Genomic DNA, 144,179 nt, shown 5'->3' on the forward strand with positions numbered 1-144,179 from the left:
AGAAACAGGCGATACCAAAAGGTATCTTAAATCTTGCATAGATGAACATTCTCGGCTGTTTCACTGAAAGAATTTCAATTGATTTTGTATACAATGTATTATATTTCAAACTAAAATGTATAAAAGGAAATTCATTTTGGTTGTAAGCTCTTTGGGAGTGCCGTGGAATGTAAGTGTTAGTGGGTATGTCTCTGATCGATACAGACGTATTTTTATGATCGACACTAATAATGTAAGCTGGAATATTAAGTGGAAATTGTAAAGACGGCGTGACATTGAAAAATAGGACAAAAATTAAATTCAATAGTGAAACAGGCAAATGTTGCTGTTGTGGTCTTCGGTCCTGAGACTGGTTGGATGCAGCTCTCCATGCTACTCTATCCTGTGCAAGCTTCTTCATCTCCCAGTACATACTGCAACCTACATCCTTCTGAATCTGCTTGGTGTATTCATCTCTTGGTCTCCCTCTACGATTTTCACCCTCCACGCTGCCCTCCGATACTAAATTGGTGATCCCTTGATGCCTCAGAACATGTCCTACCAACCGATCCCATCTTCTAGTCAAGTTGTGCCATAAACTTCTCTTCTCCACAATCCTATTCAACACCTCCTCATTAGTTATGTGATCTACCCATCTAATCTTCAGCATTCTTCTGTAGCACCACATTTCGAAAGCTTCTATTCTCTTCTTGTCTAAACTACATTTCGTCCATGTTTCACTTCCATACATGGCTACACTCCACACAAATACTTTCAGAAACGACTTCCTAACACTTAAATCAATACTCGATGTTAACAAATTTCTCTTCTTCAGAAACGCTTTCCTTGCCATTGCCAGTCTACATTTTATACCCTCTCTACTTCGACCATCATCAGTAAATTTGCTCCCCAAATAGCAAAACTCCTTTACTACTTTAAGTGCCTCATTTCCTAATCTAATACTCTCAACATCACCCGACTTAATTCGACTACATTCCATTATCCTCGTTTTGCTTTTGTTGATGTTCATCTTATATCCTCCCTTCCAGACACCATCCATTCCGTTCAACTGCTCTTCCAAGTCCTTTGCTGTCTCTGACAGAATTATGATGTCATCGGCGAACCTCAAAGTTTTTATTTCTTCTGCAAGGATTTTAATACCTATACCGAATTTTTCTTTTGTTTCCTTCACTGCTTGCTCAATATACAGATTGAATAACATCGGGGACAGGCTACAACACTGTCTCACTCCCTTCCCAACCAGTGCTACCCTTTTCGTGCCCCTCAACTCTTATAACTGCCATTTGGTTTCTATACAAATTGTAAATAGCCTTTCGCTCCCTATATTTTACCCCTGCCACCTTCAGAATTTGGAAGAGATTAATCCAGCCAACATTGACAAAAGCTTTCTCTAAGTCTACAAATGCTAGAAACGTAGGTTTGCCTTTCCTTAATCTAGCTTCTAAGATACGTCGTTGGGTCAGTATTGCCTCACGTGTACCAACATTGCATAGGAATCCAAACTTATTTTCCCCAAGGTCGGCTTCGACCTGTTTTTCCCTTCGTTTGTAAAGAATTCGCTTTAGTATTTTGCAGTCGTGACTTATTAAACTGATAGTTCGGAAATTTTCACATCTGTCAACACCTGCTTTCTTTGGGATTGGAATTATTATATTCCTCTTGAAGTCTGAGAGTATTTCGCCTGTCTCATACATCTCGCTCAACAGATGGTAGAGTTTTGTCAGGACTGGCTCTCCCAAGGCCGTCAGTAGTTCTAATGGAATGTTGTCTAATCCCGGGGCCTTGTTTCGACTCAGGTCTATCAGTGCTCTGTCGAACTCTTCACGCAGTATCATATCTCCCATTTCATCTTCATCTACATCCTCTTCCATTTCCATAATATTGTCCTAAAGTACATCGCCCTTCTATAGACCCTCAATATACTCCTTCCACCTTTCTGCTTTCCCTTCTTTGCTTAGAACTGGGTTTCCATCTGAGCTCTTGATATTCATACAAGTGGTTCTCTTTTCTCCAAAGGTCTCTTTAATTTTCCTGTAGGAAGTATCTATCTTACCCCTAGTGAGATAAGCCTCTACATCCTTACATTTATCCTCTAGGCTTCCCTGCTTAGCCATTGTGCACTTCCTGTCGATCCCATTTTTGAGACGTTTGTATTCCTTTTTGCCTGCTTCATTTACTGCATTTTTATATTTTCTCCTTTCATCAATTAAATTCAATATTTCTTCTGTTACCCATGGATTTCTACTAGCCCTCGTCTTTTTACCTACTTGATCCTCTGCTGCCTTCACTACTTCATCCCTCAAAGCTACCCATCCTTCTTCTACTGTATTTCTTTCCCCCATTCCTGCCATTTGTTCCCTTACGCTCTCCATGAAACTCTGTACAACCACTGGTTTAGTCAGTTTACCCAGGTCCCATCTCCTTAAATTCCCACCTTTTTTACAGTTTCTTCAGTTTTAATCTACAGTTCATAACCAATAGATTGTGGTCAGAGTCCACATCTGCCCCTGGAAATGTCTTGCAATTTAAAACCTGGTTCCTAAATCTCTCTCTTACCATTATATAGTCTATCTGATACCTTTTAATATCTCCAGGGTTCTTCCAGGTGTACAACCTTCTTTCATGATTCTTGAACCAAGTGTGAGCTATGATTAAGTTATGCTCTGCACAAAATTCTTCCAGACGGCTTCCTCTTTCATTTCTTACCCCCAATCCATATTCACCTACTACGTTTCCTTCTCTCTCTGTTCCTACTGCCGAATACAGTCACCCATGACTATTAAATTTTCGTCTCCCTTCACTATCTGAATAATTTATTTTATTTCATCATACATTTCTTCAATTTCTTCGTCATCTGCAGAGCCAGTTGGCATATAAACTTGTACTACTGTAGTAGGCGTGGGCTTCGTGTCTATCTTGGCCACAATAATGCGTTCACTACGCTGTTTGTAGTAGCTTACCCGCATTCCTATTATTTTATTCATTATTGAACCTACTCCTGCATTACCCCTATTCGATTTTGTATTTATAACCCTGTATTCACCTGACCAAAATTCTTGTTCCTCCTGCCACCGAACTTCACTAATTCCCACTACATCTAACTTTAACCTATCCATTTCCCTTTTTAAATTTTCTAACCTACCTGCCCGATTAAGGGATCTGACATTCCACACTCCGATCCGTAGAACGCCAGTTTTTTTTCTCCTGATAACGACGTCCTCTTGAGTAGTCCCCGCCCGGAGATCCGAATGGGGGACTATTTTACCTCCGGAATATTTTACCCAAGAGGACGCCATCATCATTAACCATACAATAAAGCTGCATGCCCTCGGGAAAAATTACGGCTGTAGCTTCCCCTTGCTTCCAAACGTTCGCAGTACCATCACAGCAAGGCCGTTTTGGTTAGTGTTACAAGGCCAGATCAGTCAATCATCCAGACTGCTGCCCCTGCAACTACTGAAAAGGCTGCTGCCCCTGTTCAGGAACCACGCGTTTGTCTGGCCTCTCAACAGATACCCCTCCGATGTGGTTGCACCTACGTTACGGCTGTCTGTATCGCTAAGGCACGCAAGCCTCCCCACCAACGGCAAGGTCCATGGTTCATGGGGGGGAACAGGCAACAGTGATAAAAATGAAGACAAGTAAATAGTTTTTTTTTTTTTTTGTATATCATACGCCTCTTGAAGCTTTCGAAACTTTTAGAGACAGAGAAATCTCTGTGGGAGGGTAAGATTACAGCCTCCAGCTCCTTCTCCCATTGTGACCCACCTGCGCGCCCAGGTTCTGAGTCCAAAACCACGTATTTTATCCAAGACTGAATCTGCTACTCTCCTCGGCGGTTCACGATTGACTCTGCAGCTTACACACATTACATTAAAGTCCGCCAAAACCTTCACGAGGAGTTTGCGCCAAAAAGCAAAACCACCAATTGAAAGTCGGTGCAAATCGCATATCACTTCATGTACCATAGATACTCCCTGCGTAAGATGGGAAAAAAACCAGTTCCTTCAAGCCTAAGACGTCTCGAGGTAACGAAAACTGTTACGTTTTGTAAATTACAGATTGCAGCAATCTATAATTTACAAGTCAATGTAACAGGCTCTGAGTGCAACCGGTTTCGAAATGGAAGGTAACGTGCTGGTACTTTTTGTTATATCTTGGTCTCTGTCCCAATTAATACACTGTTGTTTGGTGTGCTTGGGAAATAACTTGGCTTGTGTGTTTACATCACCTCAATTAAAAAAAAAAAAATAGGAAAAAGACCGCCACACCTCTCTTTGCCACCCAGTGTGCGGTTTTATGCAGTGTCGCCCCATTTCACCTGTTCTAGCGAAATGGTTTTGCTGACCTAGCTAGTACCGGTATACAGCAAGCTTCCCAGACAACAACAAGAGGATTCCTGCCGAAACGGTGGAATGGCCTTTGTCTCGGCTGGGAGCAGCTGCCATTCCCTCAGTCTCACACATCTCGGCGAAAGCAGTTACAAAGCGTTTGGCATCATGGACAATATACTGTGGCCCCTCTCTGGGACCCCTGGTGCCTATGACAAGTGGCCCCAGCAACTTACGCCGTCTTCTGCTTTGCTAAGGAGCCGGCCTGCGTCTCACTTCGCTGTCTCTATATCTGTGTCTTGCCCTGTGCTCAGGACTGGCACCATTAAGCCTCACCTGCTATAGCCGTGGCCATCCGACAAAACAAGCGCTCGACGGCTCCTCCACCTATAATCACTTCGTACATCTAGCTTCCATTAAATTCAGCATCACCACTACCGTCAACACTCTCTAATTGTCTCACTGATCACAGAGTCTGTAATTGTCTGTTCGATCAGATAAAGAGAGAGGGAGAAAGGCGGGTAGATAGCACCAGATATCTTTCTAACTCTTTAATAGAATGTAAAGCTTTGAATAGGTAAACGCAAGGATATTTCAGTTTTTTTATCTTGTAGAAGAAGAAAAGAGAGTTTTTGGGTATTGTACTAAACTTTATTGTATTCACAAGTCCCTATGGCAATAGATTAGGCCGTAGTGCCATTGCAATATGGCTTTCTGGTACGCGAAAGTGAAAGTGATGAATTTTATTTCATCTGTGAGATCTAGTAGTATTTATAGAGTCAGTACCACGTTATCAATTAACCGCCATTGTCTCACATCCTGTAAACTGGATTTAACCAGTTTTGACAGATAATTTAACCATCACTAACTTAATGTCAGTAGTATGTGTTTGCATGTTACGCAAAAAGTGCAGTCTTCAGGCGGCTATGTTTTTAAATTGTCGTCCATCTCACCAGACACTGCAAGCTGGCGCCAGACTCTCATCAGGTATATCTGGAGACAGGCTGGATGATAACACAAGCACAGCAATGCACAGACAGTACAGTCGCAGTAGCGAAGTCTCATATAATTTCTCTTTTATCGTAACTGTTTTGCGATGCTTTAGAATTTTTTTCGATCAAAGAGGAAACGTCTGAATACTAACGGCATGTTGCATAGAATTGTCTATCGACGATGCTAATAAAACTCAATGCAGACGAGAGAAAATAGTTGCCACTGAGCTGCTGAGCTGATAATTCTGAAGTGAGAGTTACTAACAATATGTGGTATTATTTGTGAAGTATGTGGGTAGATATGTGTCTAAATATTGCTCAATCAGAGTTTTAAAAAAAGTTTGCAGGTATACTAAATTCAATTAACAAATCTTCTCATTGATGAATGAAAGCTATAGATGTAGTTGAAGTATAGGCAAGCGTATATTTTAAATAATGGAGCAGATACAAATTATCAACAACATGGAACATGCTAGGTTACAACATAAACCAAGAAACTAGATTATGGAAAGTAGTGAAATTATTCTATACTGTCGATCGGGTACAAGAAGGCGTAGACCAAATTTCTAGTTCGCTTGATGAATCGAAGAACGATCTAAAAGTAGAGAAGTGTACGTTAATGCAGATGTATTGGAAAACAATCCCATCACGTTCGAATACAGCATTATTATCGTGCTGCTTGGCACATTCACATCGACTAAATACCTAGGAGTGTTTTTTTAAGCGATATGAAATGGAACAAGCATGTAAGGATTGTAGTACGGAGGTGAGTAGCCGACTTTGGTTTATTGGGAGAATTTTAGGAAAATGTGCGAGCCATCCTAAGTACTGCTCGAGCACATGGGATTCCCACCAGGTCGCATGTAAGGAAGATATGGAAGCAACCGACAGGTGGGCTGCTAGATTTGTTTCCGATATGTTCGAACTTAACTTGGAAGCCCTGGTAGGAATGCGACGTTCTTTTCGAGAGACTATTGACAAAATTTGTAGAACCGTCATTTGAAGCTGCCTGCAGAACGATTATACTGCCGCCAACACATATTTTGCCTAAGAACCACGAAGATGACGAGAATTTGGGGCTTATACGGTCATGTAGTCAGTCGTTTAGCCCTCGGTCTGTTTGCTACTGACACAAGAAAGGAAATGCTTAGTAGTGGTTCAGGGTGGACTTCGCCATTCACAGTACGTTTGCTTGATAGGTTCCCGGGATTTACGCCGGATAATATTGTAGAAACCGCACAATATTTCAGCGAGACAACTGCCCGCCATCTTCAGGTGTTACTGTCGCGTCGCTGAGAAGCGCGCCAATTTATATGCTGGCTTTCTAGAACAGCGCAGGCGCCAGCGGGGCATAACGTCATCGAAGACCAATCGTAGACAGCGTCGAATACCAGAGCCCTCTGCTGGAGACGCGGGTCGCGGTCAGCGGAAGCGCGCCGCGGCGCGGGAAGATGCGGCAGGGAGCGACGGACCCCGTTCGCGCGCGCGAGGTGTTGGCGCGCGATTTAAGCATCTGCGCTAAGGCTTCCCATCTGCGTTGACTCGGTGCGGTTGCTAATCTGTGGCTGACGATTCCTTAGTGCCGCCAAGGCTGGCTCCCAGGCTTTGCTCAGGTGAAACCCCTTGTCTCTGTTTATTAGGTCACTGCTTATACGTATTTCGAGCGCCTCTTTGATGATGGAGTCCCAGTATGTGGAAGCATGCGAGAGGATCTTGGTTTCTTCATAATTCATGCCGTGTCCCGTGTCGAGGCAATGTTCAGCAACCGCAGATTTCTCTGGCTGACCCAACCTCGTGTGACGTTTATGTTCCTCGCATCTGCCTTTGACCGTACGACACGTCTGGCCAATATAAGATTTCCCACATTGGCACGGGATTTTGTATATTCCTGGTCTCCTCAGGCCGAGGTTGTCTTTAACAGAGCCCAGCATTGATTTCACTTTTGCTGGAGGCCGGAAAACGCATTTAATCCGGTATTTCTTGAAAATTCTGCCCACCTTAAATGACACGCCACCGACATACGGTAGAAAAACCAACCCCGTGGTGTTATCTGCTTCTTCAGGTTGTTCTTGAGGTTTGGAGCGTGCTGGTCGAAACGCGTTCCGGATCTGCTTCTCGGAGTACCCTTTCTGGGCAAATACAGAGCGGAGATGGCTGAGCTCTGCCGATAAGGTGTCCTGATCTGAGATGGCTCCAGCCCTATGCACTAGCGTCCGTAATACACCGCTGCGCTGTGAGGGATGATGACAGCTCATAGCTTGTAAATACAAGTCTGTGTGCGTAGGCTTCCGGAACACACTGTGACCCAAAGAGCCGTCTCCTTTTCTACGGACCAAAACATCCAGAAACGGGAGCTCACCATCTTTTTCTACCTCCATGGTAAAACAGATACTTGGATGGAGGGAGTTCAGATGTTCCAGGAAAGAAGGAAGCGTTGCTGTCCCATGCGGCCATACCACAAACGTATCATCTACATATCTCCAAAAACATTTGGGTTTCAGAACTGCCGTCTGAAGTGCTTTGTCCTCGAAATCTTCCATAAAAAGATTTGCTACTATGGGAGACAAAGGGCTACCCATAGCAACACCGTCAGTCTGCTCGAAATACTGGTTGTTAAATAAAAAGTAAGTCGAGGTAAGCACATGTTTGAAAAGGTGTAAGACGTCCTCTTCCAGCTTGGCTCCTATAAGTTGTAATGAGTCCATCAGAGGCACCCGTGTGAACAAGGAAACCTCATCGAAACTCACTAGTAAGTCTGTATATTCAAGACGCAGGTTATTCATTCGCTGTATAAAATCTTCTGAGTTTCGAATATGGTGTTCACATTTCCCCATCATGGGACTCAGAAGAGAAGCCAGATGTTTAGCTAGATGGTATGTTGGGGCACCTATATTACTAACGATAGGGCGAAGCGGAACATTCTCCTTATGTATCTTAGGCAGGCCATAAAGTCGTGGCGGAACTGGCGCCCGTTCTCTTAAACTCTTCTTCAGATGGTCAGGAAGTTGGCTGGATTTGAGGAGAGCGGATGTCCTCCGTTGTACGGCATCCGTCGGATCTTTCTGGAGTGGACGATACGCTGTATCCTGTAGTAGGTCCATCATCTTGCCAAAATAAGAAATACCGGATTAAATGTGTTTTCCGGCCTCCATGCTGGGCTCTGTTAAAGACAACCTCGGCCAGAGGAGACCAGGAATATACAAAATCCCGTGCCAATGTGGGAAATCTTATATTGGCCAGACGTGTCGTACGGTCAAAGACAGATGCAACGAACATAAACGTCACACGAGGTTGGGTCAGCCAGAGAAATCTGCGGTTGCTGAACATTGCCTCGACACGGGACACGGCATGAATTATGAAGAAACCAACATCCTCTCGCATGCTTCCACATACTGGGACTCCATCATCAAAGAGGCGCTCGAAATACGTACAAGCAGTGACCTAATAAACAGAGACACGGGGTTTCACCTGAGCAAAGCCTGGGAGCCAGCCTTGGCGGCACTAAGGAATCGCCAGCCACAGATTAGCAACCGCACCGAGTCAACGCAGATGGGAAGCCTTAGCGCAGATGCTTAAATCGCGCGCCAACACCTCGCGCGCGCGAACGGGGTCCGTCGCTCCCTGCCGCATCTTCCCGCGCCGCGGCGCGCTTCCGCAGACCGCGACCCGTTTCTCCAGCAGAGGGCTCTGGTATTCGACGCTGTCTACGATTGGTCTTCGATGACGTTATGCCCCGCTGGCGCCTGCGCTGTTCTAGAAAGCCAGCATATAAATTGGCGCGCTTCTCAGCGACGCGACAGTAACACCTGAAGATGGCGGGCAGTTGTCTCGCTGAAATATTGTGCGGTTTCTACAATATTATCCGGCGTAAATCCCGGGAACCTATCAAGCAGATGCAGCGCCGGGAAAGCCTCAGCACACAGTACGTTTGATTACGGATTCTGTATGTTGATGTAGATGTAGACGGGCACATGACGAAGACTGTTCCAGACGTGAGGACCTTCAGAAGAAGAAGAGGACATCAGAAGAATACCTTCAGACTCCCAGTTTCTGCTGACTGCCTTCTGTGTGCTGCTGCAGAGCCGGAATCATGTCTCACATCCTGAAATTGGTTGGAGAAATATTACTGCCAGCCATTAGAAGACTGTTCTTTGCCCTTTCTCTTCCTCTCGATTCCGACTTCTAGGAAGCTGTATTTCCATTGATGTCCGAGCTTCCGGGGATTGCTGCCACGATCCGGTGTGATGCCAGCTCGTGCCGGGGACAACATCAAATTGATCTCACATTTAAAGTGTTCTCAGCATCCATTATGTTTGATTTCCGCAGGCATGGATGTAGTCAAGCGGTGGGTTTTTCTCGCTCCTTGAAGGTGACGGTCAGCCAATCCCTTCCACCAACTCTGAGCCATTACCAACAAGGCTGAGCGCGATACATTGTCCTCTCCAGGCATAAGTGTCATCGTATCGGAATAACAGTCGTCATAGCAGTCATAGAGGAAGAAGGACCACCCAACTAAACACTCCAGAGGATCCTTTTGTGCGTCGAGCTTATTGACGGTATGGTAGGATTCCTCATTTACTACAGTACGTTAATGCAAGTGGTCTGGCTGAGAGAAAAGTTTATGTTTTATAGTAACTCGTAAATACGCTTCACAATATGTGACTGATAACTGTTTCTTAAACATTGTCTCTTGAAAGATTTTCAAATCAATGAATTGAAAGTAGTCTTTGTACTACCTTAGCTCGTATGATTGTATATCACGTGTTATTTTAGTTTCGGTGATAACCAACGAAATTTCATACTTCACCCCTCCGATGCTCGGCTTCCTTTCCTCAGTAGGAAGTGGGCCTCTGGTCTCCAGCTCAGCCAATGGAAAGCAGTGGTTCCGAAAATGGCGTGGATAGGTTCCTTTATGATCAGATTCAGCTAAAAAAGGTTAATTATTCAATTTACGACTTCTTCATCCTGCCCAACGTGTGGAATTTTGGAACAGATTTGAGGTCCTGCAGTTCTTCTCCACTTTCACAGAATGACGTCAATATCTTCTCCAAACCAAGTTGTTACTCGGAATTTTTCAAATATATAAATCTTTCACAGAGCTTAAATAATCCATATATGAGAGTGAAAATATTAGTACTCACTGAGGTACCCCTAATCCTGAAAGCTGACCTTTATCCACTTAGCCATGGAGCCATTGTGCTCAATAAGATACAGTATTAAATTTGTACACTGATATGCCAGAATATTGTGACCACCTACTATCGATATCAACCAGTCCAGGAGGTAGCAGCGTCACCTGACGAGAAATGACTGCTAGTCGGACACACGCACGGTGCATTTAATACTAATGAGTGTGCTGTATGTGTGTAGAGTAGAGAAGGCGCGCAATCTATCCGAGTGTGACAAGCGGCAGAAGCTGATGAAAGGGAGGCACGAGCACTTCGGAAACTGCACGACTTGCCTGGTGTTCAAAGAGTGCTGTCTTCCACACGTGCCGAAAGCAAGGTGAAACGACATCCAGACATCGTGGGGCTGGGCTGCCACCGCTCATTTCAGATGTCGGACGTCGTAATCTGAGTAGACTGGTAAAACAAGGCGGAACTAACATCAGAGTTTAATGCTGGCCTGAGTAGAAGTGTGTCTCAACACACATTGCACCGAACACTCTTAACGATGGGCCTCCGCAGCTGGAGATCCATACATGGGCCAATGTTAACACTACGACATCGGCAGCTACCGCTGAAATGGGCATCTGACCATCGGAACTGGACGTTGGCGTAGTGAAAGAGCGTTGCATGGCCTGATGAATCCCGAAACCTTCTACCATCAAGCCGATGAAGACAAGCTCGCGGCTGCTCCATTATGCACCGAAGAACGTTCACGTTGGCATCCATTGGTCCGGTGAGCTCGTGCAAGGCACCATGGCGGCCATGGTGTACCGTACACTGGTTGTAGACCACGTACACCCCTTTCATGACGATCGTGTTTCCCGACGATAATGGCATTTTTCAACATGACAATGCGCCATGTCACATGGCCAGGAGTGTGATGGATTGTTTCGAGGAACACAACAGCGAGTTCCAATTGATATGATGGTCCCCTAACTCGCCAGATCTGAACTCGATGGAACACATGTGGAATGTTATTGGACGTGGCATCAGAGCTTATCGCCACTCCCCGGAATTTTTGGCAATTAGGGTGTGTGCAGATGTGGCACCAGTTCCCTCAAGCGCTCTACCAAGATCTTATTGCTTCCATGCCATATAGGGTCGCCGTCGTTGTACGTGCCGGAGGTGGACATACCGAATGTTAAGTAGGTGGTCATAATGTTCTGACTGATGAGTGTATATGCAATGTACGTCATAGGTCTAGAAGGACGTTTTGATCCTCCTGCACAATAAGTCTACGGTTGATGTAACCACCTTCATGTAGAACTGAGGGCTTTAGTATCAATCGTTATTCTGTCTGGACAGTAATCAGACTGTGGGGTTCGACACAAACTATTCCTGTGTCTCTACGGTATCAAGTAGTATTGATATCCGACCTCGGATCGTGTGCTCTGCATTTGAGCGATTGAATCCCAGCACCGACACCGATGTCCGCAGCCGAAACGCCCGTCTGTAGTTTTTCAGAATCTGTCAGCTCCCACCACTATACGAAGCAACAGTTTTCGGTTTAAAGAAAAGGGCCGTAAAAACTGTAGACACAAATAATTAGATTCACCGTAGCTGAGGATTCTAACAGCATAAGTCGGTGTGCAACTGTCTGTTATGCACAACAAGAAGAACATCAATAATTCTTAAAAATCAACTAGATTTATGGGGGAAAAGCGAACACAAAATAGCATTCTACATCAGTTAGTGAAATTATACTAGAAATTGTCCAAAGAGAATAGAGAGTGAATTAAAGTCGAGGTATTTAAAAAAGTTCGTTAAAACATATCTGAAATATAGTAAAGACCACATGGTTTAGAATTATTTAGAGAACACAGAACACGGACTGGTAAAAAGAAATCATTCATTAAGGGGCTCAGGAGCAATTGAAATCTTGAAATTCCTTTTATTTATCTTAATCTACGAAATCTTCCCTTTCGAATGGTATCTAATACATGTATATTATTGCCTTATTTCTTCTTTGTTCATTTATGTAAACAAAACACAGTGTGAGTGTGACTACGTACGTTCGACAGGTCTCAGGCTAAAATTAAATTTTTTGGATCACCCACATCCTTGGGTATATTTCTTAGACACCAGCGACATTATTGCGTTACGTTCGATGCACAGATGTCTCTGTAAGGACAAGATCGCCTTTTGATCTTTTTTTAAATTTTCTTTGGTTTCGTTCATGGTTTTGTTCCAGTAAGCCTGTAAGTAACAGTTATTTTGTTTATCGTTGCAATTTTCTTCACTATACAGTGAATTTATAAGTGTGGTTAATTTATGATTTACTTCATTAGAGACATAAATATAATGTTAATAGCCTAAATGGTATGAGAGAACTCGTATGGGCAGTTTTTCTATTTTTGCTTACTTCGACATAAGATAAGTCTCTTCATTCCCTATCCCTTCAAATAAATGATTCCTGGTGCAAATACAACGGAATACAGCAGAATAGTGAGAAATTTATTCACAGAGCAGCAACACCATAGTGGAGGTCGTGAAACAAACTTTCAGAAGTCTGGCAGGTGAAAGATCATTGAAGAAATATCTCCGTGGCCCTACCAAGAGCGCTAACGAGTCCTTCAACAATGTAATCTGGTCTAGAATTTCGAAGATAGTGTTGTGTTGTTGTCAGTAATACTCTGCATTCGGTGTCTTTAATGCAGTGTCAACGTTAATGAAGGAAATGTTACAAGGTGCGAAGGCCTGAAACGACTGCTATAAACTGATGGTCGATTCACAGTGAAATAATTGTTAAATTTAGGTAAAAAGAGTTAGGGCTCCACATAGTGCCATTAAAGACCCTCAAACAAGGGCAAGATAACGCAGACGACCAGGGAAAAAGAAAATGCAATATGAGACGGAAGAGGATGCCGACACTCATGGAGCCGGAATACATTTATAACTTTAGTGGCTGCTTCTCATACCTGGGTTTTAAGGGGAGCCGGAGGTGCCTATGCTGCCCATGTTAAAATCACTAAGTTTGAGGAACACTTATGAATAAACTACCAAATAGAAAAATTTGAATTTTTTTTACATATAGAGTGGTTTAGTATTGCAGTTATGACAGAGGGATTTTGGAGTATCTTTTCTAGTTTCCTTCCAATTATTTTTTTTATTAATGACCCAATTTTTTTTACAAATAATTACTTTATAATTAAACAGGAATGAAACTACTGAACATATTGCCAAATGGATGTGTTACAATGTAAGTTTGACCACTAGGAGTGCTGTATAAAAATTTCATCTCTCTAACGTGAGTGGATTTTGAGAAAATGTTCCTTATATTCGAAAAATTCTAATTTATGGTAAATGGCAATCAAAGTTTCTCAATACATTCCTGCGCTATAGGATGGATTATCAGGGTCTTCTTCTTCGTCCTCCAAAAGCTTCCTTCTCTGTCTTCTTTTCTGGCCTGTTGTTCCATCGTACTTTATATTCCTTTCTCTTCTTTCTGCTCCTCTTATCCTTCCTCTGTCAATACAGTGTTCACCCCAGCTGTAAATCCTAATGCCTTCAGAACTTCACACTTCACACTGTTCCCTTGGTTGTAGGTTGTTATTGCATCATAAATGCCAAAGTGCAGTGTTTTTATGCTTACAAACACCCTTTTAGGAATCACTTTCCAAATCAAATTGTTTACGCTCTCATTAGGACTCTGCGTCTTTCCGTGTAGACATTTGTGTAACAATTCTGGCTGTGCTAAGTCATGAATAATTGGTTTTATTGTTCCCTCCTGATTCTTGTACATACTGCATATTACTCGCTTTACACAAGAAGTATAATACTACCAACAACATGCGCAACACTGAACTAATTCGAAACGGTAAACAGCAAAGAGACGATGTTCCGCGCTCTTATTCATTTTAGTATCGCAACTTGGTATTAGTGTTAATTTTCTTTTCCTACGTTCTTCCTCTTCTTATATACACGGTTACTAAAACGTGGCATCGTAACCAGAACAAAAGTGTACGACAATATTAAATGTAGCAAGATGTTCGAAATTCTGAGGAAAATAGGAGTAAGCTGTAAGGAAATACGGGTAATATTTGTCACAGAAAACTATGTAGCCAACCATTGCACACTCGCTGTATGCGTAACATAAGGCGCTGTATGCGTAACAGGCCGAGAAAATCCCAAGCAGTTCGGCAGGAAGTCACGAGAGGGTGTTAGATGCATTCAGCGGCCGCCCATTTCCTCTGCAGGCGTGGGGGAAAATGGTAATAACTCCACTTCTAGGGCGAGTAGAACAATAATTCGAAGCTTACATTAAAGGGGAATGTTCCAATTAATTTTCAGTAGCAAAAAAAAAATCGTAATTTTTTGGATTTGACCACCTCCGGCTCCCCTTAAGAATAAAGTGTAATTTTTCTCAGCTTCAACTTGAAGACTTTGTTCAGAATTAGATGATACACTAATCTGAGTGTTGTGTATATTTTAACAAAGGGGATATCCTATTTTTAAAGCCAAGGTTATAATCTTACGAATATAAAAAAATTGCAGACAGTTCCTTATTTGATGTAAACTTTTTTGCAAAAATCGTTATTACCCTAAAACTAATTCATATTTTAAGAAATTCGTCTGTTGAAGTGGTTAGAAATATGCGGCCCACGAGAAATATTTTTTACAAAATTTTATTCCCATTAGTTCCTGATAATAGGAACGTTTCATGCGAATAAACTTTACATAATTTAAGATGGGATTACCAATCTGCTCGATCCCACTTACTTTATAACAACCCCCGAACTTTTGGAACGTACGGTCAAAATGTACAGTACGCGTGTGTAAATCTTATACCGATGAACTATCATTCATATTATGCTAACCTCTTTCCATCTTCCCGAGCTCAAGATCACGTTTATTCGTAGAGGAAGAGTATTCATCTGTGTCCTGGACAGACAAATAGGAGAACGCGGTCATACAGAGCTATAAAAGCTGAAGAATCGATGGTTCTGCTGTAAGCCGAAGACAGTGTTTGTGTGTTTGTTTGTGTGTGTGTGTATGTGTGTGTGTGTGTGTGTGTGTGTGTGTGTGTGTGTTTGTGCGCGTGTGTGTGTATGTGTGTATGTGTGTTTGTGTGTGACACACACACAGTGGTTACGGTTACTAGAAGCCACACCACAAGGAATTTAAAAAAGTTTTTAAACAAAAGTGTCCTGGAATATCATTAGAACATAACAGATATGACGGACCCGTGTAAGGCGGCCACAAATCACCCACTCAGGGATGCTCAGGCTAGGCAGAATACTAACCAATTTAAATACGCCCGTAAACACAATTGCCACTCTCAGGCTGGTCATTGCACCGACTTTTAGCCAGCGAAAACTTGTAATAAGATGGCTTAACTTGCTGACAACAATAGAGCTAACCTCGTGCAAGGCTACATTACACCACACAGTCCTGAATGAGCGACCATATGATCAACCAACAAGAAACATGAATTTACTCATAACACACGACAGAATAGCGAAACAAACTGCCAAAACTACACCTCCCACCGGGCAGTAACGAGAGGAGGACGAAAGATCACTGTCTTCAATTACACCGGTGCCGGGGACAGGAAACCAGATCGCCGGAGGCCACAAGGCAGAAGAGAAACTGGTTACGCAAACTTATTACTTAATGATTAAACCTCCCACTAACTTAACTTGCAATTATGCTCGAACAGGCAGTACACGACCTTCGATGGCAAGGATGCACACATCCGACCGTGCACGCGTCGCCAGTGTACCCAACACGCCACGGGCACGCGACTGCACGCTCTGTCACCGGAGTTCACGTCTTCTCTCAAACGTTGACGGGTAGTGACCGCTCCTTCATGTTAGGTATCTCCTTTTTAAATTCCAGTGTTGAAACAGAGGACTTAAAGAAGCTTGTTAACGTCCCACCAAGGTGAAATGAACAGCAACTACTCGTCGGGCGATTCTGTATACAACCAACCCGCGGGGAGCTCTTCTGTCAACTCGACCAGCTCGTTACACACAACCGACATACATCACATGGCGACTCGGTACAACCGACCACGCCAGGTCGGAACTGGCGAGCCACACTGCCTTCCCGTGTCCACCAGACTCTCTGAGCGCACCCCTACTTCCGCGTCACCACACGAAGTTACCAGCGGTCAGAGATCTCACTCCCTCCATAGCAGTTTCCCGGACGCAAAAACGCAGATATCGATATCAGAGAGAAAAGACAACCAACCAGCCACTTAATGACAGACAACATATCAAACAAACATGTCAGGGGAAGAAAAGGAAAACCAATGCAATCTAAATACATGGTGTAGCACTAGTCGATACACGGCTCAGTGTGTGTATGTCTCCGTGTAAAGGTGTGTAGTGCACTGCAAGAAGTGAACAGTGAAGATGCATGAGTTAGAGGTTACCATAAACATTTTGGGAGACTATAGGTTAGCTCATTTATAAAATACCAGCTCTGCGCTCAGGACTGGACGGATTAATCTATGTCGAGCGTCCGCCACGTCACCCTCCGCGACCTTCCTGATTATGATTCGGTATGGAAGGGCATAGTGTCAGTGCACCACTCTCCCGGCCGTCGATAGCTTCTCAATCCTTGATCCTGTTACTTCTCCATCAAGTACTTTGTCGAAATCAACCACGAGTCTGAATGCAACTACCCTAGCCATGCCACCAGGAAAAAAAAAAAAAAAGCGCATACCGAGAAATCACATTTGGGCTCCCACATGGCAGGCACTGTGAGCACTCAGCTAAGGAGGAGGATTCGTCTGTAAGTTTATATCTTTTGTCGCCGAAGACTGTCTGTAGACTACTAAGAGGGTTACATGTGTGAAAAAATTACCTTTCCAGCAATTGACCTCTCTGTATTAAGATGACACGTGGACGAGTAAAATAGTCAGCTGTGATGGCCGGTAAGATCCTTACAAACTGGATGCCGGATCGATAATATTTCTTCCTTTTTCCCTCTTTGAGTGTACTGATAATGAGAATAATATTTCACATATCACATTCGCACGGAATACAGTACATACCGTTTCCTGGAGCCTAAATCGTCTTCAAGATAACACTTACCTTCCTTGTTGGATATGACATACAGTATGCATCTTGAATATATTGCTTATGACAATTCTGAGCATTTCCTCACAAGACGAAAGAGACGTTAGTAAAATTAACGACCCTTCTGTCATCAGTTTTGTAATATGGGTCACATACTTGTAAGAAAGGGACCAACCAAACAGAATATACAATGTGCGACTAAATTTCGACCGTTGTTGTACACAGCTCAGTGACAATAACAAAAAAATTATGGGACTAAAGGGCATTTGTTTCAAAGGTATTTCCAGCAGCATCATTTCATTGCAGCTCAGTTTAATCGACGAACTTTTTACTTTCTTGCGTCACTGTTAACTTCTCAGCTCCCGGGATTTGCTGTAAGTGAGAAATTTGTGAAACTTTTCATGCAGGAACCCTAATTTACGTGTAGTATACAAATCTCATAAGACAGCTCGCTATTCTTATGAACTACATTATGAGAACTACGTCGTCTGCTGGATACGAGAGAAGAGAGTGTTATTACTTTTAATCACCACCATCGATCAGTTTAGGTGAGTCGAGCTGTTCCAACGAAACACTTTCATATTTTATTTCTTTACCTTGTTCGTTTGTTTATGTTATGTAACCCAGAAATGTGTAACTATGGAAGATTATAAATGTTACACAGTAGCTCATTTATTTAAATCCCATTACCAAGCCTTTTCATTCCTCCATTTGCGTCCGTGTATATAACGTAGGCCTCCTTCAGAAGCAGTTACAGTGAAATTGTGAACGGCTCAGAGTAACTTTCACTTGCTGTCCTGACACCTCGTAAGGAGTACAAAGTAGAATATCCACCGTGTACTAGTTCGCAAGTCTGTACAGGAAGGGAAGGAGTGGTCATCGGGACTGATACCGGTACTAGATGGGGGGAGAGGTAGCAAATGATATGGAACTGCCTCTGTCCTGGGCAGCCAGCGGGCAGTCGATCCTCAAGCTGAACATCCGCCATCTGTGGTTATGCGGTGTGTGGCAACTACCTGGTTCCTGGATGTTTGAAGCGTACGTGGCTTTGGGCCTGGCGCTGGGCGTCTGGAACGCGATAGAGGGTTCGCTGGCCATCTACTACAGCTGGGGGGACATGGAGGAGACGACACTGGTTCTTACCAGTACCGTATACATCGGCTGCAACACGATCAAGATGGCCTTCTCCAGGCGGAACCGGCGGCAGTACTACGCACTGGCTCGACACGTGGAGTCGCTCATGTCCCTGCAGAGTGAGTCCTGCTTCGCGGATCCTGCTTTGGCCAGCATTCAGAAGGACTCCCAGACGCGCGCGTTCCGCCTCACCCTGGGAATATTGCTCTTCATGTTCGCGCAGTGCTTCGTGTGGTTCCCCACGCCGCTAGTGGCGCATCCAGGAGAGCGCCGCCTGCCGCTGGTTCAACACGCCTGGGACAACAACACCAACTACTATGCACTGTCGTACGCCTCGCAGTGCATCGTAGGGGCGTGGACGAGTCAGCTGGGCTACAGCGTCGACCTGCTGTTCATGGCCGTCATGATTCTCGTGGCCGCGCAGCTGCGGATACTTTCGCTGCGCATAGCCAGTCTGAAAACGGAGGACGGCGAAGAAAACCTAGACGATGGGGCGACACGCATGAACGGCATGCCAGCAGACACCTGCGATAAAATGTACGAAAATTTGTGTCTTTGTATCGAAACTCATCAAAAAATTCTCAGGTACGTTACGTAAAAATGATAATTTCGGTAGTACATACCCGAATAAGCGCTATTAAGTTTCTTTGTAACATGCACGATACCGGATTCACTGTGAAACACAATAACAAATTTCAATAATCCAACTTTTGTGTTGAATGTTACGGATTGTTGTAATGTCTAGTCACATCGCGATAAGATATTGTCTTGGTACAGAGACCTACTCTGAATGAAAAGAAATGCGTCGTTGTCCACTTCGATAAACTTTAAACTATAAAATTGTTCTTATGGCTCTGAGCACTATGGGACTTAACATCTATGCTCATCAGTCCCCTATAACTTAGAACTACTTAAACCTAACTAACCTAAGGACATAACACAACACCCAGTCATCACGAGGCAGAGAAAATTCCTGACCCAGCCGGGAATCGAACCCGGGCGTGGGAAGCGAGAACGCTACTGCACGACCACGAGCTGCGGACAAACTACAAAATGCTGAATTAAAAATTATACAGCCGTCTAAATTTCCAGTAGTTATTTTATTTGAGCAACCACTTTCAGTACTACGTTACGCCATCTTCAGGCCCTGTAACCGACGTGTAGGAAGAAACCCACCTCCGGTCTAGTCAAAGAAAGGACCCGCACTCAGTGACCGGCTTCCGTAGATATTTGACACAGTGATCCCTTCGATCATCACTTGCCACTCCGTCGAAGACTTATGCATGTCAGGGCAGCCGCTATGGCCGAGCGGTTCGAGGCACTTCAGTCTGGAATCGCACGACTGCTACGGTCACAGGTTCGAATCCTGCCTCGAGCATGGACGTGTGCGATGTCCTTAGCTTAGTTAGATATAAGTAGTTCTACGTTCTAGGGGACCGATGACCTCAGATGTTAAGTCCCATAGTGCTCATAGCCATTTGAACAATTTTCATGGATACCAGACATTGCATGTTTGTCCCTGTTTTGATTAGATCTGAGTTGGGTTTCTTCCTTCATGTCGGTCAGGGGGGCCTGATGATGGCGTTATGCAGCGCTAGATCTGGTTGCTCAAATCAAATAACAAGTAGAAATTTAGACGGTGGAAGGTGTTCTGATTCGACTTTTATGTTGAACAGCCGAGAACCCGAAACCAGCAGTATGAAAGTGGAACTAAAGAGGTTTAGAGTTTAAAAGTAGTACTTACTCTTTGTATGTTTCCACAAGCTTTCAGTTTGATTCTGTTACGTTGAATAATATGCCTAATAGCCTGTTTCTGGTTGAAAAGGGTGGACTGAATTGCAGAGTTAACCGTAATATAAAATGTCATTATACGCGGTGGTCACTAGAATACACTCTGCGGATTTCTGAAGATATCAGGGAAAACCTAAAGGAAGTGATGTGGTATCTACAATTTGTTGAGAATTCAGAGCCCAGTAGTTAGAATGTAAGAACCTGACACTGGCGCATCGGCTGACAAAAGGGTTACTTAACTTCAGTTCACAAAATGAAAGGACAAATTTCGAAACCAAATATAAATTCAGGGTGAACCAATAAGAGCATAATATTTGCCGATGGCGTTATAGCCCTACCAGAGATAGGAAGATCACGTTTACGGGAAGGAATACATAGTGTCTCGAGAACATCATTAAAATTCAGACAAGGACAATAGAGCCTGATAGACTTAAGTGATGCTGGGGCAATTGAATTAGGGAATTAGAGGCAACAAGTAGTGAGCAGAAACAGCTAACGATGTCACAAGAAAAAGTGGATGTAAAATGGAGACTGGCAATAAGGGAAAAAGCTTTTCCAGAAAAAAGTAATATGTTAATAACGGATATTAATTTGTTTTAGCAAGTCATTCCTGAAAGCACTGCTCTGAAATGTAACCTTCGATACAGCCAATAAGAGAAGAGAAGTTTTGGGAATATGGTGCAACAAGAGAGTGCTGAAGATAGGTGAGTAGATAGAATAAACTATGGCAAGATAGTTAGTCTGACTGGAAAGAAATGATGGTAAAATTTGACTAAAGGAAGGAATTGTCTAATAGGAGTGTTGAAGATAGGAAGATAGTTAGTCGGACTGGAGAGAAATGATGGTAAAATTTCACTAAAGGAAGGGATTGTCTAATAGGAGGCGTCTTAAGGCATCAAGGAATAGTCAAGTGCGACAGAAGGCTTTGTGTGTGTGTGTGTGTGTGTGTGTGTGTGTGTGTGTGTGTGTGTGTGTGTTTGGGAAGGGGTGGAGAAATGAGGAGCAGGAACGGGGTCCAGGTGCGGGAGGCGTAAACAGGGTTTATGGACGTAGATTGCCGTAATTTATACAATGATGAACAGCTTTGGAAGGGATAAACTGGCGTGGAGCGCTGCGTCTAGCCAGTCTTTGGACTGGAAATGAAAATAACAACATATATGGCATTAGAACATGATGCTTGAAACTGACATTAATGAAAACATTGGCAAACTCACTATAAAAGGAAGATCATATACAAAATTTAGTTTTGGCCATACAGTATAACTACGAAGGTCTGTTATACCGCACCAACATCAGGGATAAATAGAGTATCGGATAGAATACTGAAGGATTTCTTAGTTTTGTTGCGGTGCAACGATCTAGCGCAAGTCTCTTGATTGGACGCCATGTCAATGACTTGTCTGGCCTTAAGTTATTCCATTTACCCAACCGTGAAAATGGGACCTACAGCTTAGCATGGTATCCAAACCACCTATCATTCCAGGGGACTCTTCACATCGTTGGCAAGTAAAGGTTAATGGCAGACTGAAAATTTCCATCAGCTGATCTGGATTCGTCTCCAGGCATGCGCTTTACCATTAGACCACCAGGAACGACAAATTCGAGGTTTAGGTATAGGGTGCGTGTTTAACTAAAGAAATGCTGAAAAGAAAGATTATGTTATATACCCCTGACATTGTCAGTACCGGGGCGATTTGCAGTGCATGGTAACTGAAGGAAACTTCAAAAACCAAAATAGCTAAAAAAGAATTTTATTGTTTGAGCGGTTTCAACAAACATCCGCTGATGACAGAATAGCTATGTCGAAAGCGTTTATCCAATAAAATGTCTTTTCGACATAATGGCTTGAGAAGTTTCCTTCACTTACCGGAAAAACGGTGTTGGACTAACAAGGATATTACACGAGTTTGTAAGAAAGTTTTTAAAACTCCTTTGACGACAAGATCATTAGACACTGAAAATGAGAAGAATATAGAAAACGAGGCAGGAAGTCGGCCGTGAACACTTCAAAGGAATTCCCTGCCATTATTTTCATGTGTTGAACGCACGTCAGATTGCTGTCAACATATAACGTAGGCAACGCAAACGCTCACAGACATGTTTAACTGCTACAAGAGAGAAATAGAGAAACAACAATGCTCCAGTATGTAAACTCGTTCACACGCACTAGATGACACCTAATATATCTTAAAATTCAGAGTACCAGATTTCAGTGAAGTACATCAGACATTATTAAGTTTCATCATTTATCGCTCCTGGATGGTCCACAAAGCCTTCCCCTAAAACAGCAATGCGGTAAACATGAGAAAATCACTATGTATTGCTGTAACAAGTATTATGTCTCACACACCCTACAGACTAGAGGTTAGATGTAGATAAACAGAAGTGAGATTCAGCCACAAACTGTGTGTTATGAGGCACTGCTTAAGATACTCATCTTGAATTCTAGTAAAACTGGACTCAGATTCCATCCAACTATTACGTAGGATCCAACGAGCACAATTAGAAAGCTGAAATACCTGCAAAAAGCGTAGTATTAGTTCCTGCACCATTGGTTCAAGTTTTGAATCCCTATGAACGTATATTCATATCAGCCTTATAAGGGCAGAGGTACAACGATTTGCCATTATCACGAAACTATTGCTCTTGTAACTATAATTGAAATATTTCACAACTACGACCGGTTTCCACAGTTACATCTTCTTCAGACAGGCTGCCCATCTATTCATCTCTTGAGGCTCATGATCTGTCTATCGATGTATTCTTCTGTAATTTTTCGCAGGCTAAGATGCAGCTAGAAGACGCAAGAATATGAGCAAAAAATGATTCAAATGGCTATGAGCACTATGGGACTTAACATCTATGGTCATCAGTCCCCTAGAACTTCTTAAACATAACTAACCTAAGGACATCAAACAACACCAAGTCATCACGAGGCAGAGAAAACCCCTGACCCCGCCGGGAATCGAACCCGGGAACCCGGGCGCGGCAAGCGAGAACGCTACCGCACGACCACGAGCTGCGGACGAATATGAGCATTCTATCCGCACATAACAGAACTACCGAAACTTTTCATAGCTGCTGAAATTATTTGATTGCCGTAAAGTTCATTCGTTTTAACTTACAGCCCAAATAGCCTCTCGGTCTGCCACCATCAATATGTGCAAGGATCCTACAGCAAACATTAAGCTCGACTATTATAAAGTTCATGGAGAAAACGAAACTTCCGCCAAAGAATAACGACAGGCTCAGAATACACCATCCGAGTGAAACACAACTCATTTTTTACGTTCGATATATCGGAAGCGGTACATGGGACGACAGAGTTTCCACCAGTAAATGATTATTACGTGTGGCGACCATGGTCTAGTGGGCAGAGCACTAGCCTCCGGCCATGGGGTGTTACGAATGATGATGTTTCCTCACCCAGTCCCTACAGAACGTCCCACATCAACCGATCATCCTGTTAAAACGAGTGTCCGAGGTCTTTCCTCTGGGTAAAGAGCTGACGTGGTAACGTCGCCACTTCTGCACTCCTGGTGCCACAGCACATAGAAAGGCCGACAGTAGCGACACTTGGCCCTTGCCCCACAGGCTGTACGTTTACATTATTTGTTTGAGTACGCTGTCTAGTTTCGACCAGAAACATTCACAAGAGGACTGCACCTACTCGTCATGACTGATTTCGCCTAAATTTATGCTATATGCAGGGGTTGAACAGAAATGAAAGTAACCGGAGCTCCGGTATTTATGAAAGAAAAGTGAAATGAAAAATTGTAGCGGGTGAGGCGAAGGATCAAACTTATATTTTTAGTTACCAAGCAGTGGTTGGCGCAGCAGAAATAGTACAGAACGATAAACCCACAGTAGTGGGGTGTAGGGCTCCTATAAAGAAACTTCTATTTTCAATTTTTTCTTTAATTACACTGAAAATAAAGCCAAATTATTCTGTAAAATTCATGTTATTAGCGTGTAAAAGATCTTTCTTTAGCTCAGTGGTCGGAATGCGCTTATTCAGTAATTCTATCACCAAGGGTCCCAAGTAATTCTGCAGTTACTAGATAGGTATCTACGTTAGCCAGGCGGTCCCTAAGAATGACCAAGATCGGCTGTTGCCTGAATGTGGGACACTAGCAACGCTTTGGCACAGCTTTTGTTTTGCACGTTGGTATTCCGGTTGCTTTGTGTTTTCCTATCGACTGTCAGTTTTTATTTGTAGTTCGCTGTACTGGTAGTCTTCACTAAGTCTTTCTCCACTCTCTTCTGGTTGCTGTGCTAATCATCCTGTACTTTTTTAGTAGTGCCTTGTGTATCTTACCTAGGTTGTCCGTGTTGACTGTTCCAGACACTACTTTCTTGAGCCGGCTGCCAAGCGAACCTGTTTTCTTGTCGTACTCCAGGGACTAACTCCACAGTGTTAGGTACCTGTCTCTGAGTCATGCAACAGTTAACCGCAGAAACTTTTCCTTGCACCCTCCCTGCTTATCACTGAACTTGTTTACTTTCATGAATTGTAAGTTGTCAGATGTGCTTTATAGCCGCAGGATTTTGTTCTCCAGTGCTCTAACATTGCAATCTAACTCTAGGGTCCGCTGCTGGTTTGGCATATCACGTCCGATGGCATGAAAATAAGGTATCATCTATTAGAGCACGTCCTGGATGGTTTTTACAATTTTACAACAACTTATCAGCCGTATTATAATGGAGCTTCCTGTATTTCTTTGCATTTCCGTCCAGAGCTCGAAGCCTGGTGTTACAACTACGTCACCTTGACCTGTTGTAGAACATTTTGCCCTAAAGGAAGAGGAAATCCTTTTGTTATTTTACTATTCTTTCTCCAGGCCTCAGTACATGGCAGTGTATCAGGATAACTGCAGAACTCTCTTCCTTTTCTTAGCTAGTCTTTTCCATCTCACATTTTTTCCCACAAATTTCCCTCGCACCTTCCGAAGATGCTGCTGCCTGGACGCGGCACCTATATAATTCCTTTAAAAGGACGAATGCGGCTGACATGAACTATCAGGCTGGTGCATAAGCTCGTAGCGCTTTTGTTTTGCATGTTGGTATTCCGGTTGCTTTGTGTTTTTCTATCGACTACCAGTTTTTATTTGTAGTTCTCTGTACTGGTGCTGGTAACTTGTAAGGACTGTAGATTTGGGTGTTAAGCACTAAGCTCTAAAAACGGCGTACAGTCCAAAGTGCACGAATTATTACTGGTGATATCCAACAACTCCATTGCCATCAAACAGACAATCCCATAGCCTGCTATCCTCGCAGGCATTACAATACTATCAGGCTGGGACAACCAACATCTGCCTTCCTGAATAGCTACATACCATTATTAGGTCATTTTCACCCACACAAATGTGTGACAGAACATCGGAATACTTACATGCAAAACAGAATTTTTCCAAATAGCACCTCTACACCGATTATCTTCTATAGCAAACCAGTCATTATTTGTATTTGTTATTAGCAAGGTTAATAAAGTGGCACACAAAGAAAATAACTACAAGGTCGAGGTCTGTCAATGAGTGTTACAAAAAATGGTTCAAATGGCTCTGAGCACTATGGGACTCAACATCTTAGGTCATAAGTCCCCTAGAACTTAGAACTACTTAAACCTAACTAACCTAAGGACATCACACACATCCATGCCCGAGGCAGGATTCGAACCTGCGACCGTAGCAGTCGCACGGTTCCGGACTGCGCGCCTAGAACCGCTAGACCACCGCGGCCGGCGGTTTTTTCTCAGCGCCATGATAATACGACTGTTGAAACCGGTCAGAAAATGGCTGAAATGGCTCTGAGCACTATGAGTCTTAACATCTGAGATCATCAGTCCCTTAGAACTTAGAAGTACTTAAACCTAACTGCAGTAAGGACATCACGCACATCCATGCCCGATAGAGGATTCGAACCAGCGACCGTAGCAGTCGCGCGGTACCGGACTGAAGCACCTAGAACCGCTCGGCCACCGCGTCCGGCAAAACCGGTCATAATAACCGGTTTGTGAACTAACCGATTTCGGTTTTTGTCATTTTTGCCTGTGCCAGTCTGCTTTTTATGTCCTCGTCGCTCCATCCGTCATGGATCATTTTGCTGGCTAGGTAGCAGAATTCCTGAACTTCATCTACTTCGTGATGAACCATCCTGATGTTAAGTTTCTCGCGGTCCATATATCTGCTATTTCTCATTACTTTCGCCTTTATTCTGTTTACTCTCAGTCCATATTCTGTACACATTACACTGGTCACTCTATTCGAAACAAATTTTGACTTCCTTACATTCAAGATACATAGACACAAGATATTAAATTAAATACGCAAAATAATAAATCTAATAGTGATACGAGGGTGACTACTTAAAAAGAAAACAAAAGGAAAAAACAACACCGGTATTCTCATTTTGATTCTAAACTCTGCTCAAAAATTATGTTGTATTCAGGGATCATACCACTAGCTGGACATTACGAATAGTCAGTTGCGAAGGGTGAAAAATGACATGGATGAACTCAGTTTTTCGTGTTAATTTGTCACTTTTTATGGGCTACAACCAGATAAAATCCTGTTACGTAGACAAAGGCAGCACATCATACAGACCAGATGGGGCATGTCTTGCTCATTGCATGTACATGCGTATCATCTAATAAGCCACGTCAAGTTATAAAAGGTGCATTATTGTCTCAGCAATGCTGTACAAATTCTTATGCCATGTGTTTGTTGCTCGTTTCTGTTGGCACTGTTATTAAAATAGCACTGAGCGCTTTTATCACTTTTTATAGTAACGCAATGTTTCAAAGCAATGAAGATTTTGCGAATATAAATTACTCGTTCTTAAAAAAATTATTTAAAAACGAGAAATTTTAGCACTGCTGCTAACTATATTTCAGCTTTGTACCCAGTTACTCGTAAAAAAGAAAAGCACCTGTTATAACAGAGACAAAACAAATACCGAAAAATACCAGTATTTCAGAACTAAAATACCAGTCTCGACTTTCACTGGTCGGTTTTCGCCATATCAGCACAAAGGCAGCAGGGAGCAGCGCCATTTACGTCCACCACAACTAGTCGGTTAGCACTCTGACAGGTTGTCATTTTCGTGACGACGATCGTGCGATGATCAGCGCAGTGCCAACGACGTAGACGCGACTACCACTGTTGGGATACGAACCACAGCCTGCCGCCTAAGCATCTGGGTGCCAGGATAGTACCCCACTTTGCGGCGGACGTGGAAGTCCGACATGGAGGTCTAGACACACATGCCCTTTCTGGGGTACCAACAGAAGTCCTCTAAGATCTGGGCATCGATACATGATATTTTTAGAAGTTCTTGCAGACATTACCTCTGGCCACACCTGCCCCGACCGTGCAATACTAGTATCAGGCGAGGCAGCATCAGCAGCACCAGGGCGAACAGTCCGCTGCCAGAGGCCAAGACCGTGTCATTCTCCTCTCCCGCCATCTTTACCTACAGTTACAATTCAATGAGTGAAAACAAACTGCAATAAATAAGTTCAAATAACGCTGAGTGAGCCTTTTCCGTTTTCAATCCTCATCCTTCTTCAGCAGAGAATGTCAGTCCCTAGCAGCCACCATGGAAGCGCCATCGTAACGAACGGTGCAGGAACGAATTACCCTAGGCACCGTTCTATTAACTTGGCTACCAAATTCGTCTGTCCCAACCCAGTTCAACACCTATGAGAAGCCATTGGGCAGCAGCACCGTACCAGTAAACTACCAGCCCATAATTTATATGAAATTATAACGGACCTACACTTCTGGTTAATTAGGATTTTTAAACCACACATGCACCGAATATTTCAAGTTGTTTGGGAAGAATAATAATGAATACCCAGGTAATTGCAGATACAGTTCTAACTGAATTGTTACTGCGCGACTATTTTTGCACGATTACGATCGAAAGAAATGTTTACAACAAAGGTAAAAGTGTGAAATAGTTAGCGAGATTTGGAATAAATAAACTGAATGTATTATGTATAATTTTAGGTTACATATTATTAATGAACGGTCGGCAGCTCACTATGTGAGCAAAAACTACTGTGTGATTATTAATTGCTGACAGACTGCAATTCCGAACTATTCACTGAACCGATATCAGTCGAGAACGAAACCAAAAGCACTGTCTCTATCTCAGATACAGAAACCCAGTTAATACCATGACCTAAGCAGAAAACCCCCCCATAAATCAAGGACCTTGGCGTTGGTGGGGAGGCTTGAGTGCCTCAGCGATACAGATGGCCGTACCGTAGGTGCAACCACAACGGAGGGGTATCTGTTGAGAGGCCAGACAAACGTGTGGTTCCTGAAGAGGGGCAGCAGCCTTTTCAGTAGTTGCAGGGGCAACAGTCTGGATGATTGACTGATATAGCCTTGTAACAATAACCAAAACGGCGTTGCTGTGCTGGTACCGTGAACGGCTGAAAGCAAGGGGAAACTACAGCCGTAATTTTTCCCGAGGCCATGCAGCTTTACTGTATGATTAAATGATGATGGCGTCCTCTTGGGTAAAATATTCCGGAGGTAAAATAGTCCCCCATTCGGATCTGCGGGCGGGGACTACTCAGGAGGACGTTGTTATCAGGAGAAAGAAAACTGGCGTTCTACGGATCGGAGCGTGGAATGTCAGATCCCTTAATCGGGCAGGTAGGTTAGAAAATTTAAAAAGGGAAATGGATAGGTTAACGTTAGATATAGTGGGAAGTGAAGTTCGGTGGCAGGAGGAACAAGACTTTTGGTCAGGTGAATACAGGGTTATAAATACAAAATCAAATAGGGGTAATGCGGGAGTAGGTTTAATAACGAATAAAAAAATAGGAGTACGGGTAAGCTACTACAAACAGCATAGTGAACGCAATATTGTGGCCAAGATAGACACGAAGCCCACGCCTACTACAGTGGTACAAGTTTATATGTCAACTAGCTCTGCAGATGACGAAGAAATTGATGAAATCTATGAGGAGATAAAAGAAATTATTCAGATAGTGAAGGGAGACGAAAATTTAATAGTCATGGGTGACTGGAATTCAAGCGTAGGAAAAGGGAGAGAAGGAAACATAGTAGGTGAATATGGATTGGGGATAAGAAATGAAAGAGGAAGCAGCCTGGTAGAATTTTGCGCAGAGCTTAACTTAATCATAGCTAACACTTGGTTCAAGAATCATGAAAGAAGGTTGTATACATGGAAGAACCCTGGAGATACCAAAAGGTATCAAATAGATTATATAATGGTAAGACAGAGATTTAGGAGTCAGGTTTTAAATTGTAAGATATTTCCAGGGGCAGATGTGGACTCTGACCACCATCTATTGGTTATGAACTGTAGATTAAAACTGAAGAAAGTGCGAAAAGGTGGGAATTTAGGGAGATGGGACCTGGATAAACTGACTAAACCAGAGGTTGTACAGAGTTTCAGGGACAGCATAAGGGAACAGTTGACAGGGATGGGGGAAAGAAATACAGTAGAAGAAGAATGGGTAGCTTTGAGGGATGAAGTAGTGAAGGCAGCAGAGTATCAAGTAGGTAAAAAGACGAGGGCTAGTAGAAATCCCTGGGTAACAGAAGATATGTTGAATTTAATTCATGAAAGGAGAAAATATAAAAATGCAGTAAATGAAGCAGGCAAAAAGGAATACAAACGTCTCAAAAATGAGATCAACAGGAAGTGCAAAATGGCTAAGCAGGGATGGCTAGAGGATAAAAGTACGAATGTAGAGGCTTATCTCACTAGGGGTAAGATAGATACTGCGTATAGGAAAATTAAAGATACCTTTGGAGAAAAGAGAACGACTTGTATGAATATCAAGAGCTCAGATGGAAACCCAGTTCTAAGCAAAGAAGGGAAAGCAGAAAGGTGCAAGGAGTATATAGAGGGTCTATACAAGGACGAGGTACTTGAGGACAACATTATGGAAATGGAAGAGGATGTGGATGAAGATGAAATGGGAGATACGATACTGCGTGATGAGTTTGACAGACCACTGAGAGACCTGAGTCGAAACAAGGCCCCCGGAGTAGACAACATTCCATTAGAACTACTGACAGCCTTGGGAGATCCAGTCCTGACGAAACTCTACCATCTGTTGAGATGTATGAGACAGGCGAAATACCCTCAGACTTCAAGAAGAATATAATAATTCCAATCCCAAAGAAAGCAGGTGTTGACAGATGTGAAAATTACCGAACTATCAGTTTAATAAGTCGCAGCTGCAAATTAGTAACGCGATTTCCTTACAGACGAATGGAAAAACTGCTAGAAGCCGACCTCGGGGAAGATCAGTTTGGATTCCGTAGAAATGTTGGAACACGTGAGGCAATACTGAGCCTATGGCTTATCTTAAAAGAAAGATTAAGGAAAGGCAAACCTACGTTTCTAGCATTTGTAGACTTAGAGAAAGCTTTTGACAATGTTGATTGGAATACTCTCTTTCAAATTCTGAAGGTGGAAGGGGTAAAATATAGGGAGCGAAAGGCTATTTACAATTTGTACAGAAAGCAGATGTCAGTTATGAGAGTCGAGGGGTATGAAAGGGAAGCAGTGGTTGGGAAGGGAGTGAGACAGGGTTGTAGCCTATCCCCGATGTTATTCAATCTGTATATTGAGAAAGCAATAAAGGAAACAAAAGAAAAGTATGGTGTAGGAATTAAAATCCATGGAGAAGAAATAAAAACTTTGAGGTTCGCCGATGACATTGTAATTCTCTCAGAGACAGCAAAGAACTTGGAAGAGCAGTTGAACGGAATGGACAGTGTCTTGAAAGGAGGGTATGAGATGAACATCAACAAAAGCAAAACGAGGATAATGGAATGTAGTCTAATTAAGTCGGGTGATGTTGAGGGAATTAGATTAGGAAATGAGACACTTAAAGTAGTAAAGGAGTTTTGCTATTTAGGGAGTAACATAACCGATGATGGTCGAAGTAGAGAGGATATAAAATGTTGACTGGCAATGGCAAGGAAAGCGTTTCTCAAGAAGAGAAATTTGTTAACATCGAGTATAGATTTAAGTGTCAGGAAGTCGTTTCTGAAAGTATTTGTATGGAGTGTAGCCATGTATGGAAGTGAAAAATGGACGATAAAATAGCTTGGACAGGAAGAGAATAGAAGCTTTCGAAATGTGGTGTTACAGAAGAATGCTGAAGATTAGATGGGTAGATCACATAACTAATGAGGAGGTATTGAATAGAATTGGGGAGAAGAGGAGTTTGTGGCACAATAGAAGAAGGGATCGGTTGGTAGGACATGTTCTGAGTCATCGAGGGATCACCAATTTAGTATTGGAGGGCAGCGTGGAGGGTAAAAATCGTAGAGGGAGACCAAGAGATGAATACACTAAGCAGATTCAGAAGGATGTAGGCTTCAGTAGATACTGGCAGATGAAGAAGCTTGCACAGGATAGAGTAGCATGGAGAGCTGCATTAAACCAGTCTCAGGACTGAAAACCACAACAACAACAACAAGCAGAAAACCAACAGAATAATTTTTATTGATCATATGCACGCAAAAGTTAATTGTTCGCAAAACATTTCGCTTAATGAATAGCTTTGCGTTACGCACTGGAATGCAATGCTAACTACTACTGATTTTAGAAATATGAATGTTCATAAATACTTGTTTGCTATTACAGTAAGTTAGTTCTGGAACTTCGTAATTTTTCGCTTAGCGAAGAATAAATGTCACTACAGTATTAGTAATTTGCAACTGTGTGCAGAGTTTGCAATGCGCTCGAAACATGAAATGTATTATTCCGAAATAATATGTTTTCAACATTCATTGAAATCACGGTTTTACTCTTTTACATTTAGTCATTATTCTGTAACTATTGTTGGTCTACCAAGCAACAAAGTTCACTGCCGTTAAAGGGCAGTTTTAGATAGTTCTCAGTTTTCTAATTGTACTTCATTATCTCAGTTACCAACATTAACCAAGCTCATCACTTTCAATATTTTACTATTTTTTCTTTGATACTATTCTCGCTGCCGGTAATGGTGATAGGTTAGGACCCTGTTAGGTACACGAGGTGAAGTTAATTTACGCTACAATAGTTGCTGCACTACACTCTTGTTATTCAGTTAAGAGAAACTACTGCGCTGGCTATCCTTGTACAGTCTAAAGATGAAACTGGTCGGATCTTCCTTTGATGAGTTGCTGCTGATGCGATGTAAGGCATTACTTGTCGACTATGTATGACAACAGACTCTTCATTATCGTCGCTCCAAATAACACGTTTGGGCTCACAGGACTCTTCCTGAAATTAATTCCTCTTGTTGATAATGTACTGTGTCTATTTACAAACACATAATATGGCTGACCATAAAAAAATTGCAGTTTGTTCCTTACATTCCCGCGCACTTGAACACTTTTCGCTAGCAACTCTCTCAGCTGATGCCTTCTGCCCGACAATGCACTTATTTTAAACGTGTTCTTTGGCTCTATACAATAGCAAACTTTCCTGTGTAGGTGAATGTTTTTGTTACATTGTAATTCCAATTCTCCTTTTTGGTTAGTTCATGGAAATAATTCATTAACTATTAATTATATGATAACATTAATAAAATTGTAAAAGATACATATCACAGATATTACACCTTATATTATTGTTGCAGAATTAATCATGTGAAAAATTATTAGACACTGTGTTGTCGTACTTCACACTATATTGCAGGAACTGTATCACTTGTGCAGAGACATCTGGTCACACGTGTCTTCAAAAACGTACCAATGACTTTTCGAGTACATGTGAAGCAGGATCACTGTTGTTCTGTGTTCCGAAGTTGGTTCAACGCCCTAATAAGCGGGTGGTGATTGTGATCTTGTTCGTCATTGTAAATGACCTGCTGGATAACATAAGAATCTCCGTACGACTGTTCATGGGTGGAATGTGGTACTATGGTACACTGAAAGCACGATAATGGAAACACAAAAGAATGTGTAAAACCCCGCATGAAGGAGAGAAAGAGCTGTCCCCCTCCCCTTCCCCCCGACGCTTCAGTATGTAAGGGAGCGAAGAAGACGTTACAGTCCGACAGACTTTCAACTGTAAGTTATTTGTAGTTAAACAGAATGTCGTAAATACGTTTTCTAACACGTTATATGCCACAAACATTTAATTTGGAATAATAATGAATTAAATGATATTGTGACAACAACTTAAATTATGGCGTGTGGTGTATTGCAAACTAATGAAAGTATTTTTCCGCAATGTACACTTTTATTAATTTTAACAAAAAAACATCAACAGTAGTTGTATTTTCATATAGTCTTAGTTTCTTAAAATAACGTGACATTGTAGACAGTTGTCTTTCAAAATCCTCCAACGCAGAATCAGTTTTTGTTTTACAATTAAATACACTTGCCTCAGCTTGTGTCTAGTGCAAGTAAAGGTACTTTCTTTTGTTCCAGGTTCATTAAGCACTTGCAGTACACTATGAGTTCCGTCGTAATGACACAGTTCTGCTGCTGCGTTCTCGTCGCGTGTGTGGCATTATTTCAAGCGACATACGTAAGATATTTTAAAATTTTTGAAATGTAACAAATGCCTTGTCAAATTGTTATCTGAGGTAAGAATTTCGTGTAAAAAACGGAACGTACTTAGACATAGATAACACTCTGAGCTCAAAAGCCCACGGCAGTCCGTATAGACTTATAAAACGTGAAACCATCCATTCACCACCTTTTTGTGACGTGAACATGAATACATTGAAGATATTTTATGCGTAAGACTGAGTAAAAACTGAATTCTTCGGCAAATATAAATTATATGTTATGGGTGACGTCGCAACGGACAGTGAAGTGTGATTTCCATCATTGGCTTGGCGACCGTGAAAAAATTCCATTACTGAGCTTACACTATATCATCGCCATTCCCAATAACAGTCAATTCACGGACATCAAGAGTTATTGCTAAATTACGTAGGGAAGTTGCTTGAAAGCAAGGTATAACGCTCAATTATTCAGTCAGGATATAGAATATGACTTATAATGGGAGAAACAGCAAGGGAGTCAATACTCGAAGAAATCAAAGTAACTTGTCACTTAATTTTGTATTGCTCTCACTAGCCATCCTTCACATATAGATCGAAATATGCATCTACAAGACTGTTCTGCCATTCACACTTGTCGGTCGGTTCACAGATCCTCTTCCGGACCATTTCTCGCCTTCGGGGGAAATAGTCGATGATGGAAATTTCGTCAAACGACCTTCCCTCAACTAGAAACGTCTTTGTTTTATGATGGACACCCGAACTACCATATCCGTGACACACCCTGCCGAATTTAGCGGTAATGCAAAACGAGCTGTTCTTCTTTGAACTATTCGATGTGTTTCGTCAATCCCATCTGGTACTGATCTCATGCCATGTGGCAGTATACAGGAATAGGACGGACAAGCGTAGTGCAGGTAGTCTCTTTAGCGCATTCGTTGCATCTTCCGAGTGTCCTTTCTCACAACATTTTCTGTGTGATGATTCCAATATAATTTGTTTGACGTTTGAATCCATAGTTATTTAGCTGAATAGACAACTATTAAATACTCACCGAAGCGCCAAAAAAACTAATATACACAAGCGTATTCAAAAACAGAGACATGTAAAAAGGCAGAATACGGCACTGCGGTCGGCAACGACTATATAAGACAACAAGTATCTGGTGCAGCTGTTAGGTCAGTTACTGCTGCTACAGTGGAAGGTTATCACAATTTAAGTGAGCTTGAACGTGGGCTCATAGTCGGCACATGAGCGATGCAACACAGCATCTCAGAGGTAGCCATGGAGTGGGGATTGTAGTGGACTGACAAGGCAGCCAGTCCACAGAGACGGGCAGCCGAAAGAGCACACGTACACACACGCCGACTGGCGCGAAGTCTGGAACAGGATTCGTAATGAATGTGATAAAGGAAAGAACGTAGCTACTAGAACACTTAACTTTTATATCGTCCTTTGGTATACAGCATTCTTGATGATACAAGTGAGACTCTTTAGATTCAAGAAGTAACTAATGGCGCCTTGCTAGGTCGTAGCCATTAACTTAGCTGAAGGCTATTCTAACTGTCTCTCGGCAAATGAGAGAAAGGCTTCGTCAGTGTAGTCGCTAGCAACGTCGTCGTACAACTGGGGCGTGCTAGTACGTCTCTCTAGACCTGCCGTGTGGTGGCGCTCGGTCTGCGATCACAGAGTGGCGACACGCGGGTCCGACATGTACTAATGGACGGCGGCCGATTTAAAGCTACCACCTAGCAAGTGTGGTGTCTGGCGGTGACACCACAGGGATCATCCCGTACGACCATTTCACGAGTGTACCGTGAATATCAGGAATCCGGTAAAACATAAAATCTCCGACATCGCTGTGGCCGGAAAAAGATCGTACAATAGCGGGACCAACGACGACTGGAGAGAATCGTTTAGCTTGACAGAAGTGCAACCCTTCCTCAAAATGCTGCAGATTTCAATGCTGGGCCATCAACAAGTGTCAGCGCGCGATCCATTCAACGAAAATTCATCGATAGGAACTTTCGGAGTCGAATTCACTCACATTCACCCTTGATGACTGCACGACACAAATCTTTAAGCCTCGCCTGGGGCCGTCAACACCGACATTTGACTGTTGATGACTGGAAACGACCTGCTTCGTTTCAAATTGTATAGAACGGGAGGACGTGTACGGGTATGGAGACAAGCACTTGACTTCATGGGTCCTTCACGTCAGCAGGCGGAGGCTCTGTAAGGGTGTGAGGCGTGTGCAGTTACAGTGATATGGGACCCCTGATACGTCTAGATACCACTCTGACAGGTGATACATAGATGAGCATACCGTCTGATCACCTGAATCCATTCATGTCCATTGTGCATTCCGACGAGCTTGGTTGTTGTTGTTGTGGCCGTCAGTTCTGAGACTGGTTTGATGCAGCTCTCCATGCTACCCTATACTGTGCAAGTTTCTTCATTTCCCAGTACCTACTGCAACCTACATCCTTCTGAATCTGCTTAGTGTATTCATCTATTGGTCTCCCTATACGATTTTTACCCTCCACGCTGCCCTCCAATGCTAATTTGTGATCCCTTGATGCCTCAGAACATGTCCTACCAACCGGTCCCTTCTTCTCGTCGTGCCACAAACTCCTCTTCTCCCCAATTCTATTCAATAACTCCTCATTAGTTATGTGATCTATCCATCTAATCTTCAGCATTCTTCTGTAACACCACATTTCGAAAGCTTCTATTCTCTTCCTGTCCAAGCTATTTATCGTCCATATTTCACTTCCATACATGGCAACACTCCATACAAATACTTTCAGAAGCGACTGCCTGACACTTAAATCTATACTCGATGTTAACAAATTTATCTTCTTCAGAAACGCTTTCCTTGCCATTGCCAGTCTACATTTTATATCTTCCCTACTTCGACCATCATCAGTTATTTTGCTCCCCAAATAGCAAAATTCCTTTACTACTTTAAGTGTCTCATTTCCTACCCTAATTCCCTCAGCATCACCCGACTTAATTCGACTACATTCCATTATCCTTGTATTGCTTTTGTTGATGTTCATCTTATACCCTCGTTTCGACACACTGTCCATTCCGTTCAACTGCTCTTCCAAGACCTTTGCTGTCTCTGACAGAATTATAATGTCATCGGCGAACCTCAAAGTTTTTAATTCTTCTCCATGGATTTTAATTCCTACTCCATACTTTTCTTTTGTTTCCTTTACTGCTTGCTCAGTATACAGATTGAATAACATCGGGGACGGGCTACAACACTGTCTCAGTCCATTCCCAACCCCTGCTTCCATTTCATGCCGCTGGAGCCTTATAACTGCCATCTGCTTTCTGTACAAATTGTAAATAGCCTTTCGCTCCCTGTATTTTACCCCTTCGACCTTCAGAATTTGAAAGAGAGTATTCCAATCAACATTGTCAAAAGCTTTCTCTAAGTCTACAAGTGATAGAAACGTAGGTTTGCTTTTCCTTAATCTTTCTTCTAAGATACGTCCTTGGGTCAGTATTGCCTCACGTGTTCCAACATTGCAACGGAATCCAAACTGATCTTCCCCGAGGTCGGCTTCTACCAGTTTTTCCATTCTTCTGTAAAGAATTCGCGTCACTATTTTGTAGCTGTGACTTATTAAACTGATAGTTCGGTAATTTTCACATCTGTCAACACCTGCTTTCTTTGGGATTGGAATTATTATATTGTTCTTGAAGTCTGAGGGTATTTCGCCTGTCTCATACATCTTGCTCACCAGATGGTGTGGTTTTGCCAGGACTGGCTCTCCGAAGGCCGTCAGTAGATCTAATGGAATGTTGTCTACTCCGGGGGCCTTGTTTCGCCTCAGGTCTTTCAGTGCTCTGTCAAACTCTTCTCGCAGTATCGTATCTCCGGTTCCATCCTCATCTACAATCTCTTCCATTTCCATAATATTGTTCTCAAGTACATCGCCCTTCTATAGAGCCGCAATATACTCCTTCCACCTTTCTGCTTTCCCTTCTTTGGTTTGGACTGGGTTTCCATCTGAGCTCTTGATATTCATACAAGTGGTTCTCTTTTCTCCAAAGGTCTCTTTAATTTTCCTGTAGGTAGTATCTATCTTACCCCTAGTGAAATAAGCCTCTACATCCTTACATTTGTCCTCTAGCCATCCCTGCTTAGCCATTTTGCACTTCCTGTCTATCTCATTTTTGAGACGCATGTATTCCTTTTTGCCTGTTTCATTTACTGTGTTTTTATGTTTCCTCGTTTCATCAATTAAATTCAATACTTCCTCTGTTACCCAAGGATTTCTACCAGCCCTCATCTTTTTACCTACCTGATTCTCTGTTGCCTTCACTACTTCATCCCTCAGAGCTACCCATTCTTCTTCTACTGTACTTCTTTCCCCCACTGCTGTCAATTGTTCCCTTACGCTGTCCCTGAAACTCTGTACTACCTCTGGTTTAGTCAGTTTATCCATGTCTCATCTCCTTAAATTCCCAACTTTTTGCGGTTTCTTCAATTTTAATCCGCAGTTCATAACCAATAGATTGTGGTCAGAGTCCACATCTGCCCCTGGAAATGTCTTACAATTTAATACCTGGTTCCTAAATCTCTCTCTTACCATTATATAATCTATGTGATACCTTTTAGTATCTCCGGGATTCATCCATGTATACAACCTTCGTTTATGATTCTTGCACCAAGTGTTAGCTATGATTAAGTTATTGCTATATGCAAAATCCTAACAGACGGCTTCCTCTTTCATTTCTTACCCCCAATCCATATTCACCTACTATGTTTCCTTCTCTCCCTTTTCCTACGCTCGAATTCCAGTCACCCATGACTATTAAATATTCGTCTCCCTTCACTATTTGAATAATTTCTTTTATCTCATCATACATTTCAACAATTTCTTCATCATCTGCAGAGCTAGTTGGCATATAAACTTGTACTACTGTAGTAGGCGTCTGCTTCGTGTCTATCTTGGCCACAATAATGCGTTCACTATGCTGTTTGTAGTAGCTTACCCGCACTCTTATTTTTTTATTCATTATTAAACCTACTCCTGCATTACCCCTATTTGATTTTGTATTTATAACCCTGTATTCACCTGACCAAAAGTCTTGTTCCTCCTGCCACCGAACTTCACTAATTCCCACTATATCTAACTTTAACCTATCCATTTCCCTTTTTAAATTATCTAACCTACCTGCTCGATTAAGGGATCTTACATTCCACGCTCGGATCCGTAGAACGCCAGTTTTCTTTCTCCTGATAACAACGTCCTCTTGAGTAGTCCCCGCCCGGTGATCCGTATGGGGGACTATTTTACCTCCGGAATATTTTACCCAAGAGGACGCCATCATCATTTAACCATACAGTAAAGCTGCATGGCCTCGGGAAAAATTACGGCTGTAGTTTCCTCTTGCTTTCAGCCGTTCGCAGTACCAGCACAGCAAGGCCGTTTTGGTTGTTGTAACAAAGCTATATCAGTCAATTATCCAGACTGTTGCCCCTGCAACTACTGAAAAGGCTGCTGCCCCTCTTCAGGAACCACACGTTTGTCTGGCCTCTCAACAGATACCCCTCCGTTGTGGTTGCACCTACGGTACGGCCATCTGTATCGCTGAGGCACGCAAGCCTCCCCACGAGCGGCAAGGTCCATGGTTCATGGGGGGGCTTGGGCAACTCCAGAAAAACAATGCGACACCCCACAATCCAGGATTGCTACAGAGTGGCTCCAGGAACACTCTTATGAGCTTAAACACTTCCATTGCCCACCAAATTCCCCAGACACAAACATTATTGCACATATCTGGGATCCCTTGCAAAGTGTTTTTCAGAAGAGATCTCCAGCCCCTCGTACTCTTATGGATTTATGAACAGCCCTGCAGAATTCATGGTGTCATGACGTCAAATTAAACACATTCCAGCAGTGTAGTTTCCAAACTCGTCTTATTTGGCTACCAGTTTCGGCGATCTACCACGCCATCTCCATGTCCTTGACAGACGTGTAGGAAGATTCCATCTCGGTAGTGATCAAAACAGAGGTCAGCAGTACTTACTGGTATTACTAGTTACAGCGGTACCTTCAACTATCATGTTTCGACTATTAGAATAGTCGGCGTAGTAAATCGCCGAAATTAGTAGCCAAATAAAATAATTCTAGAAACTAGACGGCTAGATGGCGTTTAATTATACGTTCTGTATCGCAGCAGTTCCCAGCCATCTCTGAAAACAGGGACCTACAGAGTCATGGTGTCAGTTACCTCCACGACTAGTTCAGGCACTAGTCGAGCCCACGCCAAGTCGCGTTGCGGCACTATTAGTGCTCGCGGGGTCCTACACGCTATTATGCAGGTGTACCAGTTTCTTTGCCTGTTCAGTGTACTTCAGTTCTTATGTGACCGAGGTTAAAGGAATTTTTTAGGTTCACTACTGACATCATTTTCGAAACTTTTTGAGGAGATTATGTATTCCAGATTTATGTCTCACCTGAGCAACAATAATGCCTCAACAAACCACAGTTTGTATATCAGAAGAGTTGCTCTAATGAGACTCCATTTACGTGTTCCTCACCAAAATTTTCGATACACTTTATAATAAAATAAAGATGGTTGGTATTTTTATGTAACATGTGTAAGGCAGTTGAGTGTGAGAATCAAAGTTGCCTCCTAGATACGTTGAAGTCTTAAGGGGTTGATGGTAAAGCCAACCAATGTGTAATGTCATACTTAACTAAGGGAGTTCCGAAAGTCATGCTTAGTAATTCGTATATGAGGTTCCCCAAGGTTCAGTCACAAGTCCATTACTGTTCCTCGTATACAGGGGCTCGGAAATTCCCGTTACAAACTTCTAGGACTTATGGAGTGGGGCGAGTAAAGAGCACCTTGAATAGGAACACGTGTTTCCGTTTCCGTTTGTGACAGTTTCAGTTCAGATGTGTAACGCATCCATGTCTGCAGAGGGAAAGAGAAAAAGTCTCAGGGTTGCTTGTCCTGGTATACAATAGGGAAGATGGGATTTACTTCTATGGACTACTTCCTGTGGGGTCGTATGCCAAGTTTAATACAGAGACGTATGTAGAGACAGAGGAAGATCTGCTGGCTCTAGTTATGGCAACTGCACTAGAATCTGAACGGACATCAAGTGGGATGACGAGCGTTTAGCAGAACATGCTTCGTAGGAACAATGTCTGCAACTTAGTTGGTGGTCTCCACATCGAGGCGCTGTTCTAATACATTAGTGCTGTTCTGTACATACAGTATGGTGGGTACTTTTCGTTCTGGAATAATGTAAATAAGTAATATTTAAGTACTAATACAAAAAAATATACTGAAGTGATTAATGAATGTTTGGTTACCTTTCATTTCGATATATAACCTAATAAATGTCCTGCGTAACGCCTAATTCAGTTCCTAAAGAAGAAGTGGATGAGTTAAATATCTAAACTGAATTAGTCATAGAACGGAAATGGTACGTTTATCGACATGGGTTTCTTTTCAGAATATTATGTACTCACTGCCTCCACAAGCCATAAAAGTTCGTAACAGGAATTTCCGAACACCCTTTATGTAAACCAACTTGTGTCTGATATACAACAATTAGAATTATTTCCTTTTGCACATGACACTAGTAATAAACCTAAGCATACATACAAAAACAGAAGAAATGGTAAACAATATTCTTAATATTGTCTTTTCTTCCAATAGTCTCATATGAATCTTAAAAAGACACACCACATTTAGTTCTTCGTATCCTGGAATACTACACCAGTGCTAAGTGAACACATGGTGAGGTTATAAAAAATTGCGTGGAAAATTCAAAATTCTTTTGGGTCCATTTTCATGAGAAATTAAACGGAAAAAAGCACATATTGTATCTCCTAAAACATTGTATTTCAGCCACATCTGCACTTAGACTCGTTGCAAATCAGCAATTTGACATATTTTGCAGATTTTCATTGAATAATGCCGTATCTCAAAGAAAGAAAGTTATCATTACTGAAAAAAGTGCTGTAAGAATAACGAGTGGTGTTAACCCATGACTATCTTGTTGTGTGTGGCCTTAAGGAGTTAGGTATATTCACTACTGCTTCATGGTATATTTACTCATTAATGACATTTGTTGTAAATGATTAACTGCAGCACACAAGAATAATTACAATACCACAAGGAAATGTGACACTCATTACGCCACATTAAGGTTGTCTTTGGCATAAAAAGCCAAGAAAAATGCAGCAACTAAAATTTTTGGTAACTTATCCAGTATTATAAAATGTCTGAAAAACAGCAAAGTAAAATTTAAAAACACACTGAAAAAGTTTCTACATGACAACTCTTTGTGTTCTATAGAAGGATTCCTATTATTATAATGTCTAAAACGTGGTGGGTAGTAATTACTAACCCACATCTGTATATTTAAAGCGAAAACCTTTTAAATTTCCATCAAATTGCCATACTTACAATTTCATTTATGATGTTAACGTAAAATGACTCATTTCATGTCATTACGATTTATATTGCAAGAGGCCCATTGAACATGAAGCTCACTACAGTTAACGAAGCTCATCTGTGTGAACCCTCACTTTTTATTGTTTAGTGTGAATTGTCATTTCTTTGTACCACGTAGACATCTCGTTTAATTCATTCTTCTTGATCTTTTGATGACTTTACTAGATGATAAACAATAGCATCGTCTACAAATAGTTTAAGAGGCCTTCCCAGATTGCATTTAAATCGGTTATATAGCTTTGGAGCAGCAGACAGTTTATAGCAGTCCTTGGGGGACCACCAGGAATCATTTCTGTTTCACTCGCTGGCTTCCTACCAGTTATTACGATGTGTGGGCTTACCGATGAAATATCACGAATCCAGTGACACAACTGAAACGACCTTCTACAGGCTTGCTATTTGACTAGAATCCACTTGTGGAGACTGGTGTCAAAGGCTTCTGAAAATCCAGAAATACGGAATCTGCAGAGATATTTTCTGGATCTGTTCTGTTACATATCAATAGGCCGTTTCTCTGAGAAATATAAATATAATTGTGGAATTGTGGCTCTGCCTTCAGCCAAAGTAAATTCTTCTTGTTTCACACACTAACATGTGTTGGTGAAGTTCCAACATCATCATTGGGTTCAATTATTCTCTGTCAAATAATATATATAGTAATTTTACATTATAATACAGACAGTTCTGAGAATTGTATTTACATTTACAAAATTAGTTACCAGAAAAACATATCTTACAAGTAGAATTTAATGTATATGTGGGTGTCTAATATTTGCGTTTCATCTGATAATTTGCTTCAGTTACTCATCCGCAATTATTTAGGTATCTTCAGTATTACGTTGCGTATATTCACCAAACAGTTAAGCCAAAAATTAAATTATTCCTGTTTTGATATTGATAATGTTAAATAGTTCTACAAATGTCATTATATCATGTTCAACTGTAATCAAGGATTGCTTGTTTTATTTTTCAATTATCATTTGCTTGATTAAAGTACTGGCTTTGGAAATATGGTGGGGATACGTTGGTTTTCAGTGACTTTTGTGAACTGGTGAGCCAGAGGGGAGTATGTGTGTATGTAAACAGTGTTCTCACTTTATGTTAATTCCAGTATCTGATGCGCCTACGGGGTGTTCAATATTCAGGTGTTACTGCACCAAATGGCGCTGGGCGTCGATGTGTGTCTGTGTGTGTGTTTGTGTGTGTGTGTTATGCGGATTGATCTTCTGATAGTTCCTTCAGAGCTGAGAAGAGGGTACCGCGGCAAGTGCGTTATGTTCATTCATAATTTGCTTTATTTCCGCTGTGGCGTTTTTTACATGTTTATTTTCTTCTACCACGAATCTCTATGGACATTGTGGCTGAATGTAAGGAATTTTAGGTCAGTGTTTGTGTCCATTGTCCTGTTATTAATGTCCATAATGTTATATGCAAATGCAGAATGACAGCTGATCCTCTTAAGTGCCCTTCTGTGTTCAGTGTGTCTGGTGCTGTGTTTTCTACCTGTCTGTCCAACATAAACTGAACTGCAGTCTTGACATGTGAGCTGATAGCTTCCAGACGTGTTTTATTTCCGTTTGCACCGGTTGTCCAAAGTTTTATGTATAGGCTGTCTGTTCTGCAGGCTATTTTAAGTCCTTGTTTTTCGATCTGCTTCCAAACCTGAGAGTAGCTTTGTTGTTGTAGGTGAGTGTGTGCCATTGGTTTGTTTGGATGAGCTGAGTTTGTTTGTGTTCTGTGCGTTTATGTTCAGTGTGTCCAAGTTTCTACGTTTGTGTTGATCTGTTCGTTGCTGGGCGTAGAGGCACAAGAAGCTCTCACCTTCTATGGCAGCCAGCTTTTGACAATATCACTACAATTCTGCCTATATGTTCAAATGTCTTTTGAAATCATATGCGATTTGTCACCACCTGTTGCCAAGATCGAACACGTGCTTCCGATATGCGATAATTACGTGAACTATTTCTGTATCTTTCGAATTTGCGACGTTCTCCTTTCGGCGATATATTTCAACTAACAACATGTTCTCATACCCAGCTTCCCGTCCTGCAGTTGAGTCTTTATTTTCCACACACACTGTTAACTTCAAGAAATAGTCGGTTCATCCCGAAGTTCTTTTTCAGATGATATCGTTATCATAAGAACTATTGACTGGCACCTTCAAAGCTATCACTAAACCTTATTGCTTTACCAGTTTATTTGGTTTATTCCGACGGATAAATTTGAGATTTGTACACGATTTGTTGGACAGCGTCTTCAGTCATGAACCTCATCTTCCTCATTGTAATTATCTTCTTCTTCTACATCGTCATCATGTTTCCTACTGTAATCCTCTTCTTCTTCTTCTTCTTCTTCAATGTCTCAACCCTCAGTTTTGATTAGTGCATTGTTTTCTTTGGCTTTATTGTTTGTCTTGACCTATCCTCTTACGGAGTACTTATTCCAATCTCTGCAGTGGTTGAAAAAGGACTTTATATAGCACAAACTCAGCTTCAGTTTGACTTTATCTTCAGCAACGATAGTTCCGGACGGATATTTTGTCGAGAATTAAACATTTATTATCAGTTATTAATCTGATTTGCAGTGAACTAATATGTATATTATAATTCTAATCGACACACATACAGCGATAATTTGTTTCACTTTTTTGAAATATTCTACAGTTCAAGTAGCTTTTTACGCCTTTATTACATATTTTCTAACCATATATATGAAAAATATAAGAAAATGAATGCTATTGTGGCACTAATGGTTGTTTTTCAGGGTAGGGCGATTATGGTCAGTTTAAAAGATGGTTACCACTACGCATCCGAAACTACTGGGTGAGACAATGATGGTTAGTTTAGAGGGGTTACTACCTGGTTACTGCTGTATGGTTCAGTGATGATCTATGGGCGAATGATTGTCAATCGACAAGTTGACTGCCATTACTCTCTACATTCTAATGGGTGGGGCAGTTCACAGAGTGCTGCGATGATGATTACAGGTGACACAAAGGTGCATCGTATGTGAAAGACGGTATGTCTTACTAGTCATTGTACATATACACGACTGGACATTAGAACTGCTACACCACGAAGATGACGTGCTACAGACGCGAAATTTAACCGAGAGGAAGAAGATGCTGTGATATGCAAACGATTAGCTTTTCAGTGCTTGCACATAAGGTTGGCGCCGGTGGCTACACATACAACGTGCTGGCATGAGGAAAGTTTCCAACCGATTTTTCATACGCAAACAGCAGTTGACCGGCGTTGCCTGGTGAAACGTTGTTGTGATGCCTCGTGTAAGGAGGAGAAATGCGTACCATCATGTTTCCGACTTTGATAAAGGTCGGATTGTAGCCTGCCGGGATTGCGGTTTATCGTATCATGAAACTGCTGCTCACGTTGGTCGAGATCCAATGACTGTTAGCGGAATATGGGATCGGTGGATTCACGAGGGTAAATTCGGAAAGTCGTGCTGGATCCCAGCGGCCTCGTATCACTAGCAGTCGAGATGACACGCATCTTATCCGCATGGCTGTAACGGATCGTGCAGTCACGTCTCGATCCCTGAGTCAACAGATGGGGAAGTTTGCAAGACAACAACCATCTTCACGGACAGTTCGACGAAGTTTGCAGCAGCATGGACTATCAGCTCGGAGACCATGGCTGCGGTTACCCTTGACGCTGCAACGCAGACAGGAGCGCCTGCAATGGTGTACTCAACGACGAACCTGCGTGCACGAAAGGAAAAACGTCATTTTTTTCGGATGAATCCAGGTTCTCTTTACAGCATCATGATGGTCGCATCCGTGTTTGGCAACATCGCGGTGAACGCACTTTGTAAGCGTGTATTCGTCATCGGCATACTGGCGTATCACCCGGCGTAATGGTATGGGGTGCCGTTGGTTACACGTCTCGGTCACCTCTTGTTCGCATTGACGGCACTTTGAACAGTGGTCGTTACATTTCAGATGTGTTACGACCCGTCGCTCTACCCTTCATTCGATCCCTGCGAAACCCTACATTTCAGCAGGATAATGCACGACCGCATGTGGCACGTCCTGTCGGGCCTTTCTGCATACAGAAAATGTTTGACTGCTGTCCTGGCCAGCACATTCTCCAGATCTCTCACCAATTGAAAACGTCTGGTCAATGGTGGCCGAGCAACTGGCTCGTCACAATACGCCAGTCACTACTCTTGATGAACTGTGGTATCGTGTTGAAGCTGCATGGGCATCTGTAACTGTACACGCCATACAAGCTCTGTTTGACTCAATGCCCAGGCGTATCAAGGCCGTTATTACGGCCAGAGGTGGTTGTTGTGGGAACTGATTTCTCAGGATCTATGCCTGAAAATGTAATCACATGTCGGTTCTAGTATAATGTATTTGTCTAATGAATACCCGTTTATCATCTGCATTTCTTCTTGGTGTAGCAATTTTAATGGCCAGTAGTGTATGATAAAAAAATTTTTCCAACGCAATGTGAAATTAAAAATAAATTTCCGTGTTAGCAAATTAGTAAAGAAAGAATTAACAAAGTGAATCGTCCAGTGAGCACCCTAAAGTGGCATACTGAATTTCTGCACCCGCATTGTCGTATTGAACTCTTTTGTATTTAAACTGGAAACACTGAATCCGAGGTAAGAAATGCTTATGTAACTGTATTCTCATCCATAAGCATAACAACTACTGTCCAGATCAATCTTGGAATCAATCAGTGTAATGTGTACTCATTTAGAAAAATTTTCTATTGCAAAAATGGTTCAAATGGCTCTGAGCACTATGGGACTTAACTTCTGAGGTCGTCTGTCTCCTAGAACTGAGAACTAATTAAACCTAACTAACCTAAGGACACCACACACATCCATGCCCGAGGCAGGATTCGTACCTGCGACCGTAGCGGTAGCGCGGTTCCAGACTGTACCGCCTAGAACCGCTCGGCCATCCCGGCCGGCTTTCAATTACAGACGTGGTTTATTTATGGTACTACATGTTATCTCCTCGGTATTATACGGATCTCCAAGTCATACCACATATTTGAAACTCATTACCAAATGAACCTGTACTACTAATACCGACGACGCGGAGAATGATTACCTGCGAATAATATTTTATTTTGCCTCTGAACGAAGATTAAAAAAGGCTGATTCTGAAAGTAAAAAACAGGTGTCTCAAATTCCAGTGTGCTTACACTTTGATACACTAGGAAGCCATATCGCATTGTCACCACAGCAAAATGTATTGGCACAGAGACCCCAAAATACTATGAAGACCTGGACAACACCAAGAAAAAGTTCAGTCACTCCTTTTTCCTCTCCTATAAAATAAAAAATATCGACATCTGAACTGTATAACTTCACCCAAACAAGCGAAATGTGCTTGAGTTTCCTTAACAAGAAATACAATGCAGTTTCTTATAATATTAATTTTTATTGAAGAAGGGAATCGATTTTATCTCGAGAAAACTTTTGTACATCCAGAACATCAACAGAACTCGTACTGCACATGTAAGACTGCACAAGACAGGCGCCAGCGGCGGCTTCCAGGTAACAGACAATCACAGGTCAGGTTACATGCGGTGACTCACTGCTAGGTACACACGCAGCTTACCAGTGCCATGCTGCTGCAGATGAGCAGGCATGCAATAACGCAGACTGTCATGTTCAAATGTATACCAAACGATCTGAATATTGTGTAAATTAACGTCATGTTCAAAAGTATCTGAGTGATCTGAATTTTCCGAAAACAGAAGCAGTGTTCAATAGAAACCAAATGATTTGTTCGATGTTTTAATAACGCTTGATCGTTATAATCAGTAATCATAATACAGATGTAGTTAATGATATAACTCATGTTTAACGAAGTAACGTTTGACGTCTCTATAAACCATTTCATTTTGTTACCTATCTTACGCTTGCTCGACAATGCATGTGACTCTCGGCTTGCCGTAATACAGTACACCTGTGGATTACTTTGAAAGAGCAGGCATCGGTCAGTCTGAAATAGCGGGCTGAGCATTTTTGACTGTTGGATCGAGATACAACTTGTCCTGGCTTCTCTGAGAAAATTTACACGAACATTTCTGTCGACTCAGTGATACATGGCATACTTTAGAATTGCGGCATCATTGAGTCGCTGATTAGGTGGAATTATAGGTAATAAAGGTAGCTGTGCACTAGTAGAAGTAAGTCATGTCATGATACCGTCCTCTGTACATGTGTCATTGGGAGATTTTGCGCAATATATTATTATGACACCTCCATTTAGCAACCTGTTGGTGAAGAAAAGGGCTTCAGTAGCTCATGTTATAAATAATGCTTAAGCTATCCACAAAGTTTGTTGAAATCAGTCATGGTAGTCTAGCATGGGAACGTTTGGATGCAGTTTTTAAAAGCCGAATCGTTAGTGTCCTAATAGTCAGTCACGAAGGGTCTGAATAATATACCATACAGTGCTTTTAACATTGGAATTCTATGCAGATTGCCATTAATCATCAAAGATTAACTCTTTAACAGAAAACTGTTTCACAATCTTTGTCTGTGCTTCTCCTCCTGATGCAGTGTCAAGTGCAACCGTTTCAGTTCACTGACGAACAAATTCAGTAGTAGATTCTCAGTTCAACTCGTCTTTGAATATTCAGCCTTCTTTTTATTTACAAGTGACAAGATACATCTGTTATTTACAGGGAAACCAGAAATATCAAAATACCTGATATCCTCCTAACACAGTTTCACATCCTTTGCTGGAGACATATTTGGTAAACGTCCATAGCGAAAGTCCTACTGTAACTGGCTTATCAAACACTAAATTAAGTCTGTTTAATTCAATATCACCAAAATATTCGTTACAAGTAACGCTCATTTGAAAATTAGGTTTTACAATCAGTGCATCTGCTCCTCATGTACCTTGTAAGAATGCTGCTAGTTGTGTGTTCGTTGCATAAAATAATTCTTCTTTTCGAATAAAGATGATAGGCATTTCATTCCAGATTATAATGTGAGCACTGTTGCATGGGGTTATAGATGTGTGCATGTGTGTGTGTGTGTGTGTGTGTGTGTGTGTGTTTGTGTATGTTACATAATTTCGATAAAGAGAGCTGATCATTCAAATAGGTTTTGAACATGGTGGCACTTCAGATGATGAAGAAAATGACATAACAGCTGTGCGTGGAAACACTGCAACACATTTGGGTATCTCAGGATATTGTGGGCTACATACTAATTTGATTCCTCGTTTTACGTAATAAAGTGCTGTGCGGCAAATGGCAGTTTCAGTTGTAATGGATTTTTTTTAATTTTTTTATTTTTTATTTTTTATTTTTTTACTTTCACACCGTAAGATCTTTGCTTCGTGCTTCGTTTTAATGTCTGACAAAATACAACACTCTGATCGTTTACTTCATTTTAACGGATGCAGAGATATTTATTTACATTTTCCCACCACCACCATATTATAAAGTGTGTGTCTGACTGTTTCATTTTTATCGAAGCTAAGAAAAATTCCTGCAGCGTCAGCTTGGATTTTAAAATTTCCTACCAGTACCAGATCAAGTATTTTTCGATTTACCACCAACGCTGTCTTTCATGTTTTTCGATTTTCACGCCCACCGCTACTTTAGATTTTTCAGCATCTCACCAGTGCCATTGTCGATATTTAAGTTTTCCTCCCAATGCGGTGTGTAATTTTGAAATTTAACGCCGTTCACCTTCTTAAAGATGTCATGGTCCCTGCACCTGCGTTTAGGTAACCTGAGAGTCATTGTTAATAATGATCCATAATCCTCTTAGATACATTAATCAATACCATGCAAAATTTCCTTATATTTGGCTGAATATTAATGAAAATAGTGGCGAAACTTCACTGAAACATGTTTCTTCGTTTAATAGGAAGAAATTGTGTTGGTCCAAGGCAAAACCAAATTTCCAGAACCTCAGTATCGGAAGCAAACGTGAACATAAAGAAAGCTTCAGTCGCAAGGCTGTTTCGTAATGCTTGAACACTGTGTATGTCCCAAAATCTTACATATTTCGGAGGATAATCTTCTCCTGTCGGATTAAAACTACACTGGAACACAGGCATTTTCTTCGGCAGCTAATCAATGAGCCGTAGCTAAGCCATTTTAGTCACATCCTTTGTCCTCGAAGGACACAGTGGATAATGAGGACATATACAAATAAAGAGAGCACCGTTAATTCTGCCAGTGCCGTTAATGACCTAGTAGGAGTACTGTCCTGTCAAAAGTAATTACTACAAATAGTAGAATATCCGACTTTTCGGCTGGCATACGGAGGCTTTCTTCAGGATGGAGAGGGGCACTTTATATAATCATGTCATATCTGTAGGTGTTAAAGTGCTTTTATTTTTTAACGAAATTATGCTGCCTTGTGGTGAATAGTGGTATGAGTATAGCCTGTGTGGTCATCAGTCCGAAGACTTGTTTGATGAAATTCTTCACGCTTGTCCATCGTATGCAAGTCTGTCCTACTGACTGCTAGTCAGACACACTCACGGTGTACGTAGTATCAGTGAGAGTGCTGTCCGTATGTAGAAAGGGGATAGCGTCCGATATGTCAGAGTTTGACCGAGGACAGATGGTAATGGGCCGGAGGCTCGGAGCGAGCATTTAGGAAACTGAACGGCCAGTCCGGAGTTCGAGGAGTGCTGTAGTGAGAGTCTTCGACATGTGGCGAAATCGCGGTGAAATCACGTACAGACATCGTGGGGTCGGACAGCTACCCGTACTACAGATGTCGGACGTCGTAGGCTGGCAGACTGGTAAAACAAGACAGGCGGTTAATTGTGGTGGAACTAGAGTCAGACTTGAATGCTGGGCAGTGTATAAGTGTGAACACACAGTGCACTGAACGCCCCTAACGAAGGGCCTCCGGAGCCGACAACCTATGGACATGCGAATGCTAGCAGCATGGCATCGGCAACTATGAATGAAATGGGCACGAGACCATTGGCACTGGACGCTGGCGCATTGGCAGAGCGCTGGACGGTCTGATGAATCCCGATACCTTCTGCGTCATCCAGGTGGGAGGGAGAGAATCCGTTGTCTTCAAAATGAACAGCTCCTTGACCTCTGTACTGTGGGACGGCTCCATTATGCTCAGAGGAATATTGACGTTGACATCCACGGGTCCAGTGGAGCTCTTGCAAAGCAACACGATGGCCAAGGAGTATCGTGCACTGGTGGCAGACCATGTGCACCCCTTCATGAGGATGTCGTTATCCGACAGCAGTGGCATCTTTCAACAAAGTAATGCGCTTTGTCACAAGGAGTGTGATGGACTGATACGAGGAACTCAGTGGCGAGTTCCAATTGACGTGCTGCCCCGCCGCCCAACTCACCAGATTCGAGCCGGATCGACACATCTTCGATGTAACTGAACGTGGCGTCAAAGCTCATCATCACCCTCCCCGGCATTTACGGGGATCAGGTGAGTTGTGTGTGCAAACTCACCCTTGCAACCTGCCAAGCTCTCATTGCTTCCATGCTACGTCGCGTCGCCGCTATTATCAGTGCCAAAGCTGGACAGCAGATATTAGATAAGTGACTGATCAATGTTTAAGCCAATGTACGTCTGAGATGATCATACATGTATTGTTAACTACAATTCCTAAAATGTTTGAGGCACTCTACTGACACTGTGTTGCTCGTATTAACAATTTGTTACATTTTATTTGGTTCCAAGACTTAGTTTCTCTGCTATGACACATTTTTTATCTTTGTTTTTACAGAGTACAGACTTTAGTGCCGTGCTCATGTGCGCCTCTTTCCTTCCGGTACCAAGTAGTCACGTGTTCCTTTACTGCCGGGCTGCACACAATGTAACCGAGCAGGTAAGTACGCGTTGGAGATTTGACAATGGAAATCCAAAACCGTCAACGTCAATTTAGTTAAGGAACTTCTTTCCTAATTTACCATTTACAAACTGTGCATGCGAGACATTCATAAAGTCAGTGGAAGAATTCAATTTTTTAAAAGCCATGTCTAAATACATTTACGACAGAACTTGAAACAGTCTATGTTTGACCTCTTTATGCCCTTACCTTGACTACAATGATCACCCGAATAGTCAAATATGATCCGCTTTCTGTTCCACGAAATACTTTACTGATATGTTCAAGCTAGTCATCTCTTCTCTTATTAAACGCCCCCCCCCCCCAAAAAAAAAGACAAATAAAATTTAAAAGAAGGTTCAAATGGCTCTGAGCACTATGGGACTTAACTGCTGTGGTCATCAGTCCCCTAGAACCTAACTAACCTAAGGTCATTACACACATCCATGCCCGAGGCAGGATTCGAACCTGCGACCATAGCGGTCGCGCGGTTCCAGACTGTAGCGCCTAGAACTGCTCGACCACTCGGCCGGAAATACAATAAAACACAGGGAAATAAAATAAGATAAAATGTTAAACTGAGAAAATGCTAACTGGGCAACAGTCCGTGCTGAAGGCATCAGATGTCGTCAAGTATAACATTAGATTTCCTCACGTGCTAACACTGAAATATATCTAGGTTGCAACCAGAAGTTGCTGCGCACTGAATTTGGTAGTGTGTCGAACAGCTATGCTAGTGTGGAACTCTGGAATGGATAGTAAAGCGTAGTAAGCTGCCCTCTTTGAGCGGGGCGGCAGAGATTTAGATCTTGGAGTCGATTACGATCAAATCCAGCAAACATTTGGATGAGAAATCTTTGTTCATTAGATGTGAACTTCGCATATACGTTTACGTGTCTTCTCTGCAAATCAACTTAAGGTCTTTAGTGGAGGTATGTACCTACAGAAATACGATTTCCTCTGTTCATTCCCTGTTGTATTCGTGAATGGTGCAACAGCAGAGCGACTGTCACGAGGTTTCAATAGCTGCTCTCGTTTCTTTAAATCACCTGTTGTGAAACTTCGTTGAATGTATACGGTTGCCTGCAATTTGTCGTATCGAAATCTCTATGTGAAACAGTATGCTTTTCTTCTAACGCCTGCCATGGAGTTAAATGAATATCTCCCTAAAGTTCTCGCTCTTACTAAATTAAATATTGACGAAGTGTAGCAGTTTCCGCTGTATCTTCTGAATCTCCTTTATTAATCGTACTTACTAAGGGTCTCAAATAGATGAGCATTTTAACGCCATCGTTTCTCTTTAAACGGACTGAAGTTACATAAAGTAGCAGAGAAGCGAAAATACTGACATTCTCTAAGTTCTAACTTGAAATAATTAGCAATGAAGGCAACGTTACAGAAAACTTTTCATGAAATATACTTTCTCTGATTCTACTGTCAACGCTTTTGCAGAAATTATTAAACAATTTCAGTAGCAACTATAAAATAGCTATGACCTATAGTTAGCTTCGAAGGCAGTTCTTTTAACTGTGGAATTTAATGCCGTTTCCTTTCGGATGCTGACACGTAACTTATGAATGACCTCTGTAATGTAAAAATGATTGCAGGTTCTGTCGAAATTGAAAGACAAATGATAGCCGCACATGGGATGGCGCAAGAAAATTCCGTGGACCAAAAGAAAAGCTTCAATATTTTGTTCCACAGTTACTAATTTGTAAGGAAAGGATTAGTGTTTTAAATGAAATAAAAGTGATTTTGACAATAATTTCAAAGTAATTGACACACACACTTACACTTGGTCATCACATGGACTAATCGATACCTATGACAGAAAAACAAAGTAATCTTGTCTGTGAACGTAATACTTTTATGTGATTCCCATACATTTAAGTATTCCTGACATCTGATTACACGTTTGTTCTTCGGATAAGAATTAAAGCTGAGCACCCATCTGAACTAAAAGAGATTACATTTATGGCTACAGCTGTGGTATCTCTGATGCAGTTCATATATCCCCAAAGTTTCATACCAATCGGTTGCGCATTCTAGTGTGTATGTTTCTACAATTTATATAAAGAAGACGAAGGGGGAAAATCTGTAAATTTCGGTTGTGACGTCATAGCATCACTTAACAATCGCTCGAATGAATGTTCTGTAAACCACGTGTTTAGGGGATGAATCAAATTTACTTGAAATTGATTGGATGGGTCTCAGACGGGAATCTACTTTCCCTGTAAGAAGTTTTATGCACTCATTCCAACTTATGTTTAGTTTTGATTCTTTTACGTTTGTTTCTGTTTCCAATCATTAATCGCTGGTAGTTTAACTGGACAGTACTGGTTGTTACCATCTACTTATACGGTACATGCGACAGCTGTTTCTTAATTATTCTCAGACGGCCGGGGTGGCCGAGCGGTTCTAGGCGCTACAGTCTGGAACCGCACGACCGCTACGGTCGCAGGTTCGAATCCTGCCTCGGGCATGAATGTGGGTTACGTCCTTAGGTTAGTTAGGTTGAAGTAGTTCTAAGTTATAGGGGACTGATGACCTCAGAAGTTAAGTCCCATAGTGCTCAGAGCCATTGTTAATTATTCTCAGAAAATCGGCCTTCCTTCAATGAAAAGCGACCAATACTGTATAAAATTAAATCGAGCAACCTGCAGTGGAATGCGTTCCGATCAAACTGACGAATGCTATGAATCAGACCAATGAAGTAATCGATTTGCGTTCACATACATCAGTTCTCTTTCTCACCCCACGTAAGTCGATAGAGCGCCCGCAGTCCTTTTTAAGTGGCCCCCATACAAAGTAGCTGTCCCATCGCTGGGCGTGGAGCCATGTACCATCTTTGTGGACCAGGTGCCTGCCTGTGTATTTTATGGGCCTGCTCGCTTCCTCTGCTTGGACTCTCCCCTCCCATCCATGAAGCAACTCACTGTGAGTGTCGTCTACCTGTGTCGGTATGTTAAAGTCTCTAGTAGTTCGTGAATATCGAAAAGTGAATGTTCTCCTGTACACAAACTGCACTGCCAACAAGCTCCACCATAGGCTTCCACTCATCTAAGAATGCACAACGCCCGAAAATTTGATTTCGAAACGAAATTTGGAGAGTTGGACACACACGTGTACGGCAGTATTACAAAACTAACACTAAAACTAAATGCAAAGTGCCCCACTATCTTCCAAACGTAGCAGTATTAGTAGCGAATAGCTTTTACACTAGGCATTGAATGAAAGTGAGTGAACTACTGGATTCTTAAATTTTCTTCTGTTGATGATGTTACATTAATTAACGTTTACTGTCTCTCTCCTAGAAGCTGATATATTCAGTACACAGTCTCTCTAGGCACTGGACAGTCATGTGTTGGCCACTCAGAGGTCAAAGATCCTGCAGTTGGCGTCTTCTCAGTGTCGGCAGTAGAGGTTGGCAGCGAAACGCGGAATTCTTATCTTTCGTTATCAATATGTGCTGGATAAGTCTTCTTAACGTTTTCAGGGACTGAAAAACCTTCGGATGACGTTGGATTACGCGAGAGTGTTGCAGCGAAAATGTACAAGGTGTAACGAGTATAACCACAGATATTTCTCTTGGGAACTGGTGAGGTGTACTGAAAAACATTACATTGGTATTTACGTCATCTGCAGCCAAATAATTACAGATATTAGAGGTCGTATGTTTCTAAGTTGGTCAGTATTTACAAGTACGTGTGGCAAGAGCAAGCCTTTAATGCTTATTTTCCCCTAGGTACCAGGTCAGGTGTTGAAGTGTGGATACATGGACGCAAAATGGTACGTCTATAATGACAGGCGTAGTTCACTTAGCCGTGCAGTTACGGCTATACAGAGAACATCAGATCATAAAGTTTGTGGTGCTTTTGTATGAAGATTGTTGACTCAGTGAAAAAAATGGCCAACACACTGCTGTGCATACATATTAAGGTACCACACATAAACACATCTGCACTTATGTCCGTTACACCTTGTACGTTCAGTTTCTTTAGCCAATTACGAGGTCTATTCGGGAAGTAAGGTCCGATTGGTGGCAAAAAGGAAACCACTATGAAAAACAAAAATGTTTTATTTGCAACAGTTAGCTACACCTTCCAGCTACATCTCTACATAGTCGCCGCTCCGATTTAGACATCTGTCGTAGCGTTGTCCCTATTTTCCAATATCCTCGTCATAGAAGAAAGCCGCCTGTGCTTCCTGCCAATTCTCTAAGCTGGTCCACAGCTCGTTGTCTGTGTCAGAACCTTACCCTTATAGCTAGAAGATTATGTGAAAGAAATGAAACCCAGGGAGAGTTAATTACGGGCTCTATTGTGCGTGGTAAACCACTTCCCATTAAAAACGCTGCAAGAGAATCTTCATTGGCCCTTCAGAATGCGGCCGAGTATTGTCGTGCAGAAGCCGGCCAGGGTGACCGAGCAGTTGTAGGCGCTACAGTCTGGAACCGCACGATCGCTACGTTAACAGGTTCGAATCCTGCCTCGGGTATGGATGTGTGTGATGTCCTTAGGTTAGTTAGGATTAAGTAGTTCTAAGTTTTAGGGGACTGATAACCTCAGAAGTTAAGTCCTATAGTGTTTAGAACCATTGGAACCATTATCATTCAGAAGGAAACGCATGACAGCTATGTTATGTGGGCTGCATGACATCAGGAGAAATCTCACACCAGGCCCTCATACTTGGCGGGAGGCGCTATTGTTGTGCGCATCTGTAAGAGAAACGTGAAGTGATCGACGGGCACCCTAGCGACATTGCCCAACACATCTGTTCAAAGCTTCATTGGATTTTCACTTTTCCCATATCCCGCCCTATCGGACCTTTCCTTCCGAATAGCCCTCGTATAGTGAAACCTTGCAACGGTATACTGTATATACAGAATCAGTCTCTGTCAAATGATGTCACGAAACAAAATGTTCTTTAGAATGAGATTTTCACTCTGCAGCGGAGTGTGCTCTGATATGAAACTTCCTGGCAGATTAAAACTGTGTGCCCGACCGAGACCTTTGCCTTTCGCGGGCAAGTGCACTACCATCTGAGCTACCGAAGCACGACTCACGCCCGGTCCTCACAGCTTTACTTCTGCCAGTATCGCGTCTCCTACCTTCCAAACGTTACAGAAGCTCTCCTGCGAACCTTGCAGAAGTAGCACTCCTGAAAGAAAGGATATTACGGGGACATGGCTTGGCCACAGCACACTGTTTTAATCTGCCAGGAAGTTTCATATCATCGCACACTCCGCTCCAGAGTGAAAATCTCATTCTGGAAACATTCCCCAGGCTGTGGCCAAGCCATGTCTCCGCATTGTCCTTTCTTTTAGGAGTGCTAGTTCTGCAAGTTTCGCAGGAGAGCTTCTGTACAGTTTGGAAGGTAGGAGACGCGATACTGTCAGAAGTAAAGCTGTGAGGACCGGGCGTGAGTCGTGCTACGGTAGCTCAGATGGTAGAGCACTTGCCCGCGAAAGGCAAAGGTCGCGAGTTCGAGTCTCGGTCGGGCACACACTTTTAATCTGCCAGGAAGTTTCATATCAGCGCACACTCCGCTGCAGAGTGAAAATCTCATTCTGGAAACATTCCCCAGGCTGTGGCCAAGCCATGTCTCCGCAATATCCTTTCTTTCAGGAGTACTAGTTCTGCAAGGTTCGCAGGAGAGCTTCTGTAAAGTTTGGAAGGTAGGAGACGCGATACTGGCAGAAGTAAAGCTGTGAGGACCGGGCGTGAGTCGTGCTACGGTAGCTCAGATGGTAGAGCACTTGCCCGCGAAAGGAAAAGGTCCCGAGTTCGAGTCTCGGCGGGCACACAGTATTAATCTGCCAGGAAGTTTCAAAATGTTCTTTGTTCTCAATGCATGTATTTGCGTAAATATTCGCTATTGAATGCGTTTGTTATGCCAGCCACGATTAAGGCTGAGGTCACTGACAATCGATCTTTTGCCACGTCGTGTTAATCAGTATAACTTACTCTCTTTTCAGAATTTCAGTAAAGTTTGTTGAACATATTTGCAAGAATTTCGGCATCGGCATTTGGTAAACTTAACTAAAGGCTATGCTCCAATGCCCTTTTTGTGCACTAGTGTGGTCACATGATAGACAGTTCCTGTGTGCTCTAACGGTCTGTCTTGCGATTGTTACTATGAGTAATTTCTCAATACTTTTTTCCGTCATTCGGAGTTCAATGCCTCCGAACGTCACCATGGTTTTCCCCCCTCTCGGGAAAAAATCGTCACCCTTCTTACTCGTGACACTACACGATGCGTGGTTGATGGTCATTTTTTGTAGTATCCCAGGCTCGCCACAGTACAATTACTACGGCAGAGTTCATTCTGTACTGTTCGGAATCATGTTTACGCATGAGCGCGCGCACACACACACACACACACACACACACACACACACACACACACACTCACACACACACATACACACACACACACACACACACACACACACACAAACACACACACACACACGCACGCACACGCACACACACACAATTGTCCTAATTTCTAGTACCTCTTGGTATCTGACTTTTGGGTTTTAGTATTTCAAGCCCTTTTTCTAACTTCCTGTAACGCTTAATTTAAAAATTTTGAAACGTCCTCGTCGTTTCCATTTGGCTTCCTTGAAACGTTCTTCCACTTTGGCTTCACACTGATGTCATAATAAAGATTCGCCTCTGCTCCACCATGTGGCATAATATCTCCGTCGCCGGCCGCGGTGGTCTCGCTGTTCTAGGCGCGCAGTGCGGAACCGTGAGACTGCTACGGTCGCAGGTTCGAATCCTGCCTCGGGGATGGATGTGTGTGATGTCCTTAGGTTAGTTAGGTTTAAGTAGTTCTAAGTTCTAGGGGACTGATGACCACAGCAGTTGAGTCCCATAGTGCTCAGAGCCATTTGAACCATTTGAATATCTCCGTCATTGAGAATAATTGAGATATTTGCTCCATTGGTTCACAGGCGTCGCGTCTGATAATGTTGTGGAAGCTGCACAAGATTTCAACGAGACAGCTGCTCGCTATTTTTAAGTGCTTACTGACGCGTTCCTCCAGTGGCTCGCTAATAAATTCGCTGTGCAGCTTCCACAACACTATCCGACGCGACGCCCGTGAACCATTGAAGCACTTCTTACGTCAGCAAAGTCTCAATCAGCATATTGAAGATAGTAATATATTCATTCCTGAAATGAAGCATGAGCGTTACAAACACCTCTCATCTAGTTGGCCTGGGGATCAAAACTGTCTATCACTGCACCAAAGGTCGACAACAGCATCATTCGTAGAAAGCCTCATGAGGTCCTGCTAAGTTCTCCACAAGATGATTTATATACTATAGTAAACCGTAATAACCCTACAACACTCCGTCGGATTACACCAAAAGTTTTCGTCTGACGTAATCGTCCTGTTGAGTACTTTGTGTTCCCTAACACCTAGGAAGACCTGAATCTAATAATGAAAATGGCATGATATTGAGTAATTTTGTATTCTGTCCATTAAAGGGTAGTGCGGAATTTTATTGAACGCCTTCCGAGAGGTGAGGGACAACGTATCAGTCACGCCGCAGCTATGTGTGTGACCGTTTGGCACCCTCTGGTAATTACATCGATCTGAAATTCATATGAGTTCCGGAAGTCCCAAATTAAACGACACTGAATAAAAAAAAAGAAATAACACCATTGTTCAGTGACATATGCGCCACTCGCATATATATTAGTCCTTTACAACTGTATGAAAAGTATGTATATTTACAAAAGTAATTTTGTGCGGCATATCATTGCTGTATGCTTAGCAGCGAGATCAAGAACTACTTGCATAGCTGCGTAGCACAGATTGTAGTGAATAGCATCGCAATTACAGGTGCAGTTTTTATGCCTTTCAGTGCTTACAAAACTGCATGATGAGTTCTTTGACAACTTATGTTAACAAGTGCGTCATTATAAGTTTCAATTAATTTATTTTACTAAACCATTATGAATTAGGTAATTTACATTTACAGCACAGTAAACTTCACTGAGAGTACACCCAGCAAATAAATGAGGACGTAGGTGGCCGGTGCTGCTCTCAGAGGGAAAACAAATATTTTACTAATGTTATTTGACGTATTATCATGCTAAAATCAGTCACAAACCATTCGTTAGTTATTTTCAGGAACAGAGCTCGTGAAACCAGCATTAGAATAAAAGGTTACTTGTATGGCTGCAAAGTTATTTATGTTGGATGTAGTGCATGTTGATACTGCAGGATACGACCCGCCATACCCAGACATATGTGCTGTGAATGAGAATCTTCATGTATTACTTGTGTCATACTTTAGCTCATGGATTGTGTGTGGTACGTCAGAAATAGTGTAAACCGAAAGAGAATAAACAAAAGCATATTCTTGTGGTAGACTTTTATCTGAAATTTCTCTGATTAAAAACACCCCTATATAAAGTTAACCAACCACCAAAGAAAATAATTATATTATTCAGTGTCACTGCCCTCATTTATGAATCGCTAAAGACACACATGCTTCACACAACAGATATTCTTTGGCGTCGTATAGTACTTACTGTTGTTCACTGATTAACTATCACGTTGTTGAAACTCCTTTTGGATCCTATAAGTATCATCTAAATTTGACTTAATCAGAAGGTGTGTAGCAAAATCGAGAGTTCAGTCTTGACAACACTTTATTTTTGTGAGTTGATAATGTAACCTTATAATAAAACATATAATCATGATGAAGAAGCACCTGATGCCCTGATGATCCAAGGCAAACTTGCCTTTTGTGAACTAAAAATAATTTACTAAAATGATAGAATTTTTTGATGTATCAATAATTCATATGACAACAGACATAGCGGCAACTGAACTGTTTACTGGATTAAAGATACATGACCGTTTATTCCATTCCTTCTGTATGAAGCACGTACTTTCTCGTGGTTGCTCAGTGCCGCCGTCACATAAATACATCTCATTCAGTTAAACTGATGGAATGGATCGTAAATAAAGACATGAGACCGTCTTTATTTTTGAACTTGTTACTCGATTCCAAGAATACAACGGTTCTACACCTCACAATAAGATTAACGGTACACGGCTCACGTCGTGCTCTCGACACAGTCATACAAAGAGCTCCTCCATAATGTAGATTTCATTAGTATACAACACGCAAAAACATTTTAGTGAGGGAAATACGAGCATCCTAAACTCAGCCACAAATGAAATACGGTATATGAACAGAACGGAGTCTGCTCATATTCCTCGTAGCTCCAAACAGCACACGGCAAAACCCCATTATCTCAATAAGACTAGTCTTGAAGAAATATTACCTTATATTCCAGAGCTACATATAGTTCTGTTTACAACTTTCCCAATTCAAACCCGTAGGTGTTTTTATACATAGTTCTCTTTTCTCAGCATCATTCTGTACAGTGACGTTCATAAGCACGCTATATCACACACAGGCGTAACCATACCTTCACTCAAGAACACTCTAAAACAGAACACTCATGAAGAAAAAGCCTTTGATCCCATTCAAAACTCGTAGGCCACGTGGAGTTTATTCTCGCACTCGCTTCTGATTGGCCAACGCTGCTGTCGCCTCATGGAACTTCGGCATAGAAAGTAGCTTAACATACGTAGCTGTGAATGTACAGAAGTCTATCATTGGGCACAGGTATGACAGTAAAGAAAGCTCGCGAGTAGTAGATGTGTAATAAATATAATATACGGAATTTGGCAAATATAACAAACAAATTTTAACGTATTTATGCGTTGAACGATGAGTGTCATTTCAGATGTAAGGCGTCTCAAGTTCTGCTGGCAATATGCAGGAGAATGGGCCACTCTTGAGAAAGAAGATTGAAGAAAACTGATCTTGCTCGGGATACACAGCTGAACTGCTTCGTGTATCAGCACATGCGGTGGACAACTTCGAAAAATATAACTACACTATCGGATGACCGATTAAAAGGTTATGTGAGTTAAAATCAGTGGATAATGATACGTTTCAGAAAGATCGTTTCTGATAGACCGGTACTGAGGTATTTCGCACGTCACATTACCATCGCCCTACACAAGGTACTTTCCGGCTGGAAAATGTAGCACCAAAATGTACAAGAGCCCAGCCTCACACAACAGTCAAAAGAATTATCAAGCTAACGGCGATGCCTACCTGGATGGAATGAGGTGTAACGTCAATGAAATTAGCGATAAAATTAATATCAAAATTGCTAACACGAAGTAGACAAAGTGCGAGAATTCCGATGCCTCGGAAGCTAAATAACAATATGAGAGAGGAAGAAGGATATAAAAGGCAGCCCTGCACAGGCAAAGGGTGCATTCATGAGCAACAGAGATGTTCTAGCATTAAACATTACCCTTAACTGCAGAATTAAATGTATGAGAATGTACATTTTTAGCACAATACTGAACTGAAAGGAATTGTGGATTGTGGGAAAATTGGAAAGGAAGAGTATCGAAGCGTCTGAGATGTGATTCTAAAGTAATATGTTGAAAATTAGGTAGACTGATAAGAAATGAGGAGCCTGGCCGTAGAATCGACGAGGGGAGGAACTTTGGGAAACACAAGAACCAAGGACAGGTTTAAATGTTATGGTAATAATTTAGGCATATGTAATTATGATGTCAGATGATAATATCGGGTCGTACTACCACTGCGTCATCAGATGTACTTACGTATTACAATGAATGTTTGCGCTGGGATATGTCAGCCGTAAAATGGTGATGAATGTGAACATTTGTAATCGGTGCAACAACATTTATGTACATAGCTGTTATTTAAAAATGACATGCAGACTTGTAGTATAGCTCACGATATCAACATAGACATACATTGAATATCACCACTTACTCTGCTGAAGGAGAAGATTGTGTAAATATATGTACGTTTCTATTTCATGTATCTGTGTGCTGTTATGGTAGTTTCTGTATCATAGTATTTTCGGTCTCATCTTCCGAAGATGGCAACAGAGAATTGACGAACAGGTCATCTATATGAATAAATGATTTTAGCGATTATGGCAGCTGAAAATTTATTCAACTTTCATAGAAGCTTGCTGACATCTTGCTGAAGCTTGCCATTCAGATTTAGAATTTCACTGTTTGCCTAAATTGCTTAAGGCGAATTACTGTATGGGTACATTGGAAGGGCGTGACAGAGTTCTTACTAGACCTCGTCTAAACAAAGGCCTAGCGAGGTAGCACAAGGCCCTCACACTCTCTCTTACCCACATTTCACTACTTATTTTCTCACCTCTAATTTAAGGTCAGAGGACAGGTGTCGAAATCAAGCAGTTTTCTTATGGTGGCTGAGGGAAACATTTCAGACATACAGCAACTAAGAATCGACACGAAAGGCCTCAAGGAGTGGCATAAGGGCGTCAATTGAGCCACTCCTTCCTTTGGGGTGTTGCTTCCACATTTCGCCATAGGAAACGACAGTTCACAGTCCGATGAGCAATAGGGCAACTTTATTGACAGCGTTCGACACTGTTAACACCTCACAAATGGCTGAAATCTTCCCTAAGGACTCTATTGCTGCAACCCCATTGAACCTGATCGAAGCCATTTGAAGTGCATCGCGACCACAATTTCTGCTCTGATATCCAGGGACCATTTAGAGTCTGTTTATGCCTTTTCAGCCCTCCTCTTGCATGGATTTCTGCGGCGAGATTACAAAGGGGTTGCAAAATTGACAACTATGAGAATAAAAAGGCAGGGGGTCCCTCCCAGACCTCTGCTTCAGAAAACATCACCAATGACATCTACAGAAGGTTAGTTGAACTCTTTAAAAGGTACCTGTATAGAGACTTCAACACACAGCTGTGTTGCATTGCTGCTCCTCTAGCGCTTGAGAGGAGTAAACCCTTTCGAAACCCCTTAGGCTCTGCATGCATGAAGGCAGGTTATAGAGCAGCACTGGAATGGAAGTGGTGTCGAAACCTCTGAATAGGTCCATCTTTAGAGTCCTAAACAAAGATGTATATGTATCATATAACAAATCGTGGGCTAATAGATTTTTTTCTGAGTGCAGTAGGGCTGCTTTGAATTGTCAGCCATTTTTACATAATACAGGACCCTGAAGTGTGGATTTTAATGTGATACTAATGTGATTCTACACTCAGATCGTAGGGACGACGATGATCGACACTTCACGTTGGCATCTACTGTGCTGACCTTTACCATTACATAAAAAGGCATGCAACAAATGCTAAAATGAACCAATGTGTAACTACCTTGTAAATCGTCTCACCAGTGTGCTCTCACTATTGGATCAAGTAATAATACAAGAGATGCAGAAGATGATTCCTCTAAGGGAGAGGGAAGGAGGGTTTATGATGTCACATACATCGTCAACTTCGTACCAGTCACTTTCTTGGTCGCTGTGTCTGACTGTGTCATCATACAGGCAGACATTTTTGACCAGCTATGCCCATGCGACCTCCTGCTATATAGTCAACCAGGTCGACCTTTAACGACCCAGCAGGATAACAGTCATGCACCTAGAATCCTAGGGGAGGATGTAATAAATCACGGGAGGGGTGGTGTAGTTCTATGGTGCCTCACAAAGGAAGGGAAAATGACATAAGTCATCTACTATTCAGGTGACAGGTCTGGAGGGGGCTCATAAATCATCCCATCGTTCTGGGTGTCAGTTAGGGGTGGGGAGGGTGATATAAATCATTCCCTTGTTCAAGGATTAGCATATTATTTTGTGTATGACAGGACGTACATAGGGAAAATAGAGATGATGTGATATTTGTATAATTACAAGGTTTAGTTTATTAGCAGCAGTAAGAAATAAATATCCTCTGTTCGTCTTTCCTGCCAAACTTTTGCCCTCTGTCTGTAAGGACTTCTTCATTGGCAGGACATTAAAACCTAAAGTAGTTTTTTCTCTTCAAGACATTAATTTCAATCAATAAATTCTGTTATATTTGATGTCATGTTATTTGTAAATTTTTCTGTTTCACTATTCCTGTAATCTGACACCGTATAATTTTACCTGTTGATTTTTATTCTTGCATGTTTATAAAGTTGTTCTGAAAATAACACGCAAGTGTATGTTGGCAAATTGTGCATTTTTCCCTTCGTTTTTGCTATGCGTTTTTAATGACAATTTTAAATTTCAAATATTCAATTAATGATTCGCAAGTGCACATTTGGTATTTTGTGGTAATCTTTTGCCAAATGAAGTAATGTTAAGTCTTCATGTGACACATATCACACAGAGGGCGTTACAAGCCCCTGCCGCACTGAGGTCTGCTGTATAGGTGAATGTAAACAGCGGCTTCAGTTATTGTGATCGTTTCGTAGCTTCTGTTACTGATAATAACTAGACACCAGTACCTACGAGCTTTGATTTGTACGCTAAAGGTACGTTCTGACCAACAGTTGGTTTACTCTGGTGTATTTGTGATCTTTTGTTTCTTATTCCTAATCGCTATGTGAAAATTTTTAACTTCCAGCACTGAAAATGATCATTTTTTGCTGTTAATAATTCAACAAAATTACGGCCAACGCTGACCTCCCTTCTAATTTTATTTCTTGAATTGTTTTGCTTTCCACAGGCAGAGGCGGTAGTGTTCTCAGCATACAGCTGTTCCTGGGTGGAGGCAAGTGGACGTTTCAAACGCGCTCTCAGGATCCTCATCAGCCGCGCCCAGAAACCACTGGTTCTCACTGCTGGACACATCTACCCTATCAACAGGGAAGCCTTCGTCTCTGTAAGTGTTATTATGTAGGCTTTAATGTGAATACTCTGTGGAACCGCATAAGTCTATGATACCCCCACTCATTTTTCCTAAAACTATTCTATCAATAGGTAAAATGTATTACTAAAATTTGCTGACTCATTGCTTTTCCAAGCGCACTACATTTACGTTAATTTGACCATGATAGCACATATTAGTTAAGGTCGAAAGTAGTAGTTCACTCCACGTCTGTCTTCATCGTTGTAAAGCCTAAAGAGTGAAATCTGAGTTGTAGCACAGTTACGAATACAATGAAAGGCGAGAATAGTGCAGTTTAGCCAAGGTAACCCAATTTTAGTTACGTAAATATTAACAATAGCTTGGAGGTCGTCAGCTAAAGTTATATATTTGCTAATATTCATTATCTGGTTCGTTGTTGTTGTTGTTGCTGTTGTCTTCAGTCCTCAGACTGGTATGATGCAGCTATCCCTGCTACTCTATCCTGTGCAAGCTTCTTCATTTCCCAGTACTTACTGCAACCTGCATCCTTCTGAATCTGCTTAGTGTACTCATCTCTTGGTCTCCCTCAACAATTTTTACCCTCCACGCTGCCCTCCAATGCTAAATTTGTGATCCCTTGATGCCTCAGAACATGTCCTACCAACCGGTCCCTTCTTCTTGTCACGTTGTGCCACAAACTCCTCTTCTCCCCAATTATGTCCAATACCTCCACATTAGTTATGTGATCTACCCATCTCATCATCAGCATTCTTCTGTAACACCACATTTCGAAAGCTTCTATTCTCTTCTTGTCCAAACTATTTATTGTCCATGTTTCACTTCCATACATAGTTACACTCCATACAAATACTTTCAGAAACGACTTCCTGACACTTAAATCTATACTCGACGTTAATAAATTTCTTTTCTTGAGAAACGTTTTCCTTGCCATTGCCAGTCTACATTTTATATCCTCTCTACTTCGAACATCATCAGTAATTTTGCTCCCCAAATAGCAAAACTCCTTTACTACTTTAAGCGTCTCATTTCCTAATCTAATTCCCTCAGCATCACCCGACTTAATTCGACTACATTCCATTATCCTAGATTTGCTTTTGTTGATGTTCATCTTGTATCCTCCTTTCAAGACACTGTCCATTCCGTTCAACTGCTCTTCCAATTCCTTTGCTGTCTCTGACAGAATTACAATGTCATCGGCGAACCTCAACGTTTTGATTTCTTCTGCGTGGACTTTCATACCTACTCCGAATTTTTCTTTTGTTTCCTTTACTACTTGCTCAATATACAGATTGAATAACATCAGGGAGAGGCTACAACCCTGTCTCACTCCATTCCCAACCGCTGCTACCCTTTCATGCCCCTCGACTCTTACAACTGCCATCTGGTTTCTGTAAAAATTCTAAATAGCCTTTCGTTCCCTGTATTTTACCCCTGCCACCTTCATAATTTGAAAGAGAGTATTCCAGTCAACATTGTCAAAAGCTTTCTCTAAGTCTACAAATGATAGAAATGTAGGTGTGCCTTTCCTTAATCTACACTCCTGGAAATTGAAATAAGAACACCGTGAATTCATTGTCCCAGGAAGGGGAAACTTTATTGACACATTCCTGGGGTCAGATACATCACATGATCACACTGACAGAACCACAGGCACATAGACACAGGCAACAGAGCATGCACAATGTCGGCACTAGTACAGTGTATATCCACCTTTCGCAGCAATGCAGGCTGCTATTCTCCCATGGAGACGATCGTAGAGATGCTGGATGTAGTCCTGTGGAACGGCTTGCCATGCCGTTTCCACCTGGCGCCTCAGTTGGACCAGCGTTCGTGCTGGACGTGCAGACCGCGTGAGACGACGCTTCATCCAGCCCCAAACATGCTCAATGGGGGCCAGATCCGGAGATCTTGCTGGCCAGGGTAGTTGACTTACACCTTCTAGAGCACGTTGGGTGGCACGGGATACATGCGGACGTGCATTGTCCTGTTGGAACAGCAAGTTCCCTTGCCGGTCTAGGAATGGTAGAACGATGGGTTCGACGATGTTATCAGACCCACCATACTTGCTCCGGACACTGCGAGAGGGCTGTACAAGCAATGATCACACGCACGGCACAGCGGACACACCAGGAACCGCGGTGTTGGCCGACGAATGGCGCTAGCTGCGCAGCATTTGTGCACCGCCGCCGTCAGTGTCAGCCAGTTTGCCGTGGCATACGGAGCTCCATCGCAGTCTTTAACACTGGTAGCATGCCGCGACAGCGTGGACGTGAACCGTATGTGCAGTTGACGGACTTTGAGCGAGGGCGTATAGTGGGCATGCGGGAGGCCGGGTGGACGTACCGCCGAATTGCTCAACACGTGGGGCGTGAGGTCTCCACAGTACATCGATGTTGTCGCCAGTGGTCGGCGGAAGGTGCACGTGCCCGTCGACCTGGGACCGGACCGCAGCGACGCACGGATGCACGCCAAGACCGTAGGATCCTACGCATTGCCGTAGGGGACCGCACCGCCACTTCCCAGCAAATTAGGGACACTGTTGCTCCTGGGGTATCGGCGAGGACCATTCGCAACCGTCTCCATGAAGCTGGGCTACGGTCCCGCTCACCGTTAGGCCGTCTTCCGCTCACGCCCCAACATCGTGCAGCCCGCCTCCAGTGGTGTCGCGACAGGCGTGAATGGAGGGACGAATGGAGACGTGTCGTCTTCAGCGATGAGAGTCGCTTCTGCCTTGGTGCCAATGATGGTCGTATGCGTGTTTGGCGCCGTGCAGGTGAGCGCCACAATCAGGACTGCATACGACCGAGGCACACAGGGCCAACACCCGGTATCATGGTGTGGGGAGCGATCTCCTACACTGGCCGTACACCACTGGTGATCGTCGAGGGGACACTGAATAGTGCACGGTACATCCAAACCGTCGTCGAACCCATCGTTCTACCATTCCTAGACCGGCTAGGGAACTTGCTGTTCCAACAGGACAATGCACGTCCGCATGTATCCCGTGCCACCCAACGTGCTCTAGAAGGTGTAAGTCAACTACCCTGGCCAGCAAGATCTCCGGATCTGTCCCCCATTGAGCATGTTTGGGACTGGATGAAGCGTCGTCTCACGCGGTCTGCACGTCCAGCACGAACGCTGGTCCAACTGAGGCGCCAGGTGGAAATGGCATGGCAAGCCGTTCCACAGGACTACATCCAGCATCTCTACGATCGTCTCCATGGGAGAATAGCAGCCTGCATTGCTGCGAAAGGTGGATATACACTGTACTAGTGCCGACATTGTGCATGCTCTGTTGCCTGTGTCTATGTGCCTGTGGTTCTGTCAGTGTGATCATGTGATGTATCTGACCCCAGGAATGTGTCAATTAAGTTTCCCCTTCCTGGGACAATGAATTCACGGTGTTCTTATTTCAATTTCCACGAGTGTATTTTACCTGTTAAAGTACAAAGTGTCTCTGAGTGTCCAACACTTTCCGATATGTATTGAGTAATAAATCAGGCATCCTACGGTTGTCAGGTGTACTTAAGTACAATTTAAATACTTACAGACTGCTTAACTCACTGTTTTTCATGAGAATTCGATTTTATGTTACTTCATAGTGGAACGTACTCTGCGACTAGTCCTTGAGCTGACTGGAAACCGTGCACTGTATGGAGACTCAGACTCACATCCTGCCATTCGCAAGTGGTGCTCTAACGATTTCACTACCTGAAAACGGTGTATGCACATTTTGGATACCATAATTGGCAGTGAATTGGCTGCAAAACGCAGGTACTTGAGGTTGAGGCATTCTGTGGAACTCGGTTGGCTTGTTGGCTCAGATTATCTATCACCACTGCCTTCGGGTCTTCTGTTTGACCTTTACAAGTGTCCCTACCCCCCTTGGTGAACAGCATTAGAACATTTATCTATTGATATTAACCAGAGTTCCAATCTAAATAAGCCTCACAACCGCTTCTTGTTCCTTGTAATCAAATTCGTAATATAAGGATCATCGGCCTGTAACATCTAACTGCATATGGAAGAGACCACTAAAAGTAAAGTGTATTTTACATTTGCTCTAAATTTAGTACCACACGGCGGCTCCTAGTGAACTCGCTGTACGTTTTGTATACTCTACAGCATACACACTGTTAGAGACGCGCGATTCCTAACGACGTGTGCGTGCGGGGGTTGGTTTTTGTGGTGAAATTCCCTACGCAATGAATGAACATATAGTTGATATTTATGTGAAATACTTCTTCACCTAGCACGGCGTCTATCTCTCTTAGGCTTCAGTAACCCACTCTCCGACACGTCACTATTGAGCACTCGAAATGCCCTCCAATGTGGATGACGTCTGTTAGAAATACTTGTCTGTATATGTCTTAGATTTTCTTCTCGATCGACTACTGTTTTGTATTTGGTCTAAATAATCATTAGTTTAATATAAAGTTTACTTTGTTACAGGATGTGTGTGCATTGCGAATGTAATCCCAAAGGTTATGGACTTTATTCACACAGATTTATAAAAACATGGAAACACTTCCAGTGATCTCATATTACATATTTATCTTACAGCTGGTGAATGCATCCTATTCATACTACGCGTTGTTGGGTCAAATGAACAGACGTTAGAACCAAATTATTCGGAGCTGAAGGTCGGTGAATTGATTTGTTCAGCTTTTAAGTCACATTGAAGCTCCCATGGCTAGTACACATATAGAACTCCTAGTTTAAATTATCTGATGTAATGAACAGAATAGAAGGTTTAGAATGTTAATGTAATATTAATTAAAAGGTATTAACAATTTGTAAAGAACTCTACAGACATTGTAGAATGTAATGTATCTACCTACATAGTGTAATAAAATATTTTGTAACAAAGGAACTAAAATTAAATTATTTATTCTGCTCCTAACAAAGACCTGTAGAAAAACAATTAATTACACAAAAAATTAACTGATAACATTTTTCTGTTATAGCCTCTTTCACATCTATAATTTTTGCAATGCAAATATAACACTTTTCCTTGAAAAAGTGATTATTATATATGTAATCTAGTATAATTTGTAGCCATGACATGCTTACCACAAATGTTGTATTGAACGTTTTGTCGAAACAGGAAGAGAGCTTGGTCATCAGAGAATGACATTATGCAGCTATGTACCCTGATAATCCTACATACCAAGAATGTCATCATTTTGTTTCTGTTTATGAATGAATGTTAATTGCATTACACAAAGAAAAACTTTATTCCAAATAATTACATATTAAGGCATAGATATTTCAGATAACAAAATTTTACTTTAAGTATTATATAGAACATAAAACAAATTACAGTTTACAAGCCAAATTCTTTAAGTTAATGGTTCAGTTTTGCTACTGGAAATGAACTGTAAATGAAATGTCAGCTACTGAGAAATCTCTTGCAGACGTTTGAAAGTTATGATAAATTTTGTTTTTTCTGTGGTTTATTTCGGTTATTTGTAACCTGATTTACTGTCACAATTGTACAAAAATACAGGTATACTTTTCGTTACATTTGATTTCTAAATGCTACTGCTTTGGAGACTTCACGAACTGACTGTAAAGCTTTTCTAGCAAAACCTAACGGTCCAGTATTTGACACCTGTGACTTTATTCACTCTCTGTACTTAAAATATAAATCATAATTAGTTTGCCTAATTAGATGTGCCGGCCTGTGTGGCCGAGTGGTTCTAGGCGCTTCGGTCTGGAACCACGCGATCTGCCTCGGGCATGGATGTGTGTGATGTCATTAGGTTAGTTAGGGTTATGTAGTTCTAAGTTCTAGGGGACTGATGACCTCAGATGTTACGTCCCATAGTGCTCAGAGCCAGTTTTGAATTTCGATGTACATATATTCAATTACTAATCAGTAATTCATTAGCCACATTGTAGTGTATAGTGCAGTTAATGCTACAATCATACTTATGTAGTGATGTCTACTGAGCAACTGAAATAAAAAGTTTTTGATATTCTGAAAGAACTGTATAGTTTCCAAAAAAATGTTGAAACTAAATTATCTCAAGTTGTAGTAAGACTGGAGGGGTATGTCCAGTTTCATTATTTGATCGTGTTCGATGTCACAGAACACATATATTATTTTTAATGTGAGCAATTCATATAATTTTCATCGACATCTAAACATCTAAATCCATACTATTGTGGAGTGTAAAAAGTGATTTATAGTACTTTGATAATGATTTATAGATATAGTTGACAGCTATGTCATTAATATCATGTTGTGTAGATCATCCATATGAACTTTACTGAAATGATATATGTGAAAGAAACTCGCAGGATATGAATAAATTAGTTATGTGTACAGCTACATGCTGGCCATTTACAGATTAGTAAAAACCACAGCTAGTTAATCGTAATATAAGGAACATATATTTTTTTATATTAATCATACAATTGTTGAACATCCTTAAATTTAACGATAAAAATTTACAAGACTTTGAATTTCACTAGATATCCCTCCAGATTCTGTTTAAAAGTCATTAAACTATAGAAATATTGTAGAACAGATATGTCAATTTAGATTTAACAACCTGTTAGACGTTTTATGTTATGCAACTAGTAATCAAACAATTTGTGGCCCTATATTGAAAAATTCTGTGACACATTTAAATCTTTAGCATTTCGAAATTTAAGTCATTTCCTCTAGAGTTGTTGCTGCAGATACTGTCATTCTTAACAATTTGTGATGGATACGTTATGGCGAATTTTTAACCCAGTAATTAGTCTTCTACAGAGTGACTAAATGACTCATTGTCTTCACTGAAAATTGTTGTGGAATAAATTTTTATATTGCAAATGATGAGTTTCAGCTAAATATACACAACAACAAATCGATAAGTGGTGTATGATCAATTCCTTAAAATGCTTATTTGTTAAATTCCAAATTTAGGAATCGTAGAATGAGCCAAAACGCCTCCACTTTTATGTCGAAAAAGTTCATTAAAGATATCCTCCCAGTTAAAATTTTAATTAATGTGTACCTGAAAATACTGCAGCATTCTGTCCTCTTAGGTATCTGTTGTTTTCCTGATGTACTTGCAACTTGCAGAATCTCTGGGAGCCTCCCTTGGGGATATCCTATGTTCATCATTTTTCGGCAGATTTGCTGCCATATTCAAGTGGTTCCTGATAGCTGCAACGCAATCAGTTCATTGTCTTGGAAACGTTGGCCATTACTTCCTCCAACATTTAGTCAACACCCATAGTGAACTACCTCAAACTTGCGCCTCCAAATGTAACTTTCTAGCTGACTGTGACATAAGACATATCACTCTTCTGACATTACGCAGTTTTGATGTTATGATGCTCTACACATGTTCCTCACAAGCGAAATCATTCTAAAACGTGCTTAGAATAAAATTGCTCTGTCTCTCTGTTTCCTGTAAAACCTACATTATTGAACAGACTCCTTCTACTTGTACTACCCTTCAGGATCAGCGTAGAGTCCAACCACTGTTGCTAATGGGTGTTTCCCCGTAAAAATTGAATCTCACTTTAAGTTTTTCACTACAGTATTCCTGTTAAGCTAAGAGTGTATTCTCGATATCTGGCCCACCTGGAGGCACTTCGCTTTTGGCTGCTGCAGTGCCCCAGCTTGGGTTAAAGTGACGAAAACCAGCTTCCACACGTATCCATAAATACTGAATCACTACTTAATCAAAAAACAATCAATTACAGATTAAACAAAGACAACATTTAGCATACATTCGACCATTACTTATTCTCTGAAGCCAACTACACATACTTATTCTTCACGAGTTGATGTGCTCAGCGAAAAAAAAAAAAAATACAACGAAGTTGATCATATTGCCACTTCTAATTGCAGGTAACACAGATCCCTAGACACTGATCCAACTCAAACCTACTGAAAGAGATCCTGCCCGCTGTTAGGATGTAACACCTTTGCTCCTACATCTCTGTTTCTGCGCCAATGGGATCTGAAATGTGAGAGCGTAGTGTGCTTTTGCCAGTACCCAGCTGAAGATGGACACAAGACTCTGCTCCGAAATATCTTGATAGCAATTCGTTACCATTGGTATGTCCGCATCAATTTTAATGTAACAATGTATACTCCACAGAAGTTTTAAGTTCCATACTTCTAAATTGCATTGGTAGTGCCCGCAGACGCCTGTGGTGTATTCTAGTAAGTGCATGTGTGTGTGTGTGTGTGTGTGTGTGTGTGTGTGTGTGTGTGTGCGCACGCACATGTGCCAACTCCTCTCCACCATGTGTTGAGCTCATGGCTTGCATATAGGCGACTAGGGTGTTTGAGGTCATAGTTACATACACTGTGTACTGTACGTCTCGTAGGTATACTACTAATAAACCGCAGAACCTAAACAAAGTGGTCCCCATGGATATGGAGTAACTCTTAGTTAAAAGTTAATAACAGACTTGTCGTAAAACACGTAAAATTTTCATTATACTGCTTTAGATATGTTAATTATTAAGCTATTTCTGCTACACATCACCAAAAATATTATTTTACAATACTTATTTACATTGATGGCGTTGTTGCTCTGACTTTACACAATACCAAAATAATTTGATATTATTAATACCATACACACATCAAACGCATCTGCTAAGATGTTCGTCAGTGGAGTGGAAGGAGCTGAGCACCAATAAATCCTTTTGGCACCTCTTAAGCCGAACATGATAAGTAGATCAAATTTTTATGCTACTGGATTTTTTAAAAATATGTGTTCATGATTAGCAAACACCTTGCTGGAACAAAGTAACTGCCTTTAATACTTTAAATATTTGTGAGGATTAAGTTTGTTTCTAGTACTGATACCACTAACTGTGTTGCTGGTTCGAGACTGGGGTATATTTTATTCACAAATTTATTGATGGTAAATGTATATATGGTAACATTAGTTAGTGTTCTTGTTCCTTTAAACAGGTCTATGCAGAACGTTCTTGAGTTTACACAAACAATAAATCATATTTCACGCTTTTGGGATCAGAAAACTTTAGCTTGCTTTGATGAATTACCTCACAAAATGAGAACACATAACATTATGGAATGAAAGGAAGCAAGATATGCAAGCATTTTAATTTTTATATCCCCTATACCTGACAAGATGTACATTACAAATAGTCCTTTTTTAAGCTGTTTAAGTTCAATTTGTAATCAAACTGTAATCACGAGAACTTAATAGTGTCAGCATCTTTTATTTGCTTGTCGTCATATCTAAGAAATATATAGATAGGCAGTTGTGGGACAGGGGATATGGGGGACCCTTATAAGTTTAAACGGCATGTAATGTGTTTCTTCAAAGTTCACCGACAAAAAACAGGCTGAGTAAGTAAACGGTCTACCTTAGGTGTCCTTTTTTCACTATTTATTCTAAAGTTTTTATCACCTACAAACAAAAGAAACTTTGCAACTGATAATGTTAGAAAATAAAGATCATTGATATGCACAAGAAAAAAGGAAGGGCCATTAGGAAAAACCTTCTGACTTGTGAGAGATCACACATAAGTAGCTGTCAGCAGGAAGATGAATGATAGCATAACACATGTCTCTTTTCTAATGAAACCCTTTATTTGCCTTTGGGAAAATACAATTTGAAGCATTTTACTGCAATTCCTGTTACACTGTGTTATTAAAATTTCCTTAAGAGGATGTTGTGATGTATACAGTAAAGTGACAAACAGATCGAGAAATATACCACTAGCTTGTAATTTATTGTCGAATGAGGTATGTTTAAGATTCAAACTAGATGTATAACTAGACTTCACAATATCTGAAACGTTTAGAAATGCGAACAGTAACTTCGAAAATATATTATTTGTTGTCAGATGGTTAAGTAGCGAACTATGAACTACCTTAAATAAAATTTCAGTGAATGCTGGCAAAAATAAACAGGACGGAAATTAATCCATCTAGTTTCATAAAGAAAAGCTCAATATCAGCATATTTCAGCCATTAAAGAAATATTTCACTGATAATTGACTTGTTAGACAAATAACTCATTAGGTTACTTAACTATGAGGTGCACTCTTTGATAAAACATAGTGATATTTTATCGCAAACTCTACTACACGTGCAGTTTCAATTTTTTATGGTGGACATTACTTCTACTGTTGTAGTGAGGGACGTATCCATACTACATAAGTTATATGTGAAGATTGTTGTGAGATTTGATGGTAGCATCTATGGAAGATGACAAACCCATTATTTCAATAGTGGTTATCAAATGCTTGTTAAAAAATTATACATCACAACACATGTCTTTTACGAATATATATCAACTTCATGCTGTATAGTCCTCTTCATCTCTGGTCCTACCTGTCTGCTTCTTCACTGTAGTCAGTTTTGCCTTTATTTCGTTATCTGACGTGGTTATCTATTTATCATAATCAATTTCTTTGATTTCTACATTACTATGCTCATTGTTTTGCGAGGTGTTCTATCTTGAGCTATAGCATCAACACCAGAAGTGTGACTGACAGTTAGTTTCCTTTTTGTCTTGCGAGATACCTTTATTCCTTGAGTAATCCGTTGCTTTTCTGTAAACCTTTCTGTATGCTGGGTTAGTTCTTGTGAAAAACGGTATTAAAGTAAAGTAAGCGTTTTCAATGAAGATACTGTGTTTTTCCTTCATGCCATGATTGTACATCACTCAAGTTCATATCTTTCAGTAGGTTCCTAAAATAATCAACTCTTGGCTTATGAAACATCCCCTTAGAAAAATTTTACACGAGACTGTGCTTAAACTGACACACAATATTTTTAGCGCAACGCAATCTGACTTTAAATAATCTCTACAAGAGAATGGCCCCGACTAACATTAACCTGTACTTTTCACAAATCACTTACCTCACAAAAATCTTGGTTACTCCCACTACTCCAATACAGCAAGCGCCACTACTGCCAGCTAAATAAAAGATTCAAACTATGGAAGGCACTAACTACTGATAGGGATAGTTAGCAAATGAAAGATATTAATAGAGAACAAACAATGTATTTACCTTGTCATATATATATATATATATATATATATATATATATATATATATATATATATATATATATATATAGAGCAGTTCAAGACAAATTTCAAAACTCCGCCATCTCCCCACATGCACCACTGCTGGCGGCTCACCTCCAACTGCGCAACACTACGCGCTGTTCACAGCCAGCTGCCTAGCACTACAATGGCGAGTATTACAACAATGCAAAGCAGCCACAGACTGCACACAGCACAGCCAGTGATTTTCATACAGAGGTGGCATTACCAATAAAAAAACCTAAACAGCCTACTTACATGGCCCCCATGCTCCCCACAAAAAATTTTACAAATTGGTTTGGGCAGTGGCCAATACAGATTTGAAAAAAATTTTTTATAATTACAATAACAAAGAAATCAAATGCACACACTTATTGATACAATGTTGGTCAAAAGCTAAAATTTTCTCACAGTCCATAAAGACAGTCCTGATCATTCATCACATTGCAGTGTTTTTCTCAAAGTCTGAGCAGGAAAAGAAAATGCACACGGAAGTAGTGGATTTCCATGCAATCTTGAAGAAGTAGCGTTGTCCTTCCAACGGAAAGACAGTGCTGACTCTTGACATGCAGACAGGTAATGGGCCACAACAGAGCAAACCCACAGCGGAGTCAGTCGAAGTTTTGAAGAGTATTGGTGGGTAGGTCATCACAGAGCAGACCCACTGTAGGCCTGGTAGAGATTACGGTATTGGTGGGCCACCAGAGGCGCAGACCCACTGCAGTCCTTGTAGATATAATGGTACTGGTGAGTCAGCAAAGGCGCAGACCCACTGCAGTCCTTGTAGAGATAATGGTACTGGTGGGCCACCAGAGATGCAGACGCCCTGCAGTCCTTGTAGAGATGGCCAGCAGCCATCTGTTGTGACTGTGCAGGTGCACAATCACCATCGATGATTCTTGCGGAGAATATAGCAAGTCCATAAACCACCACTTGTGCACGCACAGAAAAATTTTTTTTTTGAAATGTCCTTAGAACCAGCAATGCTGTTATCCAGTCCCTTGCTGAATTATTAACACACATGCAAACACTAACAGTCCCTACTTCTCACATATTGTCCATATACTATGACCAACAGAAATGTGTATAGTGAAATGTAACTTACAAGTTACTTGATGACCTGGTAACAATTACAATTTGATAACATGAGAATACAATTACAAAGGTACAAAATACATCATTAAAGAACATAACAATACAGATAACATTTGTAATACAGGTTTTACAACAGAATAGAAATAAACATATACATCAGTGTTACAGGAATTATGAGATAAGTAAACACATAAAGATCAGAAGAACTTTTGAAACATCAACTTCACACATAAGCATTAAAACAGAACAGAATAAATAATGTCTAAACATCTTTACAAAGAAAATGACATATTATTAATGCCAATTATATTTGAGGATAACAGTATTCCTCATCATAGTGAATGTAGCTTAGTATTAGAAGAAGAAAAATTTCTATGAAACTACACAGAGACATGAAGAAAACAAATACACAAGGGTACAGAAACACATAGCGGAATAATACAAGGAAAGGACAGGGTTTGTTTTACTGCAGTATTTTGCAAACAAAACTTTCTTTACTTCTTGGAGATCTCCCTTCATTCATCATCATTGCCAAAAAGTCCTATCTAAACCTCCTTCCTGTATTCTATTCATATTTCTTTCAAAATAATTATTTCTCATTGTACAATACTCATTTTGGCCCAAATCTTTTTTATATACCTTGTCAATGCATTGCTTCCAATTCATCATAGTTAGTTTCTTATACAGTCTACCCCCTCTTAAGCTAACTTAAATCTACTGAGCTCAGATGCTAAACTAAGGAACGAGGCAATGCAGCAGCACATAAAACAATTAACACAAACAGAAATGACAAAAAAGTGCAGATTTGCAAAGGAAGCAGCATTTTAGAAATTAGCGAAGCAATTGCAATATTACGACTAATATAAGGCAATGTGCAGCAAACAAGAAAAATAAATCTGGCTTAGCAGAGTAACACAAATTAAAATTCAGTAGCACTATGCCTGGCAAACAGCATAACTTATACCTAAACATGACAAAGTTCAAGCAGAAAAAGTATTACAATAAAAATGGCCATGTCTAATACCTATGTCACATCTTAACACTAGAGTGATGCATCACAATTTATTCTACAAAAGAAATTAACAAGTACGTGAAAAGAAAACTATGATTGCAGTTCCTGTGAAGGTAAATGTCTTTTTGTGCTCCCTCATTTTTTTTGAAAAAATTATTATTTACTCGATCTGTAGACAGAAAATATTTATATTAGTACATCTATAAAATTTTATTTTAACCAATGCTGCAGTGCAGCTAGAAACTAGATATCAAATGAAATAAACAATTACGCAAACCAAAGCATAAAAATATCATTCAATAGTCATGTGACATTTCATAAGTTAGTAGACATTCTCTCAACTCTCGTAGAAAGACGCTTGTCATAATCAGGTGTGCAGATGTAAAAATATTTCTCGTCATTTCATTAGGCATTTCTGTAAATATCATAAATTAAGAGCTCCACAGTGTCAACATATGTTTTCAAGTTCGACCGTGTCGTTTTTGCGATGCTCTCTACAAAGGAACGTCAATAGCGAGGATAATGGCCTCCCTTTTTTTTTCTACCTGTGCCGCTGAAAAGGGCTCGCAATAATGGCTTTTTCTCCAGGCGTCTGACACACCTGGCCGCTCACAACGAATTACTTCACGGTCACTTACCTTTCTTAACGAAATATTTACGACAGCAGTTTTCGCTACAGTGACAGTCTCATATAAAAATTTCATAGGTCAAGAATTTGCGTTACAAATCTGTAGAAACAAAATCGTATGAATATAACAGTGTCCAAAAAATTTTTGCCGGCATTGTGATACATTCACCCATTTACACACATTTCATAACCTTAAAGTACGATTTCTCGGTTTCCAACATCCTTTTCATAAATCAGAGTTCCTAACCATTACTCCTTATTCCTTACCTTATTATACATATACATATTCGTCGACACTTCTTCAGTATTTCATCATATGAAATACGTAGCATAATGAAATTCCTCATATACGGTAGCATCATCTTATTGATCATAAACATACCTCAACAACATAATACACATCGTCGCCATAATAATAACATCATAAAACCTCAGTCAAATCTCAAAAACGTCGTAGCTTCCTCCAATAATTTCAAAACCAAAAAAAAATTCTCTGCTCATGTCAAAAGTGTCATCTACCTCAAATGTCCTTTAAAATCATGCTCCCTTACCAAATACATCATTCAAAGCTCTCATAGTATCACAATGGTTCCGAAAAAATATGCACAGTTCACAAAGTACAGACGAAATACAATTTCATAAGTGTGAAGTTATCCAAATGTGTAATTGCGTAAACATGTGTCACTGATGTAGTAAGAAAGTTTGTCTCTCTCAGTTAAATGATCAGATAGCTGTGTAATTATGTGTTAGAGAAATATGGTACCGATGTGTAAAGTTGTGTAAGCAAATACCATATTAGCTAGGGCTCCTTGTGCTTGCCAAACACATGGTACACAAAGTAGGTGTGTACCCCCCTGTGGATTAATGAATAATACCCTCAGGTGTTACGGATTACAGCAATGGAATGAAATATATCACGGAAAACCGTTGTATCATTGTACTTCAAATATCTTAAAAAATGCATGTTTTAAGTGCGAAATTAATCACTCAAATACGTGTCCTGTAGCGCTAAATGTGCGTCTTGCTGTAAGATAATCTCTGTGGAAGTGTCGTAGTTATCGTCCTCCGAAAGCTAAGTTCTGCAGAAGCCAATGTACTTACCTCATCATAAACGAAAGTGAAATGCTTTGCGTATAGATATCGTAGTTATAATGCTTATTGGCGTGATGAAGAAAGTACTGTACAGTAACGTATTGTTGTGCCACGAAAAAGGCTGTCTCATTGTTGCTATACCACAAAAGTTACTACTAAAACATGTTTTACTTTCCAGAATAATTCAGAAAAACTGTGCAGATATAAAACAGAAACACTGAAAAAGCAACATTGTAAATTGTCACTCATTAGTAGCGTCGTGATAAAATCGTGTAGCTGTGACATAAACTAACCACTGTGTCATCAGGTATTTCGCAGAAAGTACTTTAAATCCAGAACGTCTTTTCAAGTAAACCAAAATGTTGCATTAAAATCTCATTAGCAGTACCAGTACATGTTCGAAGTATGTAAGCCTGATAGTCGTTACGTAATCGTGTAACTAACAAGCAAGAATGTACAAATACAACACTGTGTTGTCTGTTCACTATAACAATGCAATCGTAATTTCTGTTTAAATAAGTTCTCTTGGTTCTTGATTGGATATTTAATTTCAAACATTGTTGCATGTTAACAGTTTCTTAAGTCTGACAAAGTATAGTAGAAATGTGAAGTGAAAAGTTTTATGGCAAAGACTAAGTTAAAAAACAGATTATCTTTCAAAAAACGGTTTTACATTTGAAATGTGGTACAATCTTTTACTCTTCAAAGTACTCAGAGTTTCAGCTTTAACGCAATTATCATGCAGTATTCGTTGGTAAAGAATACTGGAGTTTTTCTCAAGGTTAGCGCGTATGTTATTTTTCTCGGAGCCAGCGGGCGCACGCGGCTGCCTGCTGTGCGAGTCATTGTCTTTCTCTTTGTTGGCGCGCGTCGTTATTAGGATTAGGAGACCTAACTTCTAGAAATTCACTCTGACGAGAAGGCCCTGCCCTGTTTAAATCCCGCCAGTTCTGATGTAACTCAGGTCTGTCGTTATGATTATCTCGTCTGTCGTCATGTCGGTAGTTCCTGTAGTTTCTTTCTTGTCAGTTAAGTGGTGAAGAATTTCTCCCTGAATCGTAACTGCGCGCTGGACCGTTGCGTCTAAAGTTATTCTGTTTCCCGTAATAATAATTATTTTGGTTCCCATATTGTCTGTTTCTCTGATTGTCTCTGTAATAGTCATTACCGCGGAGAGGTGATCTTTCCCTGTAATTATTACTACTCTGACAACGGTTGTCATACGGGTGGTGTCTGTTTTGGTCACGATTTACGTTATAAGAATAGCCTTGTCGTGTATTATTTCTATCTTCGCGGAATTGTGACAGATGTGACCTGTAATTGTTGTGTTCCTGTTCTCGCGTTCCGCGATTGTCAGTGTCAATTTCCAGTTCTTGTAACAGTCCTGGAAAGCTTCAATGTCGTCTTTGCAACGTCCTGCTAAAATAATATGCCGTAAATGTTCAGGTAATTTGATTAAGCAAATTCGGATGAGTTCTGAGGGGCTGTATGGCTTTGAAAGATACTGATTCTTATGCAACATGTCTTCAAAATATTTCACAAGACTGGAGAATTCAGATTGTTCGAAACATTTCATCATTATGATGCTATGTTTTACTCGGTCTTGTGTGGCTTGAGACCAATATGCTGAGAGGAAGGCATGGTAAAATTCTCCTTCACTGTGGCAATCGTGAATGACCGATCGCATTCTTACAGCTGGTTCATTCTCTAAGTAGCCACACATAAATTCTAATCTGTGTTCTAACGACCAGTTGGGAGGAAAACAATGAGAGAATTGATGGAGCCATGCTTGTGGATGAATGTCGTTGGCAGAATTCTTAAATGTTTTAAATTTACTTGTAGTAATGAACAGCTTATAGTCAAAATCATCGTGTCGGCGAGTAGCATATCGGTCATTGTTACGTCGTGTCGGCGGTTCCATCTCAAAATCCAATGCGCCTTGCCAATTTCTTTCATAATTTCCGAAATGTCCCGTGTTATTATTTTGTGGTTGATCCGTATTTCTATGTCCCTCTTCCCGTACTGGAGCGCGAGTGTCCTCTGAGTTATGTAATTCTTGTATTACCTGTGTCAGCTGATCTTGTACTTCCCGGATTTCTCTTTGGTGTTGCGTATTAATTTGATTCTGATTTTGTTTGAATTTCCTAATTTGTTCGCACTCTTCTGTGTCATTAAAGACTACCGGTTTTGTGTCATTCAGATTATCATCTACCTTCGTAGATAAGTTAGTGAACTGATCCGAAAGTTCGGCTACTTTCTCCGATAGTGTACTTATTTCCTCAGTGTGTTTTTCTGAACCAAGTTTCAGAGTATCTACTGTGTCCTTTAAGTTTTCCTGAGTTTTTGCAAGTTGCGTAACCGAATCGGTAGATGCAACTGAGTCAATTTTAGCTTGCAAGGTGTCGTGATTTTCATGAACAATGGTTTGCAGTTCTTTTATGGCTGCTTCGTGATTCTGTAATGCATTTTCATGCCGCGAAAAAAATGGATTGAAAATGCTCACAAATTTGTGTTTTTACGTCATTACAGACTTTTTGACATTTCGATTCAATGTTATGTAACTCACTAGTTAAATCTTCACGTGTTTGTTCAAGTATGGTGTCTAACTTTTGAAGCTTTTGCTGTGTTTGTCTCTGATTTTGTTCCATTGTGTCTAGCTGTTGCTGTGTTTGTCTCTGGTGTTGTTCCATTGTGTCTAACTGTTGCTGTGTTTGTCTCTGGTGTTGTTCCATTGTGTCTAACTTTTGAAGATTTTGTTCCATTGTGTCTAACTTTTCAAGCTTTTGTCCCATTTGTTGCATTAATTGTAATAACAATGCACTGGTGTCTGAAACATGTTCCTTAGTGCTTTTCGGCAGTGAATTTGCACCGGCAACATTCACATTTTGATAAGCGGAAAATGTGTCTTGACTCATTTGAGAAAACGGTGAGGACGCAAAACCTGAATCTACAGTATTTGCAAAATTGTGTCCTGTCATTTCGGATTCCTGAGGCGAGCTGTTGCTGACCGATCGATCGATAATGCTTCCCTCTTCACTAATTGTTTCACTGTCCACGCCATTGTTTGCCGCCCGCTCCATTTCCCTATGCACAATTACCAAATTACCACTTTGAACATCAGTTAATTCATTACTCGGTGGCGCTAACACACTGCTTTCGTTTTCACTGTCATTTCTCACATTACTTTTGAGCCTAGTATTACGTTTTTCACACGCCATTATTGTCACAGTATTTCACACGACAACACAGAAAAACACAATTTGAAGAGCAAAATTAGGGGAACACATTAACATAGCACTGAAAATAATATCTAGTTAATTGCAGCTGCGAAATACTTGGTGCAAATCTACATGCGTGCCACACCTGTTTTACTGTACAACCATGAAAGACTGCAACTACAAAGGAGATTCTCTCTACATTTACGCGCTAGCAATAAACAAAATCTACACTAATTACACAAACTACAAGAAAAAATCAGAAGATTCCAGTGAGGTATCCTAGGCTAAGGGTCGACATATGAAACATCCCCTTAGAAAAATTTTACACGAGACTGTGCTTAAACTGACGCACAATATTTTTAGCGCAACGCTATCTGACTTTAAATAATCTCTACAAGAGAATGGCCCTGACTAACATTAACCTGTACTTTTCACAAATCACTTACCTCACAAAAATCTTGGTTACTCCCACTACTCCAATACAGCAAGCGCCACTACTGCCAGCTAAATAAAAGATTCAAACTATGGAAGGCACTAACTACTGATAGGGATAGTTAGCAAATGAAAGATATTAATAGAGAACAAACAATGTATTTACCTTGATATCATATATATATATATATATATATATATATATATATATATATATAGAGAGAGAGAGAGAGAGAGAGAGAGAGAGAGAGCAGTTCATGACAAATTTCAAAACTCCGCCATCTCTCTCCCCACATCCACCACTGCTGGCGGCTCACCTCCAACTGCGCAACGCTACGCGCTGTTCACAGCCAGCTGCCTAGCACTACAATGGCGAGTATTACAACAATGCAAAGCAGCCACAGACTGCACACAGCACAGCCAGTGATTTTCATACAGAGGTGGCGTTACCAATAAAAAAACCTAAACAGCCTACTTACAGGCTTACTGACTATATTCTTGCATTTACTATTATGAAATTCTACTTCGGTATCATATGCCTCTATATAATGCTCGTAAAACTTTGTGGTTATCAATATGTTTATTCACCTTCTCGTGATAAAAACCGCATGCGGTGTTCGTCTTTCCGACATACTGAGAGCTGTTGTTATCTGTCTCGTGCTAATTCATTAGCTTTGAATCTTGTCTCTTGAATCCTTTCTCTTGCAATCTTTTCCCCTCATAATTTCAAATGTCGTCTTCTCTTCCTATAATGTGCATGATCCATTATAACAATGACGCCCTCATAAGTGTCTGGCAACTTTCTAGTTCCACTCGTCTCTGGAGTCTAGAACTGCTTCCTCTTTTTTTGCAAACACTACCTTTTCCCACTAATAATGCTTCAATTCCGTTTCGTCTATCTTCAAACTATCACATCGCCATTTCAGAGGTTACCACATCCACACTTCGTTTCTCCACATTTCACCACACATTCGCTACTACAAAGGAAACAAATTCACGTAGAAAAATACAACTTATTTTTCGACTAGCAGACTGACATGTCCATTCCATCCATCCTTGCACATCAGCCTTCAATCATCAACTTTTCGTCTTCATCCATCACTTCCGTCTTAATAAAAGTTTACGAAATTACTTTTCTCCTGTTACACCAAAGTATTACCTTTTACAAAGTCTTTACACACTATGTTGATGTTGATACATACATAAAGATAAAACAAAAATAGTTAAAGAGACACACATTTGCTACAATACATGGTATTAATTAGCAATAGATAAAATTCACTGCCACATTTCGCCTCGTAAAACACTGAGAAGAGACAATCATTCCTATTAGAATTTCCAAGTGTTACATTAAACTGTTAGCACCGGTATCAGATTTATGTGTCTGAAAGATTTAACAAATTGAAGTGGGTTGCACACAATCACACTTCATCGCTGTCACCGCAGTCACATCGCTAGTTGAGAATAGTGCACCACACTCCCCTCAGTTCACCGACTTTTAAAATGTTTATAAACAGCTGGATACATGGCCTGGTTGGAGATATACTTACTGGCGTGTGGTAGCACACGACTGTGATACCACATTCCTTTGATTATACATATTAAACTGTTTCATCACTCACTCTTTCACCCAGTAGGCCACTCTGTCAGCTTCGAACACTGACACTCTGGTTTTCTCGACAATCGCTAGCATGCTGCATTCAGTTGACAGCTATACAGTGACTCTCGGCATAATCTCAACCGACTTCTCTGGCTCTCATTTATAAAAGGGACTTCTTTTAATTGTCATGTGACAGATAGAACAAATTAATAACAAAACATGGCCACACACTTTCTCCTTGACAAATTCTCTTAATAAATCGTCTAATCATTGTAAATCAGCTCTTCATCGATCATCTGAGTTTGCAGTTTCTTCTTGCTCATGTGGTGGCTTCCTTATTCTTTGTTTCGATACTTACTTTGTTGTAGCGGTGTGTTCTTACTGCGTTCCTAAACGTCCTAAATTAATTAGTCAAAGAACTCTGGTGCTTGCTACTGTTACACCGTTCTTGATAACACTTAGGATTAGTTCAGAAACAGTGACTAGTTGTGAATACTGTCCTTCCTCGGCGATTTGCTCTTTCTGATAAAATAGATTCTTGTTGATTGATATTGGTACTATTACTAGTTTCTTCGCAGTAGCGTCCCCTGCTTCAGTCTGTTCCCGTAAGTTGCATTTCTGCAAAATCCATCTTCTGTCCACCTTCTTTGACTTCGTTACCTACATCATCCTCTCTCTCAGTTTCTCAGAACCGTTCCCTACCCTTCTACATTATTCACTCGCTGGTTTACTATTCTTCACATTATAGTCCATCGGCTGATACCTCTTTGTTCTTATTCCTGATATTTACAGAGTCATGATCAGTGATAATAGTATTTACATGTCTACCTCCTCTCTTTCCACATCTTACCAGAGTATTGTCCCTCCTTTTCTGAAGAAATTTGTCTTTGCCCTCCTATTTTTTTTCTGGCTTTTTCCCTTTGCTTTCACAGTGCAATTTTCGAGTGATTTCATGGCCTTCAAATAAATAGTACATGCAATGTACCTCTTATTTCTTTTACTGCCTGCCCTTCTATATACTCTTGTTCATTGCCTCCATCTGCTGATGCATCATCATGTTGAGAGTATTCGCCCTCAGGCTCTGACTCAGTGATTACAGTAGCAGGGAGCAAGGTCCAAGGCAATCAATGTTAGTAACGACGCTTCTATTGTCAGATTACAGTTGAAAAACTGTCCCTATTGTATTCAAATCACTCCCTGTCCCTACCTATTTCCATTCCCCTCCCTCTCCCCCCAATCACCTGCTAGGATGTCAGCCCTTATGTAAAAACATCGTTAAAAACTGTTGTTCTTCACCAGTTGCACTACGTCAAAATTATCATGCACTGACACACTTGGCTAATTGTTGGGTGCCCCACTGTATTTTTAACTATCTCTTGGCTAACTGGAATTAAGTTCACCTCCTCATCTATTTTTTATTATAAATATCCATTTTCCTCTCATTTGAGGTCTTAGTGTTGTAGTTGAAGGACCTGCCACTGCAGCTGACCACAATAAAAAACAGAAGAAGACACATTTGGATGCAAGTAAGCATTTGTCGCTCACTTACTAATAATAATTTTTACTAATGTTGCAATTACTCATTTATTACTATTACCTGGTACTGAAATAAATGCATGACCAGGACGCACAGGTGAGAAAATTACACTTGTGCAAGCACAGCATCAGGAGTCCACAGGCCATCTCCCAGATTCATCAGACTGCTCAACGCCACCACAACAGCCGTAACCAGAACTTACACACCTTGCCGAGTTTCACTTAAGTGACAGCAGATTAGTGCTCTTTGCCAATACATATAGTTCTACTGCTAGTGGGTCTAAACATGAGTGTGTTGGGTTTGCAGGTGACCGTGGCTTTGAAGTATTAACTGAAGTAGAAACGATCAATGTGTTATGGGTTAGACAGCTGTTTTGATGGTACATTTGGTGCTCTGTGTGAAGCTTGAAAGGGTACATAGAGAAGAAGATGATGACAGAACATGACACAGCCCATACATCTATTAACATCCTTATGTTTTGGAGGAAGATTTCAATATTTCATATGCACAGAGAAGCTGTGTTAGAATGCGATGCCCACACTTACATAAAACATCATAAAACTTCGAATGCTACAAATTTGAATATTCCGTAGTATGCATTAGCAATGCAGACAGACAGACTGAACTTCTAGCAACAAGTGCGTATTATGAATTTATGAACCAGATGCACAACGTATCTTGTATGTATTATGAGTACATAAAAAAAATTGTCAATGTGGCTCAGTAAATGAGGTAGCTGATTCATGGACATAAGTTTATATGTGTATGAAGTAGAACATTCTCATTAGCATTATTCAACCAACTGGCTGAATTACATTGACTATACATTTTTGTATGAAAGAAACATTAGTTTATTTATTCGTTGTTACAACCATCACGGTATATATAAATTGGTGGTCTTCCATCAACTTGGCATTGTGCATCCATGTAATATTGTTTACAGCAAGGTGCATGTTTAAAGGTAAGCACATCGTTGTTAAACACATATGGCAGCCATTGAAATCTGTATGAAAAATTACAAAACAATAGGATGATTTCTGTAGGAAACAAATTATTGCTGGTAGCTACTGAAACAAGTGTGCAAATGATCCAGTTTTGTTTTGTGGTGCGGTACGTTTGGTTTATTAAAGTGTGTTAGCAGAGTGATATTGCAAAGGCAGAGTGAATTAATTGTAATACATATTCGCTTTGAATTCAGCGAATGCTAATAATACATATGGGTGAAGTCTAGCTTCAATGTATGTGTTAAATACAACTAATCCTCTGTTAAACTTCACAGTGAGTTCTTTCTTAGGTCTTGCGTATTTTAACACAACTGTACACTCTTTCTCTACCATATCTATTTACGCACATAATAAATTTAATTGCTTGTGTAATAAGTAACGAATTCCCACTAGTAAGTCTTATTTTACAGGCAAGTCATAATGTTTGCACAGTTATAGTTCTGTCATACAGTCAGAAACTTCAGCTGTGAAGGAAATTTATGTGGCTGTTACCGTAATTTGTACTTGGTGGAATTTGGTTAGTCAAAGAACTAAGGAAGATTAATATTGTTCTTTTCATTTCATACACTCTAATGTAATATTCCATCTGATGTGTGTTTTGTATGACATGGCACTGAAGATGGCGGGTGGTAGTCGATTTAAGAATCACTGATATGGTGTACTTTGTGATGGAAGTTCTCAGTAGCCAGCATTCAGCTGTCCTGAAAGATAGTTGAGCAGCTGTAACACGACAATGGTTGTCTTGTCAAACAGCTTTCGCCACCAAAATTTCAATAAATTCCTATGTCTGCTCCAGAACATTTCACTGTTTATAAATACTGCGTAAAGAAATTTTAACAGTTTTGAAAGAGTGTAGGGCAGGGTAAGTCAGTTCAATATAATTCATGGACATCATTTTAATTGTAACAATTACTGATAGTGTAACAGCACATTTAAATTGTAGGCTGCCTGTTTATTAACCTAAACTCAAAATAGAAGACTGCAAGCTTGACCTTTATAGTAATATAACTACATTTATACCGACCGAAGTTCGATGCACAGAGCAGTACAGATTTCCACTGGCAAGGCCACGGAACAGTAAAGTTCACAGCATCTGTTTTGTCTTCAGTATTAAAATGCAGTGTGACAAGACAAGATGTCAAACAGTTTGTGCTACTTGCCAAAGTTAATTCTGATTTTATTGTATGTGTGAAAGAAAGATACATTAAATGTGATGTGCTGTGTGAAATAGTAAAAAATACAATAATGACACTTATATCTAGAGCATTTTCTTTATTTTTTCCCCTTTCCATTCAATCTGTAATATATTATGTTGTTGATGTCTCCTTCAAGTAACCATTAAAAATGGCTCTGAGCACTATGGGACTTAACGTCTGAGGTCATCAGTCCCCTAGAACTTAGAACTACTTAAACCTAACTAACCTAAGGACATCACACACATCCATGCCCGAGGAAGAATTCGAACCTGTGACCGCAGCGGTCACGCAGTTCCAGACTGTAGTGCCTAGAACCGCTCGGCCACTACGGCCGGCTAACCATTAAAGAGAGCAAGATAAAATTTGGCATTGCAAGACGAAAGACATGAAATAAACTGGAAAATACTTTAGGACATGGCACCACACTAAGGCGTGCATGTGTATATTTGTATTTGTGTGTGTGTGTGTGTGTGTGTGTGTGTGTGTGTGTGTGTGTGTATGTGTGTGTGTCCTTATGAAAATTTTTATAATACAGTACCGCCGACATATTGCATTGTGATATAGTCATTTTAATGAACGTTACAATAATTTTTGTAATTTGCCAACCAGTTTCGTACTAGTTACGGGGTCCAAAATTTCACCACACAGTACCACTTTGCATTTTTTTCTCCTTCACCATCACAGTCATATTTAATTTAGAATTTCTCATCAGATAATACATATTGTTTTTAAACTTTCCAATAACTGTAATCTTTAATTTTCTATTTCCCAGTTTTGGCTCTATTAAATTTTCATGTTCCCACCATAGAGAAATTTTTTATTTTATGCTGCCACCATGTTGATGACGTCAAGCGACTGCTACGCCTACTAGTGCAAACGAACTTTAATTGTGCACTGAATGTGTGCACCATACTGCTCAGAGCCAAAAATTCTAGAAGGAGTGTATGTGAACAAATGTGGTACCAGAAGTTAGGTGTAGATACATTAAAGGAGAGTTATAGCGTAATTTATGGCAGAAGAAGAGGACAACAGCAGATGACAGCACAGAAGATAGCTGACCTCACAACAGCAGCATCAGTAGTGGAAACCTCGGCATAGTCTGCAACAGCATAGGAAGTCTACGTGACCAATAAATTAAGTACAAATGCCAAATGTGTAAATGTATGATGTCTTTGATGGACGCTGGCGTCATGAAATAGTCACAATGTCTATGTGGATCAAATAATGTTTGCAGACCAGGTAGTCATAATTACTGTAGCGGTTCGAAAGATGAGAATGAATAAGTTAATTAGAGGAACGAGTTTTGCAGTAACAAAATGGTTCAAATGGCTCTGAGCACTATGGGACTCAACTGCTGTGGTCATCAGTCCCCTAGAACTTAGAACTACTTAAACCTAACTAACCTAAGGACATCACACACATCCACGCCCGAGGCAGGATTCGAACCTGCGACCGTAGCAGTCGCACGGTTCCGGACTGCGCGCCTAGAACCGCGAGACCACCACGGCCGGCTTTGCAGTAACAAAGTTGGTTAAAATGTGAAGGAATATTGGGAGCCTGAAGTCGTATGTATGTTGCATTCGGGTGCGCAGTTCAGGGCTACGTAACTGGGTCGGCGGAGCGCCGAGTTCAGCAACACGCAGGAGAATGCAATGTCAACGGCCAGCTCGCCGCACAGAGGAAGACGAGACAAGAAGCAGCTAACCGCGTGCCAAGGTGTCGACCTCAAGGGCGGTAACTGGGTCACCGACCTACTGGGAAGGAAGAACAGCAAACATCATTTAGTACCAGAAGCGAGCATATAAATATTGTCCGTCGTGAAGCGTTGGAGTGACGCTGTGTCACTTAGCGCCGCCACCAGTTGGGAGTCGTCACTGACGTGGCAGTAATCGTAATGGCCACCGCCTTAATGCATGTCGTCAGAGTGCCAGGGTGCGACCACCACCGTAACTATCGAAAGACGCCGTCCACGAGCAACCTCCTGCCATGAGGGCCATCGCTTGGGTTCTTTTTTTGTAACGTATGGTCGCGAACGTCCTGGGACGCAGCCGCCGCAAATGCAATAACCAGGGCTGGAGTCGGGGACCCGGATCTGACGACGCCAGACAGCCGACGCCGGGGATGTAGGCAGAGATGGTGCACTGACCTGTCCACTGCCACGGCCCCCATCCACCAGCACAACAGGGGCCCGTGGCGCATGGTTCCAGCTGCTGCAGTAAGTCCCTGCAAGGCCTCAGCGCTTCTGTCGAGGTAGTGCATTCGAGTTACACCAGCGCTGCTTCAGATGCAGTTGCAGGCACACTTGTGAACGTCTGCTAATTACCTCCGTCGCCACCAAAAGTATTGAGAGTGAAAGCTCAGATGGTCCGCAACCAATGTATTGCGGTTGATCGGTACATGTTGCTATTCTGTCATCAGGAACCATCTTTGGACACACCCTCACCATCCCCTTCCTCACGACCAGCAGAGAACACACGTTCGTATCTGGCGACGGGCAGTGGAGTTCCATACCTGTTACACTGGTATCAGATGTGGACACCTACGTACATTACAGTGCAAAAATATTGTAGTCGATCAGACCGTATTGATACTGCAAGTTATTAACATGTGATATGCAAAATCTAGTTGTAAAAACTGGAGAATATAATGTTGAAACTATGGAATCTAAAACTGATAGAGTAAAATATGAAGTTAAAACTGTGTTCGGAACCCAACTACTGAATTTGGGAACGTTAAAACAGGTACTGGAAGCTGCTGCCCTGCAGTCGTCAGATGACCCAATAATATTTCTCCAGCTGTACCACATCAGAGCAAATTCGATCCTCAGGTGCGGTAAATATTTTTCTTATTATTACTGTCGCAATGAGTACTCCAAAACTTCATCTTGGGCATTGACATGCTAGAAATCAATGGGGGCCGGACAGTATTGCATGATGAATTTCATGCACACTAACTGCAGCACAATAACGTGTTGTACAGCTTTTCATGTCTTCAGCAGTTTTATTTCCTTGCAAAGCTCTTGATTTAATTTCCTTCAGAGGTGTTTTGCGTTTCCTGAACGATTGAACCAATAATCTGCAAATTATATGTGTGGAACGGGAAGGACATTTGTTATATCGGTATCAAACATTGAAAGACCAAGGTAATTGTCTAACTATTTTTCTCAACCACCGTGAGTTACCTAAAGAGCAGTAGTGTCTATTGAGAATATCGATTTGCCCATTGTCTATAAACGATGGTTCATTCCTCAAAAGAATCAAACATAGGAAGGCAACATCATTTTTTCGTAGAGACTGTTCGGCGACATTCCCTCTAAGAAAAAGAATTTTCGACTGTCGTGTACATGGTGAAAGTGTGAACCGGTTCAAGATCAAGTTGTCTGATCATAACATCAGAGCGCAAATCGGGAGGCTTCAAGTGCACAAGTAAACACAAGAGCTCTGCCTGGGTTAAGTGTTCGCTGATACATGGGGCTTTAGGGAAGAAATTTGTCAGTACTCTATTGGGAGAGAAAAGAGTGTGTGTGTGTGTGTGTGTGTGTGTGTGTGTGCGGAGGGGGGGGGGGGCAAGTTGGTGGATATGTCTGGGCCCTTTGTGTGTGTGTGTGTGTGTGTGTGTGTGTGTGCACATGCGCCAACTCCTCTCCACCATGCCTTGGCCTCACCACCATAACTGATCCGCACATAGGCGCACATAAGTCAGAATTACAATCATCGTGTTCTGTAGGTCCCATACACGTACTACAAATGTTCCATGAAAAAAAGATCTATGTCAAATTCAAAGGATACCTCCAGCTATAAATGTACGTCACAACTAGGTGGCGTATTAGTTAGTCACTGATCATATTTCACAATGAGACTCCATGAAACCCGATCTTCAGTGAGGTCCTAGCATGCAGCAGCGACATCTACAGTAAATTATCTGATATTGCAACCAAGAAACGACATATGTAGGTATATGATATAATAATCCCATTCATAACGTTCTCAACTAAAGTTGGTGAAACAATGTTACAGACGCTGCGTGTAAGACCTTCTTAATGAATTCCAGAAGTATTTTTGAAGAGCACAGGGTTTGTCTGCATCCTGCGAGAAATATAGTACCCCTCTATTCCAAATATATCCTGGATAATCCATTCCATAGGACATACGTTGCGCGTTCAGAAAGTCCAGGACTGAAGTTTTGCATTTGTATAGAACCTAAAACACTTGCATTTGACAATAACACCTTTAAAACGTTGGTATTGCTGTGTTACAAGATATGCTATTGTTTATTATGGCATAATCCGTGATTTCAGGTGCACACCTCACTTTGAAAAAATGATATTACCAATACGTTGACAAATAACACTCAAATTAATACTGTCTCTCAATGTACATATACAAATCGCCTTTAACATTCATATGGTCAGATTACCTACTACGGGTAAGAGGAATGGAAACAGAGTAATACCATTCAAGAAAATTTTTTTTCTTAAAGTATTCGACAGATTCGAAGAGCTAGTGGATTAGAAAAATAAATTAGACGTTTCCTCGTGTTCCAAAGAAAAATGTATTCAAGTTTATAAGGAACAATGATAAAGTATTAACTAAACGAAACACCTGTTAATCTTATTTCACAAACTTTAATATTTATGTGGGAACTAGGTTTTGGGTTACAAGACCATTTTCTATTAATTGATACCAAAGATGAAAACCAAGCAAAGATAAGCATGCTAACTTCTTAAACTGTCCATTCTTGGTAACTTCATAACCAAGATCTCTAAAATTTCATTTTATTGGATGACCGACCCACTTCGGCAGAGCTATGCTATATCAATCATATCTTATGAGTTAAAATTTTTACAACATTTCATTTGTGCAGCTCCCTACTGTCAAGATTGCAGCATATCAGCTTGTAAAATGTCACCGTATTATTTACAAGCATAAACATAATTACATTTCGCAATACAGCTATGTTCATATTTGTACATAATACTTTTACATTTGACATGCCAAAGCGAAGTGATCTTTACGGGATGGCGCTGTACATATGCAGTGTTAAGTGACTTTTAATACTGATGAATGATATGTTGTAAAAATTCAAAATCATAAGATCCGACCATGAGAATATAACTTTGTTGAAACGGGTCATCCAATGAAATGCTTTTCTGTCGATCTTGGCTTATGAAGTTTTTATCAGTTACCATATATTGGAGACCGTCCCGAGTAGAGGTATTTACAGCAATGGAATTTTGTTACGATGTGAATGAAAGCATCCAGATTCTTCACTTATGTAGGGGTTGCATTATTGTCTAAAAAGGAGTGAATAACTGAAATGGGTTTGCTCGTTAATTAGAAAATGTGGGGACGCTCACAGTTGTTACTTAATTTTTAAAATATCTACATGCCTGAGTTTTGCACTCTTTCCATCTATATGTCTGCGGTTTTCATTTATGCAATGTTCGGCAATGGCTTTATTGATGTCCTATTCCTCTGGTGTTCTCTGAGCCCATTGCAGCTTGACCTCAAGGTCTGTCCAATATAGCAACACCGACACTATCACCAAATTTCGCTGATGTACTCCTTTCGGTATAACAACAGAGTCAACAGACCAATGTGCAGCGATATTTCGGCAAATTTATTACTTTCAACTGAGAAATTGGTGGGATAGTCTCAAAACATCGACCTGTTTCTCTGCTAATGTACAGATGAGAATTCATTGGTGTATTCCTGGTGCGTATGATTTTGTGGTAACAGTTGTGGTAGAAGTTTCTGAGAAAATTCTTTAAAAAAAACGACAAATTAGTGTGTGAAACAGAGGAGGAGTGAGGTGGTTCTAATGTGGTTTTCACATCGCTCGGACCTGATTAGGTGCAAGGGGAGAAACAACTTAATTTGATGAGTCACAATTGGCTACTGAATTATTATTTGATTTAAAAATGTAAGTGTTCTGAAATTCTTAATGTTAATTAAGAAGAACTAAAACCTGATTGAAGCACGTTATTCACTGCAAAACATTAGTTTGGAGACAAACGGTGGCATAGATATTCGAAGGCAAAAAATTATAGAAAATCGTGATATAGAGGTATCTTATTTACAGGCAGCATAAATTGTAGAAGACTCAAGTTAGCGCGGCCAGTTACTATATTCCTTGTTCATGTAAACGTTATCACGCAGTCAACTATATTAGCTTATAGACTAACGATCTTCATTACAGATTTTGTGAATACCTTCAGGTTGATATTGAGCATAAGGCTGGAAAAAGTTGGTGAGTTTAAGAAAATCTGTGTGCATAACCTGTTACTACTGGAACGGAAGGAAAATAAGAGCTTAACGGGTCGTCGATGGCGAGGTCATTAGAGACTAAGCACAATCTTAGAATACTTTAGGAATAGGAAGGAAATAGGCGGGGCCTTTTCATCTACATCTGCATCTACATACATACTCCGCTGGCCACCATAGGGTGCGTGGTGCAGGATAACCCGTACCAATAGTAGTCGTTTCCTTTCGTGTTCCACTCCAGGTAGTGCGAGGAGAAAAACTACTATTTTTATCGCCCTTATGCGAAATGCCCGTTGCCGGCAGTCAAATGCCGGGTCTCGTAATTTTCTCAAAACTGCTCGTCGAAAGCAATGTGAAGTTCCCTCCAATGATTCCCATTTCAGTTCTTGCTGCATATCCGTAATACCTGCGTGTTTTCTAATCTACCGGTAACAAATCTAGCAGCCCGCTTCTGAAGTGTTTCGATGTCCCCGACATGGTGGGGATCCCTAACCCTTAAACAGTCTGAAGACTAGTGGGTGTCACTACTGTCTTATACGCAGCCGAGCGAGGTGGGAGCCGTCACCTCTATTGGAACTCGCTACTGTGTTTCTCGAACCATTCGATCACACTCCTGTCCGGTGCACTGTCTTGTTGCAAAATGCCACTGCTGACGAGAAACATGATCGTCATGAAGGGGTTGTATATGGTCTGCAACCAGCGTACGGTACTCCTCGGTCGTCATGGTGCCTTGCTGCACTGGACGCATGGAAGTCCACGTGAATGTTCCCCAGAGCACAATGGAGCCGCCGCAAGCTTTCCTCCCTGCCATCGTTAAGGAATTCTTCCACTGGAAGACGACGGATTCACGCCCTCCCTTCGGCATGATAAAGAAGGTATCGGGATTCATCAGACCATGCAGCGCTCTACCACTGCACTGACGTCCAGTGCCGTTGGTCACGTGCCCATGTCAGTCGTACTTGCCTATGTCATGGTGTTAACATTGGCACATGCATGGGTCGTCGGCTGCGGAGGCTCATTGTTACGAGTGTTAGGTGCACTGTGTGTTCAGATGCGCTCTTACTCTCAGACCAGCATTAAAGTGTGATGCCAGTCCCACCACAGTTCGCCGCATGTCTTCTTTTACCAGTCTGCCCAGCCTACGACGTCCGAAAACTGCAATGAGGCTTTGCCAACTAACCTCATCTGGACCTGGTTTCACTCTTGTTCCGCCACTTGTTGAAGATACTCACCAAAGCACTTCTCGAAAACAAAGTGGTGCAGCTTCTCAAATTCTCGTGCCGAGCCTCCGGGCCATCACAATCTGCCTTCGGCCAAACTCAGATAGATCACGCGCCCTCTCCATTCTACAGACAGACAGCACAGTCACTGATACTACATGCACCGTGCATGTGTCTAACAGTCATTCCCGCCAGGTAACACTGCCATCGACGTAATGGATTTACGTCGATAGTAGGTCGATAACTTCTGGCCTGTTCAGTATATGTATTTCGTGTAACACTGAGGCGAGACCAATTTTTTATATTAAACTCATGTATCCGATTTTCACACCGTAATAATTTATTACTAAAAGCGGTAGTAAATTATCAAACTGAAATACATTGAAGCGCCAAAGAAACCAGCATAGGCATACATATTCAAACACAGAGATATATAAAACGGCAGAAGACGGCACTGCAGTCGGCAACGCCTATATAAGACAACAAGTGTCCGGTGCAGTTATTAGGTCGGTTACTGCTGCTACAATGGTAGGTTATCAAGATTTAAATGCGTTTGAATGTGGTGTCATAGTTGGCGCATGAGCAATGCGAAACTGCCTCTCCGAGGTAGTGACCGAGTGGAGATTTTCCGTACGACCATTTCACGAGTTTACCGTGGATTTCAGGAATCAGGAAAAACATTAAATCTCCGACATTGCTGCGGCCGAAAAAAGATCCTGCAAGAAAGGGACGAACGATGTCTGGAGAGAATCGTTCAGCGTGACAGAATTGCAGCCCTAACGCGAACTGCTGCAGATTCCAATACTGGGCCAAGCGTCAGCATGTGAACCATTGAACGAAACATGATCAATATGGGGTTTCGGAATCAAAGGTTCACTAATGTACACTTGATAACTGCACGACACAAAGCTTTACGTCTAGCCTGGGCCCGTCAACACCGACATTGAACTGTTGATGACTGGAAACATGTTGCCTAGTCGGACGAGTCTCGTTTCAGATTGTGTCGAACGGATAGAAGTGCGCAGGTATGTAGACAACGTTATGAGCCCGCGGACACTGCATGTTAACAGAGGACTCTTCAAGCTGGTGGAGGTTCTGTAATGGTGTGGGGCGTGTCCAATTGGAGTGATATGGGACCCCTGATACGTCCCTGACGGGTGACACATATGTAAGCATCCTGTTTGATCACTTGCGTCCATACATGTCCATTGCGACTTCCGACGGACTTAGACAATTCCAGCAGGACGATGCGACCGGACTTGGACAATTCCAGCAGGACGATGCGACACCCCACACGTCCATAATTGTTACAGAGTGGCTCTATGAACACACTTCCGATTTTAGACATTTCCTCTGGCCACGAAACTCTCAAGACATGAACATTATTGAACATATCTGGGATGCCTCGCAGCCTGCTGTTCCCCCCCGTACTCTTACTGGTTAATGGACAGCCCTGCGGGATTCATGGTGTCAGTTACTTCCAGCACTACTTTAGACATTACTCGAGTACATGCGACGTCGTATTGCGACAAATCTGCGTGCTCGTGGGGGCCCTACACGATATCAAGCAAGTGTACCAGTTTTTCTGGCTCTTCAGTGTACGTCAATGGAAGAAAATTTGCTTTTTGTAGGTAAGTACCACAGTGGTGTAACTATGCATATCATGGTAGGCACTGTGCAGTAAAGAGTTCACAGTATTAATTTATGTGACTACGTGACCTCATATTTACGACACATTCGCTAAATAAATTCCGTAGTGTGGGAGTACGCCACCACTCAATTCACTGTATATATTCTCATTCCGATGAGTGTTCATTTGCAAATGTATATAAGACAGTCCAAATTATTTCCTCTGAATTATATTGATCTTAAAGCCATTATGCATCCTTTAAATTGGTAACTGTGCTACTGGTATCAATGGCGTGCAGAATTATTAAGTGCCATTTATATTATCCTTCCCCTAAGAAAGAAAATGACGAAAATGACTATTACATAAAGCAAAAGCAGGGAAACTGCATTCCTAAAAGCACTTCAGTGTGTAATATATCATTATTTTTGTGCATTTCATACCTCGAAACTACTTTTCTTTAGGGTGGTGATTTGGGGCGTGGGGAGGGGAGCGGGCGAGCAGTTTCACTTTCATTCACTAGGACTATCTTTTGCAATGTCAAAGTAGCACACTTAATTAAAAAAGGTAATAGCCAATAATATCACGTGCAGTGCGAGTACCACTCTAATAAACGAAGGTTTTATTCCATCTTTATACAAGAGAGTCCCCCTCTGAGCTGTGACTACACTTGTCGCAATTAAGCAGAATGCCCTTGTGTTGATGTCTTCAAAGCCTTAATTCATGTTCATTCCAGATGAAAATGGTTAAAATGTCTATGAATCACGAGATGTTGTTGAACGCGATCTGCTTTACAAAAGATATCATGACATTTAAACTGTGCAGGACGCTACGCCTTACTATAGGCACGCAACTTTGGTGGAAGTATGTGCTGACTACTGAAATTCCGTTCTGACCATCTAAATGTTCACTCATTAGGTATTTACACACTGTAGAACGGAAAGAAGACACTCCTTTCCATCAGCGACACAATTACGACCTAAGACAGAGCAGTGAAATGTTACTACACTCCTGGAAATGGAAAAAAGAACACATTGACACCGGTGTGTCAGACCCACCATACTTGCTCCGGACACTGCGAGAGGGCTGTACAAGCAATGATCACACGCACGGCACAGCGGACACACCAGGAACCGCGGTGTTGGCCGTCGAATGGCGCTAGCTGCGCAGCATTTGTGCACCGCCGCCGTCAGTGTCAGCCAGTTTGCCGTGGCATACGGAGCTCCAACGCAGTCTTTAACACTGGTAGCATGCCGCGACAGCGTGGACGTGAACCGTATGTGCAGTTGACGGACTTTGAGCGAGGGCGTATAGTGGGCATGCGGGAGGCCGGGTGGACGTACCGCCGAATTGCTCAACACGTGGGGCGTGAGGTCTCCACAGTAGATCGATGTTGTCGCCAGTGGTCGGCGGAAGGTGCACGTGCCCGTCGACCTGGGACCGGACCGCAGCGACGCACGGATGCACGCCAAGACCGTAGGATCCTACGCAGTGCCGTAGGGGACCGCACCGCCACTTCCCAGCAAATTAAGGACACTGTTGCTCCTGGGGTATCGGCGAGGACCATTCGCAACCGTCTCCATGAAGCTGGGCTACGGTCCCGCACACCGTTAGGCCGTCTTCCGCTCACGCCCCAACATCGTGCAGCCCGCCTCCAGTGGTGTCGCGACAGGCGTGAATGGAGGGACGAATGGAGACGTGTCGTCTTCAGCGATGAGAGTCGCTTCTGCCTTGGTGCCAATGATGGTCGTATGCGTGTTTGGCGCCGTGCAGGTGAGCGCCACAATCAGGACTGCATACGACCGAGGCACACAGGGCCAACACCCGGCATCATGGTGTGGGGAGCGATCTCCTACACTGGCCGTACACCACTGGTGATCGTCGAGGGGACACTGAATAGTGCACGGTACATCCAAACCGTCATCGAACCCATCGTTCTACCATTCCTAGACCGGCAAGGGAACTTGCTGTTCCAACAGGACAATGCACGTCCGCATGTATCCCGTGCCACCCAACGTGCTCTAGAAGGTGTAAGTCAACTACCCTGGCCAGCAAGATCTCCGGATCTGTCCCCCATTGAGCATGTTTGGGACTGGATGAAGCGTCGTCTCAGGCGGTCTGCACGTCCAGCACGAACGCTGGTTCAACTGAGGCGCCAGGTGGAAATGGCATGGCAAGCCGTTCCACAGGACTACATCCAGCATCTCTACGATTGTCTCCATGGGAGAATAGCAGCCTGCATTGCTGCGAAAGGTGGATATACACTGTACTAGTGCCGACATTGTGCATGCTCTGTTGCCTGTGTCTATGTGCCTGTGGTTCTGTCAGTGTGATCATGTGATGTATCTGACCCCAGGAATGTGTCAATAAAGTTTCCCCTTCCTGGGACAATGAATTCACGGTGTTCTTATTTCAATTTCCAGGAGTGTATTTTCATTACATGGAAGCAAGTTGTACAGACTGCTACTTAATGTTCAGTCTGATAGTTTCGATTCTCAGTCAGGGAACGCAGTTACACTAAACAGGATCACAGTGTTATGAATAGTACACATGCGCAACCACTAGGCCTTCATACACTATGTGATGAAAAGTATCCGAACACCTGGCTGAAAATGACTTACACGTTCGTGGCGCCCTCAATCAGTAATGCTGGAATTCAATATGATGTTCGCTCACCCTCAGAACCGATGACAGTTTCCCTCTCGCAGTAATACGCTCAATCAGGTGGTGGAAGGTTTGTTAGGGAATGGCAGCCCATTCTTTCCGGAGTGCTGCACTGGGGAGAGATATCGACATCGGTCGGTGAGGCCGGGCACGAAGTCAGCGTTCCAAAGCATCCGGAAGGTGTTCTATAGGATACAGGTCAGGACTCTGTGCAGGCCAGTCCATTACAGGGACGTTATTGTCGTGTAACCACTCCACCACAGGCCGTGAATTATGAACAGGTTCTCGATCGTGTTGAAAGGTGCGGCATTCGCCATGCTCAAACCCTGCCATCGGACCGCCACATTGTGTACCGTGATTCGTCACTCCACACAACGTTTACCCACTGTTCAATCGTCCAATGTATACTCTCCTCACACCCCGCGAGGCGTCGTTTGGCATTTACCAGTGTGATGCATGGCTTATGACCAGCCGCTCGACCATGAAACCCAAGTTTTCTCTCCTCCCGCCAACTGTCATAGCACTTGCAGTGGATTCTGATGCAGTTTGTAATTCCTGTGCGATGGTCTGGATAGATGTCTGCCTCTTACACATTACGACCCCTTTCAACTATCAGCGGTCTCTGTCAGTCAACAGACAACGTGGGTCTGTACGCTTTTATGTCCCTTCATGTTTCCACCTCACCATCACATCTGAAAGAGTGAACCTAGGGACGCCTAGGAGTGAGGAAATCTCGCGTACAGGCGTATGACACCTAATCACCTGACCATGTTCGAAGTCCGTGAGTTCCGCGGAGCGCCCCATTCTGCTCTCTCACAATGTATAATGACTACTGAGGTCTCTGACATGGAGTACCTGTCAGTAGGTGGCAGCACAATGAACCTAATATGAAAATCATAAGTTTTTGGAGGTGTCCGGATACCTTTGATGACACAGTGTGGTTTTGTTTGGGACGGAATCATAGTGGAGATAACTCCACTTTCCCCTATTACGGCTTAGATTTTTGGAGAGTTTCCAATGCTCTAAAGTGTAGTAAATGATCTGGCAATCTGTATTCCCAACTTGGAACACCTTTATCCACTTCTAGTTTATGAAACTTGGTTCAAAAGAAACGAATTCTGTAAACGGCTGGTTTTCAAACGCACTGCTCCAACAGAAAGGAAGAAAAGACAAAAAATTGACATAGGAAATAAATAACAGCTCTGTCAAATTACACATACATCTTGTATGGAAGAATAGCATTAATGTAAATGAACTGTAGGCATACGCTTTGTGTCGTGTCTCATATCGTCATCCTTCTCAGTATACCGCTGCTGTGTCTGTAAAACAGTCTATTAGCACGTGTTCTCATTCTGAGTTTGTACTTCTTATTTACCCGGTAAGTACGTATGTATTGAGTATTTTTTCGCTGTGTAATTGGTACTATAAGGTCAGTGAATACTGCGTCAGAAAATTACATTAGAATTACAGTTTCAGTAAATTACGAAGCAAGTCTCTCTTGCGTTTGATATACGATCCAGAGATTCCTTTGAACGGGACTGTCTACAACATACATTCAGAATAATAGAACAAAACTTGTGCTTCAGTAAGAAATTGACCAAAGAAGTTGGTATCTCCGGGAAGCATCAGTAAGTGTGTAAATAGATCTTACTTATCTGAACATAAATGAAAAAATTAGTTTTATGTCAGGCATCTTTGGTGTCATTTGTTTTCCCGCTCTCCACTTGTGGTCCTCCCAATAGTAAGAAAGCAAACCAACGGCTTGATTTTACCGCTGTCAAAATAAAACAAATTCAAGTAAACTACAGAAGTATTAAACATGGCACTGCAGTCTTAAGTGCAGCTTTTAAAACTTTAGATTGTGAACGTATAAAAAAGTTTGTGAGAATAGATTTTTTATTGAGAAATTCAGTTTATTATATGTCTCATTTCAGGAGACTGATGACATAATACACATGGGATACAGAGAGATATACAGTATATATCACACTTGCTGAAAAGCAAGTCAGCAATGTCTATGCACCATACTTACCTTTTTACATAGACACGAATGTTAGTAGTAGTTTGAAAGTTACATGACAATGAGTATAGGCCGAAGCACTGAATTAAAACTTTTATCAACCTGGGATTCGAGCTGGGTCTCCTGGTCGATAGATGCCATAACCACTGCATCATCCGGCCTTAGCACAAATTTTTATTCATTCCTTTGGCCTGTATTCATTATCATAGATACAAGTTAGACTTAATATATCTGTAGAACGTATGATTTCCTTTGGTTGAAACACTTACATGGACTACACTGGCATCAAATATGTCAGATTTTATTATTCTTGGTCAAAAATGAGAAGAAAAAGTAATGACGTTTAGACAAGAGTTTACGAAAAGCAATGAAGCTCATAGTTATTGCAAGAAAGAGATAATTATATGTGATATAGTCGAAAAAATGTTTCATTTCGTGAACTGCGAAGCGCGACATTGATATTTATACGCTAATGAACACGGTGAAAGCAGTAGTTTGGAAAAATATGGTCCAATTCATATTTACAAGCAACAGACATGCTGCACATTACAAATTCAGTCTTGGAATCTCCTTCAAATTTTTACTTTAAACATCTTCACCAACTAAAGTGAGATTTTTACAGGTGTACAAATGTGCTAAATAATATTTCCGTGGTTTACTTCAGCTAGGTGAAAAAGTCACAGTTTGTGAAAAATCTACCATCGTTGTTGTGTAGTGATCACTTACGCAGCACTACCCAGAACAAGTTATTGGGTGGTGAAATCCTTATTCAATGAAAACGTCCTAGCATTCACTATAGCTGATTTAGTTCACAGAAAACCTAATTTTGGATGGCCAGACTTTCGAAAATTCGGGTCCATTGTCTCAAGCATTGCGCCATCTCACCATCAGTGAGTCATTACAGATTTCCTCATACAGCGCAGCATGAAAACAATTGAGTAATTAGTTTTTACTGTTACATGCTTTACCCTGACCTCATCTGCCTAACGGTGACGCAGTATCAGGATCTCCTGTGGCTGTTGTCGCGGGTACTGCTTCTACCAGCGACAGACCCCTGTCTTGCGGAGTCACTTCTATTCCATTCCCCATGGCTTTCTTGAGCGTTCTCATCTTTTCTTTCTTTCTGTTCTCGTCTAGTTAGTTAATCTTGATAGACGATTTCTTTTACGTTCGCTGGACACGTTGAAACCAACTCAGCAGTTCCTCTTGTATAGTGTTTTCAGCTCAGCTTTGTAGTTGCACAATGTGCTCGTTTTTAGTAAATCTTTACTTGTAGTTTTGTAGTCAAATTTTTCCCAATGACTTCTTTCACATCCTTGAGTATTTCTTGCTAGGCACCGATGGCAGTGAAATATCTCTATGATTGTTAAACTCACGATTGTTCTCTTACTTAAAAATAGGAATTGGATTGTAGTTCCCCAATCTCTAGCGCTTACGTGCGTCTTTCACATATAGAATAAAATTTTAAATAGCAAGTCTTCATCCTCGGTCGCCATGATTTTAATCCCTACAGCTGCTCCCATATTCTGTCCCAACGATAATTACAATATCAGCTTAAATAATGGACAAGTGCGTAGGTATTGGGCTGTGAGGGTTCCGTACAAACTTAATTGTGTATATAGATTCTTCATTCATCCCAGGAGTCGAGAATGTCAACGAGTTTGTCTGTTATCGATATCGATGCCGGTAAAACATAGGTTCCGGGAATTCCAAGAGTTTTAAGAACGTATTACTTTCAATTTAGAAGATTAATAATCCATGCTAACTGACAATACCAGAAGCACTGATTTCGTCCGCATTCGTTCCCCTTCCAGTTAATACTAAGATTTGGTGGAAGCCGCCAGAGAAGAAAATGGTACAGCCGGCCACAGGGCTTCTGTAGCACAAATGTTATACTGTTCTGTGGAACGCTTCAACAGACATTTCATGTGATATTAGAACCTCATGCCAAACAATGGGAATGCAATGATGAATGAGCGTCTAGTATTAGTTACCTTTAAAACATTATGCACCAAAGCGCCAAAGGAATTGATATGTCCATGAATATTCAAATACACATATGTAAACAGGCAGAAGACGGCGCTGCTGTCTGCAACGCCTGTATAAGGCAACCAATGTCTGGCGCAGTTGTTAGATCGATTACTGCTGTTGCAATGGCAGGCTATGAACATTCAAGTGAGTTTGAATGTGGTGCCATAGTCAGCGCACGAGCGATGGGACTCAGCATCACCGAGGTAGCGATAAAGTGGGGATTTTCCCCTTGACCATTTCACGAGTGTGCCGTGTATATCAAGAATCCGGTAAAACATCAAATCTCCGACATCGCTGCCGCTGGAGAAAGATCCTACAGGGACGGGACCAACGATGACTGACGGTAATCGTTCAAGGGACAGAAGTGCACCCCTTCCGAAAATTTTGACAGATTTCAATGCTAGGCCATCAACAAGTGTCAGTGTGCGAACCACTCAACGAGACATCATCGATATGGGCTTTCGGAGCCGAAGTCTCACTCGTGTACCCTTCATAACTGCAACACAAAGCTTTAAGCCTCTCCTAGGCTCGTCAACACTGACGTTGGACTGTTGATGACTGGAAACATGTTGGCTAGTATGACGAGTGTTGTTTCAAAGTGTATCGAGCGAATAGACGTGTACGGTTATGGAGATAACATCGTGAATCCATGGACCCTACATGTCAGCAGTGTCTGTTCAAGCTGGTGAAGGATCGGCAATGGTGTGGGGCTTGTGTAGTTGAAGTGGTATTGGGCTCCTGATACGTTTAGATACTACTCTGACAGGTGACACGTAAGCATCCTGTCCGATCACCTGTATCCATTCATGTGCATTGTGCATTCCGATGGAATTGGGCAACTCCATCAGGACAATGCGACACCCCATGCCATGAGAATTGCTATTGTATGGCTCCAGGAATACTCTTCTCAGTTTAAGCACTTCCACTGTCCACCAAATCCCTAGACTTGAATATTATTGAGCGTTTCTGGGATGCATTGCAACGTGCTGTTCAGAACCGATTCCCCCCCCCCCCCCCCCGGATTTATGGACAGCCCTGCAGGATTCATGGTGTCAGATCCCTCCAGCACTACTTCAGGCATCGGTCGACTTGCGGCACTTTCGCAGGCTCATGGGGGCCCAACTCGATATTACGCAGGTATGCCAGTTTCTTTGGCTCTTCAGTGTAAATTCAGAGCGAGCCATAGGCAAAGACTATGAGCGAATTATTGTACGTAGAACTCTTCGTAAAAACCTGTGAAGCTCGTGACAACGTGGCGAGGTAGTCGAGTGTCCTTACGCCTGTCACCGCTAGGTGGCAGAGGCATCGTTTTCACTGTGGCAGGGAACTCACAAGGGAACCTCCCAATCGCACCCCCCTCAGATTTAGTTATAAGTTGGCACAATGGATAGGCCTTGAAAAACTGAACACAGATCAATGGAGAAAACAGGAAGAAGTTGTGTGGAACTATGAAAAAATAGGCAAAATATACAAACTGAGTAGTCTATGTGCAATATAGGCAACATCAAGGACGATATCAGCACAGGCGCGCCGTGGTCCCGTGTTTAGCGTCAGCAGCTGCGGAACAAGGTGTCCTTGGTTCAAGTCTTTCGTCGAGTGAAAAGTTTAATTTTTATTTTCAGACAACTATCATTGTTCAGGCACTCACACATAATCAACTTCGCTCTCCAAAATTCCAGGACATGTTCAGATTTGCTTGGACATATGCAGGATTTGACGGTCTACACACAGAAAAATTTGAAAACGTTAAAAACATATGTTTTGACAGAGCACAGAGAAAACTGTGCGGCTGTGAAACTGTTGCATTCATTTGTTGCAGTTTATGTGACACACTCTTATGTTTTCATCACTTTTTGGGAAGTGATTATCACATCCACAAGAAAACCTAAATCGGGCAAGGTAGAAGAATTTACCCATTCGCCAAGTGTGCAAGTTAGGTGGGTCGACAACATATTCCTGTCATGTGTGCACATGCCGTTACCAGTGTCGTATAGAATATATCAGACTTGTTTTCCTGTGGAGGAATCGGTTGACCTATGACCTTGCGCTCAAATGTTTTCGGTTCCCATTGGAGAGGCACGTCCTTTCGTCTACTAATCGTACGGTTTTGCGGTGCGGTCGCAACACACAGACACTAAACTTATTACAGTGAACAGAGACGTCAATGAACGAACGGACGGATCATAACTTTGCAAGAATAAAGTAAGTAAACTTTTCGCTCAAGGGAAGACTTGAACCAAGGACCTCTGGTTCCGCAGCTGCTCACGCTAACCACGGAACCGCGGCGCGCCTGTGCTCGCATAATCCTTGATGTTGCTTATGTTGCCCATGGACTACTCAGTTTGTATATTTTGCTTATTTTTTCAAAGTTCCACAGAACTCTTCCTGTTTTCTCGAGTGATCTGTTTTCAGTTTTTCAAGGCGTATCTACTGTGCCAAATTATAACTAAATCCGAGGGGGGTGCGATGGGGAGGTTCCCTTGTCAGTTAACTAGCACTAAATATTTGTAGATTATATATACAAACTGTCCTCGTGACCGACTCTACCCATGACTGAAAATCAAATCAAGTCCCGAGTAGCTCCTGAGATTTTTTACTTAAGTTTGTAAGGTTTTTTACGTGATACAAATCCAAATTAACAACTGTCGGAAGTTTTCCTTTAGTTTTACTGTCATATCTTGCTTCTTGCCAAAAATTTCATGATTCTAGGTTAACGAAAAGTACCCTTTGTGTTTTGATAACTTAGTTCGTGGATGTAAAAATAAAGTCAGTATCTTTTGATTACCTTGCCTTAGAAGCCTGAATGTATTACTCCACCAAGTGATTCTTGACCTAGGTATGAGATATAAATTTCAGCTTAATACCTCTACCAGTTCTTGAGAAAAACGAGTGCTAGCAGTCACACATATACAGACAGATGGACAAAAAAGTGATCTTATAACCATTCCGTCTTTACCGACTGAGGTACCGAACCCTGTAACTATGAACATTGCTCTACTTAATGTGATTAATCAGATAATCCCAGTCTACTGACTCGTAGAATTTTCCTCTGCTATGCAGCCTTAACCAACAAACAACTAGGTACAGCATTTCAGCACTAAAACTGTGGTCATCGTTAGCTACGCTGTATCTGATGCCACATCCGAGGCAGTCACAAAAACGTGCATTTTAAAGATGTTGCTCCGAAAGTGTCACGTGACTAACGTCTCATATGAAGGTTTTAAAGCAACTCTTGCCAGCATGCAGTATTTCATGACTTCAGTGTGAAAATTGTCACTGCCTCAAACATGTCAGAGAACTCGTAGCACAGTGATTGGAACACCGTACTCACATTTGGGTCATGATTCACATCCCAACCAGACCATTTTGATTTAGCTTCTTCATGACTTTCATAAATCTATGAAAGCGAATTCTAGGACGTTTATATTGACGAGGCAACAACCGATTTCACTAAGCATCGTAGACGTGACAAAAATTCAGAACTTCCGTCCTTCCAAAATACGTCTGGGTACTTAAATACACTATTTAGTGCAACCATCACTTAAAAAGTATAAATTAGCTGTGAAAATGGCACAAAAATAATTATTTATTAATTCTGTATGCACTTATTTAGGCGACCCGTGCTAGAAATATTCAACAGCTTTGATTATGAGCTCCTAGTCCTGTACAATCTCTGCCACCAAGAATGAATAAATTAATTTCATTCTTTACTGGCTGCATTTTCCTTTTGAGACACATAGTACTTCTGTGACTGAATACAAGGTGTTGATAAATATGAATGGTAAAACAATTAATAATAGACAGTTGAAGAGTTTCTAAGATTACAAATGTTACGAACAAATTGCGTCAAGTAATAACCAGACTTTGTGGCACTGTTATCAGATTTCAGTTTGATTAAGAATGTTTCTTACGTGTTTCCTTTTTCAAGAAATTAGAGAACTTTCGGAGAAGAGTGCATAATATAAGTGTAAGAAATACAATCAACCGATCTTGCATATGTAGTATAAGAATTCGAACACCTCAGCACAAATGCGAAATTAATTTATTAGTACCAATGATAGCACAAAAGACCCAAAATAATTATGTACTTCGAAAATTCAGCACCTTTTTCTAACTCTTTGGAAGAGAATAAATGTATGGCTCTCAACCATTAAGTGCATAATACAATTTTCTCTCCTTAGACACATTTGAGTCTACGTTGAGCTTTATTTGACAAAGTATTTGTTTTCGTGGTATAATCTATAGCGCCGTGAGGTTACTATGCAGTGACTAAATCAGTTATAGTGTAGAATGATACACGTAATTATATTTATGATTACTAGGAGATATTAACAAGTAGTTCTTCTCATCAGCATCAATCGCAGTTGAGGTTTCAGTGTGTTGTCTCGGTCGAGCGGCTATTAATTTGTCCCAAAAGTGCGTAGTATGAGTACGATGCATTCAGCAACTGCAACACAGACGGAGAATTACATAAGTACAGCGAACGTTATAACATAATGCTGTTTCAATGTTACACTTCCTTAGTTCTATGTCTCTCATTTACGTAGCTCCCATTCACATATTATGACGGCTAATGTACATTAATATTAGTTACTAAGCACAAAGACAGAATGAAAGAGGCTGAACTACTATAATTGCAGTCAGTTCTATTTCGCGGTATTCATTTCTTAACTGAGGTCAGAAAAAAAAACACTGATGCTTTGAAGAAACTGTTATTTAGCACACAGTTTTTAATTGAATGCTTTAGTTAGGAAGTGTTCGACTATTTTAGAGAACGGACAAGACATAAAGTTATAAGACACAGTTATGTGTCTGCGACACAGACACTTTTAATACTGGCTGGAAATACCGATGAAACTCAACGTAGTACATGCTACAGTAAAATGTCAGTGTCCTTGAAGAAGATGTTTTGTATTATTATTCCAATGTTCCATTATTACTCTTACTGCACTTTTCTGTAGGATGCACATATTGTTAAGACCGGAAAATCAAACAGTTAAATAGAATTTTGTAGCACACAAATATATCATAACAGACGAAGATTGGGGTGTTTAAAACTACTGTAGAAAACATAGCAACGTACGGGACAGAAACGTGGGAAATACCTGAAAAAATATAAAGGAACTTATTCACACTGGAGGTTTGGTTTCGGAGGTTTTACTGTTGGTTGGCACTACGGGATGGGATTACAAATAAAGACACATGTGAGAACTTGAACCTAGACACCACTTTAATGGATACAATTGAAACAAAGCGACTGAGACCTAGTGGGTACGTAAACCGTTAGGGTGAGGGCAGGTGGCGTAAGAAGATGATGGAGAGGCTTCTAGGTGATAGAGCAGGAAACAGGTATCCGAAAACAATATGGAAGATGGAATCAGAAGAGCTACACTGGGGAGGAACTTACAGTCTTGTTTTATTATATCATAATACAAAAAATAAACAATAAGATATCTATATGTAAATACATGCTACTTTTGACTACAGGATATTGGGCTGTGACACGATTGTCACTTCGCTTGTAAATATAATTGAAAAAGTAGTATTTAAACTGTATTAACGACAGATATTTTCCAACAGAATTTCTGAAGCTGATGATTAACGTTATGCATGTATAATTAATTCTGCGGTTTCCGTATTTTAAGAAGGCTGAGATATGGAAGATCGTAAGTAGGAGTAAAGTACATTTTCCATAAAGAGCTTAGGTGTGAGACTGCTTTATACCAGATTGAAACACCACTAGCAGGATGCCAAAAAATTCTCCGCCATGTATAGATAGCATCAGAAATAATTACTCTCGTTTTCATGAATGACGTGTAACAATAATCACACTGGATGGAAGATGGCGATTCTGAGAAAAAAGGCTCTTGTTTAGGAAGAAGACTTTATGTCCAGTACTTTCTGAAATGATTATCCCTTGCAATGTGGAGGGGGAAACAAACAACTGCCGAATACAAAGGATTTTTCTAGGATGAAAAAATAGGTGAGTTGTAAAGAGAAAGAAATCATCAGGAGAACGCATGTGTCAATATGGTTGCCCTAGGGGTGGTGAAACTGAATAATCTAGCTACAGATGGTAGAATTATTCCTTTGTTCCGTCTACTACGGCAAACTGGCTCATTCTTACCTCCACTTACTTCTACAGTCTATAGAAATTTGAACCCGAGAAGTTCTGTTGGAGCAGTATAGGGGGAATATTTAAAGACCATCGAAAAATAAAATATTGGATAATGATTCGGTAAAGAGAGGTGAGCAGATCACAAAGAACTCTACAGTCTACAGAAACAGACTTCGAAAGCAAATCACATTTTGGAACTACAGAGGGATTACCAATCTTAATTGGGAGACCAATGTCTAGAATTAGTGAAACGCCTTTGTTCAGCAACATACTACAAACGATTACTCTTAAATGTGATTTAAAAAGGAAGAAACTAGTTTTTCTTCTCCTTTCCACTCAGTAATGGGTTATGCAGTCATCTTCTGGTAAAACATTGGATAATGATTCGGTAAAGAGAGGTGAGCAGATCACAAAGAACTCTACAGTCTACAGAAACAGACTTCGAAAGCAAATCACATTTTGGAACTATAGAGGGATTACCAATCTTAATTGGGAGACCAATGTCTAGAATTAGTGAAACGCCTTTGTTCAGCAACATACTACAAACGATTACTCTTAAATGTGATTTAAAAAGGAAGAAACAAGTTTTTCTTCTCCTTTCCACTCAGTAATGGGTTATGCAGTCATCTTCTGGTAAAACGCTGCTTATAAGTATATTATTCCCGGAATACAGAAGAGTCGTGTAAGAGTTACATGTTGTGTTAACTCAACAGTATCCTTCAGAAACCTCTTTAAAAAACGTTCTGTTTTGCCTACAACGCCCCAACGTATATATGCATCAGTTTTTTTTTTCTTTGGCTGTTACCACAGTTTTTCTCTTTTCTGAAAAAAATAGTCAATAGTATAAACGTAACACTAGGATAAAAGCCAAAAGAAACCTCTAGAAATAGTTCAAGAATTAACATTAGCATATAAAGGAGTCAAATAAACGTGTACACATGAATGCAAAACCGTTTCAGAGCGAATTAAACGTCGGTTAGATAATGTTGTGAACACTGAACTAGAGAAATTCCTGTTGATCAATTCCGGCTCCACTGAAAATCTTGAAAGAAACTCTGAACTTTTATATTGTTTCCTGATTAGAATTAGCATTTTAAAACAATTGTCTTTCGCAATTTTATCTTTCGTAATGTTTCGTCACCTTCGTATCTCACTGAAATTAAAAGCATATTCGTATGTGACTGCTGCCTATATCCCAGTTACCACATCTGAAAAAGGACGACGACAAAACTGGTGGAATTTTGACACTACAAATACAGTATTCCTGTGACACAGAGAGATATTTTCCCTTATGCCCTCCTATTGATGTGAAAGCCCAGGATCGTGATATCGAGGAAAGGTAAGCTTTGTTGGTTGCAGTCTCGAGAAAAGCACACTTGGTCCTTGACCTTTACTAATTAAAAGTCGTTCATTATGGTATTACTATACCCACGTACTATCTTGTATTTTGATAGTATGTAGATATTTAGCACTACTACGGCATTCACAAGTTGAAAGTTCTGGAATTTACTAGAGCAAACGTGTGAAATACAGCCACAGCTGGTACTTCCTTCGAATTTAGAGACTCATATTCATGTCAGAAAGTGATTCATGTTTGGTAAATGCATTCAGATGAACTGTTTTTGTACGTGATGTTATGAGATTAAATCAATGTACTGGTTAGAGATGCAGCATTTGTAGACTTAGAGAAAGCTTCTCAAAATGTTGACTGGAATACTCTCCTTGCAGTTCTGAAGGAAAGAGGGTATTTTCAACTTATTCAGAAACCAGACGCTAGTGGTAAGAGTCGAAGGGCATGAAAGGGAAGCAGTGCTTGAGAATGGAGTGAGACAGGGTTGTAACTTATTACAAATTTTATTCACCTCATACATAGAGTAAGCAGTAAAGGAAACGAACGAACCATTTATAGTAGGAATTTACATTCAGGGAGAAGAAACAGATATTTGAAGGTTTGCCGATGACAGTGTAGTTCTGTCAGAGACAGCCAAGGACTAGGAAGTGCATTTGAACGAAACGGACAGCGTCTTAAATGAAGAGTTTAAGATGAACATTAATGAAAGTAAAACAAGGATAATGGAATGCAGCCGACTTCAAGTAGGTGATACTGAAGGAGTTAGAGTAGGAAGCGAGACACTTCAAAAAGTAGATGAGTTGTTCTGCTTGGACTTTAAAAGAACTGATTATGGCCGAAGTAGTGAGGATATAAAATGTAGACTCGTAATGGCAAGGAAAGAATTTCTGAAGAAGAGAAATTCTATAACATCGAATGTAGATATAAGCGTTAGGTAGCCTTTTCTGAAGATATTTGAAGTTAGGAATGCATGGAAGTGAAATGCGTGATAAAGAGTTTAGACAAAAAGAGAATAGAAGCTTTCGAAATGTGGTGCTACAGAGGAATGCTGAAGATTAGATGAGTAGATGACGTAACTAATGAGGAGATACTGATCAGAATTGGATAGGCAAGAAATTTATAGTACAGTCTGACTAATCGAAAGGATTGGTTGATAGGCCAAATCCTGAGACATCAAAGGTTCACCAATGTAGTACTGGCCGCGCTGATTGGCCGCACGGTTTGAGGAGCCTTGTCACGGACTGCGAGGCCCCTCTCGCCGGAGGTTCGAGTCCTCCCTCGGGCACGGGTGTGTGTGTTGTTCTTAGTATCAGTTAGTTTAGTTAAAATAAGTCATCTGTAAGACTAGGGAGCGATGGCGTCAGCAGTTGGGTCCCTTAGGAATTCACACACATTTGAACATTTGGAAAAAAAAATGTACATGTGGGATGTGTGGGAGTAAACATTATTAAGGACAACCAGGAGATGAGTACAGTAAGGAGATTTATAAACATGTATGTTGTCGCAGTTATTCGGAGGTGAAGAGGTTTGCATAGGATAGAGCAGTATGGAGAGCTGCATGGAACCAGTCTTCGGACTGAAAACCAAACAAAACAATAACAACAACAACAACAAGGGACTTGTGATGAGCTTTTAGTTGCTTCTGTATTTAATTTTGCCAGCAGTAGTGCACTCTCCGACCTTATAGAAGCAAAATACGCATCGCAATAACATTTTTCAGACCACAGTTCTCAACAAAAGATAAAATAGTGTGAAATACACAGTAGAAAAAACAGAAAAAAATCACGAGATGTGTACAATCAGGTTTCACGAAGCACAGTGTATTTCATCGCATAGTGATATCACTAAAGTTATCAGATCTTGTGAATATAGTTACATCTTAAATTCTTTCCAATAATGAAGTTATTAAAAAATTCAGTAATGTAACCAGCCGTACAAACATTAAAGGTAAACTGAAGCTTGAGAAGTAAAATGGGTGCCAACATGATAATAATGGGGCTGCTGCTGCTACTTAGAGGAGTTTAATGCTAGACACTCACCGAGACAAAGGCAGCCCTGTTGATGGCGTAGAGGTGCCCAGCAGTCAGAACCAGCGGCTTCTGGGCCCGGCTGATAACGATCCTCAAAGCGCGCTTGAAACGCTCGCTGGCCCCCACCCACGAACAGTTGTAGGCCGCTGAAGACACCGCTTCCGCCTGTGGGCAGTACTATTAACTGTACGTGCTTCATATATACATAAGCTGTGAGGATAAAAGCAGCGATCCAAGCAAGTATCTATTATGTTTATTTACTTACACTCTATGATCACCAACTTGTCCTATTGTGTTGTTGTGGTCTTCAGTCCTGAGACTGGTTTGATGCAGCTCTCAACTTGTCCTATGGTGTTCAATTTCAGTACAAGAGATACACCTCTCTCTGATGCCAATTTGGCTTCATTATATTAAGATATGTTTCAAAAAGATCTGAAGATCTGAGATCGATAGTCTGAAGACTGGATTTAAAGATACAGCTTCTTCATATATATATATATAGGGAGATTGTAATTAAAGTTAAACTTTAAGACCGCTGTAGAAACAACACTACGGGCCATAAAGACGTCAAATTGCAACGGAATATTATCGGAGAATGGAGAAAACGTATGACAGAATAAAAATAAATAGTTACAAAATGTAGCAATAGATGCCGCTGTAAGCATCATAATTCAATCGTGGTCGACTACAAATGACAAATGAATCGTACAACAAGGCCTAAGGTGTACGTATAACGTTACACAGGTGTGATACTGTTAGTTACGTAAGCCCATTCACCATGGCAAGGTCATATCACATCGGATGGGAAAAATCGGTTTTTAATTGTCCTGAGGCGAAAAAAAGCATGAAAAGCATCAATCAAAATCAAATTGGATTATTAATTTCCGTGTGACTGGCGCAAAACACGTCCACCGTTTTCTGCAGCAAGTTGAAATCGAGAAACACCATGTTCCTCAACTGACCGAAGTGTTTCCGCGGTCACGTTCAGAATGTGTTGCGCAATGCGTTCCTTCATTGCAACTGAGTTTGCAGTCGGAAGACTGAACACAGCATCTTTCAGGTAGTCCCACAGCCAGAAGTCACACGGATTAAGATCCGGTGATCGGGAAGGCAGGGATGTAGGGAAATGGCGGCTGATGATTCTAGCATTTCCGAAATGGCGCTTCAGCAGCTGCTTAACTGGATTTGCAATGTGCGGAGGTACGCCATCTTGCATGAAAATGATATCATCCACACATCCACGCTGTTGGAGACCTAGAATGACGTGGTTGCGCAAAAGACACTCATAACGCCTACTACTGAAGGTACAGGTAATAGGATCGAAAGAATGTGTCCTCGAAAATTGGGTCCTCTGATAAATGGGGCGTAAAGCCGCACCACTCAGTGACCTTTTCAGGATGGTACTGGTTGATTTGCGTGTGGCCGGCCGCTGTGACGGAACGGTTGTAGGCGTTCAGCCCGGAACCACGCTGCTGCTACGGTCGCAGGTTCGAATTCTGCCTCGGGCATGAATTTGTGTGATGTCCTTAGGTTACTTACATTTAAGTAGTCCTATGTCTAGGGGACTGATGACCACAGTTGTCAAGCCCCATAGTGCTCAGAGCCATTTGAACCATTTCCGTGTGGATTTTCCGTTGCCCATATTCGACAATTCTGTGTACTGACGTATGCTGTCAGACGCAAGTGGGTTTCATCTGTCCACAAAAACTTCCACAACCAATCACTGTCAACTTCCATGCGAGCAAGAAATTCTAAAGCAACTGGCGCACATGGGTAATTTTTAACTGATAGCAAAGAAGGATGTTAGGTAGGATTTTACGCACCATGCTGACGGGTATGTCCAATTTCTGGCAATTCTCCGTGCACTGCACGTTTCCACACCACCACTCGTCTCCACCGGCATTGCTGTGGCCATTGCTTCCACTGACGTCGAATCAATTCGTTTCCTCGCTCTGCCAGGTTGCACACCAAAAGAACACGTCCTTTCGAATTTCCGAACAATTTTCTCCAGACCCACAACAGTCATCTGACCAACGCCTTTTTCCAAACCCTTCAGTGTCCGGAAGTTCTGCAGAGCGACGTGTGCACAGTCATCATTCTTGTAATACAGCTTTACAAGCAGAGCGCGATCCTGCATTGAGACAGTCATGACGAACGTTGCTGACGTGAAAGGAGGAAAAGCCCTGTACCCGGCTTGTTTATACCAACTTCAGTGGGTCGTGTGCCTGATACGTGTTTTCAACTACGTACTCTAATACATACAGCACCATTTATTGATCAATTTTCACACTATTTTTCTTCTTCTGCCATACATTCTTCCCCTTCTCCGGTAATATTCCATTGCAATTTGACGTCATTCTGAACAGTGGTGTTATTTCCACGGCGTTTTGAAAGTTTAGCTTTAATTACAATCACTCTGTATATTACGATAAGTCCCATCGGTTTAGATGACAGATATTCCTCTCTTTTACAGTATTATCCTGAAGTAGTAAGTCTAACTGACATAGAAATATTTCCTTGTGTGTTAATAATAGACAAGATGCCTAAAATAGTCCGGAAAACACATAAGTTATTGTGCAGAATGTGGCTAATTTTATGACGCACGCCTGAAATTTTTCAACTTTATGTACGCCAGATTCCCCAGCCCATGAACATTGACTTTTCAGTTGGTGTGGTGGGTTGCGTGCTTCAGCGATACAAATAGCCGTACCGTAGGTGCAACTACAGAGAAGGGATATCTGCTGAGAGGTCAGACCAATGTGTGGTTCCGAAGAGGTTCACCGGCGGTTTCAATAGCTGGAGGAACAAGTGTCTGAATGATTGACAGATGTGGCCTTGTAACATAAACCAAAGTGTCTCAATGATTGACAGATGTAGCCTTGTAACATAAACCAAAACACTTTTGCTGAATTGTTACTCCAGATGGTTGAAAGCAAGGGTAAGCTACAGCCAGCACTATTACCGAGGGCATGCCGGTCTACTGTATGGTTAAACGATGATGGAATCCTCTTGGGTTAAATATAATGGAGGTAAGATATTCCCCCATTCGGATCTCACGGCGGAAACTACTAAGGAGGATGTGGTAATTACGAGAAGCAAAACTAGCTTTCTACGGATCAGAGTACGGAAAGTTAGAGTCCTTAATCCGGTAGGTAGGTTAGGAAACTGAAAAAGGGTAATGGGTAGGTTGTTATTAGATATAGTGAAAATTAGTGAAGTTCGGTGACAGGAAGAACAAGACTTCCGATAAGGTGAATAAAGTGTTATAAATACAAACAAAATAGGGTTAATGGAGGAGAGAGTTTAGTAGTAGATAAGAAAATAGAAAAGCGGGTAACATTCTACCAACCGAGCGAGGTGGCGCAGTGGTTAGACACTGGACTCGCATTCGGGAGGACGACGGTTCAATCCCGCGTCCGGCCATCCTGATTTAGGTTTTCCGTGATTTCCCTAAATCGCTCCAGGCAAATGCCGGGATGGTTCCTTTCAAAGGGCACGGCCGACTTCCTTCCCCGTCGTTCCCCAATCCGATGAGACCGATAACCTTGCTGTCTGGTCTCCTTCCCCAAAACAACCAACCAACCTTCTACCAACAACATAGTGAATTATCGTAGCCAAGGTAGACACAAAGTCCACACGTACCACAGTAGTACAAGTTTATATACCAACTAAACTCCTCAGATCATGGTTCAAATGGCTTTAAGCACTATGGGACTTAACATCTGACGTCTTCAGTCCCATAGACTTAGAACTGCCTAAACCTAACTATCTAAGGACATCACACACACCCATGCCTGAGGCAGGATTCCAACCTGCGACACTAGCGTGGTTCGGGACTGAAGCGCCTAGGACCGCTCGGCCATAGCGGCCGACCCACAGATCATGAAGAAACTGAAGAAATGTATTAAGAGATAAAAAAAATTGCTCAGATAATGAAATGAAATGGCGTGTGACGAGGGCCTCCCGTCGGATAGACCGCTCGCCTGGTACAAGTCTTTCGATTTGACGCCACTTCGGCGACTTGCGCGTCGATCGGGATGAAATGATGATGAATACGACAACACAACACCCAGTCCCTGAGCGGAGAAAATCTCCGACCCAGCCGGGTATCGAACCCGGGCCCTTAGGATTGACAGTCTGTAGCGCTGACCACTCAGCTACCGGGGGCGGACATTGCTCAGATAGTTAAGCGAGACCAAAATGTAATTGTGACAGGGGATTGGAATTCGACAGCAGGAAAAGGAAGTGAGGGAGGCATATTAGGTGAATGTGGACTGGGGGAAAGGAAGTGAAGAGGAAGTCGCCTGGTAGAATTTTTCACCGAACATAATTTAATCATCGTTAACACTTGGTTCAAGAATCGTGACAGAAGTTTATACGTGGAAGACAGGTGGAAACACAGGAAGGTTTGAGACTCAATATATAATTTTAAGACACAGATCTCGTACCAGATTTGAAATTGTAAGACATCTAAAGCGGCAGATGTGGACACTAACTCTAACTTATTGAATATTAAATGTGCAAAAAGGTGTAGAATTAAAGCGACGGGCCATGGATAAGTAGAAAGAACTGGAGGCTGTTAACAGTTTCAGAGGGAGCATCAGGCAGCGGTTCACTAGAATAGGGGAGAGCAATACACTAGAGTACAAATGGGTAGCTTTAAGAGACGAAATAGTGAAGGCAGCAGAGGTTCAAACAGGTAAAAAGACAAAGCGTAGTAGAAATCATCGGATAACATAGGAAATTGATGAATGATGAAAATGAAGCAAATGAAGCAGACGAAAGGGAATACATACGCCTAAAAAATTACATTGACGGGAAGAGCAAAATGTCTAGACAGGAAGGCTAGAGGACGAATGTCACGAATTAGAAGCAGGTGACCCTATGGGGCGATAGATACTCTCTACAGGAAAATTAAGGAGACCTGTAGAGAAAAGAAATGCAGCTGTACGAATATGGAAAGCTCAGACGGAAGACGATTCCTAAGCAAAAAAGGGAAAGCTGAAAAGTCTATGCGGTATATAGAGAGCCTATACAAGGGAGATGTCCATGAGCACAGTTTATAGAAATGGAAGGGGGCGTAGATGAAAATAAGATGGAAGACATGTCACTGTGAGAAGAATTTGACAGAGCACTGAAAGACCTAAGTCGAAACAAGGCCCCGGGAGTAGACGACATTCGGTTAGAGCTACTGATAGCGTTGAGAGAGCCAGCGATGACAAAACTCTTCCATCTCGTGATCAAGGTATATGAAACAGGCGAAATATCCTCTGCTTTAAAAAAGAATATGATAATTCTAATTTCAAAGAAAGCCGGTGCCAAGAGGTGTGAATATTATGGAACTAACAGTTTAATAAGCTACAAGTTGCAAAACACTAATTCTTTACAGAAGAATGGAAAAGCTGGTAAAAGCCGACCTTGGGGAACATCAGTTTGCTTTCTGGAGAAATTTAATAACATATCAGGTAATATTTACGTATCGACATACCTTAAAATACAGGTGAAGGAAAGGAAAACCTATATTTATACAGTTTGTAGAGTTGGAGGAAGCGTTTGACAGTGTTAACAAAAGCACTCTCTTCGAAATTCTGAAAGTAGCAGAGGTAAAATACGGGGAGCGAAAGGCTATTTATAACTTGTACGGAAACCAGATGACAGTTTTAAGAGTTAACGGATATTAGAGGGAACAGTGGTAGACAAGGGAATGACACAGGGCTGTAGCCGATTCCCTATCTAATTCAGGCTGTACACTGAACAAGCAGTAAAGGAAAACACAGAAAAAAATAGGAGTAGGGATTAAAGTTCAGGGAGTGGACATAAAGAAACCTGCAGCTACCGACCTTGTTTTCTCCCGTAATTCAGTCTTGTACTTATATCTCAACTATAGAGTCCTATTTATAGTGATTGTTAGATTTTCATCTGCAGATCAGTACCCTCATCCATTCTCTCGAACTGTTCATCTTCTGGTTGTGACGTGGACTTGTATGCCCGAAGCATTGACGTTCCTCTTATTTACTGGTAATTCTGAGGACAATAATCTCATCACGGAAGTGTTCACAGGAACTCACTCTTTCCCTTTCTTGGTATTCTTAATTAATAACATTTTTTGCTGCTGTTCATGTTACCCTAATCGTCTGATTGGAAAACCTTATTTTCTTTCCATCTGATTTCCCTGTTGCCTGTTAAACATACACTGAGCATTTCCCCTCTTCTTATTAAATTTCCTGGCTCCACTTTGGAACTTAGACTTCCAATATTCCACGGCTGTTTTTCTATATTTTCTCATGATTACGTCACACTTGGCAATGCAGTCGGGAAAATGCATGAATGGATGCAGAAGGTCTTACAAGAACGTTCACGTAGTCCACAGCTGCCACGGTTCTTCCGGTTACTTTCACAGATCGTATGGAAGCCCAGTGAAATATCCACCATAGCACAATATTGCCCCTAATAGCCTGCGTTCGTGGCGCGGTGCATTTTTCAAGCAGCCTTTCGTCTAGATGGCGGTGAAGCTGGACGCGACCGTCGACGTAATTCAACAAGAAATGTGATTGATGTTACCAGGTGAGACGTTTTCTTGATCCATGGTCCAGTCTCCACGACACCGTGTCCACTACAATCGTAACTGAACATGTCGCCGAGTAAAGATCGAAACTCCAGGGGGCGAATTGCTGAGGATCCCAATGTTCAACAATATGCTTTGAACGACGTGCCCGGAAACACTCGTGTCTGCACCACTTTTGTACTCTGTCATCGTATAAGTCACATATAGCTGACGATCCAGTTTTACAGAGCGGGAAAGCCTCTGACCTCCACATTCCGTCTAGGGGCGTCGATGTCCAATATCTTGTCTCCCACTCTAGCTTTCGTCGTACTTCAGCTGCTTCCCATGGTTGTATAAATCTGTGGAGGGTGTCGTGGTCACTTGTAAAACCTGCCTGTTGACTTCTGTCTCATGATCGTTGACCAACGATTGTTTGACCATTTTTCTGGCGTTTCGTCAGCACGAGTGGTTAACACTGTCGAAGCTTCACTATCCACCAGCGCAAGGGAGGGCGAAACCTTGACAGTGCCAACCACTCGTCTTTGGGAAATGTCACACAAACCGTCAAACAATCGCTGGCCAAAGAACGCGGGATGGACGCCTTTAGACAGTTTCCATTGATGCCTTTCTTACTATATTATGTGCCCACAACAATACCAGGTATCCTTTAACGTCACGGATGGCAGTACTCTTAAGGGGAGCATCGATGTTCTATCTGGCTACAATGAATGTAATATACACTACTGGCCATTAAAATTGCTAAGAAGATGGCATGCTACAGACGCGAAATTTAACCGACAGGAAGAAGATGCTGTGATATGCAAATGATTAGCTTTTCAGAGCATTCACACAAGGTTGGCGCCGTTGGCGACACATAAAACGTGCTGACATCAGGAAAGTTTCCAATCGATTTCTTATACACAAACAGCAGGTGACCGGCGTTGCCTGGTGAAACGTTGTTGTGATTCCTCGTGTAAGGAGGAGAAATGCGTACCATCACGTTTCCGGCTTTGATAAAGATCGGATTGTAGCCTATCACGATTAGGGTTTATCGTATCGCGACATTGCTGCTTGCGTGGGTCGAGATCCAATGACTGTTAGCAGAATATGGAATCGGTGGGTTCAGGAGGGTAATACGGAACGCCGTGCTGGATCCGAACGGCCTCGTATCACTAGCAGTCGAGATGACAGGCATCATATCCGGATGACTGTAACGGATCGAGCAGCCACGTCTCGATCCCTGAGTCAACAGATGGGGACGTTTGAAAGACAACAACCATCTGCACGAACAGTTCGACGACGTTTGCAGCAGCATGGAGTATCAGCTCGGACACCATGGCTGCGCGTACCCTTGACGCTGCATCACAGACAGGAGTGCCTGCGATGGTGTGCTCAATGACGAACCTGGGTGCACGAATCGCAAAATGACATTTTTTCGGATGAATCCAGGTTCTCTTTACAGCATCATGATGGTCGCCTCCGTGATTGGCGACATCGCGGTGAACGCACATTGCAAGCGTGTATTCGTCATCGCCATATTGGCATATCACCCGGCGTGATGGTATGGGGTGCCCATGGTTACACGTCTCGGTCACCTCTTTTTCGCATTGACGGCACTTTGAACAGTGGACGTTACATTTCAGATGCCTCTACCCTTCATTCGATCCCTGCGAAACCCTACATTTCAGCAGGATAATGCACGACCGCATGTTGCAGATCCTGTACGGGCCGTTCTGGATACAGGAAATGTTCGACTGCTGCCCTGGCCAGCACATTCTCCATATCTCTCACCAACTGAAAACGTGTGGTCAGTGGTGGCTGAGCAACTGGCTCGTCACAATACGCCAGTCACTACTCTTTATTGAACTGTGGTATCGTGTTGAAGCTGCATGGGCAGCTGTACCTGTACGCGCCATCCAAGCTCTGTCTGAGTCAATGCCCAGGCAGTTATTACGGCCAGAGGTGGTTGTTCTGGGTAATGATTTCTCAGGATCTATGCACCCAAATTGCGTGAAAATGTAATCACATGTCAGTTTTACTATAATGTATATGTCCAATGAATACCCGTTGTATCATCTGCATTTCTTCTTGGTGTAGCAATTTTAATGACCAGTAGTGTATGTATATCCCATTTTCTCAGAAATTATTAGAGGTAATAAAATAAAACTTTGCCATACCTTAAATATTCGCTGATCTACTATCTAGTATCTAACTGTATTAGGAATCAAGATATGAATTTTTAATGAAGGTTTTGAGAATTTATGTAATTTTTAAAAATATTTTTATGATCAAACTATTAGTGCTATCTCCATCGTTGTAGAACCACGTAATCATAATACCCCTATCAATAAGCGGTGAAAATTTCATAAGTTTAGCTCAGTAGCTTCTGAGATACATAAAAAATTTGCAAAAAAAGTAGATATTTAGAAATCGCACTTGAAATTTGAAGTAAATAAAAACCCACTGTTGAATGAAGAGACAATCTAAAAGTCTACAGGTTTGTTATCTTAATGTTTTTGAGGATCGACCGAATGCAGTCTCTCTCCCCGTCTGAGGGATCTGGTTGCTTCTGTTGTATTTTTTACGATATTTTCAGCTTTGGAGACTTGCTGTCTATCCAGTTTTTGTATGACTCTTTGTGTATTATTGTCAGGCTCAAATTCAAATTGCTTCAGAACATTTATTCTTTCTGCATTTACGTCACTGAAGGTGATCACAGCATCACTTACCCAATCTTCAGTACTTCCAGGTTGTAATGAGTGTGTCAGAACTCTGCGTTACATTGATGAAATTCTGCATCAGTTGTAATTTCTTATTCAAATACGCAGTCAGATAGTTTACCCAAATGTTAGTTTTAAGTTTTTCATGTAACGATCTGTTGAGGGCTTAAATAACAGTGAAACTGACACTCTTACAACACACACGCAGTGTTATGCAGGTTAGATTCCGATTACTGGAGCTCAGGTTGCTTATCGAGTCCATTTTCATAGACGAACATAGTTTTTATTTGTTGTAGGTGCGTTACAAGGTTCACAAATTCGTCTTTTGGAACCCTGGTTCATTCAGCATTGTTGAAGAACTCATTTACATTTCGAGTATTTCCTGTGAGATATTCCTTCAGAAGATCTGGACGTGCTATATCTCTATACACTGAATTTATTACTGATTCAGTAGCTTCAGGCATGGTATTTCTATGGGTATATATGCAGTTCCTTGTGCCTCAGCTTCGCGGTATTTACATCAGTCAAATGAACACGAGTTGTGTACTGGCTTCTTATCGCTTGACGTCTCTTGGAGAAACGTTGCCCATACTGCTTTTATCATTTTTGACTAGGTACGTGTCCCGTGTACCGTGTCTTGAAGCTACCGATTCTCTGTGCTCGATGGTGGTGACGGCAAACACGGAGTCCCAGGTCTCTCTTCTTGCGTCTCTATTTGCACAGTGAAATGTTGGGGCGTACTGCGTCACAGAAAATTAAAGCACTCAGAGGAGAAGGGCGAAATAAAGTGGGTTCTCACTGATTTAGAGGATATGTGATATTATTTTACCGATTACAAAATCGGGTCAAATTAACAGAGAACTAAACTGTATGAGTTCACTCATAAGTATGAAACTGCAATCCCCTCTCGTGTGGATTTATACACTGACTCGATTGGGAAGATTTCCATATAATCACTGAATACTCATCCTAAGGCAAGCTCGACCACACCTGTTTCAAATGCTTATTGGTTTCATAGATACCGGCAGTAAGACGAATCTGACGTCAGAGATGGTCCCACATATGATCTGTCGAGGAGAGATCTTGGGATCCTGCTGGCAACGGGAGCATCTGATTGTCACGCGGAAAGTTCATACAGACACGTGCTACGTGTCAACGAACACTGTCACAAGATGTTCGTGACACAAGATGTTCGTGACGTTCCATTATGTCGTCAGAGGTCTCTCAATCTCCACCAGCCGTGACCTGAAATCATACAGCCATTGTGCCTCTCCGGAACATGGGTCGTCTCCCCAGGTCGATGGTTATCTGGGTACTTCGGCACAGCGATTCAATACTGAATACAGTGCGACGACCTTCATCAGCTGTCCATGCTTCCCGGTTACAGGAGCCGTTTGCGTTCTGTCGTTAACGGCAGCATGGGGCGATAATTCTCTAGTCCTGCTGACGCTATTCCCCGACCTATAGTGCAGTGTGACATCGATTCTTCTACTTTGTCCATTACTTGTTCTCGGAAGGGTGGGGTTGATGTGAAAGGATTATTGTGTGCATAGTTTACAATTTGGCGATTCTTCCGTGTGATGGTCAGACATGGTCGGTCGAAACAAATCAGGATAACTTCACCTTCTTTTTCGGGTTGTGTAGATGTTATAGAAAATATGATCTGTATTTCACTTCCGACTAAATCGGAAACGTATTGTGTACATAACGAAAGATGGGAGTTGGCTTCCACGTGGTTGATTTTAAGGCTTCCTCTTTCAAGTGCTCCACACAAAGGTTAGCGATGACGGAACATCTATCGACGACTGCATAGATTCATTTACAGCAGTGCTCACGAGAGAGAAAATAGGTATACGAAAGACGTGTTTCAATTGGTCCATCGTCTCTTCGACGAATTTCTCGCCAATGAACTTTACAGTCTCTCCTATCGGCTTGAGTAAGAAGAAGAAAGCCATATGAAAAATGACAAGACTGGCAGTGTGTGAAGTTTGAAATGGCTCAGCCGTTGTACGAAGTCCATCAAGTTTTTAATGTGGTATTCACATTTAGAAATAGGTAGGTATTTGGCAAGACTGCATGTTTGGCCATCATTGTTGCTGTGGACGGGACAAAGTGGTATTGCTTTCTCACGAATGTTAGGAAGCCCATATAACCCTGGTAACAACAGTCCTTTATGTATGATCCTACATATGACAAGAATATAATGAGAAAAGACAACCATACCCATATTTACCAAGCAGTAGTTTGGACGTAGACCGATAAGATCTGTTCACCCAGATATTGATGACGCACACGACATTATATCTTTATAGACAGGTATATGTTTCTTATTTTCTATGGAGGCCTACCTGCTGTGTTACGTTGTGAGCCGCCCAACAGTAAAGATAAAGCTGTCCCAGAGGCACGGGAAGAAATCCAGCACACAGGAACACAGCAGTGAAGTTTGTGCCCTACAACAAGAAAGGTACAAAGTACTCACACGCTTCCAGCAACGGTTCGAGAAGCATGTCCAATCTTTCCGACATAATTGTAAAGCGCTGTTGCTCCCACATCTGTTTCCTTGCGTGCGCGTGAGTGCTGTGATAGAAAATCCTAGCAAACTTGAGAGCTGTTCTAAACCTTAAGCTGTGCACCTTCCAACTCAGTTGGACATTCTGGGAAGATAAAGCATCAAATTGCTCGCGAGAGTGCTTTGTTTGCTTATCTCGCGATCGGGACACAACATCACGCTTTGCTGAGAATCACCAAAAGCTCAACGCGGAAACGAAGCGTTGTGCCGTCAGTACTCCCTCAATCAATACCAGTCTTGACCTGAATCCATATCCGATGGCTTTCCCACACCATGACGATTGGAGCATCACCGCTGTGCTTCTACAAAATATTTTCAGCACGCAACTTCTCACCAGGTAGCCACCATACTCGCCGACTATGGTCAACCAGGTTACTGGAGAATAACGAATCATCGCTGAACAGAGTGCGACGCCATTAATCAGCAGTTCCTTCTTCCCTGTCTCGTCACCACTCCAAACACAGCCGTTTGTAGTGTGGTGCTAACAGCAGCCGATGTACAGGGTGGCAATTCTCTAGTCTGACTGCTGCTAGTCTCACACCTATGGAGCAGGATGACATAGAGTATTGTGGGGAGTCCATTACTCGCTCTCGGATGGCTCGTACTGATGTGAAAAGAGTTACAATGTGCTTAGTGCACAATACGACGAACCTTCGCTTTGGTGGTCAGATGTGGTGGACTGGAACCTTGACGATGAGCTCTTTGGCATGTTCTGAAAAGACACCTCAATATGAAGCCTTACTAGTTATTATAGCTATTGTGTCCCGGCGACCATAAGACAAGGTACTTTTCGGACTAACTGTTGAACTGCCGAATGTGAAATGAAATGGAAAACGGTTTCAAGATTTCTCAAGGAATGTATAGTGCTGATGTTGAGAGAACGGTGTAATGCCCGTGCGAGCATAGGACTTTGAACATTCCTCTAGCCAGTGACGTGCCCAATGCGTTTCTGTCTTTCATTGTTTGAAATAAACAACTGGAAACTGTTAATTATTTTTAATCACTCTGTATTACTGATGCGGTATATCAAATCCTATCACTGGAGATGTGGTTCCTTCAATATACCGCAATAAAATAGAACAGATACTCAGCAGAGACTGTGATTTAAAAATGGAGTTGTAATCTTTCAGGTAATTAAACGATGAAGTACTGCACGTTACGTTTTTCTGCTGTTCTACAATCTTTACTAGTATAAAATAAACTATTTTCCGCAAGTGGAAAAAAGGAAATAGCTAAATGTACTGCATGGGATGTTTAACATACATAGATATACGAAACTGTAATCAAACTATAGTCATGAGCAATCCTGTAACTTTATTCAGCTATGGTTAAATACATGCCTTACATATGTTGCTGGAAACAGCGACACGCACGCGACGAGGACACTGATGGCGAACTGCGTAGTCACAATGGGACTCATTGTACTCTCCAGTTGCTTGACGAAGCTGGAACAGGAGAAAAGTTTCGACATGTCATCAGATAAATAAACTTCTCACTGGAGATTATCGTGACAGAAAGCAATTGAAAACCATTCTGACAATATCAGTTTCGTCAGGGCTAGTGTTCCAAGTCTGTGATGAAAATGTTGCAGCTATCCAAAATGTGTGTGCATTGTTTAACATATAGAAACACCGTCAGACATACTCAGTCTCAGTACTTCAATATTACAGTGAAAGAATAGCACTCAGCGGAAGGGAAGAGTATGGATTTATACAAATATTTAACCCATTTCTGCCTTGCTGCTGCCGCTGGCGGGGTTTTAACCGCCTGCCACCCTGGTTACTGGAGAGGCCCAGAGTGATTTTAGATTTGGTGCGGTACAAGAGAAATTGCACTCCTGCCACCGTTTTGAATGCAAAATTTTCTGCCATTTTATCTGAGCACCACGACTATGTAGCTGTTTTTACGGATGGGTCGAAACAGGGGGATTCCGTGGGTTGCTCAATTGTTTTTCCGGATCGTGTCCTCAAGGTCCGACTGCCTGAGGCGTTTACTGTCTTTGATGCAGAATTGTCTGCAACCTTACGGGCACTGGAGCAGATGAGACGTTCTTCCCGTCCTAAATTTCTTGTCTGTCCCGACTCCCTATGTGCCCTTCACTCGTTGCGACGTTTGTATCCAGTAGATCAAACAGTCCAGACCATCCAAGATGCCCTCCTCCAACTACAGCGACCGGGGAAGGTGGTGGCTTTCTACTGGGTTCCAGGGCACGTCGGCATTACTGGGAACGAAAGGGCAGATCTCGCAACCGAGGCGGCGTGTCTCGATCCACAAGTCATTCAGTGTGCCGTCCCCCTGCACACGCTCACCTCGCTGTTGAGCTAACGAGTCATGCGTCGGTGGGAAGATGAGTAGCTGGAAATGACTGACAATAAGCTCCGTTTGGTCAATCCCACAACGCGTGTGTGGTGCACTTTTTTCCAACCCCATGGATGAGATGAGATTCTCCTCATTCGGCTTCGGATAGGCAACAGTCTTATGACGCATGGTTTCCTGCTCCGGCGAGAGGACCCTCCAATGTATGGTGCTTGTGGGGTCCAGATCACTGTGCGCCCAGTTTTATTGGATTGCGTTTTATTTTCTGACCAGCGGGCCGCGGCTGACTTGCCGGCGGATCTCCCATCTCTTTTAGGAAATACTCACACGAATGTGGTTAAAGTTTTAAAGTTCTGTGACTTGTCCATTGTTTGTAGCAAGATTTTAGGAAGTGGGTCCTAATTTGTTTATAGGGTGACACTCTTGCCCATATTTTATGTAATTGGCCAGCCAATGACAATTTTCTGTGGCATTCTTGACGCTTCCTTTTCGCTTTCTTCACGGTTTACTTTGTTCTACACCATTTTACTTCTTTCTTTGTGTGTATTGTATATTGCTAAGTCAGTCCACATTCGTTTCTTTTCAAGTGTGTCAGGGCGCTGATGACTTCGACGGTGAGCCCCCGTAAGCCCCAACACACACACACACACACACATACACACACACACACACATACACACACACACACAGGCGCGCTAAGAAGCAAACTCTCAGCATACATGGAGAAATAACGTAATACGGAAGAGAGAAGCAACATCAAAACAGAATATGTCTTGAGACTTGCGCAGTCTATCCGAAGTAATCTGTAAGTAACCCTTTTGAGTGTATGTCCACCCCGCATTTTCTAAGCTCTTCTTATTTGCTTGTAGAAATCATAATTAACAGAGCCCAACTTCTCCTGAAGCATATATCTCTGCGATTGCGCAACCATGTTCCCCACACGTGTCATTAGTGTGAACCGTCTTCACGCACTCCCCACAGTCGTTTCCTTTTGTTTTAAGAAGAATTTAAGAATATTTCTTTTGTTGAAACTGAAGACAAGGCATGCATACCGCAGTGGCCGAGTTGTTTATAACTGCTTATGCGTGTACTTGACTACTCTCATGCTTCAGAATGAAATTTTCACTCTGCAAGGCAGTGTGCGCTGACATTATGTACCGCACTGAGGCCTGAAGTCAGAACCTTTGTCATTCTTCGCTAAGTACTCTACCGACTCGCGATCTGTCCTCACACCCTTTTTTTTCCGTCAGTACCTCATCTCGTAACATTCAAGCTTCGCAGAAGTTCTCCTTCGAAACTTACACAACTGGCACTCCTGGAAGAAAGGATACTGCCATACCTCGGACACATTGCTTAGTCATAGTCTAGGGGATGTTTCCAGAATGAAATTTTCGCTCTGCATAGGGGAGCTGAGTTCATTTCAGTCAAGAATTTGGACAAGTTGAAGATGCTAAGCATAGACATAACTCTCTCAAATAACGTTCGTTTCCTGTGGGATTGAAACACTTCCTACATTAGTGCCAAATGGGCTACGAAGAGTCTTAAAGTGACATGTCAGTTTTTCTTCCAGAAGTGCTACATCAACAAGCTTCGCAGGAGAGCTTCTGTGAAATTTTGAAGGAAGGAGATGGCGGAAGTAAAGCTGTGAGGACGGGTCTTGAGTCATGCTTGGGTAGGTCAGTCGGTTCAAAAAAATGGCTCTGAGCACTATGGGACTCAACATCTTAGGTCATAAGTCCCCTAGAACTTAGAACTACTTAAACCTAACTAACCTAAGGACATTACACACACCCATGCCCGAGGCAGGATTCGAACCTGCGACCGTAGCAGTCCCGCGGTTCCGGACTGCAGCGCTAGAACCGCTAGACCACCGCGGCCGGCAGGTCAGTCGGTAAAGCACTTTCTAGCGAAATGAAAACTTCCTGAGTTCGGGTCACGGTCCGATACACAGTTTCAATCTGTGAGGAAGTATTCATATCAACGCTAGCACCGCTGCAAAGTGAAAATTTCATTCTGCAGTATGATAGCTGGCTGCGGTGGCCGAGCGGTTCTAGACGCTTCAGTCCGGAACCGCGCGGCTGCTACGGTCGCAGGTTGGAATCCTGCCTTGGGCATGGATGTGTGTAATGTCCTTAGGTTACTTAGGTCTCAGTAGTTCTAAGTTCTAGTGGACTGATGACCTCAGATATTAAGTCCCATAGTGGTCAGAGCCATTTGAACCATTTGAACCTGCAGTATGATAACAGTCAAGCACACGTGTAAGCAATAATAAGCAACACATTTTGACATGACGCCACTTCACGGCCATTGCGGCATGGGATCATCGTCTAGAATTTCAACAAAATTGGTGTTACACTCCTCATTAAAGCAGAAGGAAAACAACTATGGAATATGCATGAAGAATCAAGAAGTTCGAAAAAATAAGGACCACTCTATCGTGACATCCTCTGTGGAATACATCGCCAAGTTAAAGAATCTGCGATGAGACTAATTAACAAACCAAAAAAAAAACAACAAAAAACTAGATTCGGAACTCGCTCACCGCAACAAATACGTCACGTTGCATTTGCTGTAAATATGTCGATGAATATTCAGGCACTGAAAAAGAGTTTTCATTTAAAGTGAAAGTAAATAATTGTCCACTACATCTCTGCTATTCACAATAAAGTGCCTGGCAGACGGTTGAATGAACCACCTTCAAGCTGTCTCGCTACGGTTCAACTCTCGAAGCACGAACAGCAAAAACGAGCACTTACATTTTTCTGTATGAGCCCTTATTTCTCTTATTTTATCGTGATGATAATTTCTCCCTATGTAGGTGGGTGCCAACATAATGTTTTCGCAGTCGGAGGAGAAAACTGGTAATTGAAATTTCATGAGAAGGTCCCGTCGCAACGAAAAACGCCATTGTTTTAATGATTGCCACTCCATTTGACGTATCATGTCTGTGGCAGTATCTCCCCTATTGCGTGATAATACAAAACGAGCTGTCCCTTCTTTGAACTTTTTCGATGTCATCCGTCAGTCCCACCTGATGCGGATCCCACGCCGCACAGCAATGCTCCAGAATAGGGCGGACAAGCGTGGTGTAAGCAGTCTCTTTAGTAGACTTGTTGCACCTTCTAAATGTTCTGCCAATGAATCGCAGTCTTTGGTTTCCTCTACCCACAACATAATCTATGTGATCTTTCCAATTTAGGTTATTTGAAATTGTAACACCTGAGTATTTATTTACAGCCTTCAGATTTGTGTGAGTTATCGCGTAATCGAAATTTAGCGGATGTCTTTCAGTGAATAACTTCACACTTTCCGTTATTGAGGGTCAATTGCCACTTTTCGCACCATACAGATATCTTATCGAAATCATTTTCCAATTCGTTTTGGTCATCTGATGACTTTACAAGACGGTAAATTATAGAATCATCTGCAAACAACCCAAGGCGGCTACTGAGAGCTCCTCCTACGTCGTTAATATACAAATAGGTCAGGAACAATAGAGGGCATATAACACTTCCTTCGGGAACGCCGGATATTACCTCAGTTTTACTCGATGACATTCCGTCTGTTACTGCGAACTGTGACCTTTCTGACAGGAAATCGCGAATCCAGTCGCACAACTGCGGCGATATTCCATAGGCACACAGTTTGTTTAGAAGACGCTTGGGAGGAACGGTGTCGAAAGCCTTCTGGAAATCTGAAAATATGGATCAATTTGACATCCCCTGTCGATGGCACTCATTACTTCATTAGTATAAAGCGCTAGTTGTGTTTCACAAGAACAATATTTTCTGAATCCTTGCTGACTACATGTCAATAAACCGTTTTCTTCGAGGTAATTCATAATGCTCGAACACAGTGTATATTCCAAAACCCAACTGCAAATCGACGTTAGTGGTATGGGCTTCTATTTCAGCGGAATACTCCTACTTCCCTCTTTGAGTGTTGGTATTAGTTGAGCAATATTCCAGTCTTTAGGTAAAAGTTTTAACTGCGAGTGAGGATCCGGACTCGATCACAGAAATTTCAAATGTAGGGACCGATTACTGTAACAGACTGTGCTACAAAAGCCCGACCGAAGACGCCTGCCTTCAAGGCAATACATTCCTGCTATCTTTCAAACTGTACATAAGTTCTCCAACACGCCTTGCATGACTAGCAGAGTCAAAATCCATTTTCCAAACACTCTGCTATGCTCTGGTAATTTTTCTGCAATATTTTTAATTCCAGGCATGCTAGTCCCGCAAGGTATGAAACTTGAAAGGTAGGAGAGGGATTGTAGGGTTCTGTAAAAAGGTGATAGTACCGGTAGAAGATTTAGCGACGAATGAAAAAATAATGGCTCTGAGCACTATGGGACTTAGCATCTGAGGTCATCAGTTCCCTACACTTAGAACTACTTAAACCTAACTAACCTAAGGACATCACACACATCCATACCGGAGGCAGGATTCGAACCTGCGACCATAGCGGTCGCGCGGTTCCAGACTGAAGCGCCTAGAACCGATCGGCCACTGGATGCCCATGTTAATCCTAGATAACGAACCTGAGAAGATTGTGATGAACTTCGACGCAAAGGCACAGTTCTTCGTACATTTGGTCCGAAACCTTTTTCGTCGTCTGCGCTGCGCAAGAGGAGGCCCCCTGCTCGATTCTGATGCCCTGGATGCGCGACGCCAGGGCCTCCAACTGCGCGATCACCAGCATCATGACCGTCACGAAGAGGCAGTCGACCCCCACGCTGAACTGCGTCGTCCAGGCGGCCGCCATGCACTGGAGGGCGTACGAGAGCGCGTAGAAGTGTCTGTTGTCGTCCCATTGGTGCTGCGCCAAGGGCAGGCGGTGCTCGGCCCTGTTGACGACAAGTGGCATGGGGAACCAAGTGACGTACTGCGACGCGATGAGCATCAGCATGGCCAGGGTGAGACGGGCCGCCCGCCTCTGCGCCGCCAGCACGAGCTCCGGCTGCGCTGCCTCTTTGGAGCAGGGCGCACCCTCAGTCATCAAAACGTCTGCGTGCCGCACTAGGGAGTTGTACTGATGCCTGTGCAGCACGAAGAGGGCCATCTTGACGGTGCTGCCGCCGATGTTGAAGGTGACCATGAGCACCATAGTCGACTGCTCCATGTCGCCCCAGCTGAAGTAGCACGACAGCACGCTCTCTGTGGTGTGCCACAAGCCCAGAGCGAAAGCGAACAGGGTGTACACGGTGAACAGCGGGGATCGCCAGAGGGGCCACGCCCCACAAAGGCATAGTTGGCGGATGTTCAGCTTCAGGACGGATCGTCCGCTCTCTGACCAGGATAGTGGCTTTTCCATCTCTGCTTGCCGCCCCCTTTCTACCTTCCGGCTTCCACCTACGTACAGGATCGACCAGCCAGTCTCACTACGAGGCGACAGTGAAAGCTACCGCCAAGCTACTCACAGTCTTGAGCCACTCGCGCTGAACGCGGCTTGTGTATATAAACGCCTGCAGCTTCTACAAATTTTAGAGGTCGAGATGAGTTCTGAATTATCAAGTAATACTGCTGCAATTCGTAACTAATTTATTCACGTGTTCCCATGATCAGTCCCGCCTCGGTTACGTAACATAAACAAACGATATTCGTCAACTGAAATAAATAAACGAATACTTCTACAGCTTTAGTAAACTTTTAAAACCATAATCAATATGCGCTGTTTAATAATAAAGAATCTGCGTCCCGCATCGTAATACTTTTTGCAAACAGTTCATTGACACAGATATTATTCGTAGAAAGTATTGTAAATATTGTAAGTTGCTACGTTTTGCTGTAACTGGGTGTTAACAACGTCTCGAGAATACGAAATACAGTGGGTTTTCATCAATTATTTTCTTGCAGAGAGGTAAATGCAGCGTGGGCGTATCAACTGAACGTTAACGACTTTTAATGTGGTAAATCGTTACTGTGAGGTCATATTCAATGACTGCAGTATATCGTAATCCAAAATTTTTTACTCAATATTCATTACAGCAAGCACCTCATGAGGAACATTAGCCAGCCGCTGTGGCCGAGAGGCTCTAGGCGCTCCAATTCGGAACCGCGCTGCTACTACAGTCGCAGGTTCGAATCCTGCATCGGGCATGGAGGTGTGTGCTGCCCTTAGGTTAGTTAGGTTTCAGTAGTTCTATGTCTAGGGGACTGATGACCTAAGATGTTAAGTCCTATAGTGTTCAGAGCCGTCGAACAATTTTAGGAACATAAATTACCTATAAAAATTTTTGCTTTCCACGTGGCAGTACAAAAGTGGTAGACTGAAAGCAATGAAAAACGTGTTTTCTATTTGAAAGCTACCTGAGGCAAAACGCAAAATGTTACGGACCATATTGATTATGAGACACTATAAGTCACACGATACGGAAATGTATCTAAAATTGTTCACCAAGAACGGTTTCTCTTTAAGACCTGAGAAGTTAAACCGCGGCAGTTATTAACTCGTAGTAATTTTAAATCTTTCTAAGCAAATGGTTGAGCTAATCTTGGCAGGAAGCCGCACCTCAAAGTCGCACTACCGCCTGTGTTTATCGCATTCCGTAACAGCATAGTGAATAACCGACTTTCCCATCATGTTGCTTTCTAATTTTTTTTATCTTTTCTTCTCAGTGAAGACTGCATGAGGTAATGCGTCGGTTAGGATACAGGACTTCTATTCGGGGCGACCGGGTTTAAAATCCCCACCCAGACATTGGATTTACATGTCAGATGTCACAATGCGACTGGAAGTGTGTAATTCGCACAGTGAATTATGCCGTCCTGCAGTGTGTCTCAGTCAGTGAACGTCTTCAGATTTTTATACACAAAAAGATTTTTTATTCTCTTAATTTTTTTGCCAGAATAAGATCCCTTGCAAAATATAAGCAGACGCCCGCTTTACATGCAAGAAACATTCGGTAAGGAATGGTCCTTAATCATGGGGTTTTTTAAATACCGATGAGACTCTCTTAAATATAGGTTCAAAAACGGCTCTGAGCACTATGGGACTTAACATCCAGGGTCATCAGTCCCCTAGAACTTAGAACTACTTAAACCTAACTAACCTAAGGACATCACACAACACCCAGTCATCACGAGGCAGAGAAATTAAATATAGGCCCAGCTTCCTTAACTTTGTATCTTAGCAAAACACCCGACCAACCTGGTAACTGCTAGAAGATTTAATTCATGTACACTAGAGTTTCTTTGCCATTAATTCTTCACATTTTCGAGTATCTTCCACGCAGACCAACAAGAAAAATTTTCCTTCCAAATTAAAAATGGTTCAAATGGCCCTGAGCACTATGGGACTTAATATCTCAGGTCATCTGTCCCCTAGAACTTAGAACTACTTAAACCTAACTAACCTAAGGACATCACACACATCCATGCCCGAGGCAGGATTCGAACCTGCGACCGTAGCGGTCGCGCGGTTGTAGACTGAAGCGCCTAGAACCGCTCGGCTACCAACGGCCGGCCTCCCAAATAAAATCTGTAACATTTGGTACTAGTTGTTTTTGATTTCATGTTCCAGTAACCCTTCAAAATTTATGGCAGAGATTACTGCACTTCACAAACTATAAATCTCCCGTTTAGATTTTAACTGTATACTGAAACTGCAGCTTCAATCTTAACAATGTTCATTTCTACAACAACGGTATGTAGATATCGGAAATACGCTACTGCGCGTTTCCAAGCACAAGAAATTCACCTTGTTTGTTTTAGTTTTGATGAGGGACTGAAATAATTTTAATATAAAAAACAGTTTTGTCAGACCAAGGTAAAAATTGCGATGAAAAGGTAAAAATAAGGAAATAAAAATAAAAGCTAGAAATAAAAAAACTGTTATTGTATGTGAACAGTCCAAATTGTAACAGTGCCTTTCGACTGCTGTTGTTTCCATGAACAATGTTCAACAAATTTTTAGAAGAAATGTGACTTGTGTAGGAGACTCGAATATGCTACTTCTCTTCCTTTCACTGTAAGGTCAGAATACACAGCCGATGCCCTAAACTGTAGGTAGCAGTACTAAAAATACGTTTTTCCTTGTGATTCTGTTACCGTGTGGTCTCTACTGTCTAACGAATTATAATTTGTAACTATGATATGAGTGAATTATGAAGATATGAACCACAATTCCCAGTAACAATATTATGGAGCTTGATGTCAGCTACATATCTGTCATGGAAATGTAAGAATCAATATAGTCTACCACTAAGCGCAAGTTTCGATAGGAATAAATGGCAGTAGTGAAGAAAAAGACTATGAAAGAATTGTATGCAAAATGAGGCGACTGAGCTGCTCTGAACACCTTACCAACTGAATAATAAAGTAACATACGTATTATGTGCTATGTGGGAATCGCTTGAAGTGTAGGAGCACGTTCCTATAGTTGTCCCAGTCTTGCACAGAATATTAGACGTCTCATATTGCGCGGCCAGCGTGATTATAGCGCTAAATGGGGATAGTCCCCCAGCACCATCCAGGTGAAGGAACAGGAAAACGCAATGTGCGTCAATCAGCGAGTAGTTTGGTGGTTGTTTGGTTGATTTGAGGGGCGGGGTGGGGGTGGGGTGGGGTGGGGAGACCACACAGCGAGATCGTCAGTCCCATGGGATCAGGAAAGGAAGTCGGCCGTGCCCTTCAACGGAACCATCCCGGCATTCACCTGAAAAGATTTAGGAAAATCTCAGGAAACCTAAATCAGAATGGCCGCACGCGGGTTTGAACCGTTACCCTCACGAATGCGAGTCCAATGTGCTAAACACTGCGCCACCTTACTCGGTGTGAGCAGTTGGGGTTCACTGTAGTGGTCTTCTTCGTTAAAACATGGCCCGGAAACAACATTTTGATGACTTCAGACGAGGAAGAATCATTGGGAAACTGGAATGAGGACGAAGGATAACGAGTGTGGCGCAGGAGCTTGGTACTGCGCACAGCATTGTTTCACGAGAATGGATAGTGTTCTGAACCATAGTCTCTGCTGCCTGTAGGACACAAGGTGGTCGACCACTGTCAATTACAGCAGCAGATGACAGCTACGTTGTGCTGCAGGCACAAAAACACCCAAGTCAAACAGTGGGTGCAATTGCACCTAAATTTAACTGGACTCCAAAGCGTACAATCTCACGGTTCACAGTGGCACGACGATTGCGTGAGAGTGGTCTCATTGCCCGACATCCAGCCCCTGGCGATCTGTTGACACCCACAGAAACGAAAATATTACTAATGAAGTAACAGAGATAACTATTCAAATGCAGTTTTCAAAAAATGGTTCAAATGGCTCTGAGCACTATGGGACTTAACATATATGGTCATCAGTCCCCTAGAACTTAGAACTACTTAAACCTAACTAACCTAAGGACAGCACACAACACCCAGCCATCACGAGGCAGAGAAAATCCCTGACCCCGCCGGGAATCGAACCCGGGAACCCGGGCGTGGGAAGCGAGAACGCTACCGCACGACCACGAGATGCGGGCGAAATACAGTGTTGTTACCCCTCTCTCGTCTCCTTTTTTGTCACAGTACTGTAATTTATTCTCTCAACAGAGGCATCGAATGGGAAAAATATCTAGTCTAGGAATGAGTTTTTAACTCGCATCTAGATGGGGGTTATTGTCGGAGGCCACAGCGGGAAATATGGGCTTTCTTTGGAAGGCTGCGGAAAGGCAAAGTCGCTTCTCACGGTTAGCAGGCGCCTTTAGCCGCCCACACGCACGCTCTGCAAAGAGGCCACTCCCGAACGCCTGTCCCCACAAACACCACCTTAGGTCGCTTCTTTCTCATCGTATGTACACTCTGGGCCAAAAACAAGGCACCACTCGTGGTCTAGGGGTATCATCTTTGATTATTAATCAAATTTCGGCGGTCCCGGGATGGAACGCCACCACCGCTTAAATGCTAAACAAATTTCATTAACGGTGGCAGCCAAACACTTGGAGTATAAAAGTCACCTTCATTCACCAATGGCCTTGTCAAAGAAGGTGGAGAGGCGGACAGAGATTCTTGCCCTCGGGGTAAGAAGCTGCTCCTAAAAGCAGAAGAATCAGCAATGATCGACGACATGAGGATGCAGAAAGAAAAGGAAAGACGCATACTGTGCATCCACAGGACATGTGGCCTGTAACTGAAAGAGTCTGACAATGTTCTCTCTATTGACAAACGATTCCGGACTGCTGCCCCATTAGGATCTCCGGGAGGGAACTGCCAAGAGGGAGGTGACCATAAGAAAAAGATTGAATAACGAACAAAAGCATTACGTTCTACAAGTCTGAGTATGCAATGGCAAATGTTTGAACGTGATAGGGAAGCTAGAAAATCTGATAAAGGAAATCCTAAGGCTCAATCTAGATTTAGTGGGGGTCAGTGAAGCGAAATGGAAATAAGACAAGGATTTCTGGTGAGATGAGTATAGGATAATATTAGCAACTGCAGAAAATGATACAGCGGGAGTAGAATTAGTTATGAACAGGAAGAGCTATTGTAAATAGTACAGTGATAGGGTTGTTCTCATCAGAATCGGCAGCAAACCAACACAGAAAACGATAGTTAACGTAAAAGTGGCGACGCTGCAATCGGAAGATGAAGACACAGAGAAAGTACATCAGGATATGGAGCGGGTAATTCAGTACACAGATGGAGATGAAAATCTGATAGTCACGGAGGATTGGAATGTGGTTGTGGGAAAGGAATAGAAGAATGGGATATAGAAAAATATGGGCTTGGTAGTTGGAGCGAGAGGGGAGAAAGACTAGTTGAATCATGAAATAAATTTTAGCTAGTAATAGGCAAATACTCTGCTTAAGAATCAAAAGCGATGGAGGTATACCTGGAAAAGGCCGGGAGATATGGGGAAGATTTTAGATTACATCACGGCAGACATCTCTAAACCAAATAATGGATTCAGAGGCCTACCAAAGAGCAGTTGTAGACTCAGATTACTACTATGTGATGATGAAGCGTTGGCTGCAGCTTAAGAAGCTAGTCCGGAAGAATGGACGAGCAAAAAAGTGGGGTACAAAAATACTAAAGAATGTTCTCGGAGGTTATAGATACTGCGACAAGGAATAGCTCGCTAAGCTGTTCAGCTGAAGATGGATGAGCATCTCTAAAAAGGACAATCACAGAAGTAGTTACAAAGAATGTATGTGCGGAGAGACCAGGAAACCACAGAAGAAATGCTTCAGTTGACCGACGAAAGAAGGAAATGCAGAAAAGTTCATGGAAATTCAGGAATATAGTAATATAAGTAACTTAGGAATGCAGTAAAAAGGAAGTGCATAAAAGCTAAGAGCAAATGGTTGTAATAAAAAGTTGAAGAAATCGAAATCGAAATAATGGTCGGAAGGATTGACTCAGTGCAAAGAAAAATGAAAACAACCTTCGGTGAAATTAAAATCAAGGGTGGTATCATTAAGAGCGAATGGTAATTCCACTGTTAAATGCAGAGTAGAGAGTGGATAGGTGGAAAGATTATGTAGAAGGCCTCTACGAAGGAACAGATATTTTTGATGACGTAATAGAAGAAGAAACAAAGCCGATACAGAACAAATAGAATGTCCAGTATTAGAATCAGAATTTAAAAGAGCTTTAGAATACTTATGATCGAATAAAGCAGAACAAATAAATAACATCCCACCAGAGTTTCTAAAACCGGGGCCACAAAACGACCATTCACCTTGCTGCGTAGAATGTACGAGTCTGGCGTTATACTATCTGAGTTTCGGAGGAACACCATTCACACAATTACGAAGATTAAAGGAGACAAAGAGTGTGAGAATTTCCGTTGAGCGCCGCGCGGTGTAGCCGCGCGGTCTCAGGAGTTTTGTCACGGTCCATGCGGCTCCTTCCCGTCGGACGTTCGAGTCCTCCCTCGGGCATGGGTGTGTGTGTGTGTTGTCCGTAGCGTAAGTTAGTTTAAGTTAAGCAGTGTGTATGCTTAGGGACCAATAACCTCAGCAGTTTGGTCCCATAAGACCTTACCACAAATTTCCAAAAAAAATTCCGTTGACCCATTGTGGACCTGGCACAGCAGCTGGTCAAATATTCATCTTCAAAGATCGCCAAACGACCGCAAGTACTCGAGGAGTTATTTTATTTTGTCTACCACTTTCGGCGTTTCAGTATTCCATCTTCAGGTAGCCATGTGCACTTAATGCATTGCCTTTTCAGATGTATCGATATTGTTGTCAAGTCTTCGAAGCACTCGAACAACGAATTCACGATATCAAGACACTGATGGCTCCAGTATGGCAATATCGATAAATCTGAATGTCCAAAAATGAAGTGCATAATGGACTCGAGGATGGCATACTGAATTGCCGAAATTGATAGCCAAGATAAAATAAAATAACTTCTCAACTACGTACGGCAGTTTGTCAAATTTCCTTGGTAAAAGTACGAAAATTATCTCACAATCAGCTTCACAGCCGATGCATTCGGACTGTTGCCAAGAATTACACACAGAAGAATGGAAAATAAAATTCAGGATGTGTTAGATAACTATTTGGCTTTAGGAAAGTTTAAGGCACCCGAGAGGCAATTATGAGGCTGCGGTTGATGATGAAAGACTAAAGAAAAATCAAGACGCGTTCATAGGAGTTGTCGACCAGGAAAACGCCTACGACAACGTAAATTGATGGAAGATCATCGAAACTCTGAGAAAAATGGGGCACGCTGTAGGGAAAAACGGGTAGTAACAATACGTACAAGAACCACGAGGGACCAATAAGAGGGGAAAAGCAAGAACGATGTGTTCGGTTTAAAAGAGTTTAAGAGAAGGCTGTAGTCTTTAGTAATGATGAAAATAAAGTAAAAGTTCACCAGTGGAATTAAAATTCACTGTCAAAGGATATCAGTGATAAGATTCGGTGATGACATTGGTATCCTCAGCAAAAGTGAAGAAGAGTTACAGGATCCACTGAGTGGAATGAACAGTCTGATGAGTACAAAATATGGATTTAGAGTAAATTGAAGAAAGACGAAATTAATGGGAAGTTGCAGGAATGTGAACAACGAGAAACTTAAAATCACGATTTCTGTCACGAAGTAGATGAAGTTAAATGATTCTGCTACCTAGGCAACAAAATAGCCCATGATAGACGAAGCAAGGAAGACATAAAAAGCAGGCTTCTACTGGTAAAAAAGACATTACTGGTCAAAAGAAGTCTACCAGTATCAAACGTAGGTATTGATTTCAGGGAGATATTTCTGAGAATGCACTTTTGGAGCACAGCATTGTTTGCTAGTGAAACATAGTCCTTGGGAAAACAGCTTTTAAGATGTTTTGGTAAGGACGAACGTAGAAAACTAGATGGACTGATAACGTAAGGAATGAGGAGGCAGAATCACGGAGGGAAGGAATATATGTTGAACACTGACAAGAAGAAGGTACATGAAGATAGAGTACCTTCCTTTGTACGACTGGGACCTGCAGAGGGTAAAAATTGTGGAGGAAGAGAGAGACAGGAATACTTACAGCAAAGAGCTGAGTGTGTAGGATGTAAGTGCTACACTATGATGAAGAGGTTGCCACAGGAGAGAAATTCGTGGCCGTATCAGCCCAGTCAGAAACTGGTGACTAAAGAAAATGAAGAAAAAGACACACCACGAAGGAATTTTCCGAATGGGACGGAAACTTCACAATAATGCTTTGGTCCACTTCTGGCACTTATGGAAGCCATTATTCGAATAGTTGCTGGATGTTCTTTAGAGAAACATCTGCGGCTTGGAATCTCATTCACTTGAATAAAATTGTCTTCATTGGTGAGTCTCATTTGAAGTTGAGCCCCGATGACCAGCTAAGACGTGTTTGGAGACCCTTTGGACAGCAGTGGGTTGTCAACCTAGCTGTCTCCCGCCATACGAACTTTTCTTAGAATGACTCCTTTGGTTGTCACCAACGGCATCCTCACACCACATCAATAAATCGACGATATTCTGTGCCCCGTTTTGTTGCTCTTTAGGGCAAACCATCATGTGCTTACAATTCGCCATGAAGGTAACGAACTCTCTCGAAATGAGAACATATGGAGCTTTAAGGGTAGGGCTCTCCAAGCAGCTCAGCTTTCTCACGATCTAGCGGGCCAGTTGGACGGAATTTGGAACGATATTCCTCAGTAGCACATGCAGCAGATCTGTAAATGCCAAGCCGAATAACTGCTTGCATAATGGCCAGAGATGAGTAAAGGGAGAGAGTCGACATGGGTCTCGTCTGTATAGTTGACAGTTTTATTCAAGATGGTGTCAGTAGATGTGGCAACATCACATTAATGACATCAAGAATTGGATCATCCATTTTCCCCCTACCTACTCCACTCCCTTTTCCTTCCCCCTCCCGTGTTGAACCCGACTCCCACCTCTTCCCCTCCCCTCCCATCTAGCCCTCTCCTACCCACTCCCCTTCCTAGCTAGGAATTGATGGAAAAAGCTAGGTCCATTCTAACCTGCTGGTGTGGAAGGATCTCTTTATTCCATCATTTGTCTTTGTGATGTGCAGATGATATCTTGTTGGAACAATTTTCAAATATAGCCAGAAATTGGTGAAAATAGCTCACCCTCAATGAAAGCAGCTGTCTGTGTGTACAGTGTGTTCAGTTAATGAGGTGTTGGTGTCAGACACAGAGGATTTTAATAATGGTATTACCTGTAAGCATGCAGCTAAGGAGTGCATTCATGGCTTCCTACATGAGGATTTGAAACAAATGGTAATAAAGGAGCACAAGAAGAACATTTTTCAGCAAATAATGGTAATAAAGTGGGGTGGCTTGAAGATACCTTTCCCAACTTATATAGATGGTCGCTTTGCTGAAATTGTCTACCGTTTTCGAAATGACTAGTTAATATGTCTAAGAGG

The 144,179-nt window shown here is 41.8% G+C and overlaps 2 protein-coding genes across 2 annotated transcripts; one reads left to right on the forward strand and one right to left on the reverse strand.

The window, feature by feature from the left end:
• Positions 1 to 18,417: 18,417 nt before the first annotated feature.
• On the forward strand, positions 18,418 to 70,617 carry LOC126204107 (odorant receptor Or2-like). The gene is made up of 5 exons (XM_049938523.1): positions 18,418 to 19,235; positions 33,863 to 33,962; positions 52,175 to 52,276; positions 65,854 to 66,009; positions 70,561 to 70,617. The coding sequence occupies exons 1-5, from the start codon at positions 18,418 to 18,420 to the stop codon at positions 70,615 to 70,617; spliced, it is 1,233 nt and encodes a 410-aa protein (XP_049794480.1).
• Positions 70,618 to 110,056: 39,439 nt separating this feature from the next.
• Positions 110,057 to 134,648, reverse strand: LOC126204108 (odorant receptor Or2-like). The gene is made up of 5 exons (XM_049938524.1): positions 133,876 to 134,648; positions 128,362 to 128,461; positions 126,796 to 126,897; positions 115,193 to 115,348; positions 110,057 to 110,131 (listed from the first exon to the last, which is right to left on the reverse strand). The coding sequence occupies exons 1-5, from the start codon at positions 134,646 to 134,648 to the stop codon at positions 110,057 to 110,059; spliced, it is 1,206 nt and encodes a 401-aa protein (XP_049794481.1).
• Positions 134,649 to 144,179: the final 9,531 nt, after the last annotated feature.

This window comes from Schistocerca nitens, chromosome 9, assembly GCF_023898315.1.
Source record: "Schistocerca nitens isolate TAMUIC-IGC-003100 chromosome 9, iqSchNite1.1, whole genome shotgun sequence".
Lineage (NCBI taxonomy): Eukaryota > Metazoa > Arthropoda > Insecta > Orthoptera > Acrididae > Schistocerca > Schistocerca nitens.

Coding starts and splice junctions, on each gene's coding strand:
- LOC126204107 (XM_049938523.1), top strand. CDS start 18,418: ATGGGGGGAGAGGTAGCAAATGATATGGAACTGCCTCTGTCCTGGGCA. Junction 33,963..52,174: donor CATTATTTCAAGCGACATAC/GTAAGATATTTT, acceptor TTGTTTTTACAG/AGTACAGACTTTAGTGCCGT. Junction 52,277..65,853: donor CACACAATGTAACCGAGCAG/GTAAGTACGCGT, acceptor TGCTTTCCACAG/GCAGAGGCGGTAGTGTTCTC.
- LOC126204108 (XM_049938524.1), bottom strand. CDS start 134,648: ATGGAAAAGCCACTATCCTGGTCAGAGAGCGGACGATCCGTCCTGAAG. Junction 128,462..133,875: donor GTTCATCACAATCTTCTCAG/GTTCGTTATCTA, acceptor CTCCTGTTCCAG/CTTCGTCAAGCAACTGGAGA. Junction 110,132..115,192: donor ACAGGGCTGCCTTTGTCTCG/GTGAGTGTCTAG, acceptor TCTGTGTTGCAG/TTGCTGAATGCATCGTACTC.